Raw genomic sequence first — 144,179 nt, 5'->3', positions numbered from 1 at the left:
GGCAAACAATGTTATAATTCAATTGCTAAGCATAAATCTGTGGGATTCATTGATTGCGAACTGTGCTGAAACCATCACATTAAGACTTTTCTTATACCATTTAAGAAATGTAAGACTTTTTATGGCCTTAAATTTGATACAACTGAATTTAAGACTTTAAGTACTTACGGGGACCCTATACTCATTTTTGGGTGAACTAACCCTTTAAGTGGTCCAACATTTCAACTAATGGCTCAACTAAAGGTGTTTGTGGCAGGAATACATGTTTTTCACAATTCACAGTGCACCAATGAATGGCGACAAAGCAGACAATCACCAGATTACAGTATGTCAACACCATTAGACGCCAACAGGGGTAACACACTGATACGATCAAACCCGACAAAGTGTTGCAATTGGTTGGTGTTTGTCAGTGCAGTGTGAAGTGACCTTTACAGAACAATGGAAGACAAGGGTCAGGGCAGGAGGAGTTTTTGGGAATCCTGTTTGAAAACAACAACGCTTAGCACCCCAAGTGATGCATAAAACACACATTTCCCTTTTAAAATCCTGAAGATTGAGTGAGTTTAATTATGATTTATATCCGCAAAGATTATTAAAAGGTTACGATTGCAAAGATTTGAAGAAAAGATTACCACCGTGATGGGATTTCAGGAAAGGGGAGGGTGCTCAGAGAACATCCATGTTTAACGTTGGTAATCTGAGGAGGATCTCGAGGAAAGATCACTCTCAAAGAAGAACGTCAAAAGCAATTAACACTGCAAATTCCAGAAGGAAGATAACTGCCTTTGATTGAATTAAAGAGTGAATGTCGGTGAGCTTTCTTTAAAAGATAACCACTGTATATTAAGGTTAATACTGCTTTATTTATTCTCATCTCGCAGACCGCTGTATTGGGCTGTACTTTTAACTAATCAGCCTGACCAAGGCTTCCTCCCTAGTCTCTCCCAGTCCCAGAGTAATTACGGCTGTGGAGCCCCCCGCTCTGCGTTCCAACAGCACCATTAATAACTGTTGTGTAATCAAATTATCCGTCCTCTCCCTCTCTAAGTCGCTGCTGATTAGTCCGCTATAATGAGAAGCGCTGATGGCCTGCATGCAGCTTTGATCTCTAAACTCCCATCAGAGGCCTGTGGAGACAGAGGCCATGAGACCCACTCTGGAGGTGTGGTACGCCAGGGTTCTCGGTTGCAACAGGAAACTAATGGCCTTCCGAAACCGAGCCCACCTTATTTAAGAAACGACACCGTTGCACTGACAGCCCTGGGGCTGAGAGATAAATGAAGTCAACCTTTGGTAGAATAAAAAAGAAGAGAGCAAAGTAATTATTTCTCGACAAGGATCACTGACCCATCAGTCCTCGCACAGGTGATAAGTTCAGAGGAAATATCTACCCAACTCGTGGTCTCCATGAGAGAGACCCTTTATGGAACGACCTTCCTATTTCTTAGCTTAATATACTGCTTGCGTGGAGCATAGTTTATGAGCAGGACGCAGTTGTGTCTGGTCCTCGGATGAATGGCCATATAATCCACAGGTGTCAGAGTGAGTAAGATGGCCTTGCGTTTGTGTCACTCGAGCTTACGGCCTCGAGGTGAGGTGACGGCCGCCATATGTTGGTCTCATCATTGGCTTTGACATCACTATTGCTCACCTGCAGTGCTCACAGGACTCATAGGCAGATCGCGAAGCCTTTACGAGCAAGATGGACAGTTGGTGGATCGTACCAACGCTGTGACTGATTTTCTCACTATCGTACCATGCCGCTGTCCCCTCTGTGTTATCCAACATCTGCTAAATCGACAACAACAAAAAAGCTCTCTAAACATCTTGCACCCATTCAAAGCATGCTTGAAAACACACAAAGGCCCTCAAAGTCACTTTGCTGTAGTTTATCATTTATGCACATTTATTTGAGCTTCATATGTTCCCTTTTTCTTTGCCTGACAGATGCCTCCACCAAATCTTGTTCCACTGAGGGAATGAATGCAGCTTTTTAATGAGCACCGAAGTAATTATCATAACAGAGAAACTATTAAAGAAAACTAATGAGTGTAATGGAAGGCTCAATTACATTCACCAAAAATATGTACCTCTTTTTTCCCCCATTCTTAAAGTACTCTAATTCAAGAGCAGGAAATGAATCGAGTGGAGTGGCGCAGCACTGGCTCTGCATGACTAAGCATTGCAAAGGCATTTCATCTTTTCAATACTCGCTTAAATTTAAAACTAGTCTACCAAATAAATGCACCTACTTTACAAGATTCACTGGAAAAAAAAAACTACAACAACTAGCTGACAAACACTTGATTGTTTTAGCTAAATTGTAGAATTGACCATTACCTGGCAAATGATTTCCTACATAGCAGTGCTAGTTTCCTTTCTCATATCACTCTTTCTTCTCACATAATACTAAAATCAATATTTCATATCCATTTATTTATTTGTTCAATAGCCGTGAAATATGCTGGGTAATGTAGAGTTAGCCGCTCATTATCGTAAAAAATAAGCCCCTTCAGGGTGATATGACACCTTTGTCAAGAGTACAGAATTCTCCTGTGGGTTTATTTTGTGATAATGTCAGCTCACTGTACATCATCTTTTACTTAAACAATATGCAAATGCGACTTCATAAGGCCCAAAATGTATAATTTCATACATGTGCACAAACAAATAAATAAAAAAATCCACAAATTAATGCATTAAAAAAACAATCATGTTAATGGTTTATTCAGACCAGATTCAAAGCAAGGCTCTTGCACATGTATATTGTTTAGAAGAGAAATTTAATAACACAGACTCTGCTGAATGAGATGTCCGATCAAAGCTATTCTGTTTACAAAGCTTAAACTCAATTGATTAGTCGTGCTCAAGATAAAAAAAAAAAAAAAAACTGGTTAGGGCCAAGGGGAGCTGAGTAGTTTGTGGTGGCTTTAAGTTAGACCACAGCAATAAAATGTAGCACTGATCTAAACTCCCTTTGTGTCACTGTAGCCTTGCTGCCACGTCCAATTAACAGCCTGTCATATTTCCCAGCATGCAGCCAGAGCGATTTGCCCCTGGGGAGACAGTACGCCCTGCATAACGATGGTCTATCTCATCTGTCTCAACATGCACCTTTCTGCAAGCAGACCTTTTCCACTCTTTTCTGGATATCTGCAAAACCAGACTAAATGGTCTAGCATCAGTCACATGAGTAATTGCAGTAGTGTGAACTGGTCCATGGGACTGTATCCATGGATACGGTCCACCTGGTCCGGGTGAGTTCACCCAACATGTGATAGTGGTTGAGCAGGCCAGGACATGAATGGTGTCAGAGCACCTCCGATCAGGCCTAATGAAGCCCAACTGATTCATGAGCGAGACATTTGGAATGACTCATCTGCTGTGAAGGCGAGAGGCAACCGAATCTCTGCCAGCCTGCTTCAGGCACTGCCGTGCCATGCTGGCTTTACACAGCACCTTTGAAAATACAGCATTAAGGGATTTGCCTTTGTTGATTGCTAGCAGATGAAAGATGTGAGGAATAAACAGTGATGCCACTGTCATTAGCTATATTTGTACAACAAGTGGTTTTAGACCATAGTTTGGTAACACAGTAGGTGTCAAAAACACTGTGAATCATGCCAAGCTCAGAACTGCTCATTTTCTGATCTGTGAAAATCAAATCCCACCCTCAGTGTCAGCAAGAAGAAAGTGCTCTTGATGTTTAGGTCTTTAGCAGATTGAAAGGAGAGCAGAAGCTCAAACGCATCATCACAATATAAATGTTTGTGTTAGAAAGATATCTGCACTAGGCTACTAAGAAACTCTTTAGAGATAAAAATTACATCTGATTTTAGAATTATTCAAAATATTGGATTTTTCTTTTTGTAAATATTGTATTTGAAGGTAATACAGGCTAGTTGAAAGTAGCACATACTGTACATTCCAAAGTTTGAGGTTAATACATTGTTTTGTATTTAAAGAAATTAATACTTTTAATTAGCAAAGATTAATCAAATAGTTAAAAAATGAAGGTAAAGGCATTTAATGTTTAAAAAAATATATAAATGCTGCTTTCTATTCATCAAAGAATCCTGCAAAAAAATGGATAATTTCCACAAAAATATTAACCAACTGTTTTTAAAATTGATAATAATAATAAGAAATATAATAATTTATTGAGCAGCAAATCAGTATATTAGAATGATTTCTGAAGGATCATGTGACATTAAAATTATTATTTTAAAATATATAATAAAATAGAAAACATTGTAATAATATTTCAGAATATTAATGCTTTTACTGCATTTTAGATTTTTATATTTAAGCATAAGAAACTTTTTTTAAATGCATTATCTTATCGACTTAAAATTACATCTTAAAAAAACATTCAAAACATGCAGTTTGTGCAATGTGCAAATGTGCTAGGTTACAACTAGTGCTCATTTACAACTAGTGCTCATTTACAGCATGCTACATATACACTAATAATGTCATAATACAAATGTAAGCTTTGCACCATTAAACTTGGTTGAACTAAATATAAACTAAATATTTATGGAAACTCCAACCAGGAACACTGAGCTTAAATCAATAAACTTACATTGTGTGACACAATTCACTCCTTTAGATATAATTGATAATGTTAACATTTACACTTGTCAAAAGTGATGTCCAGCCTAGGAAAAAAATGACATTTTCCACCTTTATTCAAATGTATTCAAAAATTAAAAATGTTAAAGATTTTGTAAGCATAATGTGTAGTTGTCACATGTCTTCCTTTGTTCTTTTCCAGCATACATCCTGCTTTTTTTCTCTTTTTTTTGCATAGTAAAATAAAACCTGTAGCTGTAGTTTACCCCTTTTTTGTCAAATAAGTTTGTCAGATAAAAATATAAAATATTTTCCTCATATTTTGATGGTTTAATTGAATTTACAGGGCCATTAAAAACAAATCCTCAAACCAATCTCCCCCCCCCAGACATCACTTTTGGCCACTACTGTACATTATAAGAGAGAACATTAAAAACATCATTGAATAAATGAGAAGACGATTGCACTAATTTAGGAGTATTTGAATTAAACCCTTTGAAATGTTTTTTAGCCATTATTTTCATTGTTAATATCCACCCAGTCTTTTTATTAAACTCCCTTGAATATTTATTGTACTGACGATTAAAGGGTTAACAAAGACTCATCAAAATCATCTTAACCACAGCTGACCTCAGGAGGCCAGATTTTCCATTTCAAAAAGGTTTCGCTAGCAAAACAGTATAATTAATGACGTTCTCAAAGCAAAAACCCTTTTAGAACAGAATCTCAAGCCATCAAGCGATCAGACATCAATATCAGCACAGCAAGAAACACATTTAGCATTGCCGCTTTAGCCTGGAGCTAAACAAATGTCTGTACGGCTGTGTAGAGAGGGCAGACGTTTATTTTCAGACACTAATACATCAGACACATAGTCTCTCTCTCTCTCTCTCTCTCTCTCTCTCTCTCTCTCCTTCCCAGGAGCTAGGCTAATAGCTGACCATGAGCACAGCAGGGCACGCAGTCAGAAAAGGGAGGGCTAAATGATAGCAGATCTGCAATCTCTCCAAGAGAGCACAGTATTGTGAGTGGGAAATGGACGACCTATCTGCTGTCTTCACCATGGGAACTATTATCAGACCTGGTCATGCTGTGCCATTTCCAAATAAATAAATCATCTTCAAGGCTCAGCAGAAGAATGAATCACCTGTAGCATTGTCTCTCACACACACGCAATCACCCGCTCATCATCAAATCCCATTAACTATTATGCCAAATACAAAACAGGATTAAAAGTAGCATATTCAAACTCGATTACTACATTTTCTGAAGAAAAAGTTGAGTGGTGTTGGCGTGTAAGACTTGCCACTGTGAAGGTATTGTGGGCTAAAGTGTTCTACGTGGTTTTTACTAGCATGTTGCTATGTGATTTACTAGCCCAAGTAAAAAAAGGCCATCAGCTTAGAGATATAAAAGCACACATCTCAACAAACTACATGATTTATGGGTAGCAGAAATGACATGTGCTGAGGTATCTATCAAAAAAAAAAATCGACAGGCCCCGTTAAATTTTAAATAACCAATAGATTTTAAATCACAGCCATGAATTTGCTATGTACTAGCTGGTTGCAGGATGCTTTAGAGAAAGGAACATTTTAATTCAGAAGAGAATCTGATTGGATAAAAATCGGTGTGGTGCAGAATGAGTGATCAATATTTTTGGCTTGTTTTCAGAAAAGAAAAACTACATTTTAAAAGTGTATAACTGCAAAGTGTGAACTTTGTTTAGATGTAGCCTACATTAGCATATAAACTACCATTCAAAAGTTAGGCCTTTTAATGTTTTTGAAAGTCTATTATGTTCATCCTTTGGATGAGACGTAAAACCGAGGTCCTGACTCTCGGTGGTCATTAAAAATCCCATGGCACTTCTCGTAAAGAGTAAGGGTGTAACCCCGGTGTCCTGGCCACATTCCGCCCATTGGCCCTTAACAATCATGGCCTCCTAATAATCCCCTTCCATTGAATTGGTTCACTCTCTCTCCTCTCTCCACCTATAGCTGGTGTGTGGTGAGTGCACTGGCGCCGTTGTACTGTGGCTGCCGTCGCATCATCCAAGTGGATGCTGCACACTGGTGGTGGTTGAGGAGAGATCCCGTGATATACAGTAATTGTAAAGCGCTTTGGGTGTACAGTAGTACATATGAAAGCGCTATATAAATGCCTCATTCTATTCTATTCATCAAGGCTGTATTTGATTAAAAACAAAGTAAAACAGTAATATTGTGTTTCATATTCAATTATTTTTAAATGTAATTTTTTCCTACATTTACATTTACGCATTTAGCAGACACTTTTATCTAAAGCGACTTACAAGAGAGAAACAAAAGCAACTTGTCAATTAGCTATGAAATTTCTGGAATGGCAAAGCTGAATTTTTAGCATCATTACTCCAGTCTTCAGTGTCACATGATCCTCTAGAAATCATTTTAATATGCTGATTTGGTGCTCAAGAAACGTTGAAAACAGTTGTGCGGCTTAAAATTGTTTTTTCAGGATTCTTTGATTAATAGGCCTAAAGTTCAAAAGAACAGCAGTGATTTGAAACAAAAATCTTTCATAGCATTATGTATTTACTGTCACTTTTGAATAACTGAATGTGCCCTTGCTGAATAAAAGTATGAATTTCTTTAAAAAAAGAAAAAAGAAATATTCTATTTTACTGACCCCAAGCTAGATGGACTCAAAGCTAACACATTAAATAAAAGATAAGAATCTCTCCTTTTCATTTCATGGCATTGTTAATCTGCAATGTAATGCGTTTGTTCAACCCCTAACCTAAAGTATGTACAATATTAATAATAATGCTTGCAAGCAGCAGTACTAATTGCACTCAGTATCCAAGAAAGACACATCGTCTTTTTTCTCAGTCTGACTGCTAAATCAATATATTCCATCATGGCAGCGTACCATACATCCACATAGACTGCAATCTGTAATAAAAATCAATGCGATTTAACTTGAACCTGCACAGAGGGAGCTTGGTTGTGGGTACCATGGAGATGAAGAGAGGAAGCCACACCCCCACAAGCGCTAGTCTGCGGTTATCTTTACGCATCACTCGGCTGCGTGCACATGAACGGCAAGCCATGAGCAAATCAAATGGACCATTTATTTGGAGGGAAAATAACATGGATTTTGATGTGGCAGATATTTATGGCGTGCTGTCGGAAGGAACAGTAAAAAATTGCAATGTCGGCAGTCACTCAGCTTGATGGGCTCCTTTGCAAACAGTGTGCTTGTATTTTTAGTAAATAAAACGCTGGATGATGCACTGGCTCAGCTAAAACACTGACATCTTTTCCATAATCTCTGTCCTTCTTACCAAAAGTAGCGTTTGCATGCCTATGCCCGGTTTCACAGACAAGGCTTGAACTAGTCCCAGAATAAAATGGATGTTTGACCTGTTTTAACTTAAAGTAACTTGCACTGGCACATCTTAAAATATGCCAGTGCAAATTTTTTTTGTCAAGATGCATACCAGTAATGTTTTTTTTCTAAACCACTTTTTAAAAAAGCTACTTGAATGTTCTAATTGAACTAAGGTCTAATCCTGGTTTTAAGATAAGCCCTGTCTGTGAAACCAGGCCATAATGTTATTAGTTTAACAAATGCATTCAAATGTGTATGGTCAAGAAGTACTCATCATAAATCAGCATGGTATTCAGTCCATTAAGATAACCTATGTAAACAGCATACACTGCGCTGAAGTCTGAAGTGCGTCTCTCGCAATGACACTTTTTGCTAGTAACCAAATTAAACCCTGCCAGTCACTATAAGAATAAGATCTACACACTGACATGACGTCATGTTTTATTTGTTCTGCTCAGTTTTGATAAAACAATAGTTGATGTGATTAACCTAAATTAAATCTGAGTCGACAGTTGATTCACACCCAACAATAAAAGCAACAGAAGAAATTCATGCGTAGAATATGACTGTTTTAATCCACACCGAGAAATCTCGCTGCCAGCTTCACCAAGCTCCAGAAATGATTCTCGTTAGTCTTTTGGCATCTACTTCTATGACTCTTTAATACAAAGAAACAAACATAGCTCGAATCAAATCACCCAATTCTGTTGGCAGACGCTTTCTATTGCTGTGCTTTGATTCAGCCCAACTACACCCAGAGAGAGGTTTACATGGATCTCCACACTCAAAAGTACTTATGAAAGTGTTTCCATTTACTGAGCCCATGATCTAGCTAAACAATCTGATGGATAAAAGACAGATGGAGCCAGGGTCCAGTAGTTTGCGCACTTTAGCTTATGTAGGTGATGCCAGTCAAGCTTATGTTTTCACATAATTTCCTGTCCTGTCTCTACTATTCACAATCAATAGTGTGTGGAACTGATTACGAATGCTGTGTAAATGTGTAAAGAAACACACTATAGTACAGATTTAAAAACATACAGTGCTGCTTGAAAGTTTGTGAACCCCTTGCAGTGAATCATTTTAACAGAATAAGAGGGATCATACAAAATGCATGTTATTTTTTATTTAGTACTGTCCTGAATAAGATATTTTACATAAAAGATGTTTACATATAGTCCACAGGATAAAAAAAATTACTGAATTTACGTCAGTTTTCCAGCATCTTTTGCATATTTGAACCCTTTCCAGCAGTGACTGTATGATTTTGAGATCCAACTTTTCACACTGAGGACAACTGAGGTACTCAAACACAACTATTAAAAAAGTTTCAAACATTCACTGATGTTCCAGAAGGAAACATGATGCATTAAGAGCCGGGGGTGAACATTTTTGAACAGGATGAAGATGTCCAAATTTTTCTTATTTTGTTTAAAAATCTTTCTTTTTCATTTAGTACTGCCCTTCGGAAGCAACAGAAGATACTTGCATGTTTCCCGGGAAGATAAATTGAGTACAATTTACCTATTAAACTATTTACCAATCTATTAAAATGCTTTCAAATATAGATATAGTTTTTTTTTTGTGGACTATATGTAAACATATTTTGTAAAAAATCATTTCTATATGTAAAATATTTTATTCGGGACAGTACTAAATAAAAAATGACATGCATTTTTTATGATCCTTCTTATTTTGTTAAAATTATTCACATTTTCACAGATTCTGCAAGGGTGAGGGTTATGAGGGTGCATGTAAACACACTCCTTGTCCATCTCCCCCAAAACAGACAGAAAAGAGTGTACCCAAAGTGTAGAATGGCAAAAAGGTTCTGACAAAATACATTAGATGCATTTCTTAAAGGAGAACTCGGCAACTCTAGCGAACTCTAGTCACTTCTTCGCTGATTTTCCCTTTTGTTGTCGCATGTTTTCCCCACGAGCTCCCCCTACAGCTGTGGGGGGGCGTATATGTCACAACACGGTCGTAAAAAACTCACTTGCGGCGGCCTCCTCCCCCTCTCTACCGCTGCTCATGTGCGTTTGTTTTGATCGGAGCAAGCCAACTGTATTGTGTGGAGCTATGTCTACCGAGGTGGGTAATCTGGTAATACATCATACATGTGTGTGTGTTTATGTTGAATTGCCGTAAAGCGATTCGTGTTTCACGCTCGTTCTCGTTCTCGCTTCTCACAAGACTTCCCATTTCTATCTTGCCGGGACGGTAGTCCCCAAGTTGCAAGGTTGGTTTTTCCGCCTGGGAACGCTGGGGGGAGCGGGGAAAGTCACCAATATCACCAGAACAGGTTGTTTAACCATCCAAATGATTTCTAGACAGTTTTATTAAGTTAAAAAAGTTACCAAGTTCTCCTTTAAAAAAAAGGCCTAAATTTAAAGATCAGAAAGACATAAATGAGGACAAATAGGAGAGCGACCGGGAGGAAGAGGAGGAGGACAGAGATCTGAAGGAGACAGAGACCTTTATTAAGTTATATGAAGTGTATATAATGAGTTGCATTTGTAGGTATTTGACATTTGACAATTCTTAACACCCCCACCCCAGACCTCACTAATTTTCAAACCCTGGTTATGGCCATGGTTACAATCAAAGCTCTCAAATCACATTTGTGTTCAGATTGCATCTTGCCAAGTTGATGTCACTGATGCCAAAATACCATTGGCTCAAATCTTCTGGAGCTTGACAGTAATGACCGTGACTAACAAACAGTATTAAATTGGATCTGTCACATTCGGCCAATACTCAATCCATTTTAAAAGGTCAGTATGGGTGCCAATTCCAATCCAGGTATTGGATCGGTTTATCCCTACAATAAAACAAAGTTGTAAAAAAGGCCCAAAACATCCGTTTTGAGGAAGGCAGCCGGGAAAAGTCACAGTATTTGATAAATCTGAGATGTGAGATGGAAAATATGTGCAGAGAGGCTGAGAAATGTAGAGTAAGGTCACGGTCGAGCTCCCGACCGACAGGCCTGTTCTCGGACAATCAGTCGACAGGCTGCCTGTGGATGATTGACAGCAAGGGAGACAGGTTGGCACAGAGGGGAGGCAGAGTCAAGCTCCCGCAAACCACCCCAGGGCAGACCAGCTCTTACTCAAACACACACACTTTTCTTGGAAATAGACTGAAAATCCACGGCCTTCTGAGACTCCGAGGCCCCTCGCTTTGTGTAGTGGTTCACAACTGTCTCCCAGCATCCATTACCCCTTCTGCTCTCCTTCTATCTCACTGCCTGACACTCTGCGTCATTCACACTCAGCCTAATGTCGCTGTTTGATACAAGCATAAAGGCAGCCTTTTCAGAAACTATAATCCTACTCAGATCCAGCACTGTAAAAAAAAAAGCAAAAGAATGGGAAGGAAATAAAAAAAGGACTCTTTGACGTTTGGCTGCTTACATTAGCAGCAGGCTCTGACAGAGGGATTTCCATAGGATTAATGGGGAACAGGAGAAGGTTAAATGGGTCAGGCTTTGAGAAATCCTTCAAAATTGAAAAAAAAAAAAAAAAAAAAACTTCATATTTATCCAATTTTTCAGCACTTTTATTTGGATTGTTGGAGCAGTCTACAATCAAATATATTTAACAGTTTGAAATGATAGCATCTTTGGAACAGCTGAAGAAAAGCTGTAGCTTTAGCAAACAGAGCTATGGTGAGTTACATTTGTAAAGGCTTTACATAGTAAACATTTTGCTTATGATATCTTTAACTTGCTACCATGTAACTAAAACGAAGCAGTTGAAGTCACTATCTAGACAGATTTGGACAAATCCAGTGATTATTTCACCCTCGAGAGGACTCATTGTGTCAACCAAATACTTTGTAAACACAATTTTGATTCCCACCGGAAGTCAACCAATCAGATTAGAGCTTGCCGGATCAAATTTTGTGTGTAACATGCTGTAGGCGGCCCACTGGCGATGGCTGTGCCGTCAGAGGCTGAGATGATTAAATGGGTGAAAATATAAAAAATTGCTAGAATCCATACATCCTATCACAGTTATACTGACATGACCTCAAATATCATGCTGATAACTTCATGTGAAATTACTGTAATATGATTTTTAAAAAAGTTGAAAAGTTTGGGGACAGAAAGATTATTTGTTTTGATACATTGATAATAATAACAAAACATTTTTGAGCATCAAATCATCATATTAGAATAATTTCTGAAGGATCATGTGACACTGAAGACTGGAGTAATGATGCTGAAAACTCCATCACAAACTTGCCATCACAGAAATAATTAACATTTAAAAAGTTATTTTAAATTGTCATAATATTTCACAATATTACTATATTTACTATATTTTTGTATTTCAAATAAATGCAGCTTTGCTGACCAAAAGAGACTTCTTTCAAAAAAATTAAAAAGATCCTAGATAACGGTAAAATCTCCCTGCAAAAATTATAAGCTATGTTTATGCATGTTCGCCAAATAACAGAGACAAAAAGGTAATAATTCACAAAATAATTCACACCAATATCAAAGATGTGTATTTGTATAAAAGTGAAAAGTAAAGTCAGCCTAAGAATCTGAAGCTGATTTCTAAACATCAGCTCGTACCTTCCCTTCAGTAGTTAATAATAACAAAATAGCCACAAAATGGCCAAACAGGAACAAAAAAGATGAACCACGAAAAGCTAAAATCTCAGCATTAACCAATTAACCTTCAATCTGCAGATGGTCATCTTAATGCCTTTGTTTACCTGGTCCTTCCCTTGCTACCATTGACCTTTCTTTTCTTTATTAACCGTCTGTCTGCACATCACATATAATCAAATCAGCTGCACACTTGCAGTCTTCAGAGTAGACCCAAAGTTTTTAACCCGAAGACAGCATGATACTCGAACGACACAAGTGAAGGAGAGCGCAATGATAGCTTCCATTAGAGGATGGCACAACGCAGAGAAAAGACCGTCTAATTACTGTTATGCACTTATGCAAGAGCCGCCTTCTGAATTCTTAATGCATCCTGCATGTCCATTGATATTCAGCACTCAGGCGACCCAAGTCCAATAGGAAGTTCAGAGCGTGTAAGCACAGAAGGATAAGAATAACCACCACAGATGTGCTGACATCAAGCTCGTTTTCAGCTTGAAAAACATCCCAGCAAATGTTTGCATTCACTCATTCAAGCTACGTCCTTGATTGCACATAAGAATACGGACACATCTCTCGGGTGAGTTCTCAGCTTTGACGCTCACTGCATAAGCCACAAGGTGCTCCTGTCTGATCGATATGAGCACAAGGCCATCTTGAATCACACAGGGAACATTTACGGAGTGCAAAACCCATCTCTAAGCAAACAAACAAGATGTGTACCATGTGAGCATAACATCAGTGATCCGTTTACAGAAATTTCTTTTTACAGCTCTTTTTGCAAGCATATTAATGTAGTGAAATAATTTGAGGCATGGTGATGGACTGGTGTCTTATATCTCCATTAGAGGAAAGGAAGAGCATGTAGCTAATTACTCCATTTGATTTCTTCCTTGGGTCGACACAAAGGCCGATGCCAACAGAGGTGAGACTGCTACATCACTTAATGAATTAAAGGTTGCTAATTATTAACGTTTAAATCACCATATGTCGCCATATACGTGGCTTGGCTCTGATCCCGCTTTCCTGCGTGCAGGTGCATTTCGGGTGCTTTCTAGCAAACCTTTGGCAATTTGCATGCACATGCGTCCTTGTGGGATCTGATAAGCCTGCATTTGAAATGGTAAAATAAAAGGGGATTAAAAGAACACATACTGGCCCGGGCTGTGAGAAAGCTGTGAATACTCCACTGGCCCAGAACCAAACACATGAGTCAGAGTCATTAGAGCTTATCCCTGGAAATCACAAGACCCTTTCCTGTATCAATATTAGCACAGATAGGGACAGCAGCACGGTGCCCAGAGGAATGGGCCGGAATGGGTATCATTAGGAAGTTTGAGACTGGATTCATTTTACTGTGTATAATTAGAGCACATGCAAGGCACTTCCTCTTGATTACCATTGAATCGCAGTAACAGAATCATTGGATGTCGGAGCCATAGCCTTGAAGGCAGCGCGTGACATATGGAGCAGTTGCGCTTCAGGTTACAAGAATTCTATGTACTTTCCCGATTCTGTTCACCTTTGGTTCCTTTACAAATAAAGAATCATTGTATAGCCAACAGGCACTGATAATATATACAATAGTAATTTTTGCATAATGGATTGTGATTGTGAAAATCAGAAATGATTAGTTCACCTCCAAAGTCTTCGGGTCTGAGTCGATGATCACGAGTTATGTAAAAGAACCATCATGACAGAAATTCACAAATGCATAAATTTGAGTTTGAAACGCATCATGCACCATAAGAGTAACTACTTCTTTGTAAGCAAGGTTAAGCTTTTCTTTGTAAGAAATGATTAACTAATTGTCTCTGTCATGTCATGTGATAAAGGAACGAATGACTCAGACCCGAATTCTAGGGAGGTAGAATAATTATTTCTGTTTCCGGCATAGTTTTAGCCTATGGGGCTGGTTGTCACGGGATGAACGAACAACTTGGACCAAAAGACTTCTGATCATTTCTGTTTCCTGTACAGAACCTATGTGATGTTGCACCTGCGTGGTCAACACAAAATGTACAAATCATTCTCCAAGACAACTCATTGTTCCCGAATCATAGTAAAGATCTGTTCAAAATGAACAAATCATTCATGATCGACCCATCACTAATCCAGAAATCAAACCTGTTACATTTACTTTGCCAAGCTCCAAATAGGAAAAAAAGAGCACATAAGACTTGAGTGTCTTGTGAAGTTGCTGTTCTCAAATGGCAAAAAATGGCATCTCTAAACATTTGGCACCTGGCCTGATGTCAGTGATGCCATATGCCATTGCAATAAGAATGGCCTGCAGGCCTAATGCAAGTTTATGTAAATGTACCTGTGATAGTTTTCAGCACACACTTACTGATACTTTTAAGACTACAAACTATTTCTAAAAGTTTTGCATCAACTTCAGTGCAAAAAAAAACTGCAACATTCAATGAAAAATAAACTTATTTATAGTAAATATAAAAGCACATTATTTGCTAAAAATTAAAAATCCATCATTCTTTTGTGGCAGGGCCATTAAGAATGTTGGCAGGGCAAGTAGTAAAAAAAATCCTTGTTGAGCCCTGCATTGATTTTTACACATTATTGCACTGATCACAACTTTAGTTTGAAAATGCAAGTGAGATTCAACGACTCTACCAAAATGATAGGAGGAGATTATCAGAGGAAAAATGGCAAAAAAGACCAGTTTTGCTTTTACTGTATGGACTATTCTTCTGTTGCCTTGCGAGCACTAGGCATTTCCTTGAGTAAATGAAAAGTAAATGCTGAAATAACATTTCTGGTTTGTGCAAAAATCTCGTAGTCCTTTTTGACATCACTTACTAGAATACACAATTGCATCTACTTTATGCAACCGTGAAAATTAAAGGTTATTGCATACCAGGCCCTAGCGGAATGAAGACACGAGGAAACGAGATGACTTAAATTTTCAATTTATCTACCATTTTTATTGCTCTTTATGTGGACTTAATGTTCTGCTGCCTGAATGGACCGCCATGACTCACCAAGTCTTCGCTAATTGTGGCCATTCATTAGCGTAGTGCTTGGACAGCCAGACATAATGGCCTGGTTTTATCAATTTTGCCATGATGGCACAATTAAGCTCTTATTTGACATTAAACATGAAAGGCAGTAAGGGACAGACTGGCCACAGACATGCTCGCACAGAGGAAATGTCAGTGTGTCTGGGAAGGGGACCGACTCGCTGAGGAACAGAGGTTTGGACAACACAACTGAGAGAACGCTGGTATTCCGCCAGCCCGCTGCCATGGACATCGAAACTCAGCAGGGAAATGCTCCTCCGTCCCGCATTAGTGCTGACATTCTGCATTCAAACGATGCCACGGCCCAGCATGGGCAGCCGTGGTGGGCGGACGTGCCATAAAGCTGCTGTGACAGCCCACCTGGAGCTGGGGATGGGGTGGATAATCCTGCCGTAGTTTGATTATGGGAGACCGGGCCCCAAGGAGGATGCAGGTGACAAATCAGATCCGACAACAGACACAACAGCATCTGACACTTGGGAGGGGGCACCGCCTGTAATAGCCAGCATTGAGTAGCAAGCACACCTGACCCCAAAGTGAGAATAATGAGCTTCTGGCTGGAACACACCAGCATGGGGGCCCTTCAAATAGTAGTGCGAATAGTACGCCAGAACATCATTTCACAGCAGCGGTTAGCCAGACAAATGGAGAAAAATGGCACTCTGGTTTGGCTGATCTGCCCCCCAGTGTTGGGTCAGGGGGTCAACAACAGCAGGACACCTTGCATTTCACTTCACGATCACCAAAGCAACTCCTTGGAGAAGTGTATTTCAAGGGCAAAAATAAAATAAAACAAGAGCCCTTGGTCCCACCTCTCACCCCACAGGATTTTCAATTTTTCACACTAGAACACAAAAAAAGGTATTCAAATGCATAAAAAGGAAATATGAGCGGTTTTCTTGGTAGCAAAACTGGGATATCTAATATAAGAAGTCAATTTACTTCTATTATAATCCATTAAAATATTTGCCATTTTATTGCATGGGTTGTTTCACTTTATTTCAACACAGGGAATAAAAAATAATCACTAGTAGAGAGGTTCAGAGAGGCTGCGCTCATCACCCCACAAAATCTAACAAAAATTAGGCAGGGATCCGTGGGTATTCAAGTCAATCAGTATGTAATGAGAAACAAAGAAAAGAAATGATACTGACCAGAAAAAAGAGCCAAAAATCCAGAGCACTGCTGTGTTTTTTATTAGTTCTGCCTCAGTACATTTCACTCTAAAACAAATATCCACTTGAACTCTAAGAACAGAGTAAGACTCTATAATTGATATCACTATGAGTAACTAACTATTCATTAGCAAATCGACTGCAATTATTTTCCCTGTTTGAGCCCTGACTCCTGTCCTCCTGACCAGCTTCAGGCGACCAGTTTGGTGGCAATTATAAGATATATTTTCCATTATAGCTCAGCTCCATTAGGCCTATATCTTTTATCGAACAAACAGAACAATGTAATGAATGCGGTCAGATTAATGTGTATGAAGTCGTTTGAACAAACACTATATTCAGCTACTTTGATCAAATATCAATCTGTTCAGTGGACCCTTTTGAAAAAAAAAAAAAAAAACATAGCCTAAATGCCATCTTTAAAAGGTATTTTCGAACCAATACTGTATTTTATATATAACCCCAGTAAAAATCACATCACACACATTTATTCTATATTAAAAAAAATATATACATAATATTTCCTGTGGTCTTTCTACAGGAACAAAGTCTTAGAGACCTAATAAAATAGTCAAAAAAGCTGTCGATCTGTCTAGGAAATGCAATTGGTAGGATTTTTTTATGTTTTTCAAAAATTTTACCAATATGCTCACCAATAAGGATGCATTTATTTGATTAAAAATATACAAAAACATTAATATTGTGAAATATTATTACGATTTAAAAAAAGAAAATTATATGATGTTAGTGAGATATTTCAGCAATGTTACACAATGTACACTGATTTGCCAAGGTACCAAAGTCTGCAATTTAAAGACATATCTCAAAATCAACTGTCTACCAAGACCAAATTATTTGGCTTATGCTATGATGTAGGCTATGAAATTTGAGAAGAAACAACTTAGACAAAGTTGATCCAAAAAAAGAGACAAAACTGATAACTTCAATTAAAAAATAACCTATGAGCAGTAAAAAGAAAAACATCCCACTAAATATTTACCAAGAATGATGGGTTTTATGTCAACGCCTTGATCAAAGACGGATTTATCTCTGAGGATCTCGCAATAATCCACATTTTCCACAAAAGCCTTTTGGGTACAAAACACATTGTTGTTTTCCATGTCAACAATGGAGAGCTTGAGAAACCATCCTATTTCAAACAAGATATTAAAGCATAAGCCAGAGACAAATACCAGTGGCTTATTGTGACCTATTGATAGCTAATACTTAAATTGTCTTGACATCCCACACAAACTGTAGTTGGAGAAACTAAATGATTAAATGTGTGACAGAGAAGGAGAGTGAGAGAGACATCCATTCTTCTCAGAGCACTCTGTCTTCATTACACTGTGTTTTAATGTCCATTGCTACAGCCATCTCTAAGGCTCAGCATGTATCTCAAAGGAGCATTCCAGAAAATGAACCTCAGATGTGATTCATTCCACAGTGCTAAATTATCCCAGCTCTGCTTCAGCAAATTAAATTCCTTTCTTAAACTCACAGGACTCACAAGGCACGGGGCTTTTAAGAGAAATAACAGAAAACTCCTCATAGCACTGAGAGTGACAAAAACCTGAACATGCAGACACCCAATGGTTCGCAAATTTAACAATGCAAGTCATCTGAGAAAACACAATAATGGAACAGCATAGAACGAATGCCAAACAAATCCCTAATTCTGGAGCAAATTTAAACCACACCAGACAGACAGTTTTTGTTTCTTGTTAGCCCACTAGTGCTGGCTTAACCCCCATTCTGGTGCGCCGGTTCAGAAAACAACAGATGTTGATGCTCAACCTTGATGAAACCCTACAATCATGATACTGTAAGAGCCAGACAACATTTTCAGTTCATTTTAAAACAAACTTTGTTCACATGCCTGAACATGAACATATGGAGCTCATTTGTCCTGAAACAAATATAGATCCTTAGTATGTGAAAAAATTAAAATAACTACATATTTACATTTGATGAAAGAAAACATAAGCACTGCTTCCCATTGTGGTTGCTAAGGTGTTCTGAGTGGCTGTTTGCAGTATTATCAATAATGATCTGAAATAGAAATAGAAAAAAATTAAGCTAAAATACATTATCACGGCTTCAAAACAAAAAGATATAAAAAGATTGATTTTTTTTTTTTTAAGAAATAACAGCTTTTTTGGCTTTGGCATTAAGATTATAATTGAGACAAATTTAAGATTTGTCATTTTTCATAAAAACAACTAAATGAACTGAACCCAATTAAAAAGCTTTTCAATGGATCAAAATAAAAAACAATTCTCAGTGTAAAAATTGTGCAATTCAATAAAATATGAAAATAAGCTCTAAAAATTTTTCAGTTTTTGATTTCACAAATTATACAAATGGAAACCTTTACAACCTGCCTTCATTAAACATGATAAACCACTAGACAGTGTTAACGGTAGACTGCAAAGAAATGTATTGCTGTTAAACCTGTTTAAAGGATACAAGTCAGCACAATAACTTAAATAGTTAAAATAAACAATAAATACTTAAATTAAAAAAGAAATAAAACTACAGACACTGAGAAAAACTAACTAAACTTAAACTGACAGCCAAAGTGAAAGGCCAAAATCAGAATCAAAAATAAAATATTAAAAAGTATAATAAATCTGGTTGTTAGTGCATTGATATGCAGTTACTAGGGTGTTCTAAAAACAGTCTGCCCTTAAGTTTTAAGAGTTTTATGAGATAATAAATTATCTGTATGGGGGTATATTTATGGCAGTTTTCCCCGTGGTATTGAAAATGGTCTCGAATATTGATATTTTTCAAGGTATCGTATCGAAGTTGGAAATTCCAGTATCGTGACAACACTAATATATATAATTGTCTGACTGCTTAGAAAAGTAGAAGCACACAGCACAACAAGCAGCAAGATTTGAGGTTTCATTCACATTCATGGCAAGTTTGAGCACTAGTGCCTCAGCAAACAGCAGTAATTAGAAATGTGGGTACATCAAAGGACAGAAGAGTAAAGAAAGGTCCAGAAAATGTCATTTGGAGGAGTGGCTGTGACTGACTATTGGATGTGTCAGCCTGCAGATGGAGGTCAGTACTGGAGAACGATGGCTTTAGAACAGACTGAGGCTGAGTAATCACTGTGCTGACATCACAAGTCCTAAATCAATACTGGACAGAAGATCACACCCAGTGCCTCCCTTCCTGCAGATTAAGCCGTTTAAAGGTACAATCATAATTGCTTACAAAAAGCGCCATATCCACTTCCTGTCCTTACATTCTCTTTGTGGGTTTAATTAGCAGAGCAATGACACACTAATAGGAGCAAGACAGCCTTCCCGGAGGAGGGGTGGGCAGAAGATTGCTAGCTTTCTTTATCCAGTGTTGACTTTCCCAGGATGATGAAAGCGAGATCTGAGAGTGTGTCCTTCTGACCTCATAAGATGAGCAGAGTGTGAGGTGCAATTTTTGCTTCGTGCCTGCAGGGCTGATTATGATGGAGATGAGGCTGGCACATAGAGTCGCCATACAGTAGCGCAGACCACCCACACCCGCCTTCCACCACACAGTCAGCTGCGCCGCTCTGACTCACGGCTCGCTGGACAAATTTCAACAGAAAATCTGACATCACGAGAATGATAACGACTCAGGTTCAGCCAAGGATCCAAAAAAAGACTGGTGATCTTTGCCTCTTGATTCTTGAGTGCTCCTCCCAAATGAAAGAATCAATCTTGATTTAACACAGTGCCCTTCAGTAAGACTTGCCTTCCAGTGCTACAGATAGTAAAATGCTGGGGTATGAGTAATTTTATATCATCATAACTGTAGGTTTTATATCACGTCGTAGTTACTTTTTGTTGGAAAAGGTTTATATTACACAACAAATAATGACACATCCAGTATCAGTCCAAGTCTCACAGCTACACAGTATAAAGAAACAATAAAACACAATAAAAGTAATATTATAAAATAGGGCTGGGAGAAAAAAATCGATTCACCTAGCTATTGCGATTTTTTTTTTTTTTCTAAAATAGATTTTTTTATTCCAGAATCGATATTAATTCAAATTCACTTGCTTTATTTTTGTCCTTGCTTGTAGATGAGGTTGACAGAAGTTAGCCACTTTCGTTCCAACAGAGGATGAAATGTGTTGAGTGTTGAGTGGCGTAATATCCCAAGTGGACGCGTGGAGAAGAGACGCGAGACTGAAAGCACTGAAAAGCCCTTGCGCTACTCATATGCTGAGAGAGAGATAAGACAATAGAGCTGCACGATTCTTCTTTAAAAGTCTGTGATCTCGATTCAAACACCCGCTTGTCTTTCAATTCGTCTGTCTATTTAACTTTGACAAAATCATATCGCAACATTCAAAGCTGTGTTGGCACTGCCGCTGACCCGGAGAGAGTTGTCATGAAACAGCTTCACAAACAGTCTTTTCAACCTCATAGTATCATTATTTCTGTGATGCAATAGTTCAAATTATCATAGATTATAAATATTTTTTAAATATTTAATGTTTGCTGAATATATGTTTGTTTTTAGTTGTCTATGGACCTAATAATTACTACTGTTGAAATTTTATTGAAAAAAAAGCACGTTTTTAATAATAATATTATAAAATTAACCCCAGCCCATGATATCATCATCCATCGCGATGTTTTACTGTAAACATTGTCACCTGCCAATTTAGGGGACATCGCCCAACCCTAATGTCAACGATAGCAGCTTGGTGCTTAAAATAACGCATTTATCGATTACATTGTTTCGCCACTAAGTGGCGACAAGTGACTGTTAATAAATTTATTTGTTATTGAATAATTTATTAAAGAGAATGTACAGTAGTACTGTATGATGCTTCTTAAATAAAAGTCAGAAAGATGTGATGATTTGTTTTTGTAAATATAACTCATCTTTTACATTTCGATTCATCATGATTTAACTTTTCCCGATGGTCTAGTGTTAAAAAAATTGCAATCTATTGCAATATCGAATCGCAACTCTTAAAAAAAAATTCGCAATGCATATCGTATTGGCACTCAAGTATCGTGATAGTATCGAATCTGGAAATAGGTGTATTGTCCCAGCCCTATTATAAAACGGAGCTGACTTTTAGCCACGCTTTATGTTCTTAAGTTTATGTAACTTTTATGTAAAGGGGTAATAAATTTCATTATAAAATTACTTGTGATTTTTTATACTGTATATTGATATACTATGTATACAATACATACATAACACTTTAAAAGTATACCTTTTATTATAATATTTCAAAGAGAGATAGATAGATAGATGGATAGATGGATAGATGGTCTGAAAACAGACACAATTTGGTATGGTGGGGTTTACTGAGGCATGTGCAAAAGAAACTGGGGGAACAGAAACAGAACAGGAGTTGGACTGTAAAGACACAGTGTACCGAGTAAAACAGAGAGAGAGAATCGCCTGAAGCATCCCACTTATTTCACCCTTCACTGTTTGTCGATGATAACAGCCTATGCTCTCTTACACACACTACCGTCTGCAGTCCAAAAAAGCACAGAAATAACTCACTACGCACACAGATAACAGCTCTCGTGACAAATAACGTGGCAGAGAATGGCCTTTTTGGACTAGTGTTTGGAAAATGAGGAAATTCCATTCAAGCATAGAAGATCAATCAAGCCTGTGTGCCAGCATGCTCTGGTACAGCTATTTGACAGACCAGTAAAGTAGAGAAGAGCAGATGAAAAGATGTAGAAGACACATCAGGGTAGGTGCTACCTGCATTCCACCTCCGTTATTTAACATAAATCCCTATGCGTCTAGACAACTCATTAATTTGACAGATATACCAGTGGAGTGCGTATGCTATGGGACACTGAAACACCATTAGGAGCTGACGTATCCTGCCATCTTGAAACTAAAGGCAATTACAGAGTGCCAGTTCCCATACAGAGGCTGCCACTTATGTGTATTCTCACCTGTTAATAACTTATTCATTCCAGAGCCATATATTCAAGAATCAAGCGGCATAAATCACACACACAGAATTAATGCACATGATATAAAAAAAGGCTCACATTGCATTACAAATCTCACATTACATTGCTGCAGAAGCTTTTGAGATCCAAGAAAACTGTTGATGTGCAAGGAAAAGATTTCCTGAATTAGGCCTAATATTTTAAAGTCGACGTGAAATTAAAACTCACTCATTGATCTTATTTTAAACAATTCTTTTTTTTTACCTCAAATTTTTTATCAAATTTGTATCTTCTGTCCCATCTAAATATCCAATCAACAACAGATGAACAGAAGTCTCAAGTCCCACCCAACATTTTAATTTATTTTCCAATATTTATTCCATATTTGATTTATTCAATATTTATTCCATATTTTTCAAAGTTTCACTCGAATGAATCATAATGCTGAAAAAAGATGACGCTGTTTCTGTTTCATCGCAACTTTAACCAAATGTAGTTACATGTATGTACAACATATTGGAACCTTATAGTTTGTCTGCCAATATTTTGCCATTTTTAATATAAATTTATAACATCAAAGGTAATCTAAACGTAAAAAGGAAAAAAATAAAAAGGGAAGTATACACAATACATATCCAATATCAGTCAGTTGATTTTGGATTTTTAATATTTAAAGCTCATTTCCTGTTACCTTTGCTGCCATCTTACGCTCACTTAATCTTTAAGAACACTTATAATTTAATAACACTGTTAAAAGCAATTTTCTTTTTCTAAAAGCAATCTTTTGTTAAAAGATGCTCATGTGAGCCAATACCTCAAAGCTGTTTTTAGCCAGTCACAAAGCATCATGTGTGAATGTGTGCTCAATGCACAAACACATTTGATTAAATGGCTGAATGAGATTCCTGATTAGGCTCATTGCTCTGTGATCTTGGAAGATATTATAGTTGCAACACAGTAATTAGGTGTCTTATTTGTGCCTTTAAACCTTTGCAAGGTCCAGGGTGACACATTAAGCAACATAGTAAGCCAACAATATTAATATAATATTCCATTTTCATCCAAAAACATTATAAGCCATCAAATAAAAAGGTTCTACAAAGTTACAAAGCACAAAGTCCACTCTGAAGGGAGTTATTCTCTATATCAGTAAGCACTGTTTCTAAACTCCTTGAAATGCCTCGATTTTAGTCTTTAGTTTTCTTCCGGGTACATACAGGTCACAATATCCCTCATTTAAATAATTCCTGCCCAAAACATAAAAAAAAAAAAAAAAAACATTTCCAAAAGTGCTTGAAGCAGTTGACCAATCACAACACACTGGTCCAGCCAACCAATCAGAGCACATTGCACTTTTCGGAAATTGGGGCTCTATGGAGACAGGAACTAAATGGAGCGTTACTGACAGATTAGGAGGAGAGGTGCTGCCACAATGTAAAATAAGTAAAAAAATAATAATGTGTTTTTTGAACATTCAAGCATGAAAACCTATGCTTGTAGACTCCAAACAAAATCAAGACTCTGTAAGGGCATAATATGGGCTTGATAAAATATTTTTCATATTTTTGTAGTATTTCTGTACCTGAATACTAGTGTTAGACCTACCCAAAAAAAACTTGTTTATTTCATTTGTATCTTTATTCTATTGTATTTATTTGTGCTACTTTTTCAATTTAATTCAAAGACTGAAATCAAGCTTCCTTGTGTTGTGTAAACTCTTAAGCAACTATCTCATTGTAAAAACACAAATACAATGAGTGAGCAAACATTTAGGTGAGATAAATGTAATTTAAAAAAAATTCAAAAATATTCACCTTCATTTTCCAAAACGGAATTCAGGCCCTAGTATACAGTATAATGAAGTCAATTTGAAAGATTTTTGGAATTTTACGAACTTTAAGTCCATTTTGGTGGATTCACAAACTGAGGAACACAATCCATGTGCAACCATGTACAGTAATGCTTAGGGTCAGGTCGGAAGACAGTGTTTAGACCAACGATTCCTGCGGTGATTCCACAGGACTATGATTGAAGGCCATAATGTTTATACAACACACACAGGGCTATATATCAGAGTGGAGAGTTGTTCACCAGGAAAGGGTAATTACACCAGGCTGTGCATCGTTCCTCTGCTCTTACAGCCGACTTCTTTCACTGCTCTGACCTGAAATCAACATTGATACACAGCGGGAAACAAACAGAGATGGAGCTTTTCTCTCCATTTTGTGAAGTACCCAACTTGCCCCGATCCACTTGAGTGGTAAATGTATCCTTATCACGAGAGGGGACACCCATCTAAGCTGTCATCGTGCAGCTGGGGTTAAGTGGATGAAGCCAAATGTTGTCGACCCAGTGTCACGTTCGCTTCAGGAATAAAGGGCTGAACTGATAAGAACGCCAGAGCATTGTAGTCCTGCTGAACGAGTGAAAGAGCAAGCAAGCGATGACAGGATGAGCGGCATTAAATGCAACTCTTCTCTAAACAATCAGTTTAAAAGAGAGGCTCCGTTCTGGCTCTCCAGTTGATTAAAGATGAGATCTGCGATGAGGCCCAGCATCTGGTAACACAATTGAACATTCGGGGAAGCGGTGACTAATGAGCTGCCTTCTCCCTCTGTGCCTGACTTCAATATTGCACTATCCCATGCCATTATATATGCATGACAAAGAAGGAATCAAAGTTGGGTTTTAATACATGTCTAAGATTTAAAAAATAACAAGTTGTTTTGGTAAGCTAAACCAGGGTTTTTCCTGCATAGAGAATTGACCATTCGCAAAACCCCGCCCTCGAACGGTCCTCGTCCAATCCTAGCTCAGCAACTGTAACTAAGGAGAAGGACCTCCGTCAAACATTGCGATTTCAGCAACATGGTGAAACGATGCGCCTATGGCACCTGCAAGTCTGACACTAGGTACCCCAAAAGTTTAGAGGGAGGGGTCGTTTTTTCGCCTTTCCAAAGCCCAAGACCCAAGCGGGAAGATGCCGACAATGGATTAAGTAGTGTGGGAGACCTCACCCACAGCTAAATGCCTCGAAGATTAATGTAAGCATACAAATGTCAGCGTATATATAAGCGTCAGTTACGCCCGTTTCACATTTACTCCGTAGTCCGTTTGCAGTGCGTTTTTTTTTTTCGCACCCATGTTAACAGGTAAAGCTTTCACACTGCACGCGGATGCTGCAATCGTTTCTGCACCGAGTCTATTTTTGCTGTGCTGCACGCGCTGAATTAAAGTGACAGCGCATGGTTCTTGGTCAAAATGAACACAGATTGACATGAAAATATAATAATCTCACCATAAATGCATTTAATAAAATAAAATGTAGTAAACTCACCATAGCCTAAATGTATTTTTGGACTTGCAGACTTGGAGGAGTTCCGTTTGCACACGCACATACACACACGACGCAATATCTTTAAGTTTTGTTTTTCACAGTATTAATCTCAAATGCCATGATTTGCCAATGCAAGAGAGTAACATTTAGCCTACTGGCACCTTTTTTCCCCCACTTCAAGCACTGGCCTCGATTGTTGTAATATTCCCGTCTTTGCTTATTTTAACATTTTGAACATATCCCTCCACTGCAAATTGCAGCCCTTTCTGTCGTGCCCCGGAGGATAATTATGTCTGCTGCATTACTCCAAAACCAATCACTTATACCGGTATGGAGCTCAACCCAGCCATAGCTATGTGTCTGGTTCTCAATTGTTTGACGGGCGTAGTAACAATAACTAGGGGGCGTGGCTTTAGCGAACGGTCAACTACGAGGCGGCCGCCTCCATCAAATTTCGTGCCGCCTCCGGCTCTCGACAAAACTCGGACAGACAGTCACAAGCTCAGATACACTATTTCCAAGGTGACGGTTCTGTTGCGGGTTCCCGACCTGTGTCCATTCTCAAACCGTAGAATTTGCCAATAGTGCTGCGCAGATCATCATAATCCATGGGTCGGGCGGGCCAAGTAATAAAAACATAACATTCCAATTAATCGAGAGTGGATGACAGATAAATCACTATAATGTGTTGAGTTTAATAAAAACACGGAACTCTCATCACGGTAAAACGCAGTGAACGTGCGTCACTCTTTTACTTTCGTTTTCAAATACGTATTCTCTTCAGGGAAAACCAATCAAGGAAAACATATCAGGGCTCGGCATTAACGCTGTCCGGGACACGTGTGTTTTATTTTATTTTTTGAAGGGACAAGTGAAAGAGAATTGCACTTGCACCCTCATAATCTCATTTAAAGTTGAAATTTTTCAATGTAAATTATTTATTTAATTTGACTTGTAACAGCCTTGTGTCTTATTGAATGTATTGATCAAATTTAAGAATTTGAAATGAAAGATGGAGCATACATTTAATAAAATTAGGGGAAAAATGCCCTTTAAAAAGGTAAAAAAATTATTCTGTTAAGAGTGTTTTCCAACAGTGATGTAATGAAACACTGACAATTTAAGTTTGAAGGGAGTAAAGCCTCTGTTTAGGCTATTAAGGAAATGTAATTTTGCCAAAAGAAGTACTTTTAATTTAAATAAATGTTAATTTTAAATCAGCCAATTTCAGTATGATATTTTACCATATTATCATGCTGAGACTATAACACTGAGAATTTGAATAATTGTAATGTGATGATCAGATCCAGATATCTAAATCAAAGAATATCATAGGTTTGGGTGGTTATTTTTAACAGTGGATTCGGGTGACTCAAAGTGCACCAGATTAATGAATTTATCTTAAAAATGTACAAAATTTTCTTACGAGGGGGCATGCCCCCGGACCCCCCTAGAGGTACCGAGCTCAACCCACAAAAATACTGTGGGAAACACAGTAGGCTATATGATGGTCAACGAAAAATACATATTCAATTATCTTATTATTAAAATACATTATCAGGATTTTACCACCTCCGCCTTGTTTTGAACCAGGAAAAACCCTGGCTAAACTGTGGCTCTGAGTTTGGACAAACTAATGCACAGATGAAGAAGAATATTATTAGCAATTTGCACTAAAAGTTTCTTAAAAGTGTTAAAGAATTTAAGATTATAGTGAGTCTTATTTTAGCATTACTTATATAATATTATAGTATTTGTTAATTTGTATATTATTGAATTTCATTTTATATTTGTATTTTTTATCCAATGATAACATTTTATCTAATGTTTAATAACAGTAACAATGTTTTAAAGTCAAGATGAAATCAAAAGTGATTTACATTTTTAATACACATTCCAGGGCTTAATGCACTTATATTGTGCAAATAAAATGTCACATTTCAGAACTAAACATTTCAAATGCCATTTTAAGTCTAACTGCAGAAAGTGTTTTTGAAGGACAACTTTTCCTAGCCAGTGTCTGTGGTTTGATGTCACTTCCACTTCGTGCTAATTGAATCAACTGTGCACACTGCAGCATCCGAATCCTTCAATATTGTTTTGTATCTTTTTTCCATAATTGATGTCTTTGTTGCACTTGTATCTCAACTTCTCTGCAAAAATCTTTAATCTTTGTTTTTGCAGATGTCCTTGAGATTCACAATAATCTCTTAACGGTGGTAGCTAGAATGAATTGCAGATAGAAGCAAATTGTTGGCTAATTGTTTTATCTTTATTTCAATTGTAGTTCATTCATTTAAATGTATCCTACAGTTTATGTAGCATAACTGGTTTACCAAGCAAGCACATTGTGACAAGCCAGAACGGTATATCAATAGCACTAATTTGATATTACCATCACCATGCTTGTGCTGTCCAAAGATCCACCAGAACAGTTTACATTTTTCACTATTCCAGCAAAGTCCTCGAAGATAATGACCCTGTCACAAGCCAGACATGAACTGGCACCGGTGTTTATCCAAAACAAAAACATGGGAACTTGGGGAAAATCCAATGAAATGGACAGAGCAGAGTTTGGGGGGTAATACAGGGACACTACATTCTTAAGACTCTATGGTAATTAAATGGGGGTCAGCAAAGCCAGATTTAGAATTTAACCACATTTAGGAAATAAAATATTTATAATGTAAATATACACACACTACCCACTCACAGTTTGGGGTCAGTGTGATTTTTGTATTCCACAAGGACACATTAAATTAATCAAAAGTGACAGTAAAGACATTTGTCGTATTACAAAAGATTCTAATTTCAAATAAATTCTTTATTTTAACCCCTTACCCTTTTGAGTTTTAAAGAAGACACTGCAGATTTTTGCAAAAGTAAAAGCACTTAAAAAAATGAAAGTATGAAAAAGTTATGGAAGTTTAAATTTACTGTAAATCAAATGTACTGTACTAAACATTATTATTCTATTATAAAATTACTATAAAATCAAAGCCATATATCTAATATTCGCCATATATGCCATATTTATTAATATATTCGAAAAGGTTTTGATTATAAAGTAGTTTTTGTAATATGAAACCTGACACTGCCCACTAGTGGAGGAGCCAAGTACCGTTTACATGGTTACGCAACATTCAAATTCAAAAAGGTTTTCACATGATGAATTTTGAGTTCATAAGCTTTTGAATGATACCTAATTTATGATGATTATTAAAATATGTGACGAAAGAAAGGCAATAAAAAAAGAGGTTATCAAGGTTTTTGATCACGGTTTTCACAAAAATTAAGCATCGCAACTGTTTTGAACATTGATAATAAGAAACGTTTTTGAGCCCAAAATCAGCATATTAGAATGATTTCTGAAGGATCATGTGACACTGAAGACTGGAGTGATGATGCTGAAAATTACACTTTGCCATCATAGGAATAAATTACATTTTAAAATATATTCAAACAGAAAACAACTATTTTAAATTGTAATAATATTTCACAATTTTTTTTACTGTACTTTTGATTCAGTAGCCTGGAGCAAAAGAGGCTTCTTTCAAAAACATACAAAATCTTACTGACCCCAAACTTTTGAAAGGTAGTATATATAAATTACATCAGACTGGTAAACGCTGTGGCAAATCCACAAGTCCGGCTGCACTCTACAAAAATAATGTGATCTGCATACTAAATAATGTTATCTTCATACTAAATATGGAGAAGAGGGCTAGGCTCAAGCCTTCAGCAGTAACCTTCTACTGTTCCTTACTGAATACTGATTCAGCCATCCCTTCCACATGTTGCGTAAATCCCACAGTCGCGGCACAAGGCCGTCCTCCTTGAACTCTAATCTCAGAACATCTCTTATCGACAATGCTGAACGGCATGATTAAAAAGGAGCCAGGACAATCCAGCCTTCTGCTTGGGATCTCCTTTTCTCCATGGCCTCTGTCAATCACCCAGGTAGCTTCCATACGGCTTTGCCTGGGCGGCCAATTAGACAGCTTCAGCAGTCACCCTTGTGGTGTGTTAAGCACCCTGTGGGCATTAGATATTCTGTAGAGCCTGTGTATGGTAATGAGGAGAGGTAAAGAGAAAGTCTTCTGGAAGCCCAGTCTGTGAAGAACTCACTTGGTGCTGAGGGCTTTTTTTTTTTCTTTCTTTTTTTTAAAGCTGTTAAGAGATGCTGGCTGCTCTCGCTCAGACTGCCACTCCAAAAAGCAAATGGCCTGGGGCCCCGGTACTTCAGCCCCCATTAGCAATGAAACAAATCATACCGGTTGAAAAGGCCTACCTGTGAAATGTGCACCATTTGTCTCCAATGAACTTCTCTCTGAGCCTGGAAGCTTATTTGCGGAGGTGGAATCCTTCAAAGGTGTACAGACATCTCCACGTATCGACTTAAGACCAGCTGAGAGGAAGAGAGAACCGCTGTTGAACTGATGAAGTGAGTGATCATTGGGACTACCTGCTTGACAGCCTGGTATCAAAATATAAATAATTCAAACTATATAGATGTACCAAAAAAAATGCAATGTAATCTTCAAGGCTTTGAGGGCTCATGGACACACAGGCGGTGAAATCTGAGGGTATATGAGGGAACTGATGTCGACGATGCTCATTTTCAGGTCTGGCAAACTGAAGGAATCAGTGAAACAGAAAATGGAAAAATGAAAGCCAAGCTCCTGCTCCTCTATCATGCAGCCATATCTAAAAACAACAGCAAGCAATTTCACACCATAATTGGCAAACATTTTGCCAAAATTAGAAACAAGGAAACAATCTTTTGTACAGCTGTTTTTTTCCTGGCTGACCATGTTAGGAAAATATGAAAAGAAAAAAAAAATCACGACAGGATGATAAGACAACATTTAAAAGAAAGCAGGGCCCTTGAAATTAGATGTTACTGTACCAAGATTGTTTTGCCTCTAGGTTGTTTTATGTAAAACCTCAGAAGGTCGTTCTAAAAACACATTTCTTTAATTTATCAGTCAATTAGAAGATGTCACATCCTTAAGTCACAACAATCCTTCATGTTCACCCTGCGTCTTCGGTAAGTGAGCGCAGAACTGTTTAGTTCAAGCAAAAGCATTAGATGATCATGTACGATACTTCAGTCACTCACCAATTATGAATCTCCTGCTGCTGCAGGGAATCTGATCTTGAAAAGGTTCTTGGACCATTTTCTCACAGTCGACAGAGGCATATTTGATAATTCTTAGATATTAGACTACTTAAAACTCAACTATGTCTTACAGGATATATGCACGTCACACGCTCTCATCACGAGAGTGACTTGAAGTGGTGCTGCTGTCATGGCAACGACAAGGCATGAGCTTGATGAGATGCGCTACAAAGGTGGTGCGCAAAGTTGATAAAAAAAGCGACTTGAATATCCTGCAGGAAAAGCAGCTCATGTGACCTCGAATAGCCTTGAAAGGAAACTCAGCTGGAGACACATCTGACAGCTGAAACTTCCAGGGCAACATGAAAGAGGCATTTTTGGAGGGTGGGTGACATTCAGAATGTGCTCGAGTCTCGACAGCCAAAACACTGAAATCAAATGTCTGTAAATAACATCTTGCTAAATTCAAACCCTCAAGTCTACTGTTATGATACTTTATGAGCCAAGGAGTTAACAGTGGCAACTCTGTGCTATATGAAGTGCAAAAGTCTTGCTGCACAATAATAATAAAGCTAAATAAACCGCAAAGGATTATATTTTGTGCAAGCCTCAAGGAAAATAACATAGTAGCTGTAATTTTCAGCCATTCACCTGGGCTAAACTGATTTGTGCCAGTAATTATTAACTATGAAATACTGACTGCGCTGGGTTGGGCTGCTCTGAAGGAGAGGTCTGGAAAATTCACTTAAACCACTGACCACACAGAATCAATACTAGACACAGGGGATGGATATGGATATGTCATGCTCTGTGACATTATATTCTGCTCATTGACTGACATATGGATTCTGAAATGGCCTCTAAGATTACAGCCAATTCTGTATGATTTTATCATTTCATGATTTTGAATTGCTTTTGTTTTTACAATTATTATTGATAGTCCACCATTATACAAGTGTGAGTGAAAGAAATATAATTAGGGCTGTCACCTGTCACAATTCCTAGATTAAATTTGAGTACTCAATTTTTTTCAAATCCGTGATTTAACGCACTGAGTAACCAGAAGTGGTGTATTCCAAGGACGAGAATCTATGAACCGCATTATTAGTCTGTTTTCTAACACTGCACAATGTAAAAACCATATAGCATAGCGCTATTGTGAATTCACAAAGGCTGCGATTCAATTAAAATATATATATATGCCCTGCGGGTTTAATATAATCGCTTTAATTACTTACATGCGTGTAGAATATGTGCGTCTCAGAGCGGCTCCGTGCACAGTTAATGCTGCTCCACATAAACAGTCCTTTTGCTGTGAGTTTGGGTTGCTTATAATTTTCATATGAGAATGCAATGGGCGCCATTACATCAGACTTGTAAGGTAAATAATTTATAAATCTACACCAACACAGGAGAATACATCAATATGTTTCTAAATATGCAAACTGTTCATCGCTATTACAAAATTAATGTTTAAACCCCCACTCTGAGTTTGCATTTTTTTATGTCCACATATTCTTGTTTTTACTGACTCCAGCATTTCTTTCGTAAAGAAGTGGTCAAATATTAAAGAGTAAACCACAAAAAAATCCAATTACTTGATTAGATGTCAAAATAATCGACCGATTACTTAACACATATATATATATTTAAAAATAAATACACACTGACACTATAATATTTGAAAACCAATAGACCAACAGGTGCATCCCTATTGAAAATACTGCAGAAATCACAGAAGCATGTTTGTTAGCATCACTACAGTTCTTCAATCAATTATTGTACAAAAAGGTTGTTCATTAGTTAGGAAAATGGAGTGTTGAGTTTGTGAAGGGCTGGTCTCATGGGTGTTGCACAGATTGGCAAATGTCCTGTGAGTGGCCCTCAACACAGAAAGTGCTGAATGATGCCCTTGTCTCAATTCTGTGGAGACCGTTCTCACGGAAACAGACAAATCGTCACACCATGTTGGTTAACCTTCACTACAACAGAGAGTTGTGCTTCTCCATGACCTATCCATCAACTGATCAGGCATCCAATGAGATCATGCATCTTACTCTGTTTTCTGTCAGGTGCATATGTGCTACCAGCAGCCAGGCACTCACGCTCCAAACTTGTGCGGGCCTTTGTGTGCCCTTTTAATCGTGTTTGTTCAGTTGCTGTGCACATTCTGTCTATAGGGACGGGCTTTTCATGAAAACAAATGCAAATCAGCAGTACCAGTCAAAAAAGCATTCGCTTCAACCACCTTTGGCCATAATTACATGCTTGTGAATGTTGTGATATCACTGAACTACAGCAGACTCATTGCCAATGCCAAAACATTAATGTACATTAGCAGCACCAAACAGAATTGCAAAAATAATAACTTTCAAAACAGGTTGGCTAAACCTGGCCTTCCACTGTTCAGACAAACATGTAGTCCTGACCCAAACGTATGCCACAAATACAGACGGACAGAAAAACAAGTTAGAAAATGTATTTTATGCTGATTATCCAGTGCTGATTTTTTTTTTTTTTTATTATTATTATACCAGTCTGTTGGGGAAAAAAACACATATACAAGCAATTCTGCAACAAGACGATAAAAGAAGCCTTCTGGAAAGCCATCCAAGCATGCTCATGCCTGCAGCAGACTTTACTTTGCAGACTTTATTACATGCGACATAAATATTCCAGTAAATAATAAATGAGATAAAGTGAATGTCTTTGTTCCTCTGATATACAGCAGAAGGAACACTTCTACACACTAAACATTTCAGATTTTGCCAGATATATTTTCTAGTGTTATATTACCATATATATTAATACAATTTTGGTTGTTTGAGCATGTAAATATAAAATGACAGCCATTGCACTTATACAGCTCATATACTTTCTGATGTGTTTTAAGATATTTGGCCATGTTTAACTATAAAATCTTCATAATCACCACAGAAAATGTAAATGGGTAGATTCCGTTAACCTGATTAACCTGATGGGTGAAAAGTTGTTTTTATCAAAGAAATTGCGCACTTATCTCGTCTTCATACCGACGATGAACATGGTGAAGATGTCTGCTGGATATAGAGATTTAATTTAAGACCTGTTACTGTCCGCACTAATAAAACGACGTGAGAAGCAGGCGATTAAACTGGAGTTGTTTAGGTTCATAAATCTTTTCGGTAAACAAATTGTTTTCTGACTCATATTGATCTAAAGACGCATTTACCGCGTTCCCTGGCACAAGCCAATAGCATTTTAGCACAGGCTATGAAGAAACATTTCATTGGTTGCAGCTACACACGCCCCCGTCAATGTTGAAGCGGGACTGTCACTGTCACTGAACCAAGGCATCAAATGAAGATCTGCCGATCGAACGAGAAGAGGTATGTTCGTTCAGTTCTGCAAATGAATCAATCTCATTCAAAATAAGATGAGACAGATGGTGGGAGAATTATGATGGCTTAAAAATGACTACCATACAGAATTAAAACGACGTACGACAGTGTTGAAGCTCTTAATATATTTAGTTATTATGGATGGACCCTTTACACAGACTGTGACGTGTTTTAAGGGTCATCACTCAGTATCATAAATCTTGCAACGCTTTATATAGCCTATATATATATATATATATATTATTATTATTTTATTTATTTTTTTATGTATGTACATTTATAACACTATAGGCTTGTTCGACTTCATGCAGCTCTGCGCAGACCGATCGGCGGCTGACTTGAAGCAGTGCATGCCGGTTAGAAATTTTGTCCGACTTGATCCAGCGCCGACGCCACGTGACTGTGACGTATGCCATCAAAGTACCGCGAGCGCGATTCGAGAGTAGCCGGAGAACTCAGCCAGCGCAGCTTCTCAAGAGCGGCTGCAGGAGCTCTGATGACGACACAGCTGTTCCACGATTGGCCAGATCCATTGCATGACAACGATCACATGTGTTGCGTGTTTATTCAAACACCTTTAGTTCCTCTAAAGCGCACAAATCAGTTTTTTATAACAGTAAACACTCTTTTCATGTAGTTGCGATGTTATATTGTGTCTAAAAATAAAACTGATTAAAAAACGTAGACTCCACTTCATTGATATAGCTTATGTTGAACTTTATTCTTGTTCAAACAGACGCTGTGTGAAGCAGTACATAAAGTATTCAATGAAAATGTCTCTGAAACATTATTTGGCAAATATTGCATTTATTTCACTACAGCTGTGGCAAAGTATGCAAACACCACGTGAGCGGTCACTACGGGAACCAGAAAGTGTCCGACTTCACATCTCCGTTTGCAGCTCCTCCCCGCCTGCACGCGGCTACTCTCGCCGATCGGATACATCCATATTTGTATTATATTACGTCACAGTCGGCTCTGAGCCGCGATAAATGCGGCAGGCAACGAGAACAAAAGCGAATTAAGAAGTATTTATTTACAAAAAATAACGTTTACAACTCATAACTAAATAAGAGAAAACATCACTACAGAAAACATTCCACTCTGAACATAAACGTAAGCTACGTAATTAACACAAACACAAAATACACACTCCACATTACAGGCCTGCAAACATAAATCTCCAAACTAAACTGAAGCAAACGAATAATAAACAAATAAAACAGCAACCCAAAATAACAGAAGACAAAAGGTGTGTTCGACATCGGCTGCGGCTGGATGCACCCGATCTGCGAGAGTAGCCACATGCAGGCGGGGAGGAGCTGCAAACGGAGACGTGAAGTCGGACACTTTCTGGTTCCCGTAGTGACCGCTCACGTGGTGTTTGCATACTTTACCACAGCTGCAGTGAAATAAATGCAATATTTGCCTAATAATGCACAGATGTTTCAGAGACATTTTCATTCAATACTTTATGTACTGCTTCATACAGCGTCTGTTTGAACAAGAATAAAGTTCAACATAAGCAACTATCAATGAAGTGGAGTCTACGTTTTTTAAGCAGTTTTAATTTGATAAACATGACACAATATAGCATGACAACGACATGAAAAGAGTGTTCACTGTTATAATAAACTGATTTGAGAGCTTTAGAGGAACTAAAGGTGTTCGAAATAAACACGAAACACACGTTATCGTTGTCATGCGTTGAATCCGGCCAATCGTGGAACAGCTGTGTCGTCATCAGCCCACGTGCAGCCCAGTGCAGCCGCTCTTGAGAAGCTGCGCTGGCTGAGTTCTCCGGCTACTCTCGAATTGCTCTCGCGGTACTTTGATGGCATACGTCACAGTCACGTGGCGTCGGCGCTGTATCAAGCAAGCGGGAAGGAAGTCGACCGGAAGTTGAAGTCGACCGGGTGCCGCCATCTTGTAGCAGAACTTCACTTGCGTTAGCAATCCCATTGACTTCCATTCATTTTGGCGTCACTTTGACAGCGAATAACTTTACATCTGAGGCGTTTGAAGACTCCATTTGTCCATTTTTTATTTCTAAAGAAACACGACAATGTATAAAATGCTCCATTACCTTGTAGCTTATGTTATGGCCCCGTAGAAGCAGTTTTTGTAAAAGTAGGCTAACGATTGCGTCATAACCACGCGACTCTCTGTCGCACACTAGAGAGATTACCGTATGGACAGGAGGAGAAGCTCGCGGGCAATCGGGGAGACGTGGAGGCAAAATGACAATATAATTAATCAGAATACTTAGCAAAAGTTTCTCCTGCTCCAAGCTCATGGACAGCTCCTAATCACACTCTCCGTCTCTGCAAGATTCGGAAGGGAATGATTCAGATTTCTCTTGGCACAGCTACTAGAAGACAGACGGGTTGCTCACGTGGTCCGTGTAACGCTTTGCTCGGTTTGAGTCTGCGCGTCAGGAAAGGAAGTGCTAAGAAATCGCTGAAAACGGGCTTCACTTGTCTCAATTGAGTTCCAATGGGGTCGCTGTGTCCATTTCTTTTACTGTCTATGGTATCAAGTCGGACAAAATTTCTAACCGGCATGCACTGCTTCAAGTCAGCCGCCGATCGGTCTGCGCAGAGCTGCATGAAGTCGAACAAGCCTAAAAGGGTAACCAAAGAGAGTGAAGTCAGAGAACCATCACCTTTTATCATTCTCTGCAGGTGTTTCACATGAATCATGATGATTACCTCAAAGTGAAACGGTTGAGTGAACGACTCCATGATTCGTTCAAAACACAAAAGACCATAGAGCAAAAAACACTCACTTATCGCCACCTAATGGCCTAACAATGTAACCAGAAAGGCCACCCGAGCTTATGAGTGAAAGAATCTTTTAGGGCCACAAATTCAAAAGTTTCCAGTCACTGAGATGAATCAAAATTCCCATCAATAGCGTGCAGTTCAGTTTAAAGTTTGTATGAAGGAGGAAATATCCATATAGTTAGGCTAGAAAAGAAGCGTTGTGTTGACATACAGTACAATATTCACCCATTATGGCACTATATTATCATAAAGCAGTCGAGAACATTAAAGCTTTAAATAACAATTGATAATTTTTGTAAAACGTTGCTGTTTTGTAAACTCACACATTGAGAGCAAAAAATAACTGTAAAACCGACTTTTTTTTTTTTTTACAGCACAGACTCACTTTGCCATTATCCACCAGGGGGTGCAAAAATAACACCCATTCCACCCTCTTATCTTCAACCAAAAGCCCTCAATTTCATCCTTATTTCAGTACTATCAAGGAGGATTGCAAGTCGTTCAGAAAATCAGTTCCATTCTGTGTAAGAGCTGAACCAGATGCTGCAAAGTTTAGGGCACACATGTTGCACACACCAATGCATTGTAACGTGTGACTTGAGCACACATATATAAAACAAACAGAACCACCTTAACCGTTGTAGTCCATATATAACTGAGGTTAATGTCACTTTAATAGATTAAGGTTCAATATTTGACTTTGAATGTCGTGTTTGGAACCACTATAGTCATAGAGCAAATCAATTACTCTATAAGTTTCTTACGTCACATGCGTATTCTTCATATGCTGTCTGTCATTCTCTTCTATGGTGATTTTTTTTTTTTTTTTCATAAATCTGAATTCATATGCAACCGCACACCAGATTTTGTCATTGTAACTCACCCGTGCTCAATGTGAATAAACAAGCACCACTTATGTAATAAATTATTTCAAAGAATGGTCTAATTGTCATGCAAATCATATGCCGTGTTCATTGACTATCAATTGTTGCTGTGACTAATACAGAACATTGGGGGGATGTGCTAATTTACTTTAAAATTCATTTGAGACACAAGGCTCCTAAATGTTTCAAATTGTAGCCTACATGATATTCAAGTTGAGCGGATTTATAGCCGATTTGGCATATGCTGCTTCAGGAGGCTATCTGTGATTCTGCCGTGTGTCCACATAATTAAAACGATGACCCAAACAAAACATTAAAGTCTCACGATCTACAGCAATTACCCATGCAATCCAATCCATCACATGTTGAAAAAAAAACTAAATGCAGAATAGACCGTAACTGCATGAAGCAATGGTGCGAATCGTCTTACCTGTTTTAAAGATCGCCGTTGTTATGCCTCCTATTACAATATCAATGGTGTTTATTCTTCTGTTGGTGTTTTATTTGGCTTGATGTGAGCTTCGCTGATCAGCTGTTGTTTTATAAGCACTGCGCGCGTGCCCTATCAATTCCCGCCGTTCCCTAGTGCCCGGTGCAACGCTGTTGAACACGATTAAAGAAAAAATAAAACCTTAGCGAGCGGTACGCCGTCAAAAACTACTTTCGAAGGCCACTTCATCTTAATTCTTTCTCCGTATATATCCGTATGATGTGAGCGATGCGGGGCAAACGCACGCTGTCAAGGAAAGAAGGGGAAAATCCGCATCCCAGTGAGAAATAAATGAATCCTCTCTCAAGTCAAATTAAGTCAAACATCGGTTGGAGGGCTTCTTTTGCTCTGTTTCTTTCACTTTCCCTCTTCCTCTTTCCAGGGATGAGTAGCTTTAAATAGCGGTTTTAAACGCGTGTAATAAGAGCCCGATAGCTCTGCTCTCTTCTGCTTCAGGACCTGCACTGATACAGCGCACACACTCCTTCACGCTGCTCTCTTCTCCACACACACGATCTCCCACACTGCTCAAAGCATCTCTGACTTTGTAGGATTTCGTTACCAATGATCTAAATGCAAGTTAGACTGGCAAATATACGGATGGGAATAGAAAATAATTTAATGATTCTGCTTATGATTCCAGTTTTTTAGCCTATTTGTTGGACGAAATATTTGCAACGATTCTTTGGAAATATCACACTGTTTACTGTTGTTTACTGCCCTCAGAAGTCTGTTAAAAATAGTGATCGATCATATTTCAACAAATAGGCTAAACTTCTTTCAAAACGTGTTACAGACTTCGGAAACTTTGTGACATAATCTAATAATTTGTTCTGACTAAAATGACTAACCAAACATAAATGTTCAGTCAAAATGTAATTCATTCATTCATTTATCCATTATAAAATAGTCTACTGATTACAACTATGACTCTAATTAAAGGGATAGTTCACCCAAAAATGAAAATGTTGTCATCATTTAGCTACTCACCCTCGAGTTGTTCCAAACCTGTATGAGTTTCTTTCTTCTGTTGAACCAGACAGTTTACAGTAGCCATTGACTTCCATATGTTTCCTTTTATGGAAGTCAATGGCTACCGTTAACTGTCTGGTTACCAACATTCTTCAAAATATCTTCTTTTGTGTTCAGCAGACGAAAGAAACTCATACAGGTTTGGAACAACTAGAGGGTGAGTAAATGATGACAACATTTTCATTTTTGGGTGAACTATCCCTTTAACAAAATAGAATCGTGTAGGTAATGTGTAGGTAATGTGTAAGTACCTGTGTAGGTAATGTGTATGTAATGTGTAGGTACCTGTGTAGGTAATGTGTAGGTAATGTGTAAGTACCTGTGTAGGTAATGTGTATGTAATGACGGTACCTGTGTAGGTAATGTAGGTAATGTATAGGTACCTGGCTGTCATAGTAAAGAACAAGTCAACACTGGTTCAAGTCTCGCGAACCCATAAAAGAAAAGAAAAGTGGGCCATTTCAAGTCAGACATGACGAAATTAACAAGGCTTCATTAGGTAAATTCAGTGACCGTTCCGATAGATTCAAACACCTTTTGATTCAATAAAAGGATCTGACTCATAAGAGTATCTTGTTGGGCTTCACTGCATTCGGTAGATTCTGAGTCACTAAAAAGAACTGGCTCAAAAGAGTGGGGAAATGGACAACACTGGTAGTGATGTAGATTTTTTATTCACTTAAAAGAACCGGATTATAAGAGTCATTCGCTCTAGAAATATCGCGCTGTGCTTTTACATCATAGGTTCGTGTATTTTTTAAATGAATTCCCAGCGATGATCCCAGCAACAACATGATAGCCTATACTCTCTTTCTTGCTTCATCATGTTGTATATGAGCAAAGCATCCCCCGTACTTCTCATCAGGTGTAGCCTACATAACGTGCTCTGATCAACTGCATTAGACATAAGTGCTCTCTGTTTGGTGCCAATGAGTCATTCATGAATTACGTCTTCCCTTACTCCACATGGACTTTCCACACTGAACATTCTGCAAATTTTATACTCAGCCCAAGCAGAATCATCACGGATGAATAGCAATTTACCGAAATGAAATACATGACTGTCAGTAGAAATTCATATTTCAGGAAACAGGTTGTCAGCATCAGGAAACTCGCACACACCAGATGAGGGGGTGCAGTAGACGAGAGCTGTTTAATTTAGACTGCCCAAAAAGGAAATTCACACATTAACATCAGATCAAAGACACTCTTTCTTGTCACATCAGCAGCTCTCAGAACACTTGAAACGGTTAAATAAACTACACTCAACTAAATAATAATCTTTCTCTCACGTGCGCTGCAGAGATTATTAATCATTGTCCATAACAACAAAATCTACAGACCCTGCAAGTTTTTGCAGATAATTAATGAGGCCTCTCATTCATCTCACCACCCATAATGATGTATTTAAAATTTAATGCATTTTCTAAACCTTGAGTCAGTAAGCAGTGCAGGTGTTCAATAGCTCGTGTGTCAGCATCCCTTTAAAACTGCCTATGAATCAGCAAGGCTGTAGCTCTGCTAAGTGAGGACAAATCTCCATGGACTGAGAGCTAGACTAAGGCTAAACAGACGCATAATTGTACTTAGGAGATGCGCATCTGTGATCCTGTGCAAAGAGAGAGACAACAAATTTTATGATTTGTTGGGTGAAGTTTTTACAGAGCCCCCTTTAGTATCTTAGCCAGATCTAATCCACGTTTTCTTGACATTTGATCCCCGAGTCGATTTACGCTGCTGGATAATAAGAATAGATGTCAAGCTATGTGACCTTTTCCCTCAAAACAGACACCAATCACACAACCTGTCATTCCAGTCGAAGTGCACACTTTGAACTCCCAGAGGAGGGGTGAGGAAAGGGGCAGCGGGAGGCTCTGCTAAACTGATGACTTGAAATCTCCACAGATTTCTGGGTTCATGTCAAATAAAAGTGTCCACGATAAAGATAAACATTATTAAAGTGCCCCCATGCTATTTAAAAGGTTCCTAATTTTCTACAACAGGTTTACATGCACCAAAGGTCAAAAAGACTTCATAATATACATCACCTCATTTCTCAAAAAGTCTGAAAACGACTTGTTTCGAAGATTCAGTCTCTTTAAGCCCCGCCTTTCCGAGAGCTACTCAGCTCTGATTGGTCAGACAAACCAGTGTGTTGTGATTGGTCTACCGCTAACAGTGCGTGTTGAAAACGAAACACCCATTTACCATAACTGAATTTCCAGAGGCTTCCTAAAGCTCAGCGATTGTAAACACTGTAAAGACACTAACAATGGCGTCAGTTTTACCAAATAATTTCCCTGGAAACATTGGAAGAACTAGTTATTCAACCCGAACCTCCATCGCAAGGACGACTTGAGCAGGACGTTTCTCAGTGATGCGCTACTCAGTTTGACGTACATTATGAGATGTTGCAACTGTAATTCCTCACCAAAAGTCCAAGAAAACCTTCCATGAATTGCATTTGTAATGTTTTTTGATTGAATTAATAGTCCTGGACAAATAAAATTCATGTCAAGTCACTGACCCATCAGCAGAATTTGAACAAGATTCACAACGTTCAACATCGTCTTGTTTGTTTATACATTTTTTTGGCATTTAATAATGATTTCAGCTACCAATAAAATATTTTACTTTTATTTATATCCACTTCCATTGAATTATTCTGAGTTTGTGTACTTACTCCTCTCCAATGTAGGTATGCTGTCAATGGCCTTCTCCCAGTGGGACTCTTCATGAGACTTCCTTGTATGTGAAACATCTGACATCTGTAAAGAGGAGAGGACTAGCAAGTGTGATGAAATGTACAAATGCGCATCCACTTTATCTGTCATAAAGACATACTCTCCTTGTCAGTAAAAGAACAAAGAGAACAGACACTTAATCTCTAAAGATGTAATGACACTTTTAACCGTAAATCAATTGTAACTGCATGATCCAAGCCAATGATTTAACATTCACATTACGCATATTTAAGTGAGCCAAGTTTGAAAGTTATCATCCAATACTTTTGTTCAAATGGACTGGAGTCTTCATTTCACATTCAGCCTGTGAGGCGGCAGATTTGTTCTGTATTAAATTTAAATGAAATCGTAAATGTCATATTTTCCATGTTTGTTTGTTATACCACAAATTTCATCTTTATACACCTGTCCTACAAAATATGAATATTGGAGGCATTATTTAGATTCCCCTGGCACTGAATCCAAAGCAACAGAATGTGACTGTTAAATATACTGGTTAAGACTGCGTTTCCATTACAGGCTAGAAAAGTTTATGCTGAAAGAAATGAAGACAACCCATGCGGTGGTAAACAGATGTAGTGTCCGTCTGGTTCCTGGGTTGATGAATACGATTTCCTGTGTTATCATCTATAGAGTACAGATATTTCTTGTTTTATCAAACACACTGACTTGTTACATTGAGGAGTTAGAGATCACTGTGAAATTTCATCCATCAACAATGGCAAAAGACAATCTGTTGACGTCCTTTTCCCTTCATAGCATCTAGATTTATTGACTCAGCTACAAGGGACCAAGGAGATGATTTGCCTGTAGAAAGGTTGTTACATTGAGGCAGTTCAATCTCATGCCAGAGCCAAGAGCATTTGCACTTCATTATCACAGAATAATTTCAAACAGAAACTGCAAACCAGAGCACAACAGGTGATGCATTATTACAGACGGGATGGTGTTTGGAATGGCGCAGGCCATCAATCAAGAGCTCCATTTGAAGAAATGATGCATTGATGCAAAATGCAGACGCACATTAGGCTGCAGAGCGTTAGCCATAAATGATCCCCGCATTTCAAACAATATTCTACCGTGAGTAGACAAGATGCAGTGCAGCACGCACAAATATGGCTGAATTGGACAAAACAGAGGTGACACTTCTGGTACTGAAAAGGATCTCTTGAGTTGGAGATCAGTCATGGTCATCCTTGTCGGAGCAGCCGTTTTGAGACTGCATTATTATGTTTGCGTTCATAAAAGCCTTTGCCAGGGTTGCTTTTGCAGCCCATCTAACATAAGAATGAGATGTTTTTCTACATCCCTGTCTGTGTCCTACACTGCTCCTGTTGATTGAGGGAACTGATCTTGGCTGGGGCGCTGATGTTCAGGGTCCTCTGTGTACCTTATGGAATGTCATCTTGTTTATGTTGACACCAATGCCTGGTGAATGCATATGTTCAGAGCAGAAATGTGGGCAAGTCATATAGCGTTACTACAACTACAAACAATCTCACATGTGCTAAAAGAAAAACAAATACTGTAAGGACAGTTAATTAGAGTGATTTATGTAAATAACACCAATATTATGTTCACTATAACTTTAAAAAAGAGTTTAGACTGAGCCAAACAAATATGCCACAAGTCAACATGCCATAATAGCATATTTGATTTTGATATTTTTTCCATTAGATTTAGTAATTCATTTGTAATAAACACTTTAAGTGGCAAGTTTTATTTATATATTAAAATATGTTTTTTTAAGCGCAGAGTGTGACGTCATATTGTGACCGTTGATGTGTCACGTGTTTTTTGTGTCCATTTCTATTTCCTGTCACTGTGTGTGCAGGCTCTTTTATTGTATATTACATTGTAAACAGCTCCATAACCCTTTTATATAAATTAATGTTTGTCCCGTAGACCGGTCCGTTTCATAACGATTGAATAAAGCTGTATCAATAACAAAAATGTGATGTGCAGTCAAATGTCCAGGATGGGTGTGTGTTGTTTAAACGAGTGTAGCCTACTAACCGATAAGCTTGTTATGTTTGACGAGTTTTATAGATATTGTTTCTTATTCAAAAGTGGTGATATGTCAGTTATGAAATGACTATTTCGCAAAACGTTTCCTCAAAAAAATGCTGTAATTTAGGCTACTCACCATCGGCCTCGTGTAGGATATGACGTTTTCATCCGTGAAAAATCAATCCATGAATTAAAAGGTAGTCCATATGATTTGTTCGCGTTATTCTTACGCGTAAGTCTTCTGAAGATATCTGATTGCTTTGTGTGGAAACCAGACTGTTAAAATCTTGTCCTAGCCCTACTCCATTTGAATATGGCGCGCACGCGAGAACGGTTTACAGAAGCGTGATCAACACCATATAAGGAGAAGAAGAAACAGCACACGAACCTCATTGGTTCTCGCTTCTGTCATCAATGCGATAGATTTGAATGCGTGAAAATGTACTTAGTGCGCAACGTAGGCTACATCGAGAACATCTGCAGATGTTCTGACTAGTTTGTTATTCCTAGACGGTTAGTTAATATTCTATTCCACTGACCAGGCATTTTGTGCCACAAGAAACATGCCCATTTGATAAGAGCCTGTTTGCTGTGTGCAGACTTCTGCTTAGTCTTTTCAGCCTTTGTGATTTGGCAATAAGCCTTTTAGCCACCAATTAGATTGTAGAACTCTCAGCTTAGCTTAACACATTTTACAATATTTAAATCCATTCTGCATATTTTCCTTGCAATCAGTGAAGAAATTGTCAACAAAAAGTGTGCATATTTCATGTGGGGCAAACCAGAACTGGTTCAGTGGCTCCTGAAGTAATGGGCAATGGCAACCTGAGCAGGCTTGGAAAATATTCATTAGTTATGAATCAGCCAATATCCTGAGCCTGAATACACTGCACTGCTGTGCTGTTGTGTTTGTGTCAGCCAGAAGTATAGACTCTCTCAGACAGACAGCTGTGTAACGGCTCTGGCATTCTCCCAATATCCAGCCACAGAAAGCCAGTGTTCTGAAGACCCATGTTCATTTAACAAAACTGCCATTCACTCTCTGGAGATGTATGACAGGTTTTAGAGCTATTATGCATTAGATAATGACAGTAGTTAAACTCATTTTAAAATAATAGTTTATCCCAAAAATTTACTTTTATCATCAGTGTGCCCAGCTTCAGTATAGATCAGAACTACAGATGTATAATTTAATACATTAATAAATAAACATAGATATTACGTAATTAATTTCTTGATTAAATTAAGATACATAAAGTGACGTACAGTAAATAGGCCTGAAATATGATTCTGTTCAATGACAATGTCATCGCATGAACTATCTGGCCTTTGCCAGTATTCACCCCTCTTTATACAGCAGAAAAATAGTTAAGACTCTAAAATGTTAATATTGTATGAGCAGACCATATCTGTTTACGCATGCCATCTCTACTGACAATAAGTGAACCTCATGGGTGATATGTTGAAGATAACAAAATGAGCATAAACAAAAACCCATCCATCTGTCCACATATCTGAAACTAGCATTTGCATCTCAAGAGCCATATTTTTGATGCATTTTATTTAGAGCTGTCAGTTGAACTTGTTGATTTACAACAATAAATGAAATTATACAAAAAAAATAATAGCATATTTCACATTTAATCATGACTCGCATCACCAAACCAAACCATGTGGTTAATTTAATTAATTAATCACCATATCATGTACGCCTAATTAATTTAATCGACAACCCTCAATTTATGATTATTTTCACTCATTGGAACCATTTATCGTGTATTGCAGTTTTCTCAGTGTCTACAAGATTAGCTTTAGGTGTCAGTCAAAAACTTAGACTTTATTAAAGGGCTAACCAGGGTAAACAGGCTTTTTTCCCCTCTCTCTCTCAAGAGGATTGAATTAACCGTGCAAGCATTTGTAATGACACACTTTGAATGGGGAAGCCATCAATTTATCCCTTGTTAAACTAACAGAATTGAAAATAAAACTACATCCACCACTTCCCAAATAGGACCTTCTATTTGTGTTGAACTTCAGTGTCAGTTGTCTACAATATGTGGGGAACAAGTGAACCTGTTCATTATTCACTAAGCCTGTGATTTTGTATCCCTTTTATAATTGTACATAAAAGCCACAATGAACTTTTCCGTTGGAAGACAGGCAAACAGATTTCTGGCAAACAGATGCCCTTTTACTCAAGAAGCCAGGAGGCTATCAGATACATTAAAGTGGACAGCAGGATGTCTGAATGCCTCTTTAGAAGGGCTCTGTATTGAATTTGACCTGCAAATGTAACAGACAACAGCACAAAAGTCATTTTAATTCCAGTCAGGCTTTTGTTATCCACCTGCTATACTTGTAGTGGGGACTGTCTCCTCACGCTGACATTAGCATGGGAGCGTATTGATCAGAATGCTGTGACAGTGTTTCAGATAGATTAAATCACCTGACCTTTTTTGTCACCTACAAACAATTCAACTTTCCCAAACAGACATTCCAACTCCTCTTATCTCACTGCTGCCCATGCTTTTCAAATTGATAAATAGTGGCAGAAACACATGTATTATTTGTTAGCAATACCACTGTCATATCAAAAACCCTCACCTTTTGGCCAGTCTATGAATAAAATCCCCTGTGATATAACACTTTCTGATCGCCTATGGCATATAGTTTGGTCGACACTGCTCATTCTGGCCAAGAACTGATCACTTAAACAGGAAGAGACTGTCTAATAGAGACATGACAAATAATTCTCATAATTTGCTTTGTTGCCAAGTCAATATTTCTCATTTGAATTTAGTTTAACTTGATGTACTAAAGCAACTAAAACTTAAACTGAAATAAAAATTGATCAAATATTTTTAAAAATGGTAACACTTTACAATAGCAATTAGGGGTCATCAGCTGAAATTAACTAATGTTAACTATAATGAAACCTTATTGTAAATTGTTACCCAACCAAAAACAACAAAAACACGCCACAAAATCACTAAAACTTAAAATTAAAATGGAAAATATAAAAATAAAAACTATTAATGAAAACTATAATAGTAGTTCAATGATACTAAAATAACACTTGAGAAATGGGGAGGGGTTAAAAAATATCTATAAAAGTATAAATAAGTTTATATTGTAAATATATTCTATGAAACATATATATTCTTGGAAACATTGATGTAATCTGAATGAAGCTTGTGATTTTCACAAATGCTTTCAAATTTTGTGCCAGCGGTCAGTGAATGAACTGTAGTGTCCCATAAATGACTAAAGTGACCAGAATTTTCCTGAAACATCCCTTCCTGCATGGGACCCTAGAGTAGAATGACTCCTCTCATCTTCTCTTATGTCACACCCAAAGGAGATGGAAGTGTCATTCATTTCTCTCACTGCTTTTGCGGCCAAAGAAAGGGCACCGGGCCCCTGAACATACCAGGGTCATTCCTGGCATGCCTGTCTCTCAGATGAACGATCCACACAGGAGGTCCAGGATGATGAAGCAGACATGTCGGATTGCTCACCATGGTAATGAGACAGTGGTTAAACCCCCTCCCGCCTTCAACTCCATCTCAACCAACAGCTCGATAAGCACATCAATGTTGTTGACACCCTACAGGAGAAAAAGCTGCTGAAATTTATGGGGCACCATCCGTATATGAACTTGAGCTGAGCAGAGCGCTCCCTGTGGACAGGACACGGAGATACGAACACAATGAGAGTGGGAGGAGAGGGGCCGTGAAGCTCATCGCATTGAGACTCCAACAGTCTTTACTCAGTAGTCTGTTGTCAGTGCTGATCGATTGCTTTGCACATTTGCCATAGTTCTTTATTAGAGGCCACGTTCACAATGCAGCAGAATACGGTTGTCAGTCTTGTTTTTGAGTGCTTAATGTGGTTATGTTCACGGTTTATGACAGTGACGACCGCATTCTAGTAAATTCATTAAATCATCAGGACTCACAACCGCATTTTTAGAAGCCTGTTTTCACTAGGAATAAAAAAGGTAATGTTTTATCTCAAGATTCTGACTTTATTTCTTGCCATTCTTTTCTCAGAATTTTGAGTTAATATCTTGCAATTTGGACTGACTTTCTCAAAATTGCCAGTTTTGAACAATAATGACTATTTCTCACAATATCAAGTTAATGTCTCACAATTCTGCAATGTTTTATAATTCAGACTTTTTTAACATCTCGTAGTTGTATTTAAAATTCTTACATCTCGCCTTTTTTCTCTGAATTGCAACTTATATCTCACAATTCAGACTATTTTCTTGGAATTATGAGTTTTTATCTTTTTTTAAATGGTGGCTAATTTCATTAACGAAAGCATCTGCCTGTATCCCCAAACTGCATATTTTGATCAAGTTTAGTTGTCTACATTCATGAAATGAATATTTTGTTCACAAAATATTGTAAAATTTCATGTCCCAGACAGACCCTTTCATCCAGGAAGAAAACCCTCTTCACTATCACCCCCTTCACTATCACCCTTAAAGGGATAGCCTACTCCACCGTTTTTTCATATTAAACTATGTTATTCCCTTAACTAAGACGAGTTGATACATACCTCTCTCGTCTCAGTGCGTGCACTCAATCGCTCTGGCGCGCGGCGACACTTTTATAGAGCTGGTAAGTCCCGCCCCTTCCGCTAACCCCACTGGACTTATAGGTTGAAAAATCGTCAATGCAAGTGAATGGGAGAAAATAATTATTTTCTGGTCCCGTTTGAATTGTGCCATGAATGTGAACATATGTTGTCTGTGAATTTTTTATATAACTTTTCGTGTAAAGAATGCTACAATTTAGCGGGTAGAAGTTTGATACGGTTAGACTTTGTGTGAGAGCACTTTGTGGACTACAACTCTTCGCTGCTTTCGACGCGTTTAAAAACGTCAACACCACTCGCACACGGACACTAGCTCACGGATCCCGCTAAACATGGCTGTGTCTTTAGTGCACTTCACCGCCTTCTTTCAGGGAGAGGACAAAATCGTTGAGGTTGGTGAAAACCACGGGTAAGTCAACTTTATGGGGTGACGTCACATAAGCGACATGTAGTCTTGGTTATGTCTTTTCCACAACTGCTAGCCGAAGAATCATACCATATACTGTCAAACTCGTAACATGAAAAATTATATAAAAAATTCACAGACAACATATGTTCACATTCATGGCACTATTCAAACGGGACCAGAAAATAATTATTTTCTCCCATTCACTTGCATTGACAATTTTTCAACCTAGAGGTCCACTTGGGGTTTTACGGATGGGCGGGACTTACCAGCTCTATAGAGCACTATATGAAAATACTTGGGGAGTAAATCAGATATCAGTCATACTGTATGTTTGTCACCAAACACTGTGTGAACGTATTTGCAGTATGCAGTGAACTCTACGGTGGCCGAGAGGTGCAAAACAAATCACAATTACAAAAACAAAATAACAATTCAGAAAACACAACGACAATTTAGAAAACAAAATAACAATTCAGAAAACACAATAATGTCTTGTCCAATCAGTGATGAGTACGTCATTCTCAAAATATACCTACCTTTTCCGTTTTGTATGAATTTTCGTTGTGTTTTCTGAATTGTCATTGTGTTGTCTGAAATGTCGTTGTGTTTTCTGAAATGTCGTTGTGTTTTCTGAAATGTCGTTGTGTTTTCTGAATTGTCGTTGTGTTTTCTGAATTGTTATTGTGTTTTCTAAATTGTTATTTTGTTTTCTGAATTGTCGTTGTGTTTTCTGAAATGTCGTTGTGTTTTCTGAATTGTCGTTGTGTTTTCTGAAATGTCGTTGTGTTTTCTGAAATGTCGTTGTGTTTTCTGAATTGTTATTGTGTTTTCTGAATTGTTATTTTGTTTTCTGAATTGTAGTTGTGTTTTCTGAAATGTCGTTGTGTTTTCTGAAATGTCGTTGTGTTTTCTGAAATGTCGTTGTGTTTTCTGAATTGTTATTGTGTTTTCTGAATTGTTATTTTGTTTTCTGAAATGTCGTTGTGTTTTCTGAAATGTCGTTGTGTTTTCTGAATTGTCGTTGTGTTTTCTGAAATGTCGTTGTGTTTTCTGAATTGTCGTTGTTTTTTTTTTTGAAATGTCGTTGTGTTTTCTGAATTGTCGTTGTGTTTTCTGAAATGTCGTTGTGTTTTCTGAATTGTCGTTGTGTTTTCTGAATTGTTATTGTGTTTTCTAAATTGTTATTTTGTTTTCTGAATTGTCGTTGTGTTTTCTGAAATGTCGTTGTGTTTTCTGAATTGTCGTTGTGTTTTCTGAAATGTCGTTGTGTTTTCTGAAATGTCGTTGTGTTTTCTGAATTGTTATTGTGTTTTCTGAATTGTTATTTTGTTTTCTGAATTGTAGTTGTGTTTTCTGAAATGTCGTTGTGTTTTCTGAAATGTCGTTGTGTTTTCTGAATTGTTATTGTGTTTTCTGAATTGTTATTTTGTTTTCTGAAATGTCGTTGTGTTTTCTGATATGTCGTTGTGTTTTCTGAATTGTTATTGTGTTTTCTGAATTGTTATTTTGTTTTCTGAATTGTAGTTGTGTTTTCTGAAATGTCGTTGTGTTTTCTGAAATGTCGTTGTGTTTTCTGAATTGTTATTGTGTTTTCTGAATTGTTATTTTGTTTTCTGAAATGTCGTTGTGTTTTCTGAAATGTCGTTGTGTTTTCTGAATTGTCGTTGTGTTTTCTGAAATGTCGTTGTGTTTTCTGATATGTCGTTGTGTTTTCTGAATTGTTATTGTGTTTTCTGAATTGTTATTTTGTTTTCTGAATTGTAGTTGTGTTTTCTGAAATGTCGTTGTGTTTTCTGAAATGTCGTTGTGTTTTCTGAATTGTTATTGTGTTTTCTGAATTGTTATTTTGTTTTCTGAAATGTCGTTGTGTTTTCTGAAATGTCGTTGTGTTTTCTGAATTGTCGTTGTGTTTTCTGAATTATTATTGTTATTTCTGAATTGTTATTTTGTTTTCTGAAATGTCGTTGTGTTTTCTGAAATGTCGTTGTGTTTTCTGAAATGTCGTTGTGTTTTCTGAATTGTTATTGTGTTTTCTGAATTGTTATTTTGCTTTCTAAATTGTCGTGTTTTCTGAATTGTTATTTTGTTTTTGTAATTGTGATTTGTTTTGCACCTCTCGACCACCGTAGTACTCAGTTGTTTCAATGACAACATTGATTTGCATATCAATGCAATGCGAGCTGTATATCCTATAGCATCATTAACATTAAACTCCTAAATCAAGACTCAATTTGATGCATTTCTGAGGTTTTGTGGAAAACATTATTGCATGACTTCTTCAATTCATCCATTAGGCTACTGTAGTACGATGTCACTCACACTAATGTGTGTGTGCGTCTCTGAGCGGTTTGAATAATAATTTGGAGGGGGCGTGTTAATTCGTTCTATATTAAACCAGGTTTGTTCACCTATGTAATTAAAAGCAGCTGAGTGCTGTTCCAGTGAGACTAAATGCCGAGGGGTAACGTTCCATTTAGACAAGTCAATATGAGCGGAGAGGTTCATTACTCATCGAGGGGTGGAAGTGAGGTCATAATCAAACACTGGCATCCTACAGGGGACTCGTAACCTCTCCTTGCTTCTCTCTTCGCTGCCATGTCACGTGATCATAAGCTTTTGAGGTTATAGCTTATTGTCTTCACTCTGTGCTATTAAAAAAAAGCTGCCTCTGTCCAACTAAGACGTCTCAAAAGACAATAAAATAGCCAATTCAAATAAACTCGAAAAATTAGTACTATTGTTTTGTTTTTTAATCAAAAATATCCAGGTTTATGCATCGTGGCGCGGCCTGCTACTCTGAAAATCACTCAGGGGGACTTTAAACTGCCGTGCTTGCCTAACAACAAAATGTGCTTTTTGTTAGGATGAGTTGCTTTTAATATTAAAATATGGGTATCACATCATGTCAAGTGGAAAATAACTATGATTATGTACCTTAATGAATGAGCTAATCAATCTCACACGGAATGTGCGTCTGCAGAACTACACCAAAAACCATGGTAGCCTACTCTGTAAGGTCAGCTGTATCGACATTTTACCTAGTTTAAATCCATTCAGCAGAAATGTTTCAAAAAAACATTTTATCTTGGCATGTCAAATTCTCAACCCAGTGTAAAGACAACAACGATATATAGTGGTAGGCTATATATGTAGCCTACAGATAATCATCATCTTTTCTGCGTGTTGTCAAAACGGAAATAGCTCTTATTTAGGCAGGTCTTCAGAAAGACAAGACAGTGGGAATAATTAATATTGGGAATAAATCACAGAGGGAGACTGAGACCATGCTGGAAATGTAGCTACTGAAACCTGGAAATGTTAATCAAGAATCTGCCCTATTCACTGTTCACCAATCAAGTAAAATCACATCTGAGCTATTTATCATGTTCACTAAAAGGTCGACTTTAATACTCACTAAAATTATTATTCTGATAAAGTATTATATTTTATTTACATATATATACACACACACATTAATATATATATATTGTATATATATATATATATCTATCACTTTTTATCAATTTAACACATCCTTGCTGAATAAAAGTATTGATTTATTAAAAAAAAAAAAAATTACTGACCCCAAATTACTGACCAGTAGTGTATATTGTTGTTACAAAAGATTTCTATTTTTAAAACATTTGCTTCTTTTTATTTTTATTTCTTTACTTTTTATTCATCAAAGTATCCTAAAAAAGTATCACAGGTTATGAAAAAAATATTAAGCAGCAGAACTGTTTCCAACTTTGATAATGAATCATCATAGTGATAGACTGGAGTAATGAGCCTGAAAATTCAGCTTTGCATCACAGAAATAAATGATCATTTAAAGTATAATAAATTGAAAAAATAATATATCACAATATTACATTTTTTTTTCTGTATTTTTGATGAAATAAATTCAGGCTTGATGAGCAGAAGAAACTTCAAAACATTTAAACTTTCAAAAACATTAAAAATAGTAATGTTTCCAAACTTTTGACCTGCACTGTATATAAATATATATATGAAGAGTTCAGATGCAAAACCCTCTAAATGCCATCTGAAATTTTCTTCTAGAATGATCATTTTTATCAAGCTTGTGTATTTAAGTTAAGAAATTTCACTTAAATGACAATTAATAGGTAATTTCCATTGCCATTTAAGGGAAATTATTGAACTTAAATATATGAGCTTGATAAAAATTATCATTCTAGAAGAAAATTTCAGATGGCATTTAGAGGGTTTTGCATCTGAACTCTTCATATATATATATATATATATATATATATATATATATATATATATATATATATATATATATATATATATATATATGTGTGTATATATATATGTAAATGCATATATGTATGTGTGTATATATATATGTAAATGTATATGTATATGTATATATATATATATATATATATATATATACATATATATTCAATCAAATTAGAAATTAGAATGCAAAAAAAGGAGCATTTTCATGAATGGTATCAGACTTTTGAACCCCAAGTATCTTGGTATGAGCATCACTGTAACATTGTACAACCTGAGCACTTTTTAGAGCTTTGTTAAGCCATATACCAAACTAATCAATGTCACTTAATCATTTTCAATAGTTTTAGTTATTGTAACCATGCACACTGCCCTCAAGTGTTTGGAACAGAGATTATGGAGTTGGTCCAGTTGACCCGAGAGACTGCGAGAGATGTGATGTGACACCACAGTTCGCCCTTCTTCTCGCCCCCTTCAGCGCTTCAATTAGATAATTGACAGGTGCATGCGGAGACTGAGACAATCAATTATCCTGCTGGCTCTGAACTTAACTGCACAGTGTCTTAAGGGTGAAACGCTGAGGACATTGTACCACAGAGGACAAATTCAGTGCAAAAAGGCAACCGCTTTCTCACTAAAAGTGCTTAGGGGAAACTTGACTTATTCTACAAGTGAGCTCTGTGATTCATTTGAATGAGTATTACTGATGTATGCAAGAGCATGGTTAAAGGAACAGCTTTTTCTTGTTAGTTTTTAACGATTTGCAACAAGTGTCGTGATAATGAGCAATGCCTGAGGATGAGGACTGACTGAGCTTAACAGGAGTTTTAGATTGAATCACTTGCTCTGCTCTGTATCTGCATGGCTAACCTGATGAGGCCAGTTAAACCCAGAGCATTGATGTCACTGCAGGACCTATGGGTATTCACAGAGTCTCCAGACAGACAACAAGCACCATCTGCCCTCTACTGGCCTGTCACTGTATAAATCAACAACAGATTTGATGCGTACTTGTTTATTTATTATCATGCTGTTTCTTAAGCAAAGAACAGAATACATGAATTATGTGGGTTCTGCTGTTAATCTGGATCTTTACAGCATACAACTATTTCACTGTTGTTCATTGTCGACACAGTTGAACGCAAACTGTGTCGGAATGGTCGTATTTATGAAATAAGAACGCATGAACACCAGCCCAAAGTCGTGTTTAGGCCTACTAGTGGAGAACTCGCAGTTTTTACTGAGAACGGATGGGGTGACTCGAAATTACCCAAAACAAGTTAAACAAACATAGTAGGCTAGCCTATAATTAATCTTAATTCATAATAAAGCTATACGTTAGATGATATCATTCTGATCTGTATAAATAATATGGTATGATTTATACAGATCAGATTAATATGATCTGTATCGAGAAAATGACTGGTAGCCTTTTTCGATACGATGCAACGAGTAAAAACAAAAACAACAACAAAAAACGATATCAGGCTACTTTAATTATAAGATATAACCTAGGCCTACTAGAAAACTTGTCAATGGACCTTTTTCACAAGTCAAAAAAAAAAAAAAAAAAATGCATGTAGCCTACATTTATAACACTATTGTATTACCTTTGCAAATTAAAAAAAAAAAATAATTAAAAAAAAGAGTTAACGCTGCTGTTTCTTACTGATTTTGTTGTGTAACGTTAGCCAACGCTCGTTACGCTCCAATGGGGATACTAGATTTGGACATTTCAGAGACAATATAGGCCTAATACTGAAAAACTTTCTTGACCGTTATTTTTCTATATTAGCCTAGTAGGCTATATTATGCTCAGCTGTGGATGACTCAGCTGGAATACATTGCCGTTTTCAGAGAGTTCAATTAAATATCCGTGTTATGTTTTGGTTGCATTTACAAAAGGTTGTGTAAAACGGAAATAATATTGTAATATCGATATCGCAGGACCCTGAATCTAAACAAATCGTTGTCGCGCCATCATTTCAAATATCTTATCGCTGGCGAAGCCAAATCGTATCGTGATGAAACATCTGATTTAATCCCCTAGTATTTTCCTATGTGCAGTGCTACATAGGCAATCACCTGAAGATGTAACCATAGTAACAGTAAGCAGCCCATTTCTTAGCTTACTGTTTAGATCAGCAGCCTAGCCTTCAATATCGAAAGTTATGTTCTCTCATATCACATTATTACAGATTTACTTAGCCAACACAAATAATATTTGTACGAAATACAAGCGTTCTAGCGGTGACAAAAGACAGCTTGCGCTGTACAAGACAAACCGAGACACACTTATTCCAAAATCACTCATAGAAAGTGCTTTTAAGATTTATCGCACTTAAAGGCGGTGTATAATTTACACACTGGACGTGACAAGTAAAGAATCACGGCGGAAGCAAATTGGTATTGATCATAAAACTTTGTAACTGTGAATGATGACTGTACAATTTAATTTGTATCCATTTTATGTACTCTTGGTGAGGAATAACGATAACGCTTGTCAGGAAACACTCATTTTGCTGGTTTACGAGAGAGGCTTGCACGACTTCAAAAACAAAAAAATAAAAATAATAATTCCAATCATTATCTGTGGCAACACATAATTAGATCATTAATTATGTTCACCACCTTTGCCATTCATTTAGAAATTCTTAAAAGCTCCCTGACTTGAGAAAAAAACTACAAACCGGTCTGTTTTCCTGACTGAAATTACACAAGATATTTTTTTCCAGATGCACTTGCCCATGTTAAAGGACAATCACAACAGAGATTTGGACAACACGAGTGGACATCATTCATTTTAAACGAAACTGAGTGATTTCCGGTGTTTATTGGGATCCATTGTCATGTTGAGCAACAGAAAGCAGCTTAGTTTGTAAACCAGAGTAATTTGCGTTTTATGAATCGCTTCCCACTGGAAAAACCAACTCAAGCTGGTAGCTCGTCCAAACTCATTTAAGCTGGTCCACCAGCACAACCAGTTTGAACCAGCTAGGACCAGGTAATGGCCAACTTGGCTGATCTGGTGGACCAGCTTGACCAGATCTCCACCAGCTAATGCCAAGTTGGTCCACCAGAAGCACCAGATAATGACCAGCTTGACCAGGTCTCCACCAGCTAAGACATACATCAGCTTTGTGAAATGGCATTGGCTCTCTTGTGACTCGTGACACATGACAGGCATGTCCAAAAGTCATCAGGATCTATACAATATTGACAAGAATAAGGGGAAAATGTCATTTAAAATATACACTACTGGAACAAAGGATGCTTTTTTTGGCTAATGTTACTGTGCTTAAAAAGAAAAATGGTTCTTTTAAGATCTGTTCAATGAAAAGTTATTTGGGGAAGCAAAATTGGTTTCTCTACGGCATCACTTCAAAAACTCAATTTTGGAACTATTATTTTTAAGAGTGCAGGGCTTTTGGTTTTAAACAACATGCTTATGTAGTTTTGATTGACAAGCTACTAGAATTACCATTCTGGTTCATGAGAATTCCAGCACCTGTTTTCATTATACTCATCCAGTGCCTGTATTTTAAAAAGAAATGCCAAAAATGAAGCCAAATTGATCAGTACAGAGGTTTTGTCATTGCATCTTTATTTCCAGGTTTTGCATCACTTTCCATTTTGATGGTAATCCTTCTCTTTTTGCAGTCATCAAAATTTAGCTGCAGACCAGGAGAGCCTGAGCTCCATCCACTCTTCATCTCAGCAGGAGGGTCTCTGGGGCAAAAGAATGAGTCCAGGGCTCTGGGAGGAGTGTCAGCTGGCTGGAGGAACTGAGAGAGGCCTTGAGCAAAAACTTCTCTTCATGTACTGCACAGACTTGGGCTTCCACGCAAACAAAAATTGTGGGGGGAGAAAAGAGTCAACAGCCAAAAGCATGCGAGAAACATGTAAAACACTAAAAAGAAAAATAAATACATCTTGGGATTTAAAAAAGGAAGAAAAAAACTTAATACATTAGTTTTAAAAAAATCCTCTCTCAACTTGTGTTTCTTACATATATATTTTAAACACACAGCTTTGTACAATTTGGTAAAGTTCTCCGTTCTCTAGCTAGGTCTGCAGGGCAAGGAGAGGACTGGGCTGCCCACGTTTGCTGGAATGAGGACATGTACTCGGGACAGGTAAGTTTGAGAGGAGACAGTCCGTCTTCCCTAATTGACGAGTGCTGACAGAAGCAAGAGGCCTTGTTAGAATATTCCCCTCATTTTTGGTTGGAGGTGTTCAGCAGTGAGGAAGACAGGCTTGTGCGGAGCATGTTACAGATAGAAACGATGCCTCCATCATCACAGGAGCCGGGAACTTCTGCCACTCTATTTCTTATCTGTGGGAGGAAGAAGTCAGAGAGGAATGATGGAATAATCCTGAAACAGAACGCAATGCCAATGAGCGTTTGATTAAAAAAAAAAAAAAAAAAAAAAGTTTAGCGGTCAATGTGTTGAAAGTACCTCTGCTTTCGTCGGCATCTGCGGCTGACCCAACAGGCCTTTGACGAAGTAGATTATAATACTTTGTTTCCATCTCCTGAAAAACATTACAAAGATATTAGTCAAATTGTTACTAACTCAACTACACTTCAGTCCTCTCTTGGCTGGGTAATAGACTAATTTACAAAAATATTTTATAACTTATTTGTAGCATTTGTTGTGTAAATATATTTGAAAATTATTCAAACCCCATTGGAAATCAGGTTTATTGGCAAAACGTACAGATTTCAGCTGTTTGTAATGACCAAATCAAACAAAAGCAATTAAAATATCTCAACACAAATGTTTAAATTGGTTTACTCAAAATGAAAATGCAATGTTTAATGACTTCTGCGGTCTCAAAATTATTCAACCCCCTGAATAGAATCCCACACAACAGCACAAATCTGCAAAACATCTGTCGTCTAAAGCACACCTGATGCGATTAATCGAGGGCTTCATTAGTTGCACCAGGTGTGCTTGAGCTAGAACACATGAACTATCTGAACTGGCTAGGTTTGTTGAGTGTCACATTTGAATGCATGTTAGAAATATGCCAAATAATAAGTCACAAGAATGGTCCAAAAAGTTGAGAGAAGATTTCTCCTCCCTTCACAAACAAGGAAACACGACGACTGTTAATGTAATTACTGTTAATTACTTTTAATAAATCAATAACAACAATAAATTGATTATCATTTATATCTATTAATAATTATCGTTTAACCATCTAATATGTATTGTTATTATTCATATTAAACAATATATATTATACTTTATAACAAAATAAAACAATTTAAGATCAGTTATTAGACCAAAAAAATCGATTCCAGAAACTACCAAGTCGCAAGACAAGGATCACAAAACAAGTCTGACTATAAGAAACTTAATGGCCTTGGAAAGTGTATTAAAATCATCAAGATCACAATGTTTTTATATCGCAAAACAATAACGAGTATATTGTGAATATTTGATATATCATGAAGGATAAAATTCAGAGACGGTTGAGAGCAGACAGACCTTGAGGTGGTTGAGGTTGGCCTGCAGGCAGCGAAGATGTGAGAGGACCTGTCTGCTGAGGCGAGACGTGCTGCCTGAGGAGGGCGAAGAGAACTTGAGACTGATGCCCGAGTCAGCAGCACAGCTGTGGGCTAAACTCGGCTCCTTTCTCCCGACCTGAATATCATCATCTGTGCTGCTCTCGCCTGAGCCGCCGTACCCCTCCAGAACCAGGTAGGCTGCTAAAAAGCACAACTGCAGTTAGCCGGGTCACCTGGATGTCTGAGCAGGTGCACTACTACACCATATTACACTCCTCCGTACAAGCCAGAATTTCCTGAAGACAGCAAAGTTCTTTGGTGGAACACTCACCGTAGTCTTCTGGGCACTCGTAGAAGCCCGTGTCTCCGGAAGTGTAGTCCTGAGCTCGACTAGGGGAGCGAGCAGAGCTGTGCTCCACCGGCGTGCGTAGAGAGGTGGTCCTGAGGAGACGACTGCCAGCCGATCGGCCCAATCGCTCACCCTCATCCTGAGCCATCAGCTGAGTCACCAGCACCTGCTTCAGAGCCGCCACTGAAAAACATGATCACCTTAATAAATAATACACTAATACAAAACCACCTGAAATGAAGACGCCAAGACAACATACGAGACAAGTGTGATATTGAGAGCCCATTTATAACTGATGTTAACAAGAAATGAAAAAAAAAAGAGAGAAAAAAAAGATGGAAAAACTTATTCAGAAAAAAAAAAGGTTTTTGTTGAATCTGTGTTGCAACAAACTGTGAGAATAGGAATTACAATAAACACACTTATTAAAGGGATAGTTTACCCAAATTGATAATTTACCTCATGTCATTTCAAACCTGCATGACTGACTTTCTTCTGCAGAACACAAGGATTAGAATTTTGGTTTCCATTCACTTTCATTGTATTTTTTGTCCATACTTCATGTCCTATTTAAGTCAATACGAACCAAAACTGTTTGGTTATCAACATTTTGGAATGGACTACCCCTTTAACAAAAAAGGAAAGAAAGAAAAAAGGAATAAACAGGAATATGCACCTATGGCTTTATTGGGAAATATTAGAGCATGTAATATGCCACACCGGGCTATCAGGGACTATGTGATGACAAAAGAATTCAGTGTGTTTTTTGGTAACACTTTACAATAAGGTTTCATTTGTTAACATTAGTTTACTATATTAGTGAACATGACAACAATGAACAATACTTTAAAAGCAGTTATTAATCTTAGATAATCTCAACATTTACTATTACATTTTTAAGATCAAAAGTTGTATCTGTAAACATTAATGCACTGTGAACAACACTAACATTTTTATTAACTAACATTAACAAAAGTAAATATATGCTGTGAAAATGTATTGCTCATTGTTAGTCCACGCTTCACTGAAACAAACTTTTCTAAGTTCACATATTTGTTGTTTTCAGCAGAAGTGATTCCCATTAGGAAGATCTTTTATTGTTAGATACTAAACTAATTAAAAGACACTTGGAAAATAAATAAGCCTTTTCTGGAGTTGTTTTAATCAATAGAGGCTGAATTGTCATTTTCTTGAGTTGGCAGGCACACAGACAACAGCCTCTCAATGCTGAGAAGAAGCCAAAACAAATGGTCACAGTAGCCTTAACTCATGGTATCCGGCATTGGTAAGATGTTTGGCAAGCACAATTCACTATTATGTAAATGATTCCATGTTTATAATTTCCAAAGATAAAACATGATAAGAAAGTGATATGTACGTAAGCTAATGCAGTTCAAACGGAGTCTTACAGGTTTTAAGGGCCTCGTCTGCTTTAGATGAACAGGATAGAGAGTCTGCGTCCCTGCCGTTCAAGAGCACGGAGTCCAGATACGAGCCATCCCTGCCAGCTCTCGGGAACTGGTCCTCTTCCCCAGGGTTGGCGTCCGGGACACAGTCCCGCAGGGCTGCCGAGGGCGAAAATTCACTGTCTTTCTCTGAGGACAGATGATGAAGGCTCGAGTTGAGTATGGTGGCAATCAACACTTTTACAATCAGAGAAGCGTTTGTACATGCACAGCTACCTGCGGACTGGATGCTTCCTGTGGAGATTCGTTCAGAGCCTTTGCTGAACTTGCTTAACTCAACACCGTCTCTGTCGCCACTAGAACACAGTTGAATGGTTATGTAAGCTACATGCCTTCATCATTTATAGCTACTACTTTTTTATATGCCTAGTGTGTATAGATTTCCACTGCTTGATATACAAATGAAATTAAACCCTATGTACTATTTAAATCAATTGCTGGACATGTAATGTTATTGTACACATATATTGTACATATTTCTGATTTAGCATTGAATTAGAAACCAAAAATAAAGTTGCTCTTAATTTTCACTGATGACTGATTATTGCCGTGTTTGGACCTATTATGGACTGATACTATACAGTTTTAATGATTTAATTCATTGAATAATAGACCTAAATGTTTTTCAAACATTGTCAATGAGGAGCAAGCTAATTTATCTAATCTTTTATTATCCTCTCAGTGCGTCGGTTATGCGGTGATGCGCTTTGAAATTATGCCGGGGCAAAATAATTGAAATATTTGATAATAATAATAATAATGAATACAATAATCGGAAATGCCAAATCCTCTTGATATCACAGATAGGCTGAAGCTTTTGACGTTATCTCTTGCTATCGTTGATTCATGATATCATCGCCTATCAGCACTAGTCCAATGGACACTTTACAAGGGAATGGCAGTAAAGCGACGCAACTCATGCCGTAGGTCACAGGCCAGTAAGTACAAACACTTTAGTAATGTTAACTAAGCAGAGATCAGTAGAAAGTAAAGAGGGACTCACTCGTGCTGAGGCAAAGGAATGACGCTGTGGGGTTTGGCGTTCATAACTTCCGCCCTCTGAGCGATCTGCTCTTGCCACCTGATGTAAAAGACAGAGAATAAACTCATCTCTATAAACGAGAAAGTCATGGCTTTCAGAAACATCAGAAGGAAAGAAGTGGCCACAACTTACATTCTCTGCTCGGACACTGTTTGGGCCATCAGCTCATAGATCTGAGCTCCGTTTTTGGACATGGAGATCACAAAAAATGATCTGTTATCTGTTTGGGGAAATAAAGGAAACCTATAAGGATTAATTCTTCAAATATACATGTTTGAAGAATGAGAATGCAGACGCCCACCTGTCGCCACCGAGCGCACCAGCACAGTGCTGAGCTTGATGATGGGACTGAATATATGTTTGGTGTCAGCAGTTCCTGCGAGGTTCTTACTGTGACACCTGAGAATAAAACGCTCGTCCTGCTTCTGCAGCAGCACCAGGATGTCTTCCAGGAGTAAAGTATATAGCTCTGACACAAAAACAGACACCAGTGTTATTATACAATCATCAGAAACCAGCTCTTGGGACGTTTAAGAGCAGTGGCTTACCAATAGTTTTGTCTTTGTTAATCTTCCAGGACAGAGGACCCTCATGGACCATCTTTCGTTTAGTGAGATCCAGGTTCTGTGTGACAATAAATGACCTTGCATCCTTAAAATCCCAGTTGTTACTAGATAGGACTAGTTTTGTTCACACCCATTTAGGGTTTGAACACCCCATTTAGATTTGCTTTAAAAATCTGATCCTTATGTGGACTGACTGATTGATTGATTACATTGACATTTTAAAACTGGATTCATATTTTCAGACAGGATAGTAAATGTCCCCCATATCTAGATTAGTTACTACATAGTGAACTGGAATGAAAATTAGAATGAAAACTGAAAATACAAAAATAAATGCTAATTCAAAGTATTATTAAACACTATAATAGTAGTAGTAAATTAGGTTGTTACAGTGATGATTTCAAACTATATACGAATGGGGTTTGGATTGAATTAGTAAAAATCTCAAAGTTTCAAGATTTTTTTTAATACTAAAAAAGAGAAATTTTTCTGTCTGAATAAATGCTTTAACACAACTTGATTTCAGCTCCTCAAGTTGCATGACAACTAAAACAGGTGGAATAACCTACTATTCTCTCTTCCTCAAATACAGTCCTCCAGGAATGATCCTAGAATCATTTGTATGATTAGTACTTACCTTAAACTCAGAGATCATGGGGTTCTCGCTCTGCTTGAGGGAAGAGAGGTCCAGCCGTCTCTGGTAGTCTTCCAGTCTCTGTGGAACATAAACAATATATATTTATTTATGCTGCAGAATCAATTAACATTGGCTGACCTTTTATGATGCTGATTTTAAACCAAAAAAAAAAAACCCTTGAGAATTGCAATCTTTTAGAAATACACTGTAGACGTTGGAGAAGATTAGATTTTCCAAGCTGGGATTCTTTTTAATGAATTTGCTTATTAATAATCTCCAACAGTATACAGAAAGTTAGATCCCTGTTTCTACTCTAAGAGCAGTTTCAGGGCTGATGTAAGAGGACTCCGATGAGTTCAACCTATAGATGAGTATTGACATTCATTAAGTTTTGGTTTTCCAGTCCTTCCTCTGAGCGGACCTCAGGCTATAAAATCTGCCTTCCTTGGGCTGTCTGCTGAGAGAGAGGTAGCTCGATCGAACTGCTTACCTGTTTATTCTCAGACTCCTTCACTGACTGGTTGACGTGGTTGAGAATCTGTCGACAGCATTCGGCTGCTCGTCTCACTTTGACTTTCTCCTCTGACTCATCTGTCGGTAAGAAAGATACATTACGTACATGCACACACATTTCAAGAAGAGACTAATCAATTCTTTAAGAACATCCTGGCCAGCCAAGTGCCCTCTATTTCCTCTAGTGCCCACCACTGAGACTATTGCCAAGCTCAGATGAATATAAGGAGAATCATCCCCTCCTTAATCGCTAGTTATACTTTACATGTATTGCCTGCCTCTGACAATGCCAAGAGCCACAATTTAACGTGTCTGCCAAATAATGTGAGAAACAATTTGAAAGTCTATTTCCTCCTGGAATAATAATAGGGATTTAAGAGCTGGCATAGCTCAAATTTACTAATGTTTTGCGTCCAAAAAGCAGTTGTGTAGGGACCGCAAGGTGGTGATGGGGTCTGTGGGGTGATGGGAAATAATATATATATATATATATATATATATATATATATATATATATTTCCTTAAAGGCTTGCACCTTGGCTTGCGTTCTTGAGCCACCAGGCACTGTTGTGCGAACGAGCAGGCCGGAGCGTGTTAATAGCACCTAAGTTAATAACTAATGATCTTTGTACAAAAGTGAATCGATCAAAACTAACTTTAGTTGGACAATAACTTTATTCTAGAGCTGCTGTAAAGCCAAAACAATCTCTGTTACTTTAATTTCCTATTATCACTGTAAATCTGCTTTGAAACAGTCCATATTGTTAAAAGCGTTCTATAAATGAAGGTGACTTGACTTGCGGAAAATTTTATGGAAAATAAAAAAGGCCGTAGAAAATGACAATGTACCGTTAAAAAAAAAAAAAAAAAAAAAAATCTGCATTAGAGCTGCACGATTAATCATTAAAAGATCACGATCTCCATTCAAACACCCACACAATCTTATTCCTATATGCCAACGATTCGCCTGTGACTTTTATCCTTTGACAAAATCATACCGGAACACTCAGATCTGTGTTCATGCTGCCGCTGACCCAGAGAGAGCAGTTGTCATGTTTAGGTATGAAACAGCTTCACAAACTGTCTTTTCAACGACACACAGTATCATTATTTCTGTTACAAGTATTCAAATGATTACAAAAGAGATAAAAGTTAATAGTTCGGATATAAACACTGATAGTACTGTATGTCTATGGTAGTGATCCGAATAGAGCAAATCACCTATTGAAAGTAACATACGATTGTATTGATTTTTCTTAAAAGAAATGTAATGTCACTGAATCATTCATTCAAGAGATTCGTTCAAAAACGATTCACTCAGTAATGAAACAAGTGAAGTACTGCATTTATGAAGCATTCATTCAAACCTTATTTTGTTTTGTTGTCTATTCAGAATCATGAAAAAAAATTGTGATTCTCAATGTATCCATAATTGTGCAGCTCTAATCTGTATATAGTTTTAACAAAAATAAAATATATATACTTCCTTACAGCAAATATGTGTTCATAATTAATGTTTCATAATTCATATATTTTTAATTTAAAAAAATAGAGCACACTTCACTGCTGCATTTTCAGCAGAGGCATCACTCCAGTCTTCAGTGTCACATGATCCTTCAGAAATCATTCTAATATGCTGATTTCTGCATTTCTTACAATCATCGATGTTGATAATGGTTGTCTTGAGATGGTCAACTGCATTTAATGACTGAAGCGACTTCCTTAAAATTTGAAGGACTCACAACTGAATTTTGAGTGGGTTTGGTTGATCCTGTCACATCACTGACATGCCTACGGCATGAGCTGAAAGCATCAAGAATAATTTATTTCTGTGCATAACTGCTGTTATGACTGACAACCGCTCACGGGTTATGGAAAATGACGAAAACAAGAGTGTGCGAACGAGAGAAAACGCCTGTTAAGTGCACAGGAGGCATTCTTGTTAGTAAACATGAATGTCAATCTCAAACATAGCCATTGAGATGAGTGATATACTATCCAGGCTGATCAATCAAACAACTTTGTTAATTTTGTTTTAAAATATTTGTTCGATTAAGTATCGTGTAAAATAAGTGTTAATTTTACTCTCATTTATATCAAATAGACTATTGAAGATGTTGGTTAATGAAGGAAGAGGATACCTGTGTTCTTGGCAATGTTGTCCATCAGTAAAGGGTACTTGGTGAACCTCTGCATCTCTGCAGGAATGATATCCTTTAGCTGTAGTCGTCGACACAGGCGATTGCTTTCAGCCTCCTGCAAATGGTGCAGAGACAATCAAACAAGAAATTGAGGACAACAGTACATGCAAATCCACAACAAAATCCTCCCTAATCTTTTGCATATCTCCTTGTTATCAAGAGTCTCCAACATCATGAATAATACACTTCAGTGTGGATTTTACCCAAGTAATCCTCTGCAAGTCACAACACCAGTGATCTGTCAGCAAGGTATATAACTTGAATCACTGATTTTTATGTTGAGCACAAAAACATCCCGGAAATGTGTAAATATACCGTCTCCTCACTCACAAACATCTTCATGTCATCCATCAGAGGCATAGTTTAATCAAAAATGAATATACTGTCATCATTTATTCAATCTGATGTTGTTCAAACCTGTATTATGCTAGGCAAAATATTCATGATGCTGTTTTCTGTACCAGTGTTGTTATAGTTAACCAAGGCTATAAAACATAGTTTCCACTAAGGCTATTAAAAAAGTGTTAATTAAAATAAAGCTGAAGTAGAACAATATATAAATATTAGATGAAAAATTAAAATTTAAACAAAACTTAAGGCCCTGATATACTTGAAGCGAAATTGATGTGGTGTAATTTCAAACAAAATCAAGTGAAAACGAAATTCATTGTAGTTCGCTTTGGGAGCTCGAAAACAGCTTTCCGGAAAAGTTTGCTTTGATTGTTAAACACCTTTGTACAACCACTGATCTGTGGCGATCACGTTATAAGTAGGTGTGCGCATGAACACACTGGAGAGCTGCTTTATAGTAGAAAATAAGGTTGTACTTCTGATGAAACGAGACACTGACACTGTTTTTCATGTTTAATACGGTAAAGCTGCTTGATTTTAAGCATTCTATTGTATAAAGTGCTATGTATGTATGTATGTATATTATATATATATATATATATATATATATATATATATATATATATATAGATGTACAGTAACAGTATCGCTGGTCATGTATTTTGAACTTCATTTTACCCCTAAACGAAGAACGAAAAAGAACTTTGTCGTGAGTATATCGGGGGGTTTAGAAATGTTGCATTGGTAACTAACTTTAGTACACTTTAGTCTAGGGTTCAATTGTCACTATTAACTTGTTGCTTATTAGAATGCATACTACTAGGATATGCATGTTAGTACTTATAAAACACATATTAATGCCTTATTCTTCATGACCATTTTCTACCTCCCTTAATACTACCTAATAGCTAAACTTAACAACCACCTTACTAACTATTGATAAGGGAATTAATTGAGTTTGAGGCAAAAGTTGTAGTTAATAGTTAGTTAACAGTGAGAATTGGACCTTAATCTAAAGTGTGACCATTTTAAATACTAAAATTACTAAAAGAGAACAGCAATAAAAAATAAATGAAAGCTAAATAGAAACATACAAATAAACTAATAAAAATCACAAAATTACTGAAACTAAATAAAAAAACTGGATATATAAAAATGAGCAAATTCCAAATATTAATAAATACAATAATAGTATATAAACTAATTGTATATATTCACTGAAAATATTCCCCCACAACGTTGCTCTCATTGGTCACCATTCATTTTCACTGCATGAAAAAAAGCAGCATGAACATTCTCTAAACTATCTCCTTTTCTGTTCCACAGAAGAAAATCAGTCAAATGGACTTGAAAAAACATGTTGAGTACACAATGACAATTTTGGGTGAACTGCTTCATTAAAACGTGAAAAAGCTGTATTTTCTCGAATATACACCTCCAAAGCACAAAGAGCATAACAACAGATATGACATTTTTATTACACTTTTGTTTTAATGCTTGCACTCCAGTTTTCTCAAAGGAGAGATTAGTGCCCTTGATTTCATAAAACGCAGTATATGTGGAAAGCTTGTTAAATCTCAAGTCTTACTCTTTGTGTTCCCTGCATCCACTTCTGCCACATGATGAAAACAGTGCAGAGAAAATCACAAGCTTTCAACACTCGAGAGACTCTGAACAACTACATTGTACTCTTATCTTCAAGATAGGCAAATCCTACAGTATATCCTTACAAATGTAGCTCCAATTAAACAAAATGTCTTTTGTCTTCCGTTATCACTCATGTTAGGCTGTCAGACAAAGCTGATACTATTAACAATTCAGAGATTAGATATATAGATAAAGCATCTCTTCTGCTGTAACGCTGCATCAAACGAGTGAACCTGCTATTTGTTTAAAATTAGTAGGGCTGTCAATTCAGTTAATGCATTAATGCATTCTCAAAAGAAAAAAAATCATCATATTAATATATAATTTATGATATTATACATTATAATATTATATAATTAAAATTAATTCATTCATATTATATAATAATATTTGCTATTTGTTGTAAAATTCATATAGCTGACAATCTATTAACATTTTAAAAATGAATTAAAGGTTTAATTTAGTTAAATAATTAAGTAATACTTACATGCATTTGTTCCTCCTAAAATATTTTCTTTAATTAATGTTATAATACATTACATAATTGATATTAACATTAATTAGTTAAGAAATATTATAATTAATAATTATAATATTAATGAGATTAAAAAAAATCGAATAATTATAACAAATATTATAATAATATAAAACAACACAGATGTATGTCTGGAATGCTCCAAACATTTGCATAATTCGCAGCTCTTGTGGCCCTGCGGCCCGCAAGGAGTCTCGACCCACCTGCATGAAGGAGGTGAAACGCTGGTCCTTCTTCTGCCGGGATTTGATGAGCTCTAGGGCGAAGGGCTGGTTACTGCAGAAAGTGCCCACTGCTTGCTTGATCTTCTCCTCCTCTCCACCACTGAACTAGAAAACAGCAAGCAGGAGGATTTGTGGGTGGGAGTCTTATCACACAGAGATGACCAACTGCGATGGCCACAGGATACAAGCAAAACACGAGGCCTTACCCAAGACAGCAACTCGTCTCCTATGTGGTCGATGACCGACGACTCGTTCTTCTTGCGTATCGCTGTCATTTGATCAGCTATCCTCACTGAAATTTAAAAGAGCAGATGCCATGATGAGACACATGGTGATTTAACTGGAGAAAATGTATCGGAAAAATACGTACAGTGCAATTGGATGATTTCCTCCAGGTTGGTGAATATGTTTTTGATGTCAGCAAGGGGCAGTATGTTTTCTCGGGTGAGCTTCTGGTAGAAAACATTGTCTAGGACCTTCAGCATGCGTACATGGGCTCTCTCCGTGTAGAAGAGTTCTGAGAGCATCAGAGGGTTACTTCAAAATGCTTAAACAGCACAATGACTACTGTACCAAAACATCACTCTAACAGAATACTTTGTGCATATTACACCTACAGATCTAAAGTGCACCTGCCTGATTCACGTAGTGAAACAAGAACAAGATCGTACCATTAATGACTTCTTGTCTCTTGATCTCGTGGGGTGTCAGGCCAGCTAAAACATCACGCCCGACCAGCTGCTGCCAGTTTGGAGGATCTACATCAGAGTAAACATCACTCCCCTGATCATCCTCACTCTGCAGCTCCTCAAACCTGGGAGGGAGGAGATGGTACATAGATTTACTCTCTCATTAAGCTCAGTGTGTTTTCCTATCTAAATGTGAAGTTGGTGCACAATAAGAGGGCATACACACAGGAAGACCATCAAATAGAGGGATAACTGTATTCTAACCAGGTGTGTTATGGGAAAAATTTTGTTCAGACTGAGAACTGAAAATACTGTGCAATGTAGTATAACCTCAGCCAATCAATAGATATTTAATGTTTAAAACACATTTATGTCAGTACTTTGGACAAATACAATTTCACAACCTAGCACAAAATAGGATCCAGTCGGTGAAGAAAATGTTCCCATTATGAGTTATTAGTAACAAAGGTTGCTTCTAGTTAGGATACAGTGTATAGAGTGAAGTGGGTGACAGCAGACAGTGACTAGTACCTTCTACTCAGTTTAGGTGTGCCCACATCATGGAGTCTGGAAAACAGTACACACACATGCCCACTTCAATGACACAAAGTGACAGCACTGATTTTAACATCCTGGCCAATATGTTATGATATACAGCTTGTTATGGCTAATAACCAATACATGTCTGACATTAAAATCTATATTATTGAGTCAAATAAAAAATAAAACACTGAACATTAAAATTATTTTTAAATGCTACAAGTGAATTTAAGCATCACAACATTATAATGGACAGCACATTATGAAAAATGGATATTCACTCGAAGATTTGAAAAATATTATCATTAACAGTTGTATTCGTTTAAATATTAGTATTTAAAAGGGTCCTATGATACCCTTTTTCAAAGTTTTGATTTAGTTTTCTGGGATCTACAAGAGTAGGTTTTCGAGAAGAAGAAAAAAAAGATTTTTCACAAATTTTATATTATTACAGCACCTCTCTTCCCAGTCTGTCAGTAACGCTCTGTTTAGTTCTGGTCTCTATGAAGCCCCTCCTTTCGAAAAGAGCGATGTGCTCAGATTGGACGGCTGTACAAGTGTGTTGTGATTGTTACATTTTTGGTCAATTTTGAAATAGCGGAAAAGAGCTTTTTTTCTGACAAAAAAAGATTAGAGAATGCAGTGATGCATGAAGCACTGCTTACTTATTGTTCACTTTTAAACCAAGCAGCTTTCTTTTGGTCAACGAGCAAAATCTAAGGAACTTTATCGCCTTTACGCAAAACTCCCAATTGGGCCGATATCTACAAAAATTACTGGACTTCGCCCATGAAATTTTGCTGAGAAATGGTAAATATGACTGCATGTACAGAGACTATGTTAGAGATAATGTTAGAAATACATTTCAAATGAAGAAGAAACAAATATTGTTTGCTGCATAGCTTTTAAGTATGCACCTGTCTCCATCTCTGTCTTCATCTAGCTGGTCCATGTTGTATGGGATGTAGTCACAGGGTGGGTAGATGCTGTCCAGCACATCTCCAGACTGCACCCCATCACTGAGCCGGGGAACCACCGCACACGGGCTATCTGAGGACACAGAAGAGGCAGTCTCAGACAGCATGTCCAGAATATGAAAGGAACGATCGCTCTAATGAATGAGATGGAAATGCTGTACTCACTAAACTCTGGGTCCCTGCCAGAGGGATCTGTCGGTGAGCCGTATGTGGCGCTGAAGGGAGGAGAGGTGATCAACCCCGGGCTCTGTAGGAGGTCCGAGCCCTCACTCGACTGACTGCCCCGCAGACGTCCACCCTCTATTAGGTCTGAGCCGCCCATCGCTGGCTGAGACATCTGCTTCTGAGGCCTTTGCTTGATGTTATCCCCGACCCTCCCCGCTGCTCAAACACACATCAAACCAGATTCAGCGTCAATATGAATCTTTCACCACCCAGAGGATGGAAAGCAAAATGAGGACAAGTCTTCTGCGTTTAGAAATGGCCAGGAATCGCAAGCTTTCGAGCCTAATATTAACTAACCCACCGTTCAAAAGCTTGTGGTCGGTTCGATTATTTTGTTTTTGAAAATCACTTATGCTCACCAAGGCTGCACTAATTTGATAAAAAAAATAAAAAAAATAAATAAATAAATAAATTATATATATATATATATATATATATATATATATATATATGTAATTTAGTCCTGTGATAGCAAAGCTGAATTTTCATCAGCCATTACTCTAGTCTTCAGTGTCACATGATCCTTCAGCAAATCATTCTAATACGCTGATATGGTGCTCAAGAAATATATATTTTTATTATTATCAGTTAAAAACAGTTCTGTAGCTTAAGTTAAAGTTCAAAAGAACAGCATTTATTTGAAATAGATGTAGATATAAGAACTGTCTATTAAATATGAAATGGCAGATATTAAAATTTAAGTTTTTCAACTTTTTGTGTAAGTACATTTAAAAAAAAACACTAAAAACTTGAATCATTTGCATTAAACGCAGTAAGTAAATGTAAGCATTATGACATTATAATAGAATGTTAAATAAGGATATCCACAAAGAGTCACAACAAATATGATCCTAACATTTCTCTTCTCATTTTAGTTTAATTCAATTTATCTGTGCATTTTTCTCAAACCAGCCATTAGTAAATGGACAAAAAAGTTCAAAGCCTTTAAAAAAAAAAAAGGGTCTTAAATTGCTGTTGGTTGAAGAAATTTTCACTAGACTTACACGGTAATGAATCAATACGACTGGGCCACCGCGGGGGAACCCGGATGGGGAAGCGAGGCTTTTTCAGTTTCTCCTCCCCTTCCTTTTCGGTTTTGCTTTTCTGTTCAGGAAGGATAAAACAACAAACCCCAGGGTAACGGCTTTGCCATGGAAAGACTGAGAAGATAATTGTTCTGTTCCAAAACCTAGTAAACTGCCTAGAGGGACAGCATTTCAAGGCACTATATGCATGCTCCGGACACAAAGGAAACTTAATTACACTTAAAACATCATCTTTTAGTCGATTTCTAAGGCAGCATTGCATGCATCATTTACAGAACAAGCTAATTTAAACAATACATCCAAGATGAGAATTATTTTATTTTTTATCATAGATGGATTGTGTGGATCGTTTTCATGCATAAAAGTAAAATGTGATTTCATCTACTTTCTATTTACATTTTTTATTTTATTTTACAGTACAATAGTAAAATATAATTTTATTATACAATTATTTTTTAGACCTAATATGTGTGTGTGCTATCTATTTCTGTTTATTTGATCAACATGCCAACTCAAAACTATACTAATGTCAAACTATTGTACGTAGAGCATTCCGAATCTGTCAAACGAGTTTCTGCCAGGATGTTCCCTTAGAAGGTAATTGCATATGTAGATAGTAAGGCAGCTGAATAGGTTCTGGAACAAAGTTAATGTGGTTGAAATGTGAAAAAATATGAGGCAGATGGAAACGGAATGAGCTGATACCCTCAGTTTGGAAGGAAGAAAATTAATTCGAACTCGTTTGGACTCCAGGTTTCGTTGCTCTTTCATCCGAACTCCCAGATGCTTCATGTACATGAAGATCACATACTGTATGGCGGTGCTGGAAGAGACACAACTCAGTTTTAAGGTTGAATTTAACTCTTTTCTCACTCCCTGTCCAAGCTTAGTAACTAGAGCACGGCATTGAGCATCGAAGTCTTTCGATTCCTAATTTAGATTTGAGTCTCTGAGGGTTGTGTTGTGCCTGTTGTGTGCTGTTGGCTCCATGTGGCCAACTCCTTCTGTTCCACATGACTCCTATCTTATTGTGCCTTCTGCCATATGTCACAAAACTCACATGCACACGCACACGAGTTCCCCATCTATCTTCTCACATATGTCCTGTACATTCATAAATCATACAGGCTTGTGGTGTTTCCATATGGCATCTCAAATATGTTTGCCTACATTATGTTAAATGAGGACTAGGAAATGCATGAAGATCAGAAACCTCATTAAGTCGCTCTGTTCTGCAGCATCTTGCATTGTGTCAATGCGCTGGCACCCCAGGCTGACAATTTACAAACAAATCCAACGCAACGTCTTTATGCACGATCAAATAACCCTCATCCTTAAAGTCTTTATTATCATTATGGATGAGGTTTGCCGGAGGAAAACGTGAAAAAATCTCACCATTTCTCCTCTTCTGTGGGTTGTGAAGTCAACCTGAAAGAGACACGCGTGTAAGATGGAGGACAGCCTTTGAGGAAGCAATCTTGAGTATGTGAAGTAGGGCTGGATAATATTCTACATATATTTTGACATTTATGTATTTGCTCTGAAATATATAAATAAAATTGCCTTAAGCAGTGGTTCCCAAATTTGGGGGCCTGGAGTTATAAAAAAGGGGCATGGCAAGGCTATAGGAAAAGGTACAGTCAGCGGACTGTTAAGCAAAAGAAACCTCTTTGGGTTGATACAAGACCCCACTGCAAAATTATCCCACTTATTATGTGGCTACTTGTCACATAAGTAAATAATTGAACACAAAATATGAATTTGACATAAGCATAATATTAGCTATTTCAACATATGATTATGAATAAACGTTATTGCTGATTCATATTTTAATGTTTTGCAAGTGAAGATTAAATCGAACACATTATTAATAACTGTCCTATCAATACTATGAAAGATCACGAAAATAGTCTAATGTCCAAATAAAAAGTATACTTGTTAAATATCGTCAGAAAAATCACTGGAGATATACAATTACTATTCAATATATCACCCAGCCCTAATGTGGAGTGATTAACAGAATGTGTGTGATTCTCACAGAATGTCATCTATCTTGGATAGGATGTTTTCAGCACATGATCGCTCCCTCTCTAGAGCCAGCTGTTCAGAGTCCAGGCGAGACAGCTCTACATCAGCCAGGGTCAAACCCATACTGCGCTTCTGCCTGTAAGAGTTAAGGCAGTTGGTTTGTAGGTGCTACTGTCAATGTGTAACTGTCAATCTGAATGAGAACAATGTGGCATCGCAGGTTAGCTATGATGGTGAATGTCTAGATTCCTGACCTGAAGTCCTCCAAGTTTCTGTTAACATCAGGAAGGAGCGTTTCCTGCATTGTCTGTATGTACTGCCTGTGTAATTCCTCAGGAATCAGCTCTGGTCTCCGCCGCTCTGACAACGTATACAGAAAAATAAAAAGTAATCATACACGTTCACTGTTTTTAAGTTGATTTTCTTTGTTTGTTGAGATGTAACAAATTATGCCAGTATATCACAATAGTTTTAAAGTTGATTTAAGATTTCTAGACCCTAACCATCACAGAATTCTTATTACATTTTTCAATTTTAATCAAAGCATTATCTATCAAGTTAATTGAGTCATAGTTCTCATGCAGACCCTTAGCTTGTCAAATAATCTAGGCAATGTCAGGTGTTGCAGTCTTTTAAGGACAAATCAGACCTTAGCTACTAAGACTACTAAGCTATCTAAATGGGGACAAATTATAGACTTCAATTCCTTTGTTTAAATATAAAACTTAATTATAATTGCTTTAGACTAACCCTAAAAAAGAACTTGTCACATTTTTAGAATGTACAAAAAAAACCCTGTATTTGCATTATTTATGAATCGATTTTCCTATTGAGGACGAAGAACAATTTTGTCCCCAACCTACAGCTAGGAACATACATAAATACTTTTCTCACAAATACACATTCAAACACACCCGTTTATGCTCAGTAAACAACAGGAAACAGCTCATTTGAGCCATTCAGAGGGTAGACGTCACTAAACATGTTGTCTCTTCAAGCAATGTAAACATCACACATGGTCAGAGTGACCAAGTGCTTCAGATGCTAAATCCATAATTACATGGAGAGTCAACATGAATGTTTAACAGGATTTGTGCCTTCTAAACAATTGCAGGTTTCCCACAGAGGGCTGAGAAATGATTATGTGGTTGGATGTTGAATGAACACAGAAACACGACTGTTGAAACAACACTGCAAGGGTGTGAATAAGTTTTGTGCTTCCATTGAGACGCTTCTAAAATTAACTGTGCTTACCGAGCTCAGTGGAGATGGATTCAGGCACAGCGACCTTCAAATTCTGTTGAACGAAAATAATAAATTAAAAAGGGGTTTCTTACAAAAGAAGTAGTTTTTTTTTTTTTTTTGCCTGCAAAACAACTACAAACACTAAAATAACAAGGTAACAAAACAGCTGAGCTCTGGGAAAAAAATGCACAATTTTCCAAATGAACTACCCATCCATCTGGCAGAAAGAGAACAAAGTTTGCTGCAGGGAAGACTCGCACCCACTCACAAACTCAGACTGAGTTTGAGAACAACAGCATACGATGACCGTGGAGAAAGGTAAAAGGTTGTCTGAGAGAGCGTTTGCTTTCTGACCCCGAGGGCGCTGGGAAAGGAGTAACCTTCCACACACCTCTCGGGACAAAAGGCACGGTTGATCTGGGTGGATCCAGGCTTTTGCCTCAACATGCCCGCAGACCAAATGACACCAAGACAGCGCAGACAATGACGGGTTAGTTAGAGCGAGAAGGGATGAGGTGTGAAAAGCTCCACTTACTGCCCCCCGGTCTATGAAGAACGTCAAGAAGTCCATGAAGATGCGCCGCATTTCTTTGGAGTTGGTCTGTTTGTAGAGGTCAGCGTACAGGTAGCAGAGCTGCGGAGGGAAGCGGGATTCAGTGAGCGAGAACTAGCGAGACTTTGTGACTGATTCAAATTGAAAACATTACTGATAGCTGATACCGATATGGTCACCACCAATATACACTACGTTTAAAAATTTTGAGGTTGTAAGATTTCTACTTTTATTTAACAAAAATGCACTGAATTGCTACCCTGGTAATCCAGAGTTCTCACCAGAGCACAAGTTGAATTTGCTCAGCGAGTTACTCTGGTGTCGAGTAATGATGCTCATTAAATATGCCCCTCGATCTGAGCTGCACCAATCACATCGGGTTATCTGATGTAGGCGGGCCTGAGGCGAGCTAAACAGAAGACGACAGCGCTGTGACGTCGAAGTCATAAGTAAACATTGCAAGATGGCTATGGATGAACACCAGTTGTTTGAAACGGCTTTGGCCGCTACAATGAATGAGTTAAACTTGGCTTTTTATCTAAAACAGGAACAGAAGACGCCCCTCGAATCGTTCCTTTACAAGAAGGACGTTTTTGCTGTTTTGCCGACCGGATCCGGTAAGAGTATAATCTACCAGTTAGCTCCGCTGGTAGCTAAGCGTATGGGGCTTGTTGTTGTGATTGGTCGTAGTGTTATCCAATTGCGTGCAGTGAGATTTTCAAATGCATGCTTGGTGCCGCCCCTCGAGCTGGCCGATTTTCATTAGTCAACGATTTCCAGGCTACTGAATTGCTCAAAAGTGACAGCAAAGACATTTAAAATGTCACAAAAGATTTCTATTTCAAATAAATGTGGTTCTCTTGAACTTCATTCAACAAAGAATCCTGAAAATAAAACCATCACCGTTTCAACATTGATAATAATAATTGATAATCCATTTTTTTTTGTAGTCTGAATAGGAAAATTTAGCGCTGTCAATCGATTAATTAATTCGAACTAATTAATCGCACATTTGATCTGTCATCAATTGCGATTAATCGCAATATTAATATTTACTATTTTTATATTGTAACAGTTTCACAGTTACTCTCTAAATTAATGTATAAAAAACTTGAAGACAGTATATTTAAATACTTGGCATCTAAATGATTTAAATGATGGCATCTTCTAATGAATGAAGGCCAGTTTCACTGATACTAATACTGGCACTGATGTCTCTATGATTTTTGTTTTGTTTTTTTTAAACATTAAATGATCGACATTCAACATTATAATTGAAAGCTATCAATTCAGCATTTATTAGGCTTTAAAAAATAACTTTTAATTTAAGTGAACTTAAAACAATCTTCACATAAACCCATTGTAATAAATGTCATATTTAGCCAACCTGTGACTTTTCTACCTGTCTAATGCGCTAATTTTGACAGCACTAGAAAAAACACATTAAATCCTTCATAGGTGGTTTGAAATCAGATTAAATTCAGATTTTTGTAAGTGCATTTTTTAGATTCGTGAGTGGTTTTTTGTCATTCACTGTGTAGCTTGTTAAATCAGAGGTTGTGACATGAAGACTTCAATAGAACATTACATATGCCATGCTTCACTGATTTATACACTTTTTTCTGTGATGAATGAGAAGATTTGGATCCTCCATTCATGAAAAGCATAATCCATGGCAAAACATTAATTCTCACGGGCGGTGAACCTCATCGATGCGATTGTGCTAGTAAAACAAACTTGTAGCTTGAAAAGTTGGTCTAAAAACAGATTTAAGAAAGATAAAAATGTGTTGAATCACTTCCTCAAACCAACTCTATGGGATATTTCGTCCGTTTTACTGTCCGTCAGGCAATCCCATAAATCTGTTTGCTTAGAAAAGCATGACTGATAGCAATAGTCTTGCCTGCCTAAGCAAGCACTTCTAATTAGTGCTGGAACTCACCAGAGGCGCAGGGTCAAACTGGGAGATCACATGGTGCAGGAAGGCGGCAAGATGAGCAGGGCGAGTCTTGAGCAGCTCGATACTCTGGAAGCAGCTGCACTGGCCGTTCACCTGGAACACATCAGATCAGTTTAGAGAGTGAGGTGACCAAGATCAGGGTTTCTACACTGAGGGAAAAGAACTGAGAATACCTGCTCCTGCTCGGTGTCAAAGTCATCATCTTCAGCAGCAATGATCTCCGAAGCCAGGCGGGAGGGAGGGCTCCCTATGGAGGATTGGAAACGAGAATCCTACGGCAGGAAGCAGAGAGGTGTGACAATCGTGTTGATCTGAAATCAGACGGTAAGGTCTGTCAAAAGGAATGGTTCTCACTAGGTCAGAACTGTCCTCGACCTCAGGGGACGGGCAGGAGTTGAGGCTGTCTCTGGGGGTGCTCTTCGGACTGGAACAGTTGGAGGCCCTTCGGCTCTCTGGAGAGGCCAGATAGAACCGTTGCTGGACCTGCACATCACACCATATACACACTTAATTACACCACAGGGACGGAAGGAACAAGGGCCACTGAGAACACTCATGATAAGTGCCACTGTTCAGCTGAGATCAGTGAAAATATCTCATAAAAAGAGAATGCATAGTACACTTACAGATGATACTGAACTTCCACTCCAGAAACCCTCCGGGCTGAAATCTCCCTTAAATTGATCCTCATCCACCCAACAGCCATCTTCACTGTTCCTGAGACACATACCCTCCTAAAGCACAGATTTGTAGTTAATTCATGTGGCATAATTCAATGATATTTTTTTAAACTATCATAGTCTTCTAAAAAGTGGTCAAGCAATATATTGTTCATACCGACAAATTAACATTGGCTAATAACTTTTCCCATTCGGCCAATTACTATCCCCATCCAGCCTTTTGAAAACCTATATACTAGTGCATATAAAGTTTTTGGAGTCTACTAAAATAGGCTTTAATGCAAGAATGTAAAAAAATAAAACAAATTTAAAAAATCACATATTTTATATTATTACAGCAACTCTCTTCCCGGTCTGTCAGTAACGCTCTGTTCCTGTCTATATGAAGTCCCTCCATTCGAAAAGTGAAACGTGCTCTGATTGGTTGGCTGGACAAGTGTGTTCTGATTGGCCAACCACTTCAAGTGTGTTTTGGAAATGTCACACCCCAAACCATAACTGCTAATTTCAACACATTACTAACACAACTCAACCAGGTCTCACCACTTTTTTGCGCATGTCTTGGTCAGGAATTATTAAAACGAGGGATACTGTGACGTGTATGTTCCAGGACGAAAACTCAAGACTACAATTGAGGTGTCTCAGGGAGTTCATATAGAGTGCTTATGATATGCTGATATGGAAAATACTGTAACTCCCTTTGGAGTGGACTTTGTGCTTTGTAACTTCGCAGACCTTTTTCACTCTCAAACAGAAATTTTACACATCAAAGAAACTTGAAAATGGAAAAAAGCATAATAGGATTCCCAATAAAGATATTTTTTACAAATACTTTTTTAGTAAGTTCAAAATTAAATTTCACATAAATATGATGCTTTAAATGTGAAAATCATTGAAACCGTTCAGAAATGTCATACATGTGTAGCCCTGTTGAGCTGGCCCTGCTGATGTGGAATGTGCTTCCTGGCTTCCTGGATGTCCCGTAGTGGTTTGGCTGTAGGAGTTCTGCTGTAGTCCTCCATTAGTCCCTAAAGAATGAGAAATTATCATATACTATATAATCAGACCTCTTACACCCCAGTCAAGTACAATCTAACAACCTCTCTGACATGTTGCTCTGCTCGGCACTCAATGCATTTATTTAGTGCATTATAAAAGTCTACTTCTATGTCGCTCTCCAAGAAAATCAAAATGACAGATCTTTGTTTACAAGCACTACGAAGGTGGTAAAACTGCACTGTCGAAACATAGTGGGAGGGGCTTAGGTCTGCCCTCTCCCTTATCAGCTATACTGGAGCCTAAATTACCTCCCAACAGGAAAGGCCTCATTCTTATCAACTTAAGTCATACTGCAACAATACAGCTCTGTAACTCAACACTTTACAGAATATTTGTGAAGTTGAAAGTAGCCTATGTGTCTACTTATAGTAGTTTACTAAGTAATTTTGAGTCTGATATTTAGATTCTGACCTGCATGTCCTGTTGCTCCTTGGACACCACCCTCTTGTTGTCCATTCTTTGGTTGTGTGAAGCACTGTTCTCTTCCTATGTAGGGTTGGGTTGAGAAACGTTAAGGAGGAGCAAATGAAAAATATAGATGATGTCATTTAATTGGAGGAGAGATATGAGGAAGTAAGCTGACAACAAATAAACAATACCAGATATAAAAACATTTCAATATTGGACCACAAGAATGTATGGGGTGCTTACCCATGGTACAAGGGGAGAAGAGGTGCGTTCCGCTGCATTGTAAGAGATGGGAGATGTAACAAAAGGGTCCCCGAAACACCCCGGTGACCCAAGACCCACGTCTACCTCAGAGAGGGGGATCTGGGGCGACCCGGGAGGTCGGCCTAATAATGTGAGGGCCACATAAGAACCGGCTGTGAAGAACAAATGAATTTGGGTCAGCGGTGGAAATATGAGGTGTCCATCTTTAACTAAGCACATGGTTTGTCCTCACATTTGATTAAATTCACCACTTCCACATGGTTTGATTGTGTCACCAAGGTCCCGTTCACCTAAAGCAGAGGAGAAGAACATACAAAATGCATTAAACTCTAACTATAAAAACATATACATGTAAGTTCTGCTCCTACACCGACACAAACATGAGGTAATTTTGTGACCAGCAGGTGGCAGAACAGACACATGCAGAAATGCAGTGGTGAAGAGAGAGAAGGGGTGGGCAGCTCCATATAGTAACCTTGTCTCTGTAAGTGTCTCACCTTAATGATCCTGTCCCCCGTCTGAACACCTGCACGCATGGCAGCGCCATCTACCAAATGACAGAAGATGATTGTGAAGATTTACGAATTGAAAGTATTATCTAGTGTGGTGGGTGGTTGACAGAGTACTTCTAGCAGAGCGCTAAAGGGGTTGCTGTGTGGTTTATGTGCTCCATTTACAATGAACACAAATTGGTTTTTAGTGTCATTTTGCAAATGATGAAACCTCCACCTTCCATTTACTGTCTCTTACAGACTCGTTCACAACAGTGTGAACTAAATTGTAGTGAATTTTAGAAAACTGATCAATTGTGAGTGCATTAGGACACAGTAAAATAAAACAAATTCTGTTCAAACTTTTAAAAACACCAACAAGTAACAATCAAAAGTTCCTTTTTTGTTGTTTTTCGCCACAAAAAAAAAAGACCTTATGAAGTGTAGGCGGCATATTGAAATGTACGTGGATAAAAACAATGCTGTGAGGGATAGCCCTAAAATCTTTATAATGGCATGGATTCTGTCATTTTTGTTGGAAAAATGTTTATTCAGCTGAAAAATGTACATGTTGTTCAACAACACTACAGTCTGTACTGTAAAGGACTGTACTACGGTCCCTCACAGCCTTTTAAAAATCCTATAGACCCTGACTAAGGTCTACTATGGGATTGTTTATAGTTCCTTCTACTTTATTCAATGTGTCTGCAACCTCCTTTAAGATGCTTTGTGCGTCCTCTAATTGGCCCTGGTCAGAGCACATCAGCTCCATTTCTGACCTACAGCCAAGTCATATCAGCCCGGGGAGGGGAGAGTCTCAGTGACAGATGCCCACAGGAGCTGATGGGGGCGGAGAAAGAAAGATAGGCGTCTTAGACAGGCGTCTTACCCTGTTTGACGAGTTGTACGAAAACAGGGTTGTCCCCACTGACGGTCAGCCCAAAGCCGTTCTCATCTTTCTGAATGATCACACATCTCTGAACCAGCCCTGGGAGGGAGGGAGAGAGAGAAAAAGAGAGAAAGTTTTATAAGAAGGGAGCTACAAAATTGATTTTACTGGATCGTCAATGCCTTTTTTAAGTATTCACCAGGAGAGGCTTATCAAAGCAGATTACAGTAACAATGACTCCAATACCTGATCGAAATGACAGTGCAAGAAAGTGCAGCCCGTCATAAAGTACTGAGAGAGTAGAGTATCACAAAAAAAATCAGAGAGAGCAGAGTTGGATGCATCAATTTCACAGTCCAAATTAAAATCTAGCCAGCTTCCCAGGATAATGGAAAGATACAGGAAATGATAGTGGTGCGGAAGTGTGGGTTATTCACTGCTGCTAGCATGAGAGATGGGCCTGCTTTCAAAATGGATAGCTCATCCAATCAGATTTGAATACAAAAACCGCAGTACTTAAAATCACAGAAATGAGTATGAACTCTAATGTAAACTGATCAAATAGTCACAGAGAAAAAACTACATCTATGTCTTCAAGATGCCTTCTGTGAAAAAGATTAAGGATAAATATGACTTGAGCTCTACTATCCGTGTCTGCAGTAGGCTGTCGAATACTACAGGAAAAAATGTAGTAAAATACAGTAAAAAATACAGTAAAATACATTTGTAAATACAGTTCAGTAATGCACTTGATGTCTATGGGACGACTGAAGGGTTTAAAGCAGAAATATAAAAGCTTCTGTGAAGCATTTCACAAATTATTCAGTAAAAAATGTTTTTCTAGATGAACTTCCAATGTTGGCCGAGTTTCCATATCTTCCTGGTATCCTTGCATGTGTCATGTGAAAGTTGCTAGATTTACATGGTCATGACTTGAAATACCTAATTTAACTTTCAAAAGAGTGATAAGTGATCCTTTCACATGCTGACCAATGTAATGTTGCAAGTGCATTTACTGTAAACATGTTTTCTACAAGTCAAAGTTGTTTTGGCTTGGTAAGTTTGACTTTTGGGACACATCTGTCAGATTTAACCCCCAAAATTCATTGGAGCTGTCAATAAATAAAATAAATGAATGATATATCAAATAAATTAATTTTATATATTGAAAAAATGTGCTGAATTGTCCTCTAAATACAGCTTTTTTCTGATTCCGTTATAACATAGTTTCTCTTTTATGATAATTAAATGAAACAAAACTGCAATCTGCCCAAAAGATTTAAATAATGGTTTCAACTGTTCACTTAATTTACATAATTATATATTATGGTATGTATGTCAAAAGTTTGGTGACAGTACAATTTTTGTTAAATAAATTAATACTTTTATTCAGCAAGGATGCATTTAATTAATCAAAAGTGACATTTATAAATGTTACAAAACATTCTATTTCTATTTCAAATGAATGCTGTTCTGAACTTTCCATCATAAAAAAACATTATGGTTTAAAAAGATTAAGCAACATAACCATTTTCAACATTGATAATGAAAAGGAAATGTATTTCTTGAGCAGCCAATCAGCCTATTAGAATGATTTCTTAAGGATCATGAGACACTGAAGACTGGAGTAATGATGCTGAAAATTCAGCTTTGCCACCATAGGAATAAATTACATTTTAAAATATTAAAATAAAAGTTATATTCACAATATTATAGATTTACTGCATATTTGACCAAATAACTTTTTAACTTATGAATAATTTTTGATCATTCAAACAGTATTGCAAAGAAAAGTTAAATTAAATTAATTAAATTAAAATTAAATTAAAAGTATAAACAGTGATCAGGTCTTTAAACTGAGCATTCAGACTCTCTCTGAGCCTCTAAGAATAATGCTATCTTTCTGATATTGTCCAATAATACACACACAGCCCAAAATCGACTCAGTGGAAAAGCTGAACTTGAATAAATGCTGATAACACTTGGACTTCACAGTGCGGGAGAGGAGAATCCCCCTATCAGGAGGAAAGAGAGCTAGAAACACAGCAACAGTGTGATCATCTTACCACAAGACTCAGGACTCCTGTCAGCCACTACAAATCCACTCTTCTGCACCAGCACATCTGAGCAACACAACAGCATGATACAACATGGGACACACACGCACACACACACATCACAGAGGACACGGAGAGAGGACTCAAATGAAGAAAAAAAAAAAGAGCAATGGCACAAATACACAAAGTGTGGCTGTTTTGGAGTGGGTCATTGTCTATTGATAAGCAGTTAATTCCCCAAGGTCTTACATATTAACAAAGTGTCTCCCCCTGAAATGATTAATAAGGTGTTCAGGTATTAAGGTCCCCGGGTGTTAACCCAGAAATCAATGATCGGCACAAATGCAAATATAACCAACAGGGTTTGGGGTGAAAAACGCTTTAATAAAAGAGATAACATTCTCAAAAGTGGTTACGCAATGACGCATATATTAAAATAGTTACTAATAATACGAGAGCAAATTGTGGATACAATTTTTTTCTTTTAATCCCTACTTAAATTTCTCACAATAATGTAATCAGTGATATTCTTTGACACAGGATATATAAGATTTATAACAATGGTTGACCTCTTTAAGTAAGGCTTTACAACTTTGGGCTAAAATGTATTACACAAAAGAGCCACAATTCTCAGGCATTCCTAAAGGAATGTTGGAAAGATATTAGGGTTGGGCGATATATCATAATCCCCCAGTTTCACAGACAAGGCTTACAGTTCCAGACTAAAATGCATGTTTGAGCTGTATTAAAGCAACTTGCAATGACATATATTAAAATAAGTCACTGCCATTGTTTTGTCTCAAGATGCACACCAGTAATGTTTTTTTTTTCTAAGGCGCGTTAATAAAAGCTACTTAAATACACTAATTGAACTAAGTCCTAGGCTAATCCTGGCTTAATTTAAGCCCCGTCTGTGAAACCGGGCCAATATGATCTCAAATTATTTTGCTGGAAATTTTAAATTAAGCAACATGCGAATAGTACAATGATTTGAATGCAATTTTTATTTACTAAATTTGACATTAGTGAGCATAAGAATGTTAGGACAGGGATACTTAAACAGCATCTCTAATTTGAATTCAAGTAGGCAATAAAAATGTTTTAATAAAAATATATCTATGTAAATATTACCATTTATTATTATTTTGTTATTAAATGTTATATATATATACGTTTTTGCATTAAACACTTTGATCGTACTTGACAGCTATGGCCGTTTGGTTGAAATTATGGTTCCTGACTGGAAAAAAATTATTCAGAACAAACAGACAATATCAGATATTGTCAAAAGAATGAAAAAATATTTCATATTTTTAGCTATATCGCCCAGCCCTAGAGGACACCGTGGTTAAGGTGGTTTAGTCATGCTTCAGATGAGGCGAGTCCAACGCCAAAATAAACATGCATCACTTCCTGCATTCACCACTATTCCCTCTAACTCATATGTGAAAGTGAGACATTTATGCAAGGACAAAAAGTAATCAATAAAACTACACACGTGAAAACTGCTTCAGAATAGCTCAGAAATCCATGAAAAGAGCCCTGAGGAAATTCTGCCATTATCTCATTCAGACACACAAGCGACTTTCGGTTGAACAGGAAAACATCTCTCATTCCAAACAATGTGAATCGTATTTTAATCGATACGATTATCACAGTGTTCTTCACCATAAACATCACATTAACGGCCATGCACAGAACTGCTTTTCCTTCTCTACTCTCCCCCGCAGCTGAGAGGAAAAACAGAGGCAAAACTTGAAAGAAAAACACACTGACAATATCTTTCAACTGCCAAAACTGGGGCCAGGAACATGTGCATCGTTTATGGTCAGCAAGTATGAATCATGCCGCTGTTTAAAGCCGTTCCACTGCAGTTAGTGGACAGGCACAGCCTTCCATCTGTGCTGTGTGGAGGAAACTGTTTCCATTTTAGAGTCTAAAGAGAGACCGTGTGAGAGGAGCAGTGTGCTTCGGTCCACACCACATGCACACGAGCAGTCAGGACACACTTTATTACAGCTAAACACTACTATTCTGTACGAGTAGAAAAAGAAAATGTGAGTGTGAAAGACAAGTAAGGACGAAAGTGCCCGTCGTCACTTACCTGTAGGGTCAAACTCGTGTGTAGGGGTACCGGGCAGCTTATCGCTTTTGGGCCTTTTGTCGGGTGGGTGGTCTCTGTTGAGAATGCTACTGGTTCTGCAAACACAAACAGGAGAAATCAATGAACAAGGTCAATGAAACACATTAACACCCTGCAACAAAAATATAACAATACACCATTTGTAAAATAAGTGCATGCACGTCTCACATGCCAGCATAAAATCGTACTATGTATTTATCAGCATTATAATGGCCACACTGCTCTCTAGATATCAGCAACAGCATGAAAGAACTCATATCGTCAGCCATTAATTCAGACCAGCTTTAAGTGCATTGACTGATGGCACTGTGTATTGCCTAGTGTTGAGTAGTTTCATCTTGCTGTGTGCTTTTTGCTTTGTTAACTTCCTGCTAGGACAACAGATGTGTCCCACTGCGCTTATGTAGCCCTATTCATTAAACGCATAAATTAAGAGGCTCTGCGTGAGTCCTGCTGGTTCTTTATCAGAAGAGCAAGTGGAAAAGCCTGCGTACAGCAGTATGAATTCAGGTCTAAAAGAAGGTGAGGTGAGGCGGGGCGAGTGTGTTTAACAGTGCTCTGCTTCCCGCTCACAGGCTGTGTGAGAAACCTTTGTTCTGTAGGCCAGCCAGTGATGGGACACAGTGCTGAAGAAGCCCTTTGTAGGCCTGTCTTACTGAGAGCCACTGTACTAACAGCCCGCTGCCATTTCCTTCACCTGGGCTCGCGCGCTTGACCTGTGGACCCTGCAGACCACCAAACTGACTGAAAATAATGTGCTCAATGAGAAACATCCACACAAAACTATCACTTCAGCATTTTAAACGATGGAGGAGCAGCTAAACATCACATTTGTCTGTCAGCCTGACAGCTCATCGATTTTGAACTCATTCTACGGGTCATCCAAACGGCCGGTTAATTACAGGACGGTATCAGAGAGGGTTGAATCTAAACCCTTAAAGGGAAGCGCAAGACATTTGCAATGTGGCTCTGAACACTGGGAATAATAGCATGAAGGCTTAACTAACTTTTCTAAGATTGCTTCAGAGGTCAGCTAACTGTGAAATTAACACTGCAGCGAAGTAATGGAAAGGACTCGCTGAGATTAGCCCACCCTTTATGAGGACCGTAGATTACACAGGGCAATTTGTCACCGCTGGTAAACTAGATAAGTCTAATGAGAGAACAGCCGTCAATCACTGACTTTTCAATTTAAACTCAATTAATAAAATTAACATTGAATGCCGACACAGGAAAACATAAGCAATCCTGTTCCCACTCCCCATAGGGGCCACAATTTCCACATTTACTCTAACTGTCAAGTGTAAAATAAAAATAAAAATGTAAAAAAACAAAACTGTTTCACAAAGCACAACCCATCTTAGATGTAACATGAGAGCTAATAACCACTAATATTACAAGTTTAAATTACCAGTCAACATTAGAATGACTGAGACCCAAATCAGAAAGACTGACACACTTAAAAGGACAGTTCTTTCTAAAAACTGAAAATGTATAATTTACTCATGTTGTTCCAAACCTCCATTACCTTCTTCCAGGATCTGTGCATTAAGCTCCCACTTTTTCTATGCAATGTGTTGTTTATTTGTTCTTTTCTTTACTAACTTTTCAAACTAACTTTTCACATATAAATGTACAGATTTTAAATATAAAATAGTTCTAAGCACTTTGTTTTATGATATATCCTGTGCAGTGATTATTTTTTCATTTCATGGATAAATAAAATAAGATAATATTACAAACTGTTTCTTTGCATTTATTTTGGATTTATTGTCAGTATTGGCTTACAGTTCACATGGGTAGGGTACTTTCCACTGTGTGTGTGTGTGTGTGTGTGTGTGTGTGTGTGTGTGTGTGTGTGTGTGTGTGTGTGTGTGTGTGTGTGTGTGTGTGTGTGTGTGTGTGTAAAACCTTTAGAACAACATGAATGTGAATAAGTGACAATTTTCATTTCCAGGTGAATTATCCCTATGAAAACGGTCAAAACAATTGTATAGTTCTTAAGTCTTCGAGCAGCGGCAGTGGTGTAGCACACTGTTCTTGCTTGTATCAGAGCTCTCTGTGGCAACACAGGATCCTTTTGAGAGCAGTTTGAGGGAACTGAATGGGCCATTTATGAAAATGCTTGTGAAACGTTCCATGGTCTGCTCAGCTAAAAACCTCCCGCCAAAGAGGAGGAATGGAAAAGTATATCCAAACAACCAAAGTAGCCAATAATCGTACCTTTTACATGTTATTCTCTCCATGATGTATCATGCATGCTGATGGTACACATAAGAATACTGCCATTTGTGTATTTGTGCTTACGACCACATCTGTTACAGTAATGCTTATGCATAAAAGTTTTAACACGTGGATTTTTCAGTTCGTCTCCGACTGGTCTAGCCTCTGTAGAGTCAGGCGAAGTTGTAATGTAGGAGTCACAGCAGTGATGCAAGGGAGGCCATCTTCACTCCTGGAGAAGGAGGTGGTGGCAATTGAGCAGAGTTGGAAGGGTAAATATGACAGGAAGAGGGGTGGGTTCTCTGCTCAAATGAGGTTTTGTGTAATAATGGAAAAACAATCCACATGAAGCCAGAAAGGCCTGGATGAGGGACACCCCAATTACTCAACTCTGAAAGGCGTGTTTGTCAGAAACCACTTAAAGGAATAATGGGCTAAGTCGTCCCCCTTCTTTTCCGCACTTTTTAGCTCACAGATTTCTTGAGTGCATGCATTATGTGTATGCATGTGGTGGTGTAATGCTCAGGTCATGGTGGGCAGGCTGGCAGGAAGATAGGGGGTGAAGAGAGCTGGAGGATGATATTATTGCTGGATAGAGCGCTGGAGGAAAAGACAAGTGAGTGCTGGGCTGGCAGAGAGAGAGAGAGAGAGAGAGAGAGAGAGAGAGAGAAGGAACAGTGACTGTGCAGAAGAAAAAGCACATGCTGTCTTTATCCAGTGCGGTCTAGAGGACCTCTGTGCTCCAACTCATGACATCACCCCCATGAATACGGCTGCACTCCTCCAAATGGTCATGTATGTTTTTCAGCAAATGTCTGTGTGCGTCAGACCAGTGACTTGACACAAGGGACAGTCAGAGGCAATCTCAAGTCAAGACACACCACAGGACTAGGACTCACAATATAGTCTTGTAATAAAGTAATGTTTTATGATGGTTAGATATGAAATATAATACATAGATTAAAATACATAGAATGATTTCATTTATCACAGAAGATCTTCTTGATTTGCAACTTAAATACACATTTTAATGTAGTGCGGTTGAATTGCTAATTTACACAATTTTAATCTTATCATTTATACTTTTTAACTATAATTAAATTTGTCACAAAAGTAAAGTCATCTGGGTCTCAAAAATATATACACAAATGATAGGACGTCATTTTATATCATGACGTTCCAGCAATGTTTTAGAATTCATATCTGTCATGAAGTTATTATAGCAGTTTAATTTGATCATAGCCTTTTTAATTAAATAACAACCCAACAAACGAAGAGATATAACTTGTTTTTCAAATAAAAAAATACATTTTAATGATAACAAAACATAAATAATTCTAAACATATTTGAATATTTCTAATAATTTAAATGTAATAAAAAAAGACTAAATATTTTCTGCTATGGGTAAAAAACACTGGGCTGACTGACCAGCAGATTTCTCTCTTTTTTTTTATTTTTTTATTTTGAACCATAAAAGAAAAATATTTAAAAAAATCTTAGCAGATTCAAAATTACTGAAACTATTTAATGCGGTAACTGACATCACACACACACACGGCACAGAAAGATGCGCGCAAGTATCATGCGCACAGACAGCGTGCCAGAATCGAGTTCTCTTTCACGCTTGAACGAACATGAACACACAGAATTATGCCAAAATGTTAAATAGTTTGGAGCAAAATAATGAGAGTGGCGTCATCTCAGCTTTACGGGAAACTTTACTGAACAAAATTAGATGATAAACAAACGTTACAGCATAACAAAAAAAAAAAAAGCATAGAGCGCAGCGCTCTTAGTGAACTGACGGTCCCCTCCCAGCTCCACTTCCTCGCCACTGCTCATGGGTAATGTAGTTTGTTTGAATATATTGTAAATGTTTATAACAAAACGGTCAAACATTAAATGAAACACACCATAACACAACCATTACCCAGTGTAAAACCTGTTAGTTAGGTAGGAAAGGCACATGACATTTATTACGGGTTTATGTGAGGATTGTAGGGCTGTTTTCGACTAAGGATTTTCATAGTCGAATCTGATTCGTTAGATTTTGCCGTAGTCGACTGATAGTCGAACCTTTTTTTTTTTTCTTTTTTTTTTTAGATAGCAGCTAGATTTTTTTCCATTTCAAACAAAAGAGCTAAAAAACACATATATATCACACATATATCATAACATTTCATAAACATGAGGAGCAATATGAGAGAGAAATTTGGTGATGGTTGTTTAGGTACATTAAAGCACGTAAAGCTTTTTCACGCCCATGAGAACCGCGTGGAGTCAACTCACAGCCGCTCCGCTGCCCTGCTGAAAATGTGAAGCAGAAACGCTTAATATCAGATAACGTCCATAATAATTGGACTCTGGGTTCGATTTTTTGACCATTTTCAGTGGTTATGAGGAGAAATATGAGAGGGAAATTTGGTAATCGTTGTTTAGGTACATTAAACAACGTAAAGCTTTTTCACGCCCATGAGAACCGCGTGGAGTCAACTCACAGCCGCTCCGCAGCCCTGCTGAAAATGTGAAGCAGAAACGCTTAATATCAGTTAGCGTCCATAATAATTGGACTCTGGGTTCGATTTTTTTTACCATTTTAAGTGGTTATGAGGAGCAACATGAGAGGGGAATTTGGTAATCATTGTTTAGGTACATTAAACCACGTAAAGCTTTTTAACGCGCATGAGAACCGTGTGGAGTCAACTCACAGCCGCTCCGCAGCCCTGCTGAAAATGTGAAGCAGATTTTTGAATACATTTTTATTTATTTACATTAGTAAGCTACAGGACATCGTCTTTCAAAACATGACCTGCGCGAAAGCGAAAAAATAAAATAAAAATGGTACCCAGCCCTTCTGAAAATGCGAATGCGTCTCTGTCCCCAGCGCATTTCAAACCAAACTGACGCCCATGTATTCGACTATGAGGTTCATAGTCGAATCAGACCTCTCCGAATCCTCGACTATTAGAAGTCAGCCCTAGAGGATTGTATTAAGTTCACTTAAATTAAAAGTTGTTATATTTATAAGCCTAATATTTTTTTTTGTTTGTTTTAATTAATAGCTTTCAATTACACTTCAGTATTGAATGGCTATAATTAATGTTTGAAAAAAAATCTATTTAATTGAGACATCAGTATCTAGAATCAGTGATACTGACCTTCATTCATAAAATGATACCATTAAACAAGTATTTAAATATACTCTATGTTGTTTCTACATTAATTTGGAGATTAACACATTACATTATTACATGAAATTATTACATTATTAAATATATCAAAATTGATTGATATATATATATATATACACACACACACACACATATACACGTGTGTGTGTGTGTGTGTGTGTGTGTGTGTGTGTGTGTGTGTGTGTGTGTGTGTGTGTGTGTGTATGTATGTATGTATGTATGTATGTATGTATGTATATATATACACACACACACACACACACACACACAAATACTTGTTTAACAAAGTCTATGCAAGACATAAAATCACATAGATACACATAGTAAATGTACACTAGCCTTTCACTTCTCCTAAAAATGCCAAATGGGGAACTTGCCTTAACGATAAGACTCAAAACTATAAGAGACAAAACCACCGACTCCAAGGCGATGAGATCTCTTTTGCAGATCTGTCAAATTTTGGCTGCTGGAGTCAGTGGAAATGAGTGAAGCGGAACCAAACAGAAAAATTGCTCTTCACAGAATAACAATAAAGTCATTTAACAAATAAAGGCTACATCTACGGCCATAATGAACCAAAATGAACAACCAAATCCAGGAAGCATCTAGGCAAATAAGAAGAGGACAAATGCTTTGTGGATGGATAGAAGAGTCTTTATGGCCCTAAAAGCGCACCAACTGGCTCTAACAGGAGCCCGCATTTGCTCCAAACATCAGCTGTTAAAACCCATTAAACAGTGATGACTGAGTAATGACATGATCAAACAAGAGCAGAGTATGTGTGTGCTTGTGAGCATGCACACACACACACATACATACAGTCAGGGTAATAATGGGAAGTGAGAGCAAAAGTCAAAAGAAAATAACTGAATAGGTAAGTGAATGTGGAAGTGTCATTTGGGGTAATGTCAGATGACATGGGTCGAGTTGGGTCTCTGAAATGACCGGCCCCTCCCCCAGGTGACATCACAATGAGGAACGGGGGAGCTGAGCGGCAGCGGCCTGGGGAGATTTTCCTTTTCTGCTCCAATAAACTCAATCACCCGTCCTGACAGGGCTGGAGGATGTGCATTTCTTCACGCTAGATTGTCCGTTTAAATTCTTTGATATTGCAGGAGGAGGTGGGAAAGCAGAGAGTAAGCCAAGTTCACAACACACTCAGTTGCCACCAAGGTCAAGAGGACAAGCTGACGCCGAAAGCCAGTCAGAACTCATAACGATCCATACCTCCCAAAACAAAAGATCACAATCGACACAGGTCCTACTCTGTCAAAAACTAAAGATTGACAGCCTGCTAATTAGAAAAAGCTGCTAAAGAGGCTTCATGCTCAGCTACTTAGAGAGTTTCGGCCAGCGTTTATGCCAAGCGCTCCAAACAAAACACTGCAGACACCATTAATTATTATTAATTAGCCCAAGCCTCTGACTACATATCCATTCAGATTTATTATATATTAGAAATTCTTAATTCTAGCAGCAAACCTTCTGTTGGCTAGAGTATGTTAGTGGGGCAACAGTGATTTAATGTGTTGTGCTCATGAAGAAGCAGTACTGAAGTGAAAACAGACTTTCCCAAAATTAAATAAAATAAATATATTTTCAAATGAATTCATTTTGAAAATGGTCTTTGCTCCAGGCAGGGTTATGAAAACTGTACCACTAAATAAATAATTAAATAAAAATAGTTTAGAACGGTCCTTGCTACAGGCAACATGTATAGCTCAATATAATAAAATAAGATCAAATAAAAATAAATAAATAAGATAAAATGATTTTCCAGTGAGGTACATTTTTCAAAATATCATCTTTCGTATTCCACAGAAGATAGAAAGTTATACTGTTTTTAAATGACAGAATTTTTATTTTTGGCTGGACAATCCCTTTAATTTGTTTTTAGCCTGTATTTTCCTTTAATACTCCTGAATGTCTGAAAAGAAAATGAATATTTTAGTGCATCAGAGCCGTGTTAATCCTGCAGCCAACTGTCATGCCATCTCGCAGCAGTGAATCACGCAGCACACAGGATTAATCTCGGCCCAGTGTGCCCGCCTTTCCACGCTGCCCCAGAAAATACATAAGATTTAAGCGTCCACACAGCGTGAGGGAGAAAAGGACAGGCGAATAAATCATATCCAATCGCTTTCTGCAGAGAGGCAGTCGTCTCTCTCTCCCCACACTTTTCAGTCACAGCTTAATGCACCGGAGAAAATACAGCACAGCAGTCTGGTCTCCACTTGGCACAGAAGGCCAGGGATTGCATTAGCCAAGACTGCAAAGGGAAAAGGAATATATCAGACATATATAACAATGTGGCATAGGGAATAGAGATTATTAAATGTTCATTTTGGAAATGGTTATGTTGAAAATAACACTAGCAATGTCATGCTGAGCAGCCACAAATCTTTTCTAGCATCATACCATTGTATAGACTTGCACTTTTACTACGTTTTGGTATCGGCAAGCGTTCATAAGCATTAACATGAACGTCACAACACTGCAACCCCCCGGTCAATGTCCCTCCCCTTCTCAACAGCCAGAGGGCTTTTGGCTGCAGCTCCACATTTCCCATTCACTGTCGTGTAGGGGAATCTATGTTCAAACAAACCCTGTGAAAGAGCTCTCCAAACTCGGCTGCCATTTGCTGTACAGCTCGGAAAAACCCATTTTACTAACTCTGTATTGACATCTGTTAAGGTAACAAAAGCACTAATATAGGGTCAGTCTCCCTTTCCTGGAACATCTAAAGCATGTTGTACTGTATAATGCATCCATCTGATTGGCTGGCCATTTCACATCATTCAGGAGTTAGGATATATAGTTTAATTACAAGTTTATATCAATCTGTCAGGAAACAAAGATTGTTTACCAGTAATCAGAATTGATTTGGCAAAGTTTACACAGTTAATATCATTGAATCTTTAAAAGATATTGTTTACTAACATGGCCAAGACCAAAGAGCTGTCCAAAGACACTAGAGACAAAATTGTACACCTCCACAAGGACTGTTTCAAGTATCTGTATGCCAACAACGGAAGACCATGTGAAGACTATTTTTGCACATTGGACTATTATTGTGATAGCATTCATGTCAGTGGCACATTATGTGAAACATTACAAAGAAAACAAATCTTTGGTGGTTTGATGTCAGTCAGACAGCCACATGCTGTCTATATTAGCCCTTCCTAAAATACTGTGGAAATGGGAACTATATACTAGCCTATATAACAATGTAAACTGTGTAAAAAAAGAGGCTTTTATATCATTATAGTAAAGACATAAAAAATTTAAGAATATGTACTTTATTTAACATTCAAAGCATTATTACATTCTATTAGAACACTGTTAAATCTCAAGAGAAACATTTGTTACAGGCAATTTTGCTTATAAACCCAAAGAATGCAAGAGAAGGTGGAGATGGTAAGGAATAGCGCTGTAGAAACATACACACAAAACCTATAAAAACAATATATATTTAACTGTAACCTATATAGCTATAAATATAAAATATAAACAAATGAAGAAGAAAAGTCATTATGAAGAATTAAAATAGATGTTTGCACATTTGTTTTTACTGTTAAAATAATCACAATTAATTCCATGATTAATCTAACCATATTTAACCAATATGTCAAGTTACCAAGTAAACTGACAGTCCTAAAAAAAAAAAAAAAAAAAAAAAATCTATAGTTTTTTGCTGATCCTCTATTCTCCAGACCCCAAATTCAAAACTCTTGGTTTAAATGGGCAGTTCTTGGTCATAAGTTGCAATGTGCCCCTGACTTTATGCCGACTGTTCAAAGTACTGCATCTACTACAAATAGTTATTAGCAAAAGCTGCCACAATAGCACCACTCTTTTTTTTTATTATTATTTCCATGTGTCTACTCAATAATTATGTGCAAACACTCTATCTGCCCAAAGTGACAAAATATTTGCTTTCTTTTATGACATTTGAACCTTGTGGGTTGCAAAGTATTTGCAGCACTATATCACTATCAAAGCAGTTATGCTAATTTGTATGCTAACAGCTCATTCGAAACAAGTCCCATCATCAGGCCATTCCTGTCATCATTCAGATGAGATATGATCTTTAACTGAAGACCACAACAACCAAACGTGGTTTTAGCCTAAAAAGAAAAACACCTGACTTAAATTTCAAGGGTGTTGACTGTAATTGGGTGTTAAAAACAAATTAAAAACACCATACCTGAACCTTAGGGATAACTTGCCCATACTTATTAATAATTACTTTAATGGCCACGTGAAACATTTCTTGCCAGTTGACGCAATATATGTTGCTCTCAAAGGGACTCATTTTGTAACATAAAACGTGCATTCATGGCTATCTTCATGCCGTGATTTCTGAGTTACTTCTATTCATAGACTTTCGGTTGATTTCACAGTGCGGTCTGGGCTTCACGACTGTCAACTGAGATACTTTTTCCTCTGCCAGAGAAACCAGAATATCTACCCCGCAGAGACTAGCCTTCCTCCCAACTATGATTTTCTGCATTTTTTTAAGAGTTTCCATTGGGCAAAACTGGTATACTTGTCCAAATCCGACTTCAAGTACTCAAACATCTTTGTCAATCTGCAAACTTCAGGATTTCCATGCAATCCATCAAGACTAAAAGAAACCAATTCCCTTCAGCTCAGAAGGGTGTAAGACAAGGCAGCACAGCCAAAATCACAATGAGCACTTTGACAAGACAGATGACTCACCTGCAGCTAAGCTTACGTGCTCATATTTACGTCTGACAACGGAGTAACTAGGTGTGTTTCAGAGACTTTCAGCTGCTTCACCCAAGGTAAAGGTGAGTATAGGTGTGGCCCTGTGTTGTAGTGAAAGGCCCATTTGTCTGGAGCTGGAGGGGGCAGGGGAGAACAGAGGGGTAGGGGGAAGAACCGGGGTGTCAGACATTGTTGTGACTCAGCAGGGGCTGGTGATCTTTACTGAGATAGATCTGGTGCAGAAAGAGCACCGGAGAGGAGGAGGAGTTGGTGTTGTGTGCATGCCAAAGTGGCAGCAGGGTGTGAGGCCGGCCCACTCCACTCTTCATTTACACTCCAGTGAGAGCGTCTGTCAGCCACTCAGGCCACAAGAATGAGAACACAACAATATTGTGCTCAAAACATCAGCAAACTGCTTCATGAAACCTGATCGTGAATCAATGTATTGCAGAAAGCAGAAAGAACTGGGCGTGTGTCAGGAGAACACAACCCTTGTGTTGACACTATGATCTAAACCTAGAGTGGGCCAACCAGTTCTGTGCTTACAAATAATGGACTGAAAATCTGAGATTTAAGGGAGCCCTGTAATGTCATACACACACACACACACACACACACACACACACACACACAATCTTATAACAAACAATCACGATCTGAATTGTGATCATCCCAATTTTTAGATGTACTATCGAGAATACCCAGACTGGAACAAGCTTCACGAGTTCACACTTACAAATAAGTCAGATAGAATAAATGCGTATTTGGCGTGCTGTCCGAGGAGAGGGCTCCGGGCTCGGTATTTGGCCCGAACCCAGAGTTACATGATTTGACTGATTTGGACGTTAAGTTTAGGCTTTTAAGGAGGGGCGAAAGCACAAAAAAATAAAATAAATCATCTCTCTCTCTCTCTCTCTCTCTCTCTCTCTCTCTCTCTCTCTCTCTCTCTCTCTCTCTCTCTCTCTCTCTCTCTCTCTCTCTCTCTCTCTCTCTCTCTCTCTCTCTCTCTCTCTCTCTCTCTCTCTCTCTCTCTCTCTCTCTCTCTCTCTCTCTCTCTCTCTCTCTCTAGATAGATAGATAGATAGATAGATAGATAGATAGATAGATAGATAGATAGATAGATAGATAGATAGATAGATAGATAGATAGATAGATAGATAGATAGATATTCCACAAGAACCAATGAGGTTTGGTCTTGCGCGTGCGTCAAGCAGTTTCGGTTGAGCTTGTTTATGTTCTCTGATCAGTGTTTAAATGTGAATAAAAGCCTAAATTAAAAAGTCAAAAGTTGCTTTTAAATACTCCTGTGTATATATCTGTGTAAGCGCTCTTTCAAAGATTTCTATTTACAACTTGTTTTTGAAGTGTTGATCATTAGCCAATCAAAGACATATCTGTTGCGCGTGCGAACAGAAGTGATCAAGTTAATCAGAATCCGCTAAACAGCGCTTGTTTTTCGTGCTGTTCAGTACACTGCAAAGTTTCTGGATTTACAACTGTATTTAAATGCATGGTTGAATCCATGATTGCCAGTGATATAAACAACACAGCAACAGACAAGACAAAACAATCTGATACTGTATTTCAAAACAGATTTGCATTAAGTCTTATAGTGTAAATGCAAACTAATAGACCTAGGCTACCACTTGTTCTATGTAATGTGTACAGGTATGTGTTTTTCTGTCCAATTTAGTTAATTATTCAGACTGAAGAGGTCTGTGCTCAATTAGACTGATTGGTTCCTCTTGTTCATTAAAAAGAACCACCCCAATCGAGAGGTTTGAACGGAATGTTCTGTTGTATGATCACTGTTGCATGCAGCCAGCGAGCACAATAACACTGAAACCTGGGCTGATTGTTTATTGTCCAAAGATAATTTTGCAATGCCCAAGTCTTTCTTTCTCTCCAAGCAAAAATCACAAATTCACAGCTCTACAGCTACAGTCATAATGAATATAACAAGCATTTAATTTCAGAATGCATTAATGATGGTACAGTTTCAAATATTAGAGTGTTGAAATATCATTAGTGAAGCAATGCATCACAGCTCAGCAGCACGGCTATTTGAAGCAACTTGATATTAAGCTGCTCTCTGCTTATCATTGATGAACAGGAAACACGTTTCAACATTAATACCCCTGAGTGTGAAAAAGAGGAACAAAACTTATTCTGTCACAAAATTTCAGCAGTGTTTAATTCAATATAATCATTTGTAATGACTTTAGTGGCTGGGGACTGTAAAACTTACAAAAAAATATTATATAAATATGTAAATATTTTTGATTTACTTTTTTTTTGTCTTTCCTCCAAAAATGTAATCAACCTGATTTAATAATATACATTATCATTGCATGCCATTTATTTTAATATGATATGAAATTTTTTCCTATTATAAAATGTTGTCAAGATTGCATTACAAATGAATGAACGCTAATAATTTCAATTGGACATTAAACAAAAACTTGAGGGCCAAACATTCAATGTGCTGTAAAGCTTTACTATGACAAGCTGATTTAAAATAAACTGCTGCTTCAATTCTAAATGCTATATGAGATGATGTCTAGGTAAAACAATCGGTTCACATACTCGAAAAGCTGTTAACCAATCTGCTTGCAGGATATCCTGTTATGGGTTACATGTCATTCTGCAGTGCATGGGTGAAAGCCAATGATGTCAAGACACAAAGAAACAACAAATGACTTTGAACTGGCATAACCTCAGGATTAAAACACAACAGCACAAGGCTGGCGGTAACAAAAGATGCATAGACCACTTGGCTGTATGCAAACTGCTATGACATGTTTTGTGGGCGGAGCCTACCTGGTGGCAGAAAGTGACAGTTCTGCAGTATAGTAGTCTATAGAAGAAATCAGTGTAAGAGAAATCAGAATCGCGAGATATAAACTTGATATTCTGATTTTTGTTCTCAGAATTGTAATATAAACTTGTAACTGCGAGTTTTAGTGAGAATTGCGAGAGAGAGAAAAAGTTATTCCTCTCAGTGATAACAGATGAGAGGAAAACCAATCATCTTCCATCCTGATATTGGTAGCCTACTCTACAAGATGGAAAGGTACATCAACAAAACCTTACAAGCGAGCCTCTCCCTCAGAGTTAACTTCTATCACTCATGTTTCAATCCCTACAACACTGAAAGCACATCTGTCATCATGGAGATGCCCAGACAGACAACCAGTCTGCTGTTCCACAGTGACGTCAGTGGCAAAGACCTGTGAGAGCTGCTCGAATGGCCAAGTTTACCATTAGAAAACACTCTCTGACTGACTTTTTTCAGCCATCATGAGTGAATAGTATGCGAGTACTGGACAAATAGAGGTTATTGATACATTTATTGAACTTTCCCAGGGCTTGGTTTCCATTAAACACTTATAAAAAAAAGTCTGAATCTAATCAATAGCAAATAACAGTATGATGAAGTTAGACAAGACTTCTCCCTTGATTTGTGTAATGGTCTAAAAAGCAATAATCAAGTAGCGCATAACACTTTGAACCAGTTGTGAGGTTTGCAGTAATGAAATGATCGAAGGAAATTCAATTCAATGTTACAATGGTTTTCTCTTGAACTTCTTGTCTATATGAAATGATCAACCCTGCCACGAACTGAAAATGGTTTAGACTTATTGTTGAATGGCCATTTGGCCTCTTAAATGAGATCAGAGACAGTTTGGATCACATTTGAGATATGAATTTCAAAATAAGCTGTAAGCAACAACATGACAGGATTAAACCAAACAAAAGCATGTTATTGGTTGATGGACAATTCAAGATGGCAGCAATGCTCACACAAGCATACGAACTTCGAAGCCAACAATGACAGAACAATCAACAATAAAAGGTAGTACTAAAAAGTACTTGTAGAGAAAAATAACATGCACAAAAAAAGCAGTTCGGGTCTGTCATTATTGTTAATACAACTAAAAGTAAGTTTTTAAATAAAGCTGAAATAAAATAAAATATTAATATTAGATACAAATTTTAAATGTTGCCTTTGCAACTAACTGAAATAAAATAAGTTGAAGTACTAAAATCGGGGGGAAAGCAAAACAAATATTTTTTACAAATTAATAAAAATGACAAAAGCACATAACAAAACGACTATAACTTAAACTAAAATTAAAATGAAAACTGAAAATTAATTAAAAAAAAAAGCATTAAAAATATTAAGAAATACCAATAAAAGTATATAAATAATACTAAAATAACGCAGGTCATGTTATGTGTAGTTTACTACTAGTATGCAAACAGCAGCACCTCAACTGAATAATATGTCCGAATATGAAGTATTACTATTCACAAAACAGTAGGTGGAAAAACACAGAACTATTGTATCTGCTGAGATCTGCTGAAAGTCTTCAACCAGTGGAAATTTTCCCATAATGCCACAGGAGCTGTCAAAGTCCAAAAAAGTTGACACTCAGAGAACTGTAAGGTACAGTAAATGGCTCTTTTCATGTGCTATGGGTACCAAGAAAGTTGCACACCATGGTTAAATTGCATTTGTTAATTTGAATATTCACTGCTGATTGGTCAAAAGACAAACGGGTCAGAAAACAATGTCAACATGGCAGATGCAACATGTCGGTGAATGTATTTATACTACACACCAGCAAACCTAATAACATGTTTAAGTGCATCCAAATTCTCATATATTCATTGACTTGCCAATGGAAACTGACTTCTCAAAATTGAAAGTAAAGCACAAACCTGGTCAAGAAACAGGCTTGATGACCAACGTCACACACATAAATACAAGACTAAACCCAATAAAAGCTCAATGCTGACCAACACAGTTCATTATTCAGAGATTTCATAAAAACAAAGGTGTCCACTTAAAGCTACAATATGTAAAAACATTTCGCCGCTAGGGGTCGCTAACCTCTTACAATAACAAAGGCGTAGGTTGATGACGCAGTGATAAGCGGAATGATGGGACTTGCTGTCATGCTGATGGATCTAATAATGTTTTTGGATGAGTGAAAACATTCATGTTTTTTAACATGACTGTGGTATGAAGCAGGTCGCGATTGCTAATGAGAGACGGATATCAGCGACACACGCGAGTCCCGTGGATATAAAGGAATAAGGACATTTCATTCTACTGAACTACCCGCAAGTGCTGAATTACTACTCACACAGGTCAGTTTATTAGACGAATGAAACTTGTGAGGTAATGCAGCGCTGTTTCATTTGGTCTAACGTTACACTCTCATACTAAACAGCATTTAAATGTGTGTTGAAAGTTATAATGTTATTCTATGTGTTAGTTTGTTTGCTATATGAGACTAGCAGTAAACTAGATCAACATTAGAATAACATACTGATCATATTCTAACATTTCATCATGTTGAGCTATATAACATTGATTTGTTTTATGTACATTTGCTCACCTGTCTAATAAAAGTACACGCAAGAGCGGCGTCCCTGTCAAGTCGTTACTTGTGAAGCTCTGTCAAGTGCAAGTTAGTCGCGGACGTGGAGCTCTCGGAATCTCGAAAACGCCACGCTAATATTGATCTTCGTTTTATTTCTCCTTTTGTCCCAAAGTCTGCTTGCCATGGTCCATAATGTTTGAACGAAAAAACAACAGGGTGCCGCTAGAGACGTTACGCGCTACGCAGTTGTCCACGTCTGTCGCCATGGTTACTATGGCAGTACAAGCGGAAACCAGGGATAACGCGGATATTACGTCATTGACAGGCGACAAGTGAACAGGGACGGGCACTTTTTAAAATTGAGAATTTCTCTGAATTTACAAATTCTTGGAAACATTATTAACATAATGGAAGTACACAACTGAAAGAAATATATAACACTGTGCAAGTGGTTTTTGGATATTCTGATACAAAATTCTTACATATTGTACCTTTAAGTATATGGTAGGATCAGACCAGAAGCAAGTTTGTCCACATAACACGAACATAACTCATACATACCTGTCAGTGACTGTGGACCGTGTGTCACTCATTGGGCTTTTGTTTTTAGCTGTTATTCGTCCTATATCCTATAGTCATTTTCAGATGCATCAGGAGAAGCATCGGTTTCTGATGTTGCATGAGGCTGTTGCATCCGTATTCTGTTGTGTTGACCAGGAGGTTCTCTAATTAGAAAAAAAACAGAAAATGTATTATAAAAGATTCCATGCAGTTCACCAAAACCGCAATTCAATCCAAATGATTCCAGACAATCATATTCAAAACACACCCAAAAGTCCATACACTTATGCCATTATATGATAGACAACATAAAAGTAGGCTATGTAATACGTTTTAAAAACTTTAAAAGTAAAAAAAATAGCACATAAACAATATGCATGATATTTTCCAACACCAAATAACTCAAATTATTTGGTAACTCAGTAACTCAAATAACATTTGGTTCATCCAGAGGTGGTGCTGTTTACAAATAAACAAAAAAACGGTTCATAAAAACAACATTAACTCTAACGTTACATCTAATATACTTGAAATTAATATAAATAAAACATATAAAATATGTTCTATAAATACAAAACGTATTATCTTGTTAGGTTTAACAGTAGGCTATAGCAAGTCAGGAGGCTTGAACAGTTCAGCTTAATAATTTAACCAAAATATAACTCTCAGAATTGGTGTTTTTTCGTTATTGTGCAGCTGTAAATTTACCTTCGTATTTCAGCAGCAGCTCCCAGGTGAAGTTGAAACACTTCCTACTGCTCGAAGTTGCACTGCTTTGGAAATTAAGTCACTTTGGAGTTTCCTAATGCTGTCCACAGCCAACACAACAGCAGTTTGATACCCGTACTGCAAAACGAGACTGCAGACAAGGCCTTTGCTATGCTAAAGCTAACAGCAGCCTAATAACGTCCACTCCAAAACTGAGACGCGCTATTTTCCCAACAACAATAACAAACAGCCGGCGGCATCCACACCGATCCCACAGTCGCCCAGACAGGGGAAAAATGCACGGGCTCATACACGTGTCACTCGCGGAGAGTTTCTATGGAGCGGCGACGAAATCACTTCAGCATCAAAATAAACAAAACCACTCGGTAAAGTTCGCGTGGGTATCCCCGCATGCTTTTAGAAATGATATGAAAGCAATGGTCCACGTTAAAAACCAGTTAGCGGTTGTAGGTTCCGATCCATCAAACTGGGGAAAGTTGAGATGTGCTGCTGCCGTGTCTCCCGCGGGGCTGTGTCTCAAACCCTAGTGAGAGAGTGAGCCTGCATGGACAGCATTTCCGATTCAACCGAGCTCACGCGCGCTCGCTCTGCTTAGCTGAGTCGGAACGTACACAAAAATGTTGTACAAGTAGTCAGGCTCACTAGATTTGAGAAACAGTCAGTGTTATGAAAGTGATGATGGTGATTTAAAGTTGCTTCTTCGCGGAGATTCAATCAAACTCTAATTAAATGCTTAAAAAAGAAGAGAGTCTGTGACAGATAAATGGCTTAATGTAGTTTTGGATGGCTTTGAGTGTAGACGTTTTTGTATTTTGTTCATAAAGACGCTAAACCGTACATAATTTGAATGGAACATTTGTGTGAGACTCGGACAAGGCGTTCACTTTTCGTCCATTTTCCGTGATATTATGGGTTTTCAGGAAAGGTCTTGAATTTTTATATTTACAGCTGGCTAAATGAGTTTATTATTCCGTTGGAAAATGTGAGCCAGTCACTGGTTAAATTAAATTAACTTCAAGCCCAAGAGTGCGAAATTCTTCAACTGTTATGTTACTTTGCCACTTGGTGGACGTTTGCAAAATTGCAACGCGTTATGGACGCTTTTTTAGTCTGCTTGAGTTGGACCTTTTACTTGCATTATGGATTTTGTTTTGTAATTACTCTAGGTAATAATAAAATGAAGAAGACAGTGTTTAAAATACACGTAAATATACTTATTTCCCCCCAAAAAGAGTTACCTAAACAAAACAAAAATCACTTAAATAAAAAAGGTTAAAATATTAATGTTAATGTTATAAAACTAAACTGCTTTACTGCTTTTTAAAATAAATAATAATAAAACAAAATGCCAAATCACTTAGGCCACAATTATTTATTTTCCCAAAAAGATTTCATTTTACAATCTCTAGGCAGTGACAACACCTAGGCATTTTTGTTATTAAACCCCATAAATATCTTAATGATTTTTTATTCAGAATTAATGAATTTCTGTATGGCCTCTTAATGTATTTTTCAAGTTAGGCTAGTAGATCTGTACAAAAAGAAATGTCTTGTCAGTCAGAATTGCGATTCATGCCACTAAGGTAGTTACAGAGTTATTAGTTACAGTGCTAAAACTATCCACCAATCTGAACTCCTTTATCTATGAAACAATTACACTCGATTTCAACATAATTTAAGGCTTGCGGTGTGAACGTAGCTTTAGTTATGATGTTCAATCTGACGTGGAATGAGACAACACCCAAAATACATCAATAACTCAAACTGATTTGCAAAGATGATGATGAAGTTTATTGATTTTATCAACTGGTGTAATCAATTCACCGTACCTCATCACTCAACTTCACAATTTGAAAATGGTTACTTTCAATAACAAGACTTTTTGGATTTACTTTTACATTCAAGTCATTAATCACACACAAAGCATTCAGTAATCTTCCAGAAACATTTAGTAGAGTTTCATGATCATTTCTGAACATTGCACATACTAAACGTTTAATGGGAAAGAATGTGCATAACTAATTAAAATGTATCACAAGTAGTTCCTAATTACAAAAATATCAAATATTTCCAGTACTTGACAGTTTAAACACTTATGAGTACAAATATATCACATTAGATTTGATTGTAAGAATTTTGTGTTAATCATAATGGCAAATAAAAAAAATTTAAGGGCTCTGAAACAGCATGGGTTTTCCCATGTGTATATTACCAGCCAGAAGTGAACTTTAATGGCTGATATCCTTTTAAAAAAATATGTAAACATCTATTAGCGGCAGAGATTTATTAGCTGTAACGCTGATTTTCATTCTTCTCTCCAATGTTAGAAATGAGAGGCCAATCTGAAGGCTGCATCTAAGAGATCTTTCAGTCTCTCTTCACGTCCTGCCCGTTGACCTCTGCCATCCTGTGACGATTCATCCAGTGCTGGTATTTGACCATGGATTTTCGGTATGCGAAAGGCCCGATGTCAGCCATGAACACCCAGGACAGCGCATACATGGCCACGCCGCCAATCTTAATGATGAACTTGGGTTTCGGAGAGATCAGCTCACAGTACAGCATTTTGCCGCCGACGAAAATGCGCATGAATACAAACAGCAGAACGAACAGAACGTCCACCACGTCTCCCAGTAAGCTGTTGTAGCGGCCAGAGTGTTTCAAGAACCAGCGGGTCTGGAGAAGGGGGTTCGTGATCTCGCTGCCAAACAGCACGGCACAAGACTCGATGCCCGACTCCCCCAGCCAGAGAGTGAGCATAATACCCAGGATGCTCATGGTGTGGTGAGCGAGCATCACCAGGCCCTCGGTGCGGAAGTACACACACCAGGCCATGTCAAAGATAAAATAGCCCAGACTGATCACCATAGCGGTGATCTGCAGAGCGGTGTTCTTTGTACCTGCAGATGATATACAGGAAAATATGAGAATTTGCCATGAAAAAAAAAGACAATACAGCAATGCTAATATAAACATAATACATTAGGGGTGTGCGATGTTTTTTCTATACTAATATCGTAATTGTTGTTTTAACAATGTGCGAGCTAACATTATCGAGCATTTCACTTCAATCAAACAAAAACAAGCCAAATATCAGCTCGACTGCAAGTGTGATATTGGATTTATTTAATAATTCAGTAAACAAAATGCTAATATTAAGTGAATCACATTTGTTTGAATTCACCAACGAAAATAGTTTCAAACAAGCCACAGCAGAACTGCGAGCTATTTTGTAACTGAATCTGTGTTTTTGAACAAATCGGTTGAGTAAATGATTCAATGACCCATTCATTAACAGTTACTTGCTTTGTTTTGTAATGAATCAGCCATTTGAACGAATCGGTTGACTGAATGATTCAATGGCTCACTCATTAAAGGAGAACTCCGGTCAATTTTAACATTGAGCTCATTTTTGTGTAAATTTGGAGTGCTGTCAGTACAGAGAACAACGACAAAAATCGGTGTTGCCTACACCGTTATCCTCTTTTTAAAATTTGCACCCTGTTGACTTCAATGGGGCAAGTTTTAAACCTGCTTTTAGCCTCTTAACATCGATTGTCGAGGTCACGCGCGTGATCATAGGTAACTAAACCTATGCGTGTGAACTCGACAATCGATTACTATGGACTTCGACCGAAAACAGGATGTAAATACAGGTATGTGCGCTGGCTGAAATAACATCATTTTTATTCATATCTTTCACATCTACTGCAGTCAGATTCACCCGTGATCACTCTGAAGGAATCACTCACATTTAGCTGTGCACTTGTAATGACACATCAAGGATGTTAAGAGGCTAAAAGCAGGTTTAAAACTTGCCCCATTGAAGTCAACAGGGTGCAAATTTTAAAAAGAGGATAACACGGTGTAGGCAACACCGATTTTTGTCGTTGTTCTCTGTACTGACAGCACTCCAAATTTACAAAAAAATGAGCTCAATGTTAAAATTGACCAGAGTTCTCCTTTAAGAACGAATATAAAGTACCTACTTCCCTAGTCGAAAAACAGTATTTGAAAAGAGTAAGATGTCCAAATTCAACAGTAAGTGCAAAATAACTGGATGACTGGCATTATTGTATTTTTTTTTAAATAAAGTAATCTTTAATCAAAATAACTTCCCCTCCCTCTTGCAGTGACATCTCTCCTCTTCTCTGGTGATGTGTTTAATGGCCTGAGGGCGGGACAACCTGTCACTCACATGAGATCAACCAATAGCAAACCACAACCATCCAATCAATTCCCCATGAAGAAATTAAGTCCCGCCCTACATTTTTTCTTGTTCGATAAGCTGTTTCACTCAGATATACATCACAATAGGGAAGAAGAAAAGATCTTCGCTACTTCTGTTTCATGCTGACTTTAACGGTCGAAAATGAAGTTCTTCATCCAATTCTGTATCTATTTAGTATGCGATTTCAGACGCAGCGAATGACTTGCAGCACCTATTAATGATTTTAGTGTCATACTTAAAGTATTATTTTTTTAACCATATATTTTAATATTCAAAATTATTTATACAATTGTAATTGCAGTATAAATGCATTTATGCCACCTCTGAGCTGCATTAAACAGCCGCACACCCCTATTAAATAGATTAACATTTGGTACATCTTGCCTGGGTTGGTGAAAGGCCACGGTCCATCTATGTATCCAATGTAAGCAGTTATACAGACTGCAAGGATGCCATGGAATAGTGTAACTAGCCGACAGTTCCATTCATAGCCACAAGTGCCATTTGCATAGCACAGCAAAGCATAAAGAGCAATCCACCCAGCTAAGCACACTCCGACTGCCAGCATCAACGGCGACATCTTTATTCTGTGAACCTAATCAAATAAAATGAGCTGTCACATTCAGAAAACACTTTATCATGTTAGATTGAATGCATGCATTCATGAAAGTACTTACTTGAAGCACCACAACACTTAAGTGACTGTATAAAAATGGCACTTTCCCTTTGATTCTGATGTGGAATAAGCAGTAAAACCACTCGAGTATGTCTGAAGGGGTATCAGTGGATTTCACATGAACAGTTGAGAAATACTAGAGTCTGGCTTGTATCTGGGTGTGTCAAAACTAGACCAAAAGTAACTGTGGCAACCTTATCCACAGCTCTTTATCCAAATGTTGTCCAAACCTCAGATGTGAAGCAGTTGAACTATGTCAATATTAAGTTATTTTATCAGGATATTGATATGTATGTATAGGTTTGAGAAATGAGAAAGGGTTCTTAAGCCCCGTTCGCACCAAGAATGGTAACTATAACAACAATAACTATGTTAGCATCCACACCAACGCACGATAACGTTCTGTCTCATATAAGTGAACTGCAGTTTTGTCGCCTGCCTCTTTAAAGTCTCAAGCTCTTTAAAGCAGGATGGATTCTGATTGGCAGTCAATGTTTTATGGTTCATCAGCTGAAAAAAAAAAAAAACATTCTGAAAGTGATTCCAATGATATCGTTTCTCTATGCTCTATTCTTTTTACTATGCCTTTATCATTATAGTTATCATCATTGATGTAAACGGGCCGTTATTCTTATTCATAACAGGTTCAATAAAAAATACAATAAAATAATATTTTTTTTTAATTAAAAATAAATGTATAAAGTGCTCCTTTTCATTAAATCATATTAACTGGTTGCTATTAGTGAATCAAAAACATAAAAATAGATAAATCTAAATAAAAGAATGAATAAAATATGTGGTTAACACTTTATTTTATTGTGTCCTTGTTACGCGTTACATGTATTTTACTATAGTAATAACTATTTGGCATAATTACATGCAACCTACCCTAACCCTATAGTAAGTACATGTAGTTAATTGTTATTATTAGTCAGTACTTAAATGTATAATTACACTGTAATAGGGACACTTTGAAAATAAAGGGTCCCACTTTATATTAAGTGGCTTCAAGTACTATGTACTTACATTGAAATTAATAATTTGATAGAATGTAGCCTACTTATTGTGTAACTACATGTTTTTACATTGTACTTACATTTTAAAAATTCCTGCATGTAATTACAGTTGTAATTAATTTATGTAATTACATTTATTATTACACAGTTGACCCTTCCCTTACACCTTAAACCTACCCAATCCACCACACCTGTCCCTAACCTTACCCGTACCACACCTCAATAGCAGCAAAAGTGTTTTACAATACAACATGAACACAATAAGTACATTGTACTTATTTTTTAAAGTAAGTACATGGTACTTAACGCCACTTAATATAAAGTGGGACCAAATAAAGTGTTACCAATTTTGTGTTTATTATTTTTTTATATGATATTAGGAATAATTATTACATTGCATTGATACTGCTTATAAATTAAAAAGTAAAATAAGATGTATTTCTGATTTCTTGTAGGGGGAGACCAGGGATGGTATTAACAGTTTTTGTTTGAGCATCAGTAACAGGTTGTGGTTGTTGTTTGTGCTAGATCTCTCAAAATTTGACACATGGTAGCCACATTTGTCTACAACAAATAAAACTCACTTGGACTTGTACTACACAATCACAGATTGTGTGAGTTAATGTCAAACACAAAGAGATCCATTGTTACAACCTTCCCCCCTACTGGGGTGATTTGTAACACAGGCAGGGAATAGATGTAACAATGAGAGATGATTTGCTGAAATAGTATGCACATAATCTAAATTAATGCAAGAATGTTATTGAAGAACAAAGAATAATCACTTTTGAAAAAAATTGGAATACAAAAAACATATTGTATTTCTTTTGGTCTTTAAATTTAGCACAAAAACAACTGCTGTGTGTGTTTGTGTCTGTACTGTATTCCTGTCACGGTCAGTCGCTGGCTATGTTGCCATCCACTTTTGCGATATCACATAGAAACTGCTGGATTGAAATGCCAAGATGAGCATAAATTCGAAAAATGTGCACAAAAAAACATGCGCTCAATTGAGGCGGATAATGTTTAATCTGATAATCTGATAAGAAGACATGCGCATAAACTACGATGAAAACATATTTACCACATAAATCTCTTGATGCGCAACAAAAAAAAAAAACAGGATGTGTTTGATACCTGGACTCCTGATGGATTGATACCTGATGGATACTTGGAATCATCATAAGGGGTTGTAACTAATTAAATGAACTGTTACAACTATCCCCACCCCAAACAGCCATAACTTAGATTAAGCATGAACGCAAAACATCAAATTAAACAAGAGAAATGGCTATAATTTAGGTTATGTAAGTTAAATAATTGTATCTATAATACAATGGTTGCTAGGCTAGGCTAAGGCTAATTTTGTTTTTACTTTCCTTCCTGAAAATCTGTTTTTTTGGTAATAAAATCTACAGTGTTGCTCACAGTCACATGCCACTTCTCCTGTGAGCTCGAAAAGGTGTGTGTTGAAATATACAATTATCTGACCATTTAGCAACAAATTTTTCTTATTTCCAAATGTCTTCCTCAAACGTATTAGAAGAATCGTTAACAGAATAGTTAAATTCCTTACTATTCCCATCCCTAGAGTTATGGTACCAAAAAGTCAGTTCAATAAATAGAAATGTCCAATGCAATCGCACTTTTCAAATGTAAAATAAATTCATTAATAAATAAAGTTCATAAATATAAGAGTAAATTGGAATAATCATCACAGAGAGATCTTAAAGGGACAGTTCACCCAAAAATGAAAATTCTATCATTTACTCACCCTCAAATTGTTCAAAACCTGTATGAATGTCTTTGTTCTGAACACAAATTAAGATATTTTGAAGAACGTTTGTAACCAAAGAGTTGTTGGGCCCTATTGACTTCCATAGTATTTTTTTTTTTCTCCATACTATGGAAGTCAATGGTTCCCCACAACTGTTTGGTTAGTTACCCATATTTTTCTAAATATCTTATTTTGTTTTCAACAGAAGAAAGAAACTCATACAGGTTTGGAACAACTTGAGGGTGAGTAAAAGATGACAGAATTTTCATTTTTTGAGTGAACTATCCCTTTAAGATTCTTTGCTCGCAGTAGATTACTGATGGACCCAGTCTTAAACTAATCTTCTGAGCTGTGGGTTGGATGAGGTTAATTAAATTAAAAGCAGGTTAAACGTGTAGCCATGAAATTAAATCTGTTTTTAAAACAGGAAAAATGTATATACCTCTTAAAATAGTCACCTCAATAGCATGTTCATTGACAGGCCAGATAGTTATTGAGTGCTCAGCATGGATGCTGTCTTCCTCCGTGCCTCCCGCTTCAGCATCACGTACAGAAGAGCAGCAGCGGACCCGACACGAGGCATTGAGGGATCTCAGTGTTCAGCTCCGGCATCGTCTTCTTGGAGATGGTACGCAGATCACCACACAAACAAAAGGCACATTTCAGCCACCCAGTCACTCAGCGACTGGACAACAGCGAGGATGACAACAAAGAGTAAGGCACATCCCTACAGCAGGGCGACCTCTGTTGGTATGGAACGCGAAGAGCGAGAAGCGTCCCTCACAACCAGAGCCGTTGACGACGGAAACCTCATTGTTTGTAGTCAACATTTCACACTGGATGACTACGAATTAGGTCTAGCACTAATAGTGTTTTGTGCCAAACAAACGGAGGGGGGGGGACTGAAAGTTTGCCCAACAACCCGAAGAAAAACGCCGTCGTGTACCACAGAGCCGTTGAAAAACAGCATTGGATTTGATTCAAACAGTGTTTCTGCGATTTTAATTTTTATGAAGTGCCTGCTGCTGATAGCAAATTTCCAGTTTGACGATTATAAGTAATAACAATGTCTGTAGTAGAACTTTAGAAGTATTTTGGCGGTAACTATATGTACTTTGAGCTTAAAGGGATAGTTCACCCAAAAATAAATTTCTGTCATTATTTACTCACCCTTAAGCTTTTCTAAACCTGCATTAAGGTTCTTTCTTGTGTTGAACAAAGGAAAATATTTTGAAAAATGTTGTTAACCAAACAGTTGCTGGACCCCATTGGCTTCCATAGTACAGAGAGAGAGAGAGAGAGAGAGAGAAAACATTTGTGTTCAGCAGAAGAACGAACTTCTTACAGATTTAGAACAACCTAAAGGTGAAACTCGAAAAATTAGAATATTGTGCAAAACTTTATTTATTTCAGTAATTCAACTTAAAAGGTGAAACTAATATATAGACTCATTACATGCAAAGTGAGATATTTCAAGCCTTTATTTGTTATAATTTTGATGATTATGGCTTACGTCTTTTACAGATTTTGAATTTGGGGTTTTCTTAAGATGTAAGCCATAATTTTTTTCCGAGTTTCACCTGTACATGAGTAAATGATGACAGAATTTCACTATTCCTTTAACATATTAGAGGCCTCAGTTTTTCGTTTTCAAAGGGACTACAAAATATCTTAAAACTTTGTATAATAAATTACATTGTATATAAATAATTTAACAACAAAAATGCTAAATATGCAACCACTTGACATACAGATTATCATTACACAGATCAGTGAGTGCAACTCGTAACAAGTGCATAATTCTAACTCTAAATCAGGAAATATGCTGAGCTCTAAGTAAAACCAAACAAAACTAACAAATTATCTTTAGAAAATATATCAGTGATAACCTATTACTTTTTTCCTTTTAAAAGCTGTTGGCTAGTTGACCAGAGTAGCAAGTTATAAAGTCTGTGGAGTCATAAAAACAGCGGTTACAAATAAAAAAAATGTATCTGTCCTTAAAAAAGGTTGAAAACAATTGTTTTAATCTATATGGTGTCTGCTTTCATTGTGTCAGTGAATAATTAACACTTTATTCAATAACACCATCTCATTAAATAATACTTCGGCGTCACATGATCCTTCAGAAATCAAAGCATGTTGCAGTGAACTCTGAATGCGTTTAAAAACAACAGTAAGAAAGTGACAGCTGAAGGAGCTTTTATTTAAAATTACTTCATATAATGTCCATATCCATTTTCATAGGAAAATAATTTTTGATACTTTATTCATAACAGATTTATCATCAAAAAGAATCAGTAAACACTGAATCAACAAGGCACTTGTATCCCAAACAATAGCTGTCGGTTGGGGAGGTGTAATCTCAAACAACACTTTTAACATAACACTAACTCTTTGAAAAAAATTAAATAAATCAGTATAAACATTTTAGTACCATGAACTACAACAGAGTCAAATGTGTATGTTAAATGTGAACATTCGCATAGTAAGAGAGGCGAGTCGTGAGTTGGAGGTGAATGTAGTGAAATGTGAAACAATAACAGTTTCTCTTCTTCATGATTAGAGCTTAGTCAGTGGATTTGGTCCTATTGAATGTTGAAGTCACTTCTGAACCGGAGGAATCTTCTAGGACATTTGATACCACACAAAAGGATGTGAACCCATATTTGTGATGGTTTCACAGCTCTGTTGATGTACTGAGGTCATACTGATAGGAGGTGCCTGAGTGACAGTGATGTTGGATAACCAGAAGATGGCAGTGTTGATGCACAGTAGCAACGATCTAAGCAGGATTTTCATCAGTTTTTCTCTCCCTCTGTTTTATCAGAATATAGACTTGCTTTGGTTTTCCATGTTACTTCTGCAGCGTTGACTGCTCCCAACTTACATCCATACTTCAAACTATAAGTTAATATTGATCCAACTGGAGCTTAAATGATACTGTTGTGCAATGCTTAGAAGACCATCCTTATGAAGATGAAAACACACACTCCCAAATGATTGCCAGCATTAAGACTTGAGGTGAGAAAATTCACATGATTGAATCTGTTTGAATCAACTGGAGAATGACTCAATAGCGTTTTTTGTCTGTACCAAAAATGAATCCAAGCATGTATGCGTCCACCATTAACTTAATACAGTGCTTTAAATCTAACAGTCAAAATACAGAACTTAAAAAAAAAAAAACTTTAAAAAGAGAAATTTTCTCTGAACATGTGCGCTGTGCTTAAGTGTCTTCAGTCATTTCCCACTGCAAAATAAATAACACCAGCTTCAGGAAAGAACATTTTTTTAAATTGGCAACCTGACGAGATCCAGCTAATTTTAAGATTACATCTTGTTATATGCTGACTAATTCACAGGTTGCTCACTTGGGTCTGCATGTCAGGACTCAAAAAATACTCTTTCCACAGTGCTGGCAAGAGCAGGAAGAGCTTTAAATGCACAGTCGACAGCTCAAAGATTTGGCCAACTGCTCTGGAAAAACTAAATTAGAGCAAATCACTCTCCATCCACACCCATCCAGCATAACTTCTTTGTCAAACTGCTCTGTGCAGTAGGCACGAGTCTGAAGGCTCGGAGGTGAACGAAACCTGTGGTGAAGGTCACATTAAATATGTTTTTTTGTAGAAGCATGTGTTTCTAGGTCTCTTCCTCCCACAGGCACAGCTGTTTGTGCGGTACGTAGTAAGTAAATTGGTAGCCTTTGCTGCAGCTTTTGATGCCACATTTATACGGGCTGCCCCTTCCGGAGACGTCCCTGTTGCGACAGTACTTCAGCAGGCAGGGGTACCATTCCAGTCTGAGGTTGTAGCTACAGGAGCAAGGCTGCCACAGGTCCTTCACTGTCCCGCAGCTCTGCAGACCTGGCACCTCCACTGCTTGAGGCTCGAACATGGAAGCCTCGGCGCCTGAAGAATCGGGAAAAAAAAACATTTATTGTAGTTAATGATCAAGCGATGTAGGTCAGTGAGGTGCTCCAGTGATGTGTTTCAGTTCAAACAGTAATGCATCTGTACTAGGTCTAACTACATTCAATTAGATTTACTACAGATCCTTCTCCCCAGAATTTTCACATTTGATGTGTAAAAGGGTTTGATGCTAAAACCCTTTATATGTTTATATATGGCATATCTCTGAAGGTTAAACATGATAATTCAGGTTAAGAGTCTATACTTAACCCAATCAAATAATTAAACATAATAATTAATATATAATTATTTTTTATGAAAACATATGTAGACAATGAAATTATATTTATAGGCATATATATATATATATATATATATATATATATATATATATATATATGCACACATTACATACATATGACTATTATTTATTACATTAGATTAGGCTTTAGAGGGTTAATATATGAAGGACATAATGTCAGCGCTATATTTAATCGTGCTGGGTTTGGTAGGGTGTAATTAAGGGACGCAGTAAGCATGCTTGCCTCTGTCCAGCCAGTGTCTGACATCAGCCTCGCGCGTGTACACGGCCTCCCGGGCCACGCTGCACATGTTGTGGATGTGGGCACTCAGTTGCCACGTCCGTGTCAAATTGACCGCTACGTTCATGCTCAGCATCTCCGTGCTTCTCTTCTCTTCCGCTGTGCGGATGGCCTGGGGATTTTTCTGCAAAATATAAAAAAGACTTTTAGTATTACTACTGTTATTTTTTAAAACTAGATGTTTCCAGTCTTTTATCACACCTTTCATTCATTTTCACACATTTAGGACCTTGGACACCTTCCCAGGAGCAACTCATCAAAGGCCTTTTACAGCCTTTTTCCTCTGAGATCTCAAATTTAAAGGGGTGGTATAATTCCCTTTTCACAAGATGTAAAATAAGTCTTTGATGTCCCTAGAGTGTGTATGTGAAGTTTTAGCTCAAAATACCCCACAGATATTTTTATATAGCATGTTAAAATTGTCACTTTTTGAGGGTGAGCAAAAACGCACCGTTCTGTGTCTGTTCCTTTAAATGCAAATGAGCTGCTGCTCCCGGCACAGAGGGTGGAGCTTCAACAGCTTGCACTCACACAGACATGCACTGAAAATTTAAAGCTACACTGTGTGATAATTTCCCCCATCTAGCGGTGAAATTGTATATGACTACCCAGTGAATATTAGTTTCTGGCCTTTTCTGTTCAAACTGGAGTCAGACAATGATGGAGAGACTCAAGAAGAACATGTAGAAGCAAGAGGACGTTTCTGAATGGTTAGTTGATGAATTTATGTAGCTTATGTATAGTTATCTTCTAGTCATTGATTAGCATATTCTGTCTTGATAATCTATGAATCGTGTTCAGGGGGCGGGGTTTATGTAAATTTTAGGGTTGGTGATGTCACTAACCCTTGAGGAATGTTGTGTAGTCCCTACCAGCCGTTTGTTATAGTCCTTAAAAAAACGATTTCTTTAAAAGCAAATATCTCCCTTTGCTTTGAACTCTGAGCGTTTTAAGTTTGCAGATGTTGTTTATGCTCAAACAGCAGAATTACACACTAACTAAAGTTAGAAAAGTGAATTCATAATCAACCAGCCCTTTAAAACATCACACTCCTATGCAACAGTTAACCAACAAGCTCAACTCTAACACCCCGGATCTGCTCCCTCACTCCCAATGACTTCCCCCTGCCCCGCCATCAGCCACAGAGGGAGCCTGACCTGTCGCAGTCTGGCCATGGACTCGCTGGGGATGATCTCATTGTGGTTGAGCCGTGTGATGAAGCAGAGCGCCTGGTATTGGCTCTGCCCTCTCTCCAGTTCCCCCAGGATCAGCGCCCGGAAGATCTTCACATCCTGAGAAGAAACACATGCAGTCATCATTAAATTGTGCAACTCCTTAAGAAATGTTATATAATAACTACAAATACTGATGTCTTTGAGTTGGAGACTTGCATGGCATCAAATACAAGGGCTGCATGATTAATCATATATAGGCTACTGTGATCAGGATTTCTGCTTCTCTCGATTATTTAAGAATAATTATCTCTGTTATTTGTGATAGATCCAAACATGAATCTCGACTATATTGTTTGTGATTGTGGTTGCTGAATAAATGCACTTACTCAACCTCTGTGCTACAATACAAATATTAAATATATTATTAGTTTGAAGTCACCACAAAAATTTGACAATTCTTATTTTTTATGGAATACTGCACTGTTTATTATAAACGATTTGTCCATGCACATAATTATTTTAAAATAAATCATGTGCCCTTGTAATCTTTAGTCAAAATAACTTCCCCTCCCTCTTGCAGCAACATCTCTTCTCTGACGACGTGTTTACTGGCGTGAGGGCGGGACAACCTGTCACTCATATGAGATCACAACAATAGCAACCCACAACCATCCATACATTTTTTCTTGTCCAAGAAGCTTTCTTGTTTCCCTTGGATATACATAACAATAGGGAAGAAAAGATTATTGCATCTTCCGCTTCATGCCGACTGTAACCATTATTGTGCATCCCTATCAAACACCCATCGATTTTATTCATTTTGGCTCCTAAATTCTTGCTTTTTAGCATTTAAAAAGTCAGCTGTTGACCTTCAAGCTTACAGTCAGATCTTCATTACAACATTTTATAGTGATTCAGCCCAGAACAACAGAGAGACACCGTATATTTCAGCACATCACTGAGTTGCTGTTAGCAACCAGACCAAATATCTGGCAGTACCCCCATGCTCATAAAGACTTCCATGTAAAGGCATTATGGGAAACCCCAGAGCGGAGAGCAAGGCCACAGACCTGTGTACCCATTCATCAGCTTCTCCTTGCTCTGGCATCCTCATGACTCTGCCAGCAGAAGACACACACATTCTCCTCACTCCCCCCCTCCTCTTATTTTTCACAGTAAGGCCTCGAGCACCAAGCCGACAGAAGGGAGCAAGCTTTCAGGGTTTAATTCGCAAAGTAGGAGGTTTTCTCAGACAATCAAAATAAACAAGCCGAAGCTGTCTTTGTTTGTTCTGGAGCTCTCATCTCATCCTCTTTCTAGAACCTTCCATCTGGTTTCCAGAGTTGGTCAACCCCCAAACTCATGGAGCTGCAGTCTCACTGAGCCTGTGGAAAATCCATTCACATTCCAAGAATCATTCACCACCTCTAATATTCCATTTGAATGACAATGCTCTTTTATTTGTATAGTTTTCCCTGAGGAGGTAAATTCAGTTCCGCAGACAAACTTTGGCCTTGTCCACTCTTATACTTTTTCGTTTGAAAACCCATCTTTTTCTCTCCGTTTTGGCCTTCCGTCCACACAGAGACGTATTTTTGAAGAATCTCTTCGGTTCCATCTGTATCATCTCAGTGGGCTTTTGTGAGGTTTTACACATGAGCAGTAATGCGAATTTAGCGTTTTCTGACATGTGAATAAGAAACTTTTGAAAAACGCTTGAAAACGATAGTGTTTTGAAATTAAAATGCCATTTTCAAATGTATTTGTGATTTCTTTCCAATCCAAATAAAATGTTTGTTTTTCTTGCATAAACTTGGTAAAAATTTGATAAATTGCCTGTTTTTTAGACTAGAAGTGCCATTTAAAAATAAAAATACATCAATTATCAATCAATTATTATATATAAGTATAAATAAATCACTTTACAAATTGACAAAAAAAAAAAAAAAAAGAATATTTGGGGCCAGTAACACTAGGTAGGGCCATGTAAAAAATGTACAAATATTTCACAATATTACTGTTTTCACTGTATTTTGAAATAACAGTAAATATACGGTAGTATATTTTCATTTATTTTTCCCTTTATCAAATCTTTAATGGATTAAGACTTTTCTAGGAAAAGAAACATTAAGTACTACTTACAAGCATCTCTTATTTATGTTCACAATAGACATTACATTACATTACATGAACACTATACAAAATGAAAAAGTAAAAAGTACACAGATCCCAATCTGTGAATCAGTACATATAATGACAGACATCCAAAAAATGTAACTCAAACCTATATTGTGAAGAACTGTTCAGCATGGAAGTTCTTCAAAGGACGAAGCAGCAGGAACGCAATTAAACTGACGGAGGAGGCAGACCTGGTGGAATTACCGCATGGGTGACAGAACAATCAACAAACGCAAGAGGGGGGGAGTGAGCAGGCAGTTGTTATTTTAAGCTCCGGCACTAGAAGAACCTTCCAGCCGCCAGAAAGGCGGTTTGCTTTAAGGAACAGAGAGAGGGGTTGGTGGGGTAAGGGGGGTGGGGGACTGCTTTAGCCACTCAATTTAATTGCAGGGAAGTGTTGGCGTCACTGCTTTGCAAACACCTTGATGACAATAGGGAGAAACCCTGCAAGCTGACACTGCACAGGTAAACCAATCACATCTGCTGATGCAAGCTGACATTATATCAGTAGCTCAATCATTGAATTCTCTTTACAACTATCCTTTATCTTCATTGCTCGGCAATTTCCTCTTATCTGAGGCGAATATCTCTTTCGCTTTCCTCCAGGGTCCTGTTGCAATTCTCTGTTTGACCCCCTCCATGCAGCAACATGTCTAAGCCGGGTTAGTGAGTAAATACTTCAGTCAGGTAGATCCTCAGCTCAGTTTTTCATTCGTTCACCCTCCAACCTTGCGCAGGTCCGCCAAATGACCAGATTAGAGACTAAACATAAATCTTGGTGCAGAAGAGTTTATTTTGACAGTCCTGAAGAAATATATCTCTGAAGTCAAAGCAAACATTAGCTTCTGCTCCTGGTCCTGCTTCCTGCTGCAGGATCACGGCGTGTTTGTTTGGACTATGCTGTTGACGTCTGACAGCGGCATCATCACAAAGTTTGGCACGGCTTTCACAGTCAGTTCCAAATGTTGCTTATGCCATAAAATTCACGTCAGACATACAACGTTAAGAACAATCACAGATGAAAGATTGGATAAACCAAAGATTTTTTCAGAAAAACTTCCTTTGTGTTTAACAGAATAAAGTCTTGGAATGAATTTCTGTGATTGGGTGAACTATCCCATAACTAAAGCCAAGTGGACACTAAGACTCGTCACTTCTGCTTTGTTTTGGAACTTGTAACTTAAGCGATTGCTGCTTGGATCTGAATTTATAGTAGTTTATATAACATTATCCTTCCGACTCTGTTTGTTTGTGTCTCTTATACATAAAACACCCTCTAAATTCCTCTCTAGAGACGAGCAACTATGACAGAAGAGATAAAATACATGTTTGTTCATTCTGCCACACTACAATGCAGTGACATTGATGAACGGTTTTTAAAAACCATGTCAATTAAATTCTATTTGTTCTGCCACTATAAAGATGTTTGCTTTATGTTTGCAAGTGCTTTCTATTATAACAACTGGTATTAATAATGTCTACCCAGGAGGCAATAAGTGGAATTGCTTAAGATCCCTGTTTGCAATACAATGCACATTGTCATTAAAAACTATGAACTGCACAAAACACAAACACGAATTACACAAGAGAATTGAGAAAACGAAATGTTGTGCAAAACAAGTGGGTATCTACTTCAAGGTTTCACATTACATGCATTATTAACATCTGCATAACCATGAGTCAAAATCTGACTCAAAAAATGGTAATAAATGCAACAACAGTTTTAAAAAGGGATGTTTCACTATTATTTACAACAGGATTTGCAAGATGGGTTTAAATAAAATAATTTTGTTATAAAAGACAAACAACTTTGTGCATCAAAACCACTCATTTCATGGTAAAAATTAATCAGATTTTCCAAAGTCAACACATTTTGACAGGTGATTAGGAGGCCATTTTTTCATTTACACCCCTACTCTTTTGTTGCGAAGGACATCCTAGGATTTTTAATGACCACAGAGAGTCAGGACCTCGGTTTTAACGTCTCATCCGAAGGACGGTGCTTTTTGACAGAATAGTGTCCCCATCACTACACTGGGGTGTTAGGACCCACACAGACCACAGGGTGAGCGCCCTCACTAACACCTCTTCCAGCAGCAACCTGGTTTTGACGGGAGGTCTCCCATCCAAGTACTGACCAGGCTCAGTCCTGTTTAGCATCAGTGGGAAACCAGTCTTGGACTACAGGGTGATATGGCTGCTTTCGAACGTTTCTAGCATTTCATAGTTCACCCCTCAGGCACGTTATCACGTCCGTCAAAAACTTGGGCTGGCTGTCGGTTGGAATATTAGAACTTGTGGGCATCAATCACATCACTGAATACTTGTCGGCTAAAGAAAAATGGATTACCTTTCGATCCATCAGTTTTCAAATCCATCATTTGAATCTGTCAGAAGACTGTCTGTCAGAAAATGACGTGCACAATACACGGTAGTATTTACGAGAAGCATAGGTCCAGTGAGTAAACGCATTTCCTGAAAAACCCACACTACCGTATGTTTTGAATGTGCCATCACTTTCTGAGAAGAGGGAGAAAAAGGATAGCCTGAGCAGCTTCAACTTGCTGTCTGTCGATAACATACATAATATATAACGCACAAGAGTATAAATTTGTTCTTCCTTCACTGATATTGAATCGGAATGATCTTCACACTGCATGCTAATAAAGACCAATCCAATTGAAAAACTTCACCGGGTTAGTGAACATCGTTCACATGTCACGTGTTGGATTTGAAGAATTTTTTTATGCACAAACTACGCATTTTGATTCTGACTTTCCTGATTTGAATATTTTTAATAATTTTCAATTCTTTACTGATCTTTTTTCCCCCATAATTTCGGCAATAGATGAACTGTTTAATGAGTGATCTTGAGATGAGTCCCTGTAGTCATACAATTTGACTCTCAAATGCATAGGCTATGTAATTTACATTAGAACTTGACATTTGATTTTTATAAAATGTATATGCATATGAATGCAAGATTTCACACATAATTTATTTGAAAATCTGTCTTAACGCAATTCATAATGTGCTATAATAGAGAGTGATAAACGCTCTTCTTTTCAACGCTCTTCTTTTCAACAGGAAATACAACAGCACACATTCTTCTGTTGACATGTTTATAGCTGCTACCTGAGTCACAACACATCTGTATTAATGGCAAAGGCATTTGAAGGTAACTTTAAAGCTCCCTTGATAACTTTTTACAACCACATAAGTACGTACAACCGCATGCTCGCCAAGCATTGATCTGCGTAAAGTAAGTTTCCGGCCTTCCTGGCCGTAGTCATTTACTCATGTCGTTCCAAACCTGTATGACTTTTTATGTAGAACACAAAAGAGAAGTTGTTTTGGACCCCATTGTCTTTCATTGTATGAACAAAAACAGAAACATTCTTCAAAATATTTTCTTTTTTGTTCCACAGAAGAAAGTCAGTCATACAGGTTTGGAACAACATGAGGGATGAGACATAAATGGTGACAATTTTAATTTTTGGGTGGCATTTCCCTTAAGCCAAGTCACTAGACTGACGTAATCAAGGCTGAGTCAGAATGCAGGTACGCATGCTTTGAAATTTCCCTTATGAAAGAAAATTCCAGATTGGCAAGACATCAAAGATTCAACAGTTATGAAGTATTACATATATCACCCCGAGCAGTTAAAGCTAATTAAGGGAAAGATTCAATAGACAAATAACAAGGCACGCAGACATGATCCAGAAGAAACAGATATGCAAAATGTTTATGGTAAATGTGGTTCCTCTTCAAGGAGAAACGCTATTGTCTAGAATTTCAGTTTAACTGGATTATGGCTCCTTATGTGACGGCAGAGATGTTTAATTGGTTTTTTAAAGACGGCTGGTGAAAAGGCACAGGTGCATGCCAGCATTTAACATTTCGCTCTGATGAACAGCAACCTCGGACAAAAGACAGAGCGTGGGAGAAATGCCTGAGTTGTGGTGGTTAAAATACAAGAGGAATTTGATGTCTTACACACTTAACAAAAACACAACATGCATTGCAGTAAATAAAAGTCAACAAAGAAGGAACCAAGCAATTCTGTTTTGGTAACATCTTAAAGTAGATTTCCTCTGAATATGACACCAAAAACCAAACAGCATGGCAAAAATAGAGGCACTTGGCTATTATGGTAATGGAAGACCATTGCTTCCACTGGGTTGTCTCCATGTGACCTTTGACTCCTATTTGGCATGTGGCTAACTTGAGCTCTTGTGGGACAGCAGGGACATCTTTACCCTGTTTCAGCTGTCTTAATGTGCTTCACACTCACTGATATATGTTCATCTGTTAACTTCTTCCACAACCATCTTAAAACTAACAAAACATCTGGATTTTGAACAAAAGCTTAGGCAATGCGTTTAATAATAAATCAAGATCTTAAAGCTGATGCCCCTTTACAACAGTTACGCCAATATTTCAACACCCCATACCAATCCGAAGGTATTGCACAAGACCAAGAGGGAGACGTCAGACCGTGGGAGAAGAAAAGACAAGACCCAAACGCAGCAGGAAGAAATCATGCTGTTCCTGTAAACTATGGGGAAGTACATCTCATTTCCATTGAGATATGCCTCATCAAGAAAATAACAATGTAACCCTAGGTTATACAATGTCTTTCACCGGGAAGTTGGATTTAGCAAGAACTGATGTAAACCAAAGCTTGATTCATAAAGCAATGACTCAAACAGATCATAGGATCAAGCTCTTGTGGCTGTTAAGACATGTCACTTTGGAGGGGCTTTAAGGAAACAGCTAATCCTGAATGATAAAAGGCATGTTTAACTATGATAAACTAATTCCAGTAGTGAAGTGAATGAATTATAATGAGTATTAAAATGCTCTTCATCTCCCTTTCAGGGTCCAAATGTGCCTAATGCAAATAAAAACGGCTTTGTTGAGCAAACAAGGCAGATGCACAACTGTTAGGAACTACAACATTACGTGATTAAAGAATGATTGATGCTTCAGATGCATCACAAAGTGATATGAAGGTAAAACATATGTTGCTATGCTCACGTTCTCTTTTTCCTCAAATGGAAAATATGGAATATTGCTTGCAATATGCCACCAAAATGGAAATAAAATCACATATCACGTTTTAGTGAAAGAAAGAAAAAAGAAAGATTAATTAATTGTCAATTTTAAATATATTATATTCAAATAGTATATATATTCACATTATAAATTTAAACATATTTATGGTCTGAATTCCTCCACCACTGGCAAAATCTTGTAAACTTGTGTATCATTCAAACCAGTGACTAGACTAGAAGAAATTACCACCTTGATTACATACTATATGCTGCTATGGTACAAAGAAAGCAATCTTCAGCAATCAAACTGATGATATGCAATATGCTCGTGACAATTTATGAAACATGAAGACAGTCCATTTAAGCTCACACAGGGATTTTTAAAAATGCAATCTGTGCAATCAAGAGTTTTAGCAAATTGCAACAGTAAAAGACTGCTGTGCTAAAAGAAGTACTTGAAAGTGCAAGAAAATTAAGCTTCAAACATCACCATATTTCAGTTTCTCAGTGCTCAAAATATTTTAACACGGACACTGCTCGAATGTGCTCTGGATCAACTGGACTTGAACAGTTCAGCACATAACAGTGTCTGTGGGTAAATGAGGCCTCTTCTTTCTTTCTCAGCGACACTCAAAGGGTCAACATCTGCCTTATTCTAGCTTGAATAAAGTCATCAGCTTGTAGCCAAGGGGCTGCCAGAGATGTCCTGCCTGTTGCCGACACACTTGAACATGAAAATATGAACTGAACTGTAACTAGTTGACAGAGACAGCACATGGCTTCCTGTATTGTAGGCAGTGTGGTGAAAAACCCATTTTACACGTGATTTTAAAAGGTGAAATGTGCTGTTTCTACATTCTAATAAATAAAATCACCTCTAGATCCAGCACATTGCAATGCAATATTTATACTGCACCAGTCACGCAGTGTATTAGTTCCTTTATTGTAATGACAGCAGTAAAATAGCAACATCTACACAACGGGTGTGGTCTTTCATTCATATTGACATGAATCTTTTAAACATATATTGTGTCATCATGAGAGCGGTTGTTCAAGCCTGTGCGGTGTGTTGTTAAGGTCACATCCCTGTCACATGTCTCAGAATTAGTGGGACATTTTGAAACAGGTTGGACTGGCTAGGTTCAAGTGGGCATGTTCACACACCTGGATGGCATCCAAACACACTCTCTGATATATCACTGATTGAAAAGCCAGGACATAAAAGGCAGACAAGTTCCCACAAGTGACAAACGACAAATTCAAAAGTGAAACAACTTCAAAATTCCACTGAGCTTATGATGAGTTCCTAAAATCAGAGCCAACACAACACGTTGTCAACGACAAAAAATGACTGCCCCAAAGTTGAATCTTATACAATAAAGTTTAAAGCTGGCTCAAATGTTATGAGCCGATAACATTTCAAAGTGAAGAGGAGGGATGGCTTGTGTCCAAGCAGGTCACAGATATCCCAATAGGGAGATGAGCATAAAAGCAGACCGCTCGGCTCCTCGGTTGGCAGCGGATGCGAGCTGAGATGAATTCATCGTCATCACTGCATAATGCTGCCGATGGGCAGAGACAGAGCGCTGAGAAACATAATACAACTAGAAAGACAACGGAACAGATTAAGAGAAAAGCTTGAGTTAGAGATGAAAGATCAATGTGATCACACGTAGTATCTCTTCCACCAAACAGTCGCCGCTGGATTGTGATGTGTTACTCTAATTCCTGCAAGCCGAAACAGTCGAAGTAGAGGCCAAATTGTAAAAGAACCTCATACAGCCCACACTTTTTCCACACAAACTGGAAAAAGGGCCAGTCTGTTACTCAGATATATCTGTTTTTTTATATTATGAAAATGTATGCTTAAAAAGGGCCACAACCACATGATTTGCATGATATTCCTAATCTCATCTGATTTCCATTGAAACTTGAACTGAACAGGAATATATATATGGGTAAACTGTATCTGAGTATGGAAGCTTGTTTCCGCCACTGAATAAAAAAAAATAAAAAAAGGTAATTGCGACTTTTTAATCTCACTTTTTCTCTGAATTGCGTGATATAAACATGCAACTCTGACCTTTTTTCTAAGAATTGTGTGATATAGTCACAATCGTTTATTAAAAAGTCAGAATTGCCAGATATAAACTTGCATTTCTGAGAAATAAAGTCAAAATTACAAGAAATAAACTCACAAGTCTGACTTTATAACATGCAAAACTTCCATTTCTGAGGGAAAGAGGTCAGTCTCTCGCAATTGCGAGTTTATATCAGAATTGTGAGATGCAAACTTGCAGGTGTGAGAAAAAAGTACCCTTTAATGATGCCATGTAAATAAAATAAAACATTTTAAAACAATTAAAATATAAGGTGTACCACTTTACATTAAGGTCACCTTAGTAAATGGTTAATGCAGAAACTAACATTAACTAAAAATGAGCAATACATTTGTTGTAGTATTTATTCATTTTGGTTAATGTTGGTTAATGTTAAAGTCCCCCTGTGGTGAAAATCAAGTTTTTAATGTTGTTTATATGTCTATGTGGTGTTTTAATGTGCTTTAAGACAAACCATGTGCAAATGCATAAGTCAACAACACCATTGCTGAGTATTTTCTCCTTAAAACTGAAGTGAACCAAAGACAGTCTCAAAAACCCGGTTTGAAATCGCTGGGGTTTCTGACATCACAAACTACCTTGTAACCAATCACGTCAACGTGTGATCGACAACAATTGGATCTCTGAGCTGGGCTGCGTTCAGCCCCGACAAAACGTTGCACAACGTTTTTTAAACAGAAACGGTGATGCGTTGAACACACTGTTCGGATGACGCAAGAGTTGCAACTATGGCAGCTGAGAAGGCCATTCTTTGTGAAGAATTTTCTGAGCCTGATGAAGTCGGTATAAATATGTGTTTAATACTACAAAATATGCCAGATGTTACAGTTACTGCACTTGCCGCCCAGAACAAAAGAGAACATCCCAATCGAGTGAAGGGATTGCTGAAACTGAAATGGAAGCACACATCTTACCTAATTCAGACTAAAACACATCTATTTAGCCTCACATACTGACTTTATTTGTAGTTCATACTGTTTTAATACCCTCTATTTTCTTTCTCATTTTTAGGAAAAGCACTTAATTACCATTGTTTATTTCTATACCAAATGTCATACACTTGCAATGAAGCTAAAAATATAAACAACTAGGCTACATCATTATGTTGATATCCTATATTATTACAAAAAAACTTACGACAAACATGTCTTCTAATATCCTCAGTTGTTGCGTATACCGAGCTGCATCGAACACATTTGTAAATTACTTTCCTTGAACCCATTGTGCGAGTTCACTTTAATACCGCGTGCTTTATATACATGTTGCTGCTGATTGGACTGCAGTTCTGACACACCCACCAAACAAGAGAATACGTATCTCAAACCCCGTTGCACACCGGTGCACGCCGTTTCCAGGAAACATGACGTTCAACCCGGAAACCGTAGCAAAACTTTGCGCACCGTTTTGAACTTGAACATGCCCCTGGTGTGAGTGAGTGGAGGCGGGGCTCATTTACATATTCATAGAACCATGTTTACTAAATGAGGCAAGGATGTAGAGTTACATTCAAGCTATTTTAAGGGATAAAATTATTGATCACAGGGGGACTCTAATAAAAATGCAACTGTTTATTGTTAGTTAGCTCAGGTTAATTAAAGGGGCTATACGTAAGGATTTTCATTTATTAATTGCTTTTTCATTTGCCAATGTGTGAACAGCTTGTAATGAAACGAGACCTCCTCCGGCTTCCTAAGATGTCTATGAAAGCCTCTAAACTGATTTTTACGTGAAGGACTCGAGAACGTTTTTGCCAGGTAAATCAAAAGATGTGGCGGTTACGCACCTTCCCGAGAGCCTCTCTTCCGTTAAATGACACATAAAATGGATGTTTTTACACTGTTCAGGTCAGGATAATAGTCTCACATAGCCAGATTTATATAGTCTATAGTCTCAAATAATCAAACTATCATAACATTAGCTATGTTTCCATCCAAAGTTGCAAATAAAGCACCATTTCCATCCAGTGAGTCGAAGAGAACAAAATCGTGACTTCCTGATAAATCGGCACTAAATATCACAAAGAAAAATGGAAGTTGCTGCAGCCGTAGAAGCCATAATATTTTTTGTATAATAAATTACTTGCACCTCAGAGCGTGCAGACGAAACGCAATAAACACAGTCATGTTATTTTGCTTTCGGAGGCAGATGCTGCTGTTTGGGAACGCAGTCATTCAAGTCGGGTTCTGAAAGGTAATTATACCGAACCACTTTGACAACAGACTTTGCTCAGGCATTTCAGAATGACCAAAACAGCATTTCAGATGCTGTGCAATAAGATCAGTCCACTGGTTGGTCCAGTTATGCCATCCCATCGCAAAGTCACATGTCTTTTTTGACGCGCATTGAGAAATGTATTCTGTAAATATGTTTCCATTGTAGATTATGAGCATGGTTTCTTATCGGATATCGTCTGAATGTTCATTAACAATATATCGCTGCAAAGGTATCACAAACTTCTTTTGACTTTTAAGCCAAGAACGAAAAACAACTTTGCGTTAATATATCGGGGCATTAAATCACATCTAGTTTCTTGTATGTTTTGTGTGCATTAACAATGCGTTTCTAGCTGCAGTTCACATAACGGCCACCGGTGTCGCTAATATCAACGGTTTCTGAATTCTACACACAGCCCCTTTATATAATATTATTAGATACAACTTTTAATTTTAATGAAGTATTAGTAAATGTTAAAATTAACATTAACCAAGAAAAGGAAAGGCTTTAGAAGTATTTTGATTGTTAACTAACGTAGCAACTAATGTTAACAAATGGAAACTTTTTGTTATTATTGTGAAGTGTAACCAAGTAAGAAAGAAGTAAATAAATAAACAACAATACAATTCTCATTTGCTGAATCTAAATATGCCATGGTTGGCATTTCATCCATGTAAATTCCACAACAACAGAAAACTAAACCAAAGCAGCATTCACTCTTATGAATGAAAGATATTTAGATATGCTACGCCAAATCTGCAATCAAATGCCTATGTAAAAGAAAAGAAAAGAAAAGAAAAGAAAAGAAAAGAAAAGAAAAGAAAAGAAAAGAAAAGAAAAGAAAAGAAAAGAAAAGAAAAGAAAAACACTACACAGCTTTGGAAATCAAATCCAGAGGGTTCACTTAGCACCTGATTAGGCGGGTACCAGAATAGCCATACTTCATTTAGTAATATAAATGAATATTTGTCTTCCTCCATCCCTGTTAAAGACCTTTCAGTGCAGTAAATCCAGTAAGGCAGCAGGAAGTCCTCGTTCATTCAAATTTCCATAAATCCCTGAGATACAGGGGAAACAGATGAGAACCACATGTGAGAAGAATGGAGACAGGCCCGCCAGTGGAACTGATAAAAAGAGGAAAGGAAAAGTTCAAGCCTTCCCAAATGTGATGCAAACCCCCACACTGACCACATCTGTGGAGGATCAGGGGACGTGAGGGGGAGAGGGTTGCTGACGTGACTGAACTGAGGCGGATGAGGACAGTGACAGTGCCACTGCTAATCCTGATGGTATGATCACCAGTGAAAGAATCTGACCTCAGGTCAGAAGTTCATCACTAATACGGATGATTTAACACAGAGACACAGACTTTAATGGCACGAGGAAGGAAAAGTAACCACTTCTCATATTACCAATATTTGAGGCTTCGTCACTGTAGAATAGATGATCTGGTAGGCTAAATGACAAATATAGTAAAGGCTAGAAATGTAGGTAAAATTATCTAAACTTTTTTTTTTGTTTTTTTTGAGCAGACACTTTGAATGTACTGTAATTTTCTTTGGATTTAAGTGCCAGCTATCTAACTAACTAACTAAATAAACATAAATGTAACTAAATAAACCATTTACCATTTAGTAAAAATGTTTCTAGTAAAGCTAGAAATGTAAGTAAAATCATTCAAATCTAATAGGTTGAGCAGATACCTTGAATGTACTGTAATTTGCTTTGGATTAGCAAGTCAACTAATCAAATGTAAATGTATAGTTTTGTGGAACTCCAAAATCACATTCACAACTTATTTTATATTGAAGATATAGCCTATATATTGAACACAGCATTTTATATTGAACATAGCATTTTTTTTTTTTTTTTTGCAAGTTTGTCTGAAAGTGATAGAGCATTTGTCCTTCAGAGTGTTCCTTAATATGAAATAAGACTAATAAGACTTAGGCCTGAGTCCTCAAATGTAATGACTTGATATTCAGACATGCTAAAATAATTCACCTAACGTTATACTGTAAAAGGGGGCGGGTTCATGAAAAAAGTCAAGCAATATAATGCATTCCAGCACACTTCAGTGACATCATGTAACAATCATATTAAACAAACATACTTTTATCCTGGCCATAGTTTTCAACTTACCTGTTTGAAATCGGCCACAAAAGTTATAAGAGTCCCATCTCCTTGTTTAAACTCCACAGTGATGGAGTCTTTTTCACTGTCCGCCTCCAGAAGTTCATCTGTGATTTGTCCATCGGCCAAACGAACCTTCACCTTCAGCTCAGAAGCAGACCCGAGAGTTACTGTCACAGTGAGCAGCAAAACCAACACAGTAAACCGAACTGAACCCGGTGAAATCCACCTCGCAAACATGCCAGATAATCCTAAAAGTCAAACTCCGGGCTCAGAAGGAGAATCCACAGGAATTACAGTCGCTGATGCGGTTCGACTCATTCCACAAGTCCTCAGATAGACTCCGCTATCTCCTCAAAACATCACAAGCCGCTCCACTTTCACAACTTCATCCATATTTTTTGGAAGCTGGATACACAAATGAATTCATAAAGTCTTTTAAAAACAGGTCTAGAGGCTTTTCACGTTTGGTAAGTAAACATTTAAGAGAGCCGCGTCACACACGGATCCATCTGGTGTTTGCACTCGTCTCGCGCCTCTCACTGAGGGAACTTTGATTCGTGAGCTCTTGCCGACACGCTCGCGTTCATTCAGTACACTGCGCTTCACGCTGACTTCAATCTTAGTTTCTGTTTTTCTCCTCTGGAGTTTTTTCCTCTCTCTCCTAGTCATTGCGGATTCGTCACTTCCTTCATTATCCAAAGTGCAGCAGTCCACCGGGCTCCCAAAGTTTCGCAGGCAGCGCTCGAAAACTCTTAAAGGCGTAGCGCCCTCTCAAATAACCGTCTGTTGATTAATACACGACTCCTCAGATTTCTATTCCTAGAACTTAACTCTTTATGTAATATAGGTGATTTACATATCATATTCATTAACAAAGAATACTTGTATATTTATGTACATTTTTGCAATATATTATTTTATCATATGTGATAATATTAGCCTAACTATGCTTATTAAACGTAATACAATATTAATCACACTCATTTTTATTTGTTTCTTAATCTGATTTACTTATAGAGTTACAAGAGACTATATGGTTAGACTATATGGTTCTTAAAGTTTGGGATTTCAAAAAGGCAACTTTTTTAATAATAAAAAATAGATAGCCTAGCCTACACAGCAAATTTCTGGAGTTGAAAAATCCCGAGTTAGGCAAAAAAGTGCGAAAGAGTTAGATTTTTGGAGTTTATTTTTTAACTCTGAATACAGTTTGTGTTAAGGGATACTCCCTGTTTGTGTTGTATTTTGGAGTTTATTCAATGGTGTTCAGAAGCGTGTTTTACACTCATCTGGAGTTAAATATTTCAAAGTGCGCCACACGATCGAGTCACGACCCATGGTGCAGCACAAGGTCTAATGGATCCGCCGTGAGGTATGTAAAAACGTATTTATTACCAAAAAAAAATCGAAAAGTTCGATATTTTCTGACAGAAACACGTTTTGTCGTAGCTGATACGTTATATGTGTGTGTACTAACGTCAATGACCGTGGCGAACTTGGTGTTGAACTTAGTGGCTGTTAACTGTTAGCCTGTTTTATGAGTTTTTTCCCCCCCTTTGATTTAAAACGAGCTAACATTAGCTAACCGTCTTTCACACCGTGTTTCTGAAAATGAGTTTTGTTTTTGCCGTCAAATTTAAGTGGTGACTCAACTCAAGAAACCTTCTGTTGAGCTTCCGACGAGCAAGGTAAGTTAGCAGCTAACGTTAATACACTTTATACAGCCAAACGCTGTTAGCATGTGTTTTACAGACGTCCTAACAGCAGTGTCTACCCCGGATAATAAGATATTTGAGCCGTGAAAGTGTAACGTTTGGCCTGCAACGGTTTGAATTGTAATGATAAGCGTTTTAGATTCGTGACCATTAAAAAGTGCATGTTTTCACCTTAAACATTTTTTTTTTTGCATTTTCAATCACACTAACATTAGCAGTTAACATAAATTACATGTTTTCTCTTTAATGTCAGGTCACGATGTTGATAATAGTGCAATGTGGAGGGAAGAAAAAGTATGTAAAACTGGAAGAAGTTTGTTTCTCAGATTTTCTCAGTGCAGGTGAGTTATATGTTTATTAGTATACAGGTAATAAAGAGTAAATAATAGTATTTTGTTTTGTGAATAACATGTTGTTGATGTTATGGTGTAGTCCAGCAAAAGTTTCTGATACCAGAGAACACAACATTGAAAGTCACAGATGACCATGGCATAGAGGTGGATGAGGATGTCTTTCCAGAACTTGCAACGACCAAAGAAATGTGTTTTTTCATCCACACTGATGATGGTAGGACATTAGACTGTTTGTTTTGTTTTATAGATATTTTGAGAGTTTGTATCTCAACTCAGAGACAAAATTTGTGCATTTCAGAAATTCCATTTGCTGAAACATTCAAGAACTCTGCTGACTTCTCAGACCTGACAGAGTTTGACGCCTCCTCAAATCTGACAGATTATGTTACTCTCACTACTTGTGGTAAGCAGAGTTATATGTAATGTGATTATTTTGTCTGACCCTGGGAATATCCACCTTGGTACATAATAGTTTTGCTGAAGCAGCTCTTAGATTATAAATGCCTCATACTGTACTGTGTTGTTTTTGTGATCTTCAGATTTGACTGTCCTGCAGCAAGGGGTTGAAGGGCCCTCCTCCCCAAGTCTGACAAATACATTCTCTGTCTCTGGCAGTTTAAGCAGCAGTGTTTCTGGATTGCAACCTTCAATGGACGGTGCCCATGTGAGAAATGTATTTTTTTAACTTGCATACAAATAGACCTTATGTTTTAGACATGACTTTTGGAAAATAAATGCATTTTGAAAGTATTTAATGGTATGTGTGTATAAGGTCATTAGATTGAGATAAAAAAATGTTTAAAAAACAGGTCCACGATTGGTTGTATTTTTTCTAAATAATTTTTTCTTTGTTTTAGAATGTAAAGCAAATTCTCACTTCAAAGCCAGCAGGGATGACTGTGATTAAAGAGTATGAAGAGACTGGGAGTTTGAAAGATTCCACAAGGCGGTTAATGGTGAACATTATTGTAGCTCACATGCATGAAAAAGAAGGGTAAGAAGCTTCAAGAAGACATTACTTTTTCCTTTAAAAAAAAAAAAATCAGACAAGAATCTTAAGACAAATGTTTTCATCTTTGCAGGAGAGCTGTTAGTAAAGCAACAAAGGAGTTGCATGCCCTTGGGATTGTGTCTCTGTTCCCATCTTTGAAAGACCCATACTCCAAAAAAGGATATGTAAGTTTGCCCAACGGACCATAAACATCTTATATACTCTTGAGCCACTGCAATTGAATTATTTTGTCCAACATAATATACTGCTCCCCCCCAGGAACATTTCTATGACATTCAGAGCAACAAAGGCTTTCTTGAGTGGCGTATAAAGACCGTCCAACGTAAATCCAAAACCTCCTCTACATCACACAACAGAGTGGAGCTAAATGGAGGTCCCACATTATCAAGAACGATTGAAACCATAGATGACCAGCGAATGGGGGATGAATGTATGGAAGCTGTGTCTCTCCTCCACCACACAACTGACCGTGACTTAGTGTTCCAGAAGATGAGAGAAACTTTCCACAACCGTCAGCAGATTCTCCATGACCCTCAGCGCTCATCTGATGTACTACAAATGTTTCCTCGTTTCCTGGACGTCAAAGGACTGGTAAGTATTAAATAAGAATGCAAAATTGTATCAAATATTACATTACATTAGATGTCTGAATGGTTGTCTTTTCTTTTTTTAATTAGATTTTGCAAGACTTCTCACTGATGTTTGGAGCAGAGGTTGCTTCAAGGTTCCTGGAAAAATGGAACACCAGTTTTAAAGAAAAAGTAATCCAGGAGGCCAGGAACCTTAAAGAGACTGCTCTCCTAAAACAGCTTTTGAAAGCTGCACTGAATGAAGTATCTGACACTACTGATGATCCAGGTACAGTCATCATCAAAATAGTGATGTTGTTACTTGAGTCGATCAATCTTCTGGTTAAAAAGTTTTTATTGATTATTTCCCAAAAAGTCTGCTAAAAACACTTAACACAGTTATTTCTTAATGAAATTTATTACGAAAGCTCATGAATTCATGCTTTGTGAATGCTGTTCATAAATTTTACATTAAAAAAATCATGATGCGTGTAAGAACATAGTAAGAGTAAAAGTCCCCTTGGCTTTGGGCATGTACAGTATCCAGTTTGCTCTCCAGCACACAATAAAAACTACCCCACTAATATTTCGTCATTTTAATATATTATGAGACACAATTCACAGGGCTAACTTAGAGATGCCTTAAACATACTTTGAAACAACTAGGTTTTTTTCTGTCTCCAGAATGGGACAGCGACATGGCTTCTCTACTTGTCCTGCTGCATCTTCTCACTCCACAACCAGCTGGAAGAAAGCGTCCCAAGAAGATCAGTGTTGGAGACGCAACAGATCATCTGGTGAAATTTCACAAGGTTTGTTAAGACAACACTATCCTACTCCAAATATTGTAGTTGATGCCTATTTTTAAACAAATTGTTTATAAAGAGACATTTGTGTTGTGTTTCAGTCATTCCAAAGCCTTGATGATCATCTCCTGACCACTGAAGGAAACCCTCAGCCATACCTTCTTGCCTCAGGGACTTCGAAAGCACAGGTTTTCACCTTTTACATTGTCTTGGACAAAAAACTCTTGCCTTGTCAGTCATGTACATCCTTGGGTGCTTTTGACGAGCTGTTCAAGTCCCATTTTGTTTTCAGTGTGAAGTATGATGATGCTCTGTCCAGCCTGTACACATTTTTGCAGACAACTGTGTACAATATTGATATAGGTACAACTGAAGAAACTCCAAAAGTCAAAGAGCTGAGAGCAAAGCTCTTAAACAAGCAGTAATTGTATTATTCAACCAAAATGTTAAGTTGTTTCCTCTGCACTTCATCCTTTGGTTCAGCTTTGCTTCTGTTCAGGCACCTCAAACTAATTCATGGAATGTATCCTGGGAAAAATATAAGACTTAAATGTGGTCAAGCAGGCTGTTGCTTGCAGTTCTCTAGTTATTCTGGATTTAGGAGACATCTCATTAAGATACATTCTTCAATTGGTGACAGATGTGTTCCTCACGAGACCCCTTCCACCCCTTGTGACAATGAAGAACCCAATTCTCATTCCTTGAATGATGAAATAGCCTCTACTTCATCTCAGTGCCAAAATGTTGAAGCAGGCCCTCCAGTATCCACTCATCGGAAAGATATGTGTGCGTCCATTGTAGCCAAGCTTTTGGGGAGTGGTGTACCAAATACTGTAGTTCTTTCCACAATTGAGAATTTGGAGGAATTTGTGGAAGATCTGCAGTCTAATATTAAGGACAATGTTTTAAACTTAGTCACAGATGACAATCCATCCAGACCAGCCATAGAAGAGTTATTTAATAGTGTGGACAACCCTTTCAGCCAATTGAACACTGATACCAAATGGAAGAAGTATTTCAGAGACAAATGGGGAGTAGTAGAGCCAGTTGAACTGCGCCTTGGTGTTAGGTATGATACCAGAAGAAATAAAAAAACTGGAACTTATGAACAAGTTCCTGTTAATGATAAATTCATATATATTCCAATTTTGAAAACACTACAGTTCATTTTCAGAAATGAAAACATTTGTGAAATGATGCAAACATGTACTCAGTCTGAGATATATGAAGATTTCTGTGATGGTAGCTACTTTAAAAATCATCCTTTATTTTCGACTAAAAAGTTTGCTCTCCAGATTCAATTATACTATGATGACTTTGAATGTGCAAATCCTCTTGGGTCCAAAAAAGGTATACATAAAGTTGGTTGCCTTTACTTTATTCTCAGAAATCTCGCTCCAAAGGTGAATTCTGCCCTCATGAACATCCATTTGATATCTTTGTTTCATGCTCAAGATGTTAAGAAATATGGGATTGATGAAATGCTGAAACCCTTAATAAGGGACTTGAACATATTAGAAACTGTTGGGGTTGCTGTTCCATTTGCTGAACAACCTGTACATGGCACACTTGCTCAAATTACAGGTGATAACTTAGGTATGCATAGCATTCTTGGGTTTTTGGAATCATTTAATGCTAATTATTTTTGTCGATTTTGCTTAATTGATAAATCTTCAGCTCAGTCAGTTTTCTCAGAGGATGACCCAAGTTTGACTTTAAGATCACCAGCACTGAATGATCAGCATTATGCCAGTTTGGTAGATGATCCAACACTAACCTCTTCTTTTGGCATTAAAAGGAAAAGCATACTCAATACTTTGCAGTACTTCAATACAGCGGAAAACTATGCTGTTGATATCATGCATGATATTTTGGAAGGGGTTGGTCAATATGAGATAAAAATACTTTTTGAATATCTAATTAAACATTTCATCTCTAAAGAAAGCTTGTTAAACAGGACGTATGCTTTTAATTATGGCTATTTGGAAACTAAAAACAAGCCAACAAATATTAACCTTGACTGTGCAGGAAATGGAATAGGCTTAAATGCATCGCAAACACTGTGTTTAGTCACAAACATACCTTTGCTATTTGGTGACCTGGTACCAGAGGAGGATTTGCACTGGCGCTTGCTACTCTTGTTGTTAAACATCATAAACATTGTGTTCTCTTACTCAATCACTGAGGGGATGACAGTGTATTTAAAGCACCTTATTGTTGAACATCATAAACTCTTCAAAGAACTGTACCCATCAAAAAACTTGCTTCCAAAACATCATTTCATGGTCCACTACCCAAGATGCATAAGAAAGATTGGACCACTCATTCATATCTGGACCATGAGATTCGAAGCGAAGCATAAATTTTTTAAGGATTCTGTGAAGAACTTTAAGAATTTGACTGTATCGCTGGCAAATAAACACCAGTTTGCAGTAGCATATCATTGGGAATGCTTGTCTTTAAAAGCAGTTGAGTCTGGTCCAGTCAAAATGTGTTCACTTGAGACACTTGAATTTTCAGAAGATTTAACTGCATATCTCCAAGTTGATTTACAAGCCACAGTCAATCTGACAAAGTGGATAAAATGTTGTGGTGTTGAGTATCGTGTTGGACTCTTTGTTTGCACAAGTACTGATGAAAACATGCCACTTTTCAGCAAAATAACCGCACTCATTTTACACAATGGTAAAGTATTTTTTGTTTTGATTGAGCATAAAACGTGTTTCCATGATCACTTCCATGCTTTTCAAGTGAGTGAAACCCTACCAAGGAAGATAGTGATTATAGAAAAGGAAAGATTAAGGCATTTCAAGTCTTTTGATGCCCAAATGTCATACGGGTGTGATTCACAATTTTATATTGTATCAGACAGTTGTATTTTCTGATTTTTTATTTGAATGAGTTCACTGTGAAGTTTTTCATTGTTACTTCATCTGATGTATAAGTGTCTACCTCAGGTTACACAATCCTACTGCACTACATGTTTTTTTTTATAATCCTGCAGTCTTGATTTTATATAATGAAGTAATGTGTTGTTGACATTGTTTTATACATGCTTTTCAATCGAGCGAAATCCTACCAAGGAAGATAGTGGTAGACAAGGAAAGATTAAGGCATTTCAAGTCTTTTTTTTGATGCCCAAATGTCATACGGGTGTGATTCACAATTTTATATTGTATCAGACAGTTGTATTTTCTGATTTCTTATTTAAATGAGTTCACTGTGAAGTTTTTCATTGTTACTTCATCTGATGTATAAGTGTCTACCTCAGGTTACACAATCCTACTGCACTACATGTTTTTTTTTTATAATCCTGCAGTCTTGATTTTATATAATGAAGTAATGTGTTGTTGACATTGTTTTATACATGCTTTTCAATCGAGCGAAACCCTACCAAGGAAGATAGTGGTAGAAAAGGAAAGATTAAGGCATTTCAAGTCTTTTGATGCCCAAATGTCATAAAATGTAAATGTTTTGCTGTTAGATTTTACAGTATTTTATGACAGATATTATTTTAAAGTGTGTCCATACATGGAATTTTTAAACCAAATGTATGAATTTGATCAAAATAAAAGCACAGAGTTGAGAGTATGGCGTTCAGTATATCATTTTCACATAAAACATTATATTATGTTAAATAAATGTTAACGAAGTGTTAAATTCAATATTTTTTAAGTGTTGATTTTTAACACTGTTAAGGAGTTCATATTATAAATAACTCAATTTTAGAGTTACAATTACTCTCCATATGATTTGTATTTTAACTCCAGAAAGAGTTCTATTTTAAATCTGAAAAAGTGTTAAAAATTCAACTCCAAAAGCGGAGTTATTTTAACTCTGCGTTGGAGTCTATTTGATGGTCACACATGTACACTCAAATTGAGTTGATTTTAACTCGCATGGAGTTTATTCCAAAGACCAGAATTTGCTGTGTATTTAGAATTAGCTGTTATCCTCCCGAGCATCAGAAATTCATGAAACAGAGCATGTTTGCTCAGAATGACTTGTTTTCTATATTTACAAAGCTTTGAGAAGTTTGGACTTTGTGTACACACGACATAGACTAATAGTCATATGAGTCATATGCTATAATCAACATTTTGTTAGCTTTTTACCAGCATGGTCTAAAGAGCTGATGTGTGTCAAGTTTGGTGAAGGTCTGACAAACGGCCAAGGAGTTAATTAAAAGAAAATTAGATTTGCTATTGTTGAGGCTTAAAGCAAGAAATTCAGAAGAAACAAGAATTTTGATTCCTTCACACACAATTGCAGAGTTAATAGCTCAAATGTAAAGTAGCTTATTATAGCGCCACCTTGAGGCCGATTTTAACTAAATTTGGTACATATATTAATTTTCACTCAATGTACAAATATACATTTTTGTAACAGTAGGCCATTCAAATATGCTGTTATTAGCTGCTGAAATTTGATTGACTGCTGGTGGCCTTGTTTTTTTTTAAGCATCCTGGTCTATAAGTTAGGACGTCCACCAAATAAGATGCATACCAATTTTCAACTTCGTGGATTTGTTATTGCACTACCTAGTTTTGACGCCCATACACCAAACAAAAATAAGGAAGAAGAAGAAGAAAATCAGTACAAACACAATGGGTTCCAGCACATTCTGTGTATTTAATACTACAAAGCTTTACATATATAATAATTGTCAGAAATAGAACAGTTTGTTTAAGTTTAATACAAAATCTCAAAAAAGTTTGTATAGGCTATGTGTTTATTGTATCATATTTGATACATCAAGCTTTTATGGCCCATTTATAATATAGTGAGAATATGGAGCATATACTTGAGGAGGAAAAAAACACTTTTTATTCACTAAACAAAAATAGGCAATTTTGTGCAAATGTTGTTATGTGGCCAAAACGTAAGATGATATTCTTATAGCATTCCTGCATACGTCACCGGAGAGATAGTGAATTTTTATTTGACGCTGACGATCTGAAGCGTAATTCTAACAAAACTATAGAGTAATGAATTCCATACACCAGACCTGGAAATGTTCACGGTTCTAGAAGTGCCAATTTTACACCGTGAATTACCTCTTGAGCAGAAGTTCCTACAGCTGTGGCTTATCAGAGCTCTTATTTCCAGGTGATGTGTTTCTTGCTGGGTGGCCCAAGTATGTGTCCTCCTCAGGGAGCACATCACCTCTGGGCACATGCGCTGGAGAGCTGCACCGGAGGAGAAAGCAAATAGACAGCCTGTGGTCTTGAGTAAACACTGTCAGCTGGGTCAGGACACTGGTCAATACAGGTGATGTATTGGAGTGAAGTTCAGGTAAACATGTCCTTTTGTGACTGGCTAAACTAAAGCATTTACAGCTTTGGAGGAGGTAAAAGAGAGAGAACGGATATTAGTCACTGCCGTTTGACCAGCTGTTACTTCACTTTGTTTTGTATGTTTGCATCAACATTGGCTGCAAAAAAAAAAAAAAATGTTTAGTGCTATTTTAAATTAGAATAATCCTGACATCTTTGTATCTGCCACCAGACAGAAAAAAATGTCTTGCTTTACGTAGTTTTTTAAAAAAAACTCTCTTTAGAAAGGAAATCATGCATCTACTGTACAGTCTTTCCAAGTTTCGTAGTACAAAGTGTCATTTGGAGTCCTGTGGTAAGGTTATAGTTTATACTTATGTAAATCATTAACAAGACATTCACTAATTTAGCTCTTAGAGGCATACACACACACACACACACACTGCATACACTGGAACAGGCCTTTGTTCACTGGGTACATTGGCACCGCTAAGCATGGACTAATACAAAAAAAGCAAAATTAAAAATATGTCTTGTTCAACTTTTGTTGTCGTATACTACTAAAATTGGTGGATGTTTCTTTTGTTCCTTTTATTCACAATTTTTTTAGCAGATTTCAGCTGTGTATAGCTTTTTCAGTAAGAGCTACTTTTCCAGTACAGTGACTTGTGATCTTGTTAAAAAAAGCACATCCATCCATCATAAAAGTAATCCAAATCTGAAGCGATGCTTTTTTTGTAAGAAAAATATCCTTATTTGTAACTTTAAAGTATAATCACTGGCTTTCAGTAACAGTCGTACGTGAATCTAGTTCTGGCGGAAGAGTGACCTCTGACCCGTCACGTGATGCATTGATGAACGCAGAAGCGCGAGGATAGAGCGAAACAAAACACCAGTCACGAATTAGAAGTCTAAAAAAACGAGAATTAAAAAAAAGAAATGTCAGAGGATTTCAATATAAGAGAAGGGGAGCTTTAGTTTGTAGCAGAAGCCAGTGATTATAGTTTATAAAGTTCTCACTTTTTCAAAAGGTTAGCTTCACTTGAAGTAGAACTTCAGAAACTGCAGTTTCAAAGTATAGTTCCCCAATTTTGTGGCAATCAAATGCCGTTGCGTGCCAGGCGTTTGGTGTGTTTGATCGTGAGGTTTGTTGTCTCAATACGTAGAGCAATGACAGAAATACGATGAGCAGGACATGCACCGACGAGTCTAGCCACTGTTTTTGTTCCATTGTAATCGTCATCTATGCCATCTTAGAATCATCATCCCCTGCTGTGTGCGTTCGTCCCTGTTCAAAGATTTCGAGCTCACACATACACATGTACAGTATGTAATACAGGCATGTAGGCATAATGAGGTGATAACCCTTCACATAAAGACATCTTGTATGTTTTCCCCCAGACTGCCTCTTAACGGATGTGCTCTGTCTAATGAGCCTGTAAAGAATGAAAGATCTGCAGGTGCATTCATTCAAACTGAATTCCTCTAAACATTCACAATGAGGTGTTGCAATGACACAATAACTTAGCAAACAATATAAAAATAAAGCATTCTGCCACTTATTTCCTCTTCTTTCAAAGCAAAGACAAAGAAATGTTTGTCTTAAGAAAATATCCTAAGAAAGTTTTCCTATGTAATGCTTGTGTGGTATTTGGGTTAAACATGTGTCTGAAGATTGCTAATGCAGAATTCCTCAGAGAGGATTCACACCACAAAGGAGGTTTTGCACAGGTTCAGGAAGATTTAAGGTTAACAAGTGCCATACTGAGAGCAAATAGTGTCATAAGCTTTAAAACAGTAAGATTTCGGACATCCTTGTTGAGCCCTGTTTGCAAATGACTACAATTGTGACACTGAATTGTGTTTTAAACTTGATTAATTCTATAATTAAGCGTTCAAATCCTCTTCCTGGTGGTGGTAAGATATAATGAAAGTAAGGACATTGAGCTCTTCAGCTCTCGAAAACACATCCTACTCCTGTTTCAAACATCAGCAAATCTGTTTCAGATAAAAAAGAAAAAAGAAAAAAAAAAGATGTCCCCTGGTTATAAATCATGTTCTTTGAATAACTTTTCAGTGGATTCTGTGTGAAATCACCGAATTAACATGATTCAAGAACTCCGTTTACAGAACTTGGCAGAAAAACGTAAAAAGAATGTTTGAATGACGGCTCATTCCACAAGCTGCATACAATATGGATGAGATTTGAATTCTGGAGCTTGATCATTATTTCAGAGCAACATAAAGAGGGATTTATATATTCAAAAGTCATTTTGGCTTGGTTTGAGTCACTTGCATATGGTGGAAATATCTGTCTGCACAGCTTTGGTCTGTGGATCCTGGATGGGGGGGGTATCCCCTTACATGTGTGCTTCTGTGAGAGCACTTCACCCCCTGGAGTAAAAGCACAAATGGAGAACAGGACTCAATCCATAAGCAATGTCTGTAGACCCACTCTCATTGTGTGATACTTTAATGAGGATTGGATCCGTCGGGTGGGTGTATGAGTAAACAGCTCAGGGAGGTCTGAGTGGGCACAGAATGCCAATCCAATGCCACCACACTTTCATCTCCACCAAGAATCCAACATCTGCACCGCACATGCACGTCACATTCCCTGTTTCAGCAAACCGTGACAACTGTGTAAGACCTTCAAAACAGAGATGAAACTCTATCCCAAGGACTTTTGCTGGGTTTCAAAGCTCAGGAGCATTAAGGATAAGTAAGAGCTAAAGCTAAAATCTCTCAGTTTTCAGTGGGACACCAACATAAAAGATTTAAATATATATATATATATATATATATATATATATATATATATATATATATATATATATATATAATAAAACAGTAAATACTTCTTTCAAAAACATTACACATCTTACTGAACCTAAACTTTTGAACAATAGTCAAATATATAGTTGAGGCATTAAACTCTGAGCACTGATTGGTCCCTTTAACGTCTGTGGCATTAATCAACCAGACGTACTTCCATATATTTCGTACCCTATAGCCTGTGATCGCCCTGCTGCGCGATAATGAAAACTTCTGTTTACCCTTCTTCCTCCCCAGCACCACCTGCTATACAGGAGTTTTAATATATTCTTGCAGCAGCATGTCCTTTATATGTTATGTATATATTTTTTATATATAATATAAATCATCAATTCATTTTTGTTTATAGTATAAATATTAACCATTATTATTATAAATTATTTTAAAACTTTAAAAAATGTAAATTTGCAATAACAGCTGGAAATTAAACAATTAAATTTAATTAAACACATTATACAAGACAACCATGCATTCACTCGCTTGTGGTAAACAAATAGCGGTGAATTTATTAGTCTGTTTGGACACCCCAAAGTTCACCTACGTGACAGGCCCCTCGCCCAGCTCTCATTTGTCTCTTGCCCCAAACGAGTGGCTTCCAGATGGGACAGTTCCAGCAAAACCTGTGTTACGTTCCAAAGCTTGTTTGAAGAGAGAGCATTGAGCAGCTAGTGTGATTATTTAACTCCTCTCCTAATGGAAACTGTCTTTCCACACAGTCTTCTTTGTGGAAATTCCCAAAGTGTGGGAAGCAAGAAGAGGGTCTTTAGATGACAAAACAAACAAACATGTTTGGACTCATCCTAGGAAAGCATTAGGAACCTCATATCGAAATGAAAGATGAAAGAATATCCACATTTAAACTGCATAATGGAATGGCTGGTGCTCCACTCCAAGCCTGTCTTTACAATGCCATGAGTGAGACTTAGTCTTTTCATAATTACAGAACTGAATGTCGCAGGCCTGTGCATACACATCTGGCTGGCGCTCTATCACGTTGGTCTGTAAATGATTATATCTACTGACACTCTGGTTATAAATAAGAACTCCCTGCTGAGTTTGAAGGAATAGTCATCTGCGGCATGTGAAGTCATTGCTGCAACCATCAATTTGCCGTGTATTCCTCGGAAAATTCTTCCAGTGGTGCGGTTTTTGTGCTGCAGGATCATGGGTCCTGATCAGGTGCTGTCGAGTCCTTTGGAGACACAAGACCCCTGGCTATTTGTGGCAAGAGAAGATGCATTTTATTAAATGGATGGAAAAAGTATGGCATTTCCACGTTAGGTTGCAACAATCCTGGCAAATCCTCCTTTGGAAAATCACAGATTTTTTCCATACATATATTATTTTATAGTGGGTGATTACACTCTGCAACCCTCAACCCTCTTTGTTTTCACACTTATTTTTTATTACCAAGCAATAAAGAACAAACTGAAGCCCAGGTGATAACAATGTGCTGAATAAAAACCCTGTACGGTGTGTGTTCCGATGCAATGGATCTTGGGAGCACTTCTTTAGCACATCAGTAAAGAGAGTTAGGGTTAAAAATCAGCACTATGTTCAGAGTAGGCGTGGATAATCGCAGTCCTATGTGCTG

At 37.5% G+C, this 144,179-nt stretch overlaps 4 protein-coding genes across 8 annotated transcripts; 1 reads left to right on the top strand and 3 right to left on the bottom strand.

Moving 5' to 3' along the window:
- Positions 1 to 57,364: 57,364 nt before the first annotated feature.
- Positions 57,365 to 103,512, bottom strand: arhgef12a (Rho guanine nucleotide exchange factor (GEF) 12a). 2 transcript variants are annotated; one of them, XM_081370104.1, is made up of 41 exons: positions 102,903 to 103,512; positions 102,195 to 102,358; positions 86,056 to 86,150; positions 83,961 to 84,017; positions 81,895 to 81,993; positions 81,012 to 81,061; positions 80,747 to 80,804; positions 80,494 to 80,666; positions 80,254 to 80,328; positions 79,701 to 79,811; positions 78,730 to 78,837; positions 78,458 to 78,586; positions 78,277 to 78,375; positions 78,086 to 78,196; positions 76,126 to 76,224; positions 75,600 to 75,642; positions 74,600 to 74,705; positions 74,356 to 74,481; positions 73,713 to 73,745; positions 73,023 to 73,140; positions 72,276 to 72,375; positions 71,212 to 71,427; positions 70,987 to 71,119; positions 70,061 to 70,096; positions 69,512 to 69,654; positions 69,211 to 69,357; positions 69,047 to 69,132; positions 68,820 to 68,945; positions 66,024 to 66,138; positions 63,860 to 63,960; positions 63,370 to 63,447; positions 62,715 to 62,790; positions 62,468 to 62,635; positions 62,299 to 62,386; positions 62,128 to 62,205; positions 61,341 to 61,420; positions 61,068 to 61,253; positions 59,641 to 59,841; positions 59,290 to 59,510; positions 58,252 to 58,327; positions 57,365 to 58,127 (listed from the first exon to the last, which is right to left on the bottom strand). In XM_081370104.1, the coding sequence occupies exons 2-41, from the start codon at positions 102,224 to 102,226 to the stop codon at positions 58,117 to 58,119; spliced, it is 4,188 nt and encodes a 1,395-aa protein (XP_081226230.1). In that variant the 5' UTR covers positions 102,227 to 102,358; positions 102,903 to 103,512; the 3' UTR covers positions 57,365 to 58,116. The 2 variants fall into 2 exon arrangements, with proteins under 2 accessions (XP_081226230.1, XP_081226231.1); XM_081370105.1 differs by lacking the exon at positions 83,961 to 84,017.
- A 1,182-nt stretch (positions 103,513 to 104,694) lies between these two features.
- Positions 104,695 to 111,414, bottom strand: tlcd5a (TLC domain containing 5a). The gene is made up of 3 exons (XM_081371721.1): positions 111,082 to 111,414; positions 107,539 to 107,749; positions 104,695 to 105,823 (listed from the first exon to the last, which is right to left on the bottom strand). The coding sequence occupies exons 2-3, from the start codon at positions 107,732 to 107,734 to the stop codon at positions 105,291 to 105,293; spliced, it is 729 nt and encodes a 242-aa protein (XP_081227847.1). The 5' UTR covers positions 107,735 to 107,749; positions 111,082 to 111,414; the 3' UTR covers positions 104,695 to 105,290.
- A 1,396-nt stretch (positions 111,415 to 112,810) lies between these two features.
- oafa (OAF homolog a) lies at positions 112,811 to 130,826 on the bottom strand. Of its 2 annotated transcripts, none has more exons than XM_081369904.1 (4): positions 130,026 to 130,826; positions 116,297 to 116,431; positions 115,083 to 115,263; positions 112,811 to 114,537 (listed from the first exon to the last, which is right to left on the bottom strand). In XM_081369904.1, exons 1-4 carry the CDS (start codon positions 130,254 to 130,256, stop codon positions 114,269 to 114,271), a joined length of 816 nt encoding a protein of 271 aa, XP_081226030.1. In that variant the 5' UTR covers positions 130,257 to 130,826; the 3' UTR covers positions 112,811 to 114,268. The 2 variants fall into 2 exon arrangements, with proteins under 2 accessions (XP_081226030.1, XP_081226031.1); XM_081369905.1 differs by lacking the exon at positions 130,026 to 130,826 and adding an exon at positions 128,795 to 129,068.
- A 474-nt stretch (positions 130,827 to 131,300) lies between these two features.
- On the top strand, positions 131,301 to 138,063 carry LOC308693146 (uncharacterized protein). Of its 3 annotated transcripts, XM_081369922.1 has the most exons (12): positions 131,322 to 131,391; positions 131,661 to 131,707; positions 131,988 to 132,075; positions 132,167 to 132,301; positions 132,386 to 132,490; positions 132,627 to 132,751; positions 132,945 to 133,081; positions 133,170 to 133,263; positions 133,358 to 133,690; positions 133,777 to 133,957; positions 134,353 to 134,480; positions 134,576 to 138,063. In XM_081369922.1, exons 3-12 carry the CDS (start codon positions 131,994 to 131,996, stop codon positions 134,897 to 134,899), a joined length of 1,644 nt encoding a protein of 547 aa, XP_081226048.1. In that variant the 5' UTR covers positions 131,322 to 131,391; positions 131,661 to 131,707; positions 131,988 to 131,993; the 3' UTR covers positions 134,900 to 138,063. The 3 variants fall into 3 exon arrangements, with proteins under 3 accessions (XP_081226049.1, XP_081226048.1, XP_081226050.1); XM_081369923.1 differs by lacking the exon at positions 131,661 to 131,707 and having other exon boundaries at positions 131,301 to 131,391; XM_081369924.1 differs by lacking the exons at positions 131,322 to 131,391; positions 131,661 to 131,707 and having other exon boundaries at positions 131,860 to 132,075.
- The last annotated feature ends 6,116 nt before the right edge of the window (positions 138,064 to 144,179 follow it).

Source organism: Scardinius erythrophthalmus (assembly GCF_964197995.2).
Source record: "Scardinius erythrophthalmus genome assembly, chromosome: 7".
NCBI lineage: Eukaryota > Metazoa > Chordata > Actinopteri > Cypriniformes > Leuciscidae > Scardinius > Scardinius erythrophthalmus.
This window is presented reverse-complemented; position numbering and strand designations above follow the sequence as displayed.

Bases quoted from the DNA above. Each gene is read 5' to 3' on its own strand.
- arhgef12a (XM_081370104.1), bottom strand. From the start codon at position 102,226: ATGAGTGACACACGGTCCACAGTCACTGACAG. The intron at 72,376-73,022 runs GTATCAGCTCAT...CTTCCTGAACAG, and splicing joins TTCTTCCTTCCAAACTGAGG to AAAAGCAAAACCGAAAAGGA. The intron at 62,791-63,369 runs GTAAGTACTAAT...ATTGTCACACAG, and splicing joins CCATGATCTCTGAGTTTAAG to AACCTGGATCTCACTAAACG.
- tlcd5a (XM_081371721.1), bottom strand. From the start codon at position 107,734: ATGTCGCCGTTGATGCTGGCAGTCGGAGTGTGCTTAGCTGGGTGGATT. The intron at 105,824-107,538 runs GCAAGATGTACC...TATCATCTGCAG, and splicing joins GTGGCCTTTCACCAACCCAG to GTACAAAGAACACCGCTCTG.
- oafa (XM_081369904.1), bottom strand. From the start codon at position 130,256: ATGTTTGCGAGGTGGATTTCACCGGGTTCAGTTCGGTTTACTGTGTTG. The intron at 115,264-116,296 runs GTCAGGCTCCCT...TATATTTTGCAG, and splicing joins CCATGGCCAGACTGCGACAG to AAAAATCCCCAGGCCATCCG. The intron at 114,538-115,082 runs GCAAGCATGCTT...CCGATTCTTCAG, and splicing joins CAGACACTGGCTGGACAGAG to GCGCCGAGGCTTCCATGTTC.
- LOC308693146 (XM_081369923.1), top strand. From the start codon at position 131,994: ATGTTGATAATAGTGCAATGTGGAGGGAAGAAAAAGTATGTAAAACTG. The intron at 133,264-133,357 runs GTAAGTTTGCCC...GCTCCCCCCCAG, and splicing joins CATACTCCAAAAAAGGATAT to GAACATTTCTATGACATTCA. The intron at 133,691-133,776 runs GTAAGTATTAAA...TTTTTTAATTAG, and splicing joins TCCTGGACGTCAAAGGACTG to ATTTTGCAAGACTTCTCACT.